Source organism: Corylus avellana, chromosome 4 (assembly GCF_965113065.1).
Source record: "Corylus avellana chromosome 4, dhCorAvel1.hap1.2, whole genome shotgun sequence".
Classification (NCBI taxonomy): domain Eukaryota; kingdom Viridiplantae; phylum Streptophyta; class Magnoliopsida; order Fagales; family Betulaceae; genus Corylus; species Corylus avellana.
Genome location: NC_142493.1, coordinates 4163609 through 4293657, shown reverse-complemented (window position 1 = coordinate 4293657; position 130049 = coordinate 4163609). Strand labels below are relative to the sequence as shown.

Sequence of the window (130049 nt, the reverse complement as noted above, 5' to 3'; positions counted from 1 at the left end):
TTACAATATAATTGTTGACGTTTTTGAGTTTGTGAGGGTTGAGAATTATCATTTTATGTGCATGCAACTTCGTACAATATTAATATATTGAATTGGATACAAAATTGTCCCCTATTGATCACTATTTATAGGCTTCCATGTGCCCTTTCATGAAGAGTTACTACTCCGTGAAGGGTTGTCTCTTTTCATAAAGGAAGCACTTACTCAGGCTGATAATCTTTATATATAGAAGATATATTATATATATCACAATCCCTGGAGATGATAAGGTGTATGGGTGACTACCATTGTTATCACACTACAACATGAGAGGATTGTTGAGGGCTACTTTTTTGAAGAATGCCCACATTTGCTTCCAAAAACAAAAGAGGACCTATAATACGAAAGGAATTTCCCCAAACACATCTCAACGGGCCAGTAAGAGAGGGGCCTAGCTACCTAGGCTACCTCCAATAAGCACTCTATTAAAATATTGTTGTTGCACGACCACAAAACTGCTGGATGAAGCAAAGCCAATGGGTTTCAAATGAAATAGAGATGAACTGGTTAGTTGGTTTTTAGGAGGACAATTTTGTCATTTCATTTTTTTTTGACAAAAATGCCCTCTTAAAACAAATAAATGGATCCCCTCCATTTCATTCGAAATGGAGAGGATCATTCTCAAGCCAATGGAGGCCCGTGACTCGATCAAAGCACAACTTTTAAGAACTCTTGATGTGGTCAACATATTATGTATAGAAATCTAGGAATTGGGCTCACAAAAATATTATTGCCAACAATCTACGACCTAAATTACGTTGGACAATTGGCTAGTATATGGTCATGACCCTAAATTTGATTACATTGGGCAATTAGCTAGTACATGGTCATCTACTCTAGATTAAATTATTCTTCTATAGTAGATTGATTTTTTGAGATTAGCTTCTCCATATTGTTTTACCTTTGATAAGTTATTCAAAGGATTTCACTTCATCACCAAAATCCTATCTTGTGTGATTGCTCTATTAGTTTTTATTATTTTGTGGATTTTTTATGGTGTGCAATATTCTGCTAGTTGTGTATTGCTGCGTAATTTTTATAATTTGGCATATTTATTGCACAGCACCAGTTCACCCCCCTCAAGTGTCTTTGAAATCAAAGCTGAGTTTTCCAATTTCAATTTCATTATCTACTATGATGTATTTTTCACTTTTTTTAATTAATATTTCCCTTCAAAACCTATTAAATGGCCACACTATGTCACATATTGTGGCTATTGGATAATCACTTTTTATTGTTCATTCACTTTTGCTAAACATAACATATTAAAATAAAAAATAAAATAAAATAAAATAAACTATTATGAAGCCTTGTGATTCTAGCCAAAAGGTGTTGCTTAAACTAAAAGCCATTCAACTAAAAAAAGGTCATATTTCCAATAGGCCGTGCTTTTAAAAAACACTTGTTTTATTCAAATTAATGAAAGAACAAATCAATTCTTGGACTAAATTATATTTACCCCAAGTGTGTATATATAATCATTCAATTGCATACAAATCATTAAATGCTTTTAAGCCTTGCTGTTTAATATTGATAAATAGAGATGGCTAGAAATTGTATTAGACTTATAGTGGTTATGATAGAGTTGTATATCCTTACTGTAGTTAAAACACACGCCAATAACCATGCCCCAACCTCCTTCGCTTCTTCAGTTCCCATCATTCATCCTAATTTCTCTGAATTAACTTGATGAATCTTTGAAGCCAAGCCATCAAGACCCAAAGCCAAAGCCAAAGGGAGAGTATCAGGAGTCGAAGAATGAGGAGAAAGAGTCACCATTGCTTACTTGCCTTACACAAAAATATGAGTATTGTCAAAAAAGAGGGGTAGAAGGAAAATTGATATATGGTAGGTGTCTTACTCGTGGTTTTACAACCTGCCTCACACTTTATAAAGAAGAAGCTGTGGGTTCTGGCATTGAAAGTTCCATAAAGGATTGCTTGAAAAATAGTAAAGGAAGTCTCACGCTACTTGGAATTTATTATCAACGCTGTTATGAAATGCATGTCAAGAGACGCCCACACAATCCATGAGCTCCGGTTTGGTAAAGAGTTCCTGACTAATCTTTCTTTATCTATCTCTTCATTGAAAGAATGCACATATATGCATGAAAAAACATATCCATATGCAGTAAATACTTATCAATCTTCTTAAATGTCACAAAAGAATTCTCTTTAACTATTTTATTACTAATTTTAGAAAAGTATACTTAAGTCTCCTGAACCGCCAACAATTTTAAAAGAGCCCCAGCTACGAATTGACAAGTGTGACACTTAAATACATCAAATTACAATTTGGTGACAAAAATGTCACTCTGTTAGCATTGACCATTATATTGGATGGAAAAGTGATCATGTGCAATACATGACCACTCTTTTTTTTTTTTTTTTTTTTTAAATAACCCTGTTTCCATAAAAATGCAAGAAATAAAAAATTAAGAAAATAGACTAAAAAAAAAAACAATCCACAAAGGGTGGTAAGATCACGCCATCAGGGATAGAGCAGGCACTCAAAATGAAGGAGACGAGGGGGTGGCTGAACCACCCCTACAATCTATGGGGATGGCTCGGCGGCTCGGCCACCCCTAGAAAGCTTATTAGGGGTGGCTCCATAGATTGTGAGAGTGATTCGATTACCCCCAAAATTGACAACGAAGGTGGCTGACCCACCCCCACAGACTTTAAGAGTGGCTCGGCCGCTTGTAAAACAAAATCTGGGTGGCCGAGCCATCCTTAGAGAGTTGGGGCACCCCACAAACATGTTCAATTTTTTTATTATTATTTTTTTTTCTCTCTCTCGCTCTCTTAAAGGTAAGTTTTTTGTTTGGGAAAATACGGTTTTTGAGAGTAAGAGTGTCAGTATTTTGGGCCGTTTGTGGTTTAAAAGGTCAGGTGCAAGGCATGTGAATACTTTTCTGTCCAACATAATGGTCATGATCAGCGCTAATGGAATAACATTTTTGCCACAAAATGGTAGTTTTATATATTCAAATGCCATACATGTCACTTCGTGTGGCTCTTTTAAAAATTGTTGGTACGTTGAACGTTGATTCTTTCACATAAACCTTGACATGTACCAGAAGTTGATTTATTCAAGTTTTCTAATTTATGGAGTATGTTCAATACTTAAACCAATGTCAAACATATTTGTATCACTATTCATAGTCAATAATTGTCAATATATATATATATATTCACTCACCGTAAAAGGGATGCCAAAATTTTAGTGATTTCAAGGAATAACATTCTGATTTCAGTGAATAGCCTTGCATAAAATTTTAAGGAGAAACTTCACTAAGGACCCCCAAACTTTCACCCGTTTTGAAATACTCCCACTGAACTTCAAAATCTCTCAATTTAGTCCCCTGGACTTTTAATTGCTCTCAATTTGGACCCTTCCGTTAATTTTAGCCGTTAAAAATTTAAAAAAGACCAAAATATCCCTGATTTTGTTTTTTGTTTTTTTGTTTAAATAAAAAAACGTTTTAGAAGTTGGAATTTTATAGAAAAGTCAGGGGTATAAACGTCATGTGACGTTTAAAATCTGACGGAGGGGTCCAAATTGAAAGCAATTGAAAGTTCAGGGGCCTAAATTGAGAGATTTTGAAGTTCAGGGGGAATATTTTAAAACGGGTGGAAGTTTGGGGGTCCTTAGTGAAGTTTCCCCAAATTTTAAACAACAAAATGTCTAGTGGTACCACAAGTGTAATAAATATTTATTTTCTTGTCTTTTGTAATTTGTACACAATCTTTTTTATGTATGTGACCTTCTATTTGCTTAACTGGAAGCATGTATTTCCATACTATTCCCTACCAACTTTATTTATGGGAAAACTTAACTAAGGACCCCCAAACTTTTACCCGTTTTGAAATACCCCCCCTGAACTTTAAAATCTCTCAATTTAGTCTCATGAATTTTCAATTGCTTTTAATTTGGACCTCTCCGTTAGATTTTAAACGTCACATAACGTTTATACCTCTGACTTTTGTATAAAATTCCAACTTCTAAAACGTTTTTGGGGAAACTTCAGAAAACCCCCCTGAAGTTCCAGCCGATTTGAAATACCCCCCCTGAATTTTCAAAACTCTCATTTAAGCCCCATGAACTTCCATTTTCTCTCACTTTGGACCCCTTTAACATTAAACTACGTCGTTTTGAATGTTTTATACCCATTTTACCCTTCCCCAAAACTACGTCGTTTTGTGTCCTAAAATTACCTAGCCTAAAACGACGTCGTTTTAGGCATTAATTTTTTTTTTTTTTAAAAAAAAAAAGAAGAAAAAAGAAAAAAAAAAAAAAAAAAAAGAAAAAAACTGGAGTCACCCCCTTGGCCAAAATGGGGTGGCCGAACCACCCTATTTTTGGCCAAGGGGGTGGCAGAGCCACCCCTGGCCGGTCTGGGGGTGGCCGGACCACCCCCTTGGCCATGGGGGTGGTCCGGCCACCCCCAAAAGGGTAAAAAAAAAAAAAAAAAAAAAAAAAAAAACGGCCGCGGGGGGGGGGGGGGGGGGGTGCATATGGGGTGGCCGGACCACCCCCAAGGGGCTGGGGGTGGTTTCGGCCACCCCATACGGCCGGTATGGGGTGGCCGAAACCACCCCAGTCCCTTGGGGGTGGTCCGGCCACCCCCAAAAACACCCCATCCCCTTTTTTTTTTTTGGCCAAGGGGGTGGCCGGACCACCCCCTTGGCCATGGGGGTGGTTCGACCACCCCCAGATCGGCCAGGGGGTGGCTACAGCCACCCCCTTGGCCAAAAATGGGGTGGTCCGGCCACCCCATTTTGGCCAAGGGGTGGCTGAAGCCACCCCGTTTTTTTTTTTTTTTTAATTTTTTATATATTTTACATTTTTTAAATTTTTTTTAAAAAAATTATGCTTAAAACGACGTCGTTTTGGGCTTGATATGTGTTGTGATTTTAGGACACAAAACGACATAGTTTTGGGGAAGGGTAAAATGGGTATAAAACATCCAAAACGACGTAATTTAATGTTAAAGGGGTCCAAAGTGAGAGAAAACCAAAGTTCAGGGGGTCTAAGTGAGAACTTTGGAAATTCAGGGGGGGTTTTTCAAATCGGCTGGAACTTCAGGGGGGTTTTCTGAAGTTTCCCCAACGTTTTTTTATTTTTTAAAAAACAAAAATCAGGGATATTTTGGTCTTGTTTTGAATTTTTAACGGCTAAAATTAACAGAAGGGTCCAAATTGAGAGCAATTAAAAGTTTAGGGGACTAAATTGAGAAATTTTGAAGTTCAGGGGGGTATTTCAAAATGGATGAAAATTTGAGGGTCCTTAGTGAAGTTTCCCCTTTATTTATTGAGTTTCATTTTACTCTTATAGCATTTTTTTTTTTTTTTTTCTTCAGATCCAATTGGAGGCTTCTTGCAGCAATTTTACAAGATCTTATACTTGTTAAACAGAAGTTTTCAAGCTCTTCGTGTTTCAAATAATGTTTTTGTTGAATAATATTAATCATGAACACTTCACTACAGTTGATACTATTATGTTTTTGAGTTTTCAAGTTATGTTGATCGGACAATTTTGAATCCATCACTATGTCATTCGTGGGTTAAATTTTATAATAGATTTGTTGATCATGTTTTATATATGTCTGAAGATTTTAGTATTGTTAGAGTAGCACCCCCGGCCCGTAAGAGCTTATATACGTTAGTTAATAATATGGACTAAGAGGTGCAAAGAGTGTGACAACATTCATAAAATTATAACTGTTTGTGAAAAGTAAAAAAAAAAAAAAAAAATTGGTGCCAACACTGGCTGTTACTAAAAGCCAACAAATCTTGGAGGATACACCACCTAATAACTTGTATCAAAGATATCTTCACCATCCATAAGGACTATAAGGTACAGGGGTGATCACCATTGTTACGACGTGATTTTCTCATTACCCTATCGGGTGCTATTGTAACTCAATAGCTTAAAAATCAACATGTTTAGAATTAACAATTAATATTGTAGTAACTATTTGCTCCCATCTAATATGGGATTCGATCACTAAAAAATTTATGCTACTCACATGTGACTATATATTGGACCACATCGATCAGGGTACATTTTGTGTATGCTTCCCTTAGAAGAGAAGCCACCCATCAGAGTCACTATTTCTTTACTATGAGAGCCACCAAGAGGCAAGATTGCATTAGACAATATTCGCCTTTTTTTTTTTTTTTTAATTGAATAAGGAAAGGGCTATAGAAAAGGATCATTCTCACTCTTAATCCAAAAGAAAGAAGTGGGTGGTGATCCTAAAAACGAAAATGGGGTGGGCTTCCCAACAACAGACCCAAAATAAACTAAAACAATGCGATAATACTTACAAAAGGTAGGAAATTGGTCAAACAAGTGACTCAGTTCTCTTAAGGGGCCGCTCAAGGCAATTACAAAAGCAAGATGGGCACAAATTAAGGTGAACCTATCTGAACCCCCACTAGGAACTAGCAACAACCAACAGGAAGGGGCTGAAGCCGAATGAGCACTGTAGTAGTCCATTGAATGGACTGTAGTAAAAAGAGGAATCAACACAAATTCAGTTAGAAAAATCTCCACTAAAAGATCAAAACACCTAAGAGCTGGGAGACGTCAACCCACAAAACAAACAAGCAACGGCTTGTTTCTTTTAAAAATACATGGAAAATAAAGAAAACAATAAAAAAGCCCACTAAGTAGCATCTTCACCAGAGGACGGGGCGGATGGAGGCGGACGAAGGAGGCTCAAAAGGAGGCTAGTGGTGCGTGATGTGCATGCGCTGGCGTGTGGCACCACACAGTGGCGCGTGGTGGTCGAAACAGGGCGATGATGGTGTCAACGGAAGGCTAGGGAAGGCCCTGGAGTGGTGCGTTGGAGCTGAGGAGGAATGGAGGCCGAAAAATCAAGCTTGGAATATTTTGGAGCTGAGAATTATCGTAGAACCATGAACGGTGTGGCTGCAGGGGGTGGAGAACGGCTAGAGGGAGCCGACCAAACGTTGCGAAGTGGACTGAGGAAGAAGAAGGGGCGGCGGCGCCTCTACTCAAGGGAAAAAAAAAAAGAAAGAAAAAGAGAACCGGCTACGAAGAGGGGATGGAAAACGGCCACACTAGGCGGAGGGGAAGAGCGGAGGGGGGGAGTAGACAAGGTCTCTCCCTCCTCCTCTGGTGACAACTGCACAGAGGCGGTGGAAAGCCCTCATTGAGGAGGTGGAAAACATCACTAAGGAAGTGGAGAGAGTTGCAGGAAAAGCTTCTCTCAAGATATATGTCAAGTCTCCTTGTTGAACCATAAACTCCCTCTCTCTGTTTTATATCAAGTTGGGAAATGAGGAAAAGGGAAATTACATACGAAGAAATTCATAATACTATGAATATTAAATGCGGAAATAATAAAATAGGAATAATAAAAATAAACAAGATATTTTACTTGGTTTCGTCTATGACCTACATCCACAGATAAAGCCCTAAGGGCTACATTATGATTTTATTCAATGGATCTCTTACAATACATGATACTCCTATTTATAGGTGAATTGGGGTAGATAAGTTTGGTAATCAAATCAAAATAATTTGATTACCATCAAATCTAATTACAATCAAATCAATCAGATTTGATTATCATCAAATCTGATTATAGAAGACTACAATCAATTACAATGAAATCAATAATATTGTGACGTCCCACATCGCCTAGGTATGGAGATGAGGATGTGCTTAAATGTATACTACACCCTTAATGACAACAACGCGTTCTCCTAGCCTAGTGGTGGCTAGGGAGGAACAAAGCCTTGAGGGATGCCAGGAGGTCGTGGGATCGACTCCTGGTAGGCGCAAAAGAGGACAATATTGTTGTAGAAAGGGCTTTGCTATGCTGCTGTTGTGTATCTCTGATCCCAAACAACGCGTTTTGAAGCCGTGATGGTCATGATCCCATTAGAACTCAGCAGTTAAGCGTGCTTATGCTGGAGTAGTACCAGGATGGGTGACCTCCTGGGAAGTCTGGTTCGAGGGGAGCCAAAAGCGGACAATATTGTGTGTCATTGGGGTGGGATGTTACAAATATTCTCTAACATCCCCCTTAAACTCAAGGTGGAAGATCTTGAAACCTTAAGTTTGAATTTTTATTTTTGTTTTTGGGGAGGGGGATGCACTTTAAAACAAAAGAAGGCCAACTATGGGCTAAAATAGAAGCCAACTGTGGGCTGAAGTGGGCCTGGGATTTAATCAATACCACAAAGGCCAAGCCTGAGTTTCAAACAATACCACACGGGCCAAACAAAAAGAAAGCCAACTTTGTGTTAAAGTGAGATCCAACTTTGGGTTGAAATGTGGGTTGAAATAGGCCTGGGTTTTAAACAATACCACAAAGCCGAGCAAAAATAGGCCAACTATGGGCTAAAGGATGGGCAACTTGGCCTCTTTTGATGGGCACCTTGGCTTCTTTTGAATTTTTCTTTTCCGTTTTCTTTTCTTGAACCGAGAATTTTTCTTTTCTTCATTTCTCGGTTTTCACTTTTCAACATCCTCATGAGAGATTATACATGCCGACTATATCTCTTCACCATACAAAGCAAATTTTTTTTTTCTCGCATCTCACAGTAGATGAAATGGCACTAGCGTGATTGAGGCTGTCGGCGCTGAAGGTGTAATATCCTGACTTTTTTAAAAAGTTTTAAACCCTTACTCAACAAATAGTCTTCTAAATCAGGCCTAAACAGAAAACCCTAAGCCATTTCAGCATAACCCAAAGCCCTCACACTTACCATAAAAGCCTTGAAGTAAAACCCAAACCTACTATTTTTGACCGTATGTACGCCTAGGGAACCGAACATACGCTCTTGTCTTTAGCAGAGGACGTATGCGTGGCGACCACCGGATGTACACTCTTGTCGTTAGTAGAGGACGTACGCATGGGGACCACCGGACGTACGCTCTTGTCTCTAGTATCGGACGTACGCCAGGGAACCACACCAAATGTACGCTGTTTGTAACGACGTCGATTTTAAAAACTCTCATATAAACAATTTTAAATAGATTAAAAGAATAAATGAATAAATTAGATCAATGATATGTGGATTAATGATATTGAATAACTATTTAGTGTTACAAGTATATTACATTGATTTTTGACATCTTTTGTATATCCATTCAATTCTAAAATTTAGCTTCACTAATATGTTTATGAGCATAATTAAACACAATCTAGTAAATAAATTATTTATATTGGTGTTTAGTGAAGTTAGAAATTAATTTGAAGCTTTGCAGTTTTTAGCCTAAAAAGCAGTGTCTTAATTTTCATACTGTCTAAATGGGATAAAAACTGCTAAAGAAAGATACCAAGGCTAGCCACCTTTGTTGAAAGCTTAAAGTCTTCTAGTAATGATGATTATAGTAAATATCATGATTATAATGATTTAATAAAGCAAGTGGCCAAGTGGGAATGCAAATAGTTAAAGCCTAAGTTGAATTAGAAACCTTGTATAGGCCAAAAATAGACTCAAACGAACTCGGATGAAGTCAAACCAAAAATATAAAATGTTTGTCTCGAAGTCCTCTATCTACTCTCAAAATTTCATATCAATCAGAGTATGTTTGGACATTGAAAAATGGATTGGAATACGCTGCCCTCATTTTGGACGAAAATACTATTTGGTATAGAGTATGAAATATGGACTAAGTTCATTCTTATGGTTAAATACATCTCATCCCCGAAATATGCATTTAACATTTACATTCAGTCATTTCTTTTATGTCATTTAAATTTCTGTTCATATTTCTGGCGGTAAGGACCATTTGATCTCATCCCCGAAATATGCATTTAACATTTATATTCAGTCATTTCTTTTATGTCATTTAAATTTCTGTTCATATTTCTGGCGGTAAGGACCATTTGATCTCATCCCTGAAATATGCATTTAACATTTACATTCAGTCATTTAACTAGTTATAAATGACTATCTTAGATTAATATAATAAAATGAGTAAATAAAGATGAAGTGATGGATAATAAATAAATATAAAAAGATGAGGGTCTTTAAACAATCTTATTATTGGAGGATGAACTAAGTATTGTTTGTATGTATGTATTATGTGCAGAAGTGGAGCAGAATACTGCACTAAGGAGTGTAAGTATGGATATACTTACTGAGTACTAGCTTTGTTTTATTGTTATAGGAATTCTTATTTTGTCTTATTGATATAATTTTGCAATACAACTGCTGCATAATGTGTCTAATAAAATGGGCTGATAAGATAGCCACCTTAAGAACAAGCTGGGTGGATTGCCGCGAGGAACTGTCGGTATCTCAGTGGATGGGGGTATATAACCGTCCAACAGGCCTAATATATAACTAAGTTGGGGCGGTGTAGTTGCTAGCACCAAACAGGTAAACCTCTAAAGTGTGAGGGACATAATGGACGTAAGCGGGCTGAGAGCTCATGAGAAGAGGTTTGAAGAAAGATTATCATAAAACACAAACTAATCTGTCATTACGCTGCATTCACAACTCATTCATTATTATATATTTTAGTCTTTAATCTTATTTGTTCAAACTAGTCTTTTTAGTCTTTATATCTAGGAAAATAGATTACTCACTTGTTTGCCTATGTAAATATGATAACGTCATCTTTACATAGATCTTGATGCAGGAATAGAAAGTGACGATGGTCCTTTTACTGGTTTTGATGGTTGATAGACCATCTGCTGCAGGATTTATGCTTACTCTATGGAGCAAGTCTCATTTATGTTAATCGCTTTTATTATGTATGGTGATGTGTGTAAACTTAATAGATATTACTATGTTAATTTAGGTGCCGTCTGTGGCATATATTTGGTACACCTAGTGTGTACATATGTTGTAATGAAAACCATGTTTCTATTTTATTTAATAATATATCACCTCGAGGTATTTCAGTTAGCTCAACTGTGTTGTGTCAGTTATTCCTAGGTCATAGAAAAAGAAAAAAAATATACATATTCCGCTGTAAGATTGTATTTTCTAAAGTTGCAGCGTCACGACTTCGATATTTGCTAGTTCAAATATCGGGGTGTTACACTGTTTTTGGGTTAACCCTTGGATAATACAGAGAACGTACGCTAAACCCTTTCACCCAATGTGTAATAGTACTGGATGTACGCCCCTATAGTATCGGACGTCCGCTACTTTTCAAAATAGTTGGTGAGCTCCTTCAGCTTTTCTCCTCTAGAAATATCAACCCCCACCACCCCCTTGAAACCCTCATTCCATCCCCAGGCTCTCTGTAACCACCCTATATGAGTGCTTTGTGAGTTTTGAGAGAGAAAGGATGAGAACTTGTGTTCTTGCCAATTTCCAACGTAACCACTTGCCCGTTTTATACTTTCACTACTGTTTTATTGCTTTCCTGATGTTTTGAGTTTTCAAAGGATGTTATGTTAATATTTTTACTCCTTTCCTTACAAAACGAGAGATGTTTTCAAAATAGTTTCAAAAGCTTCTTCGATTCCTTGTATTGCATGATGTTGTGTTTTTCCTTACGTTACATGTGTTTGTTTAATAGCCTAGGAAGAGATATGATAGCCTATAGGTTCTTTAAAAACATAGTTTGGAGCTTTTGACGGATTGCCTAACTCACTGACCGGACGTATACCCTAGAGCTCAGACGTACGGCCAAAAGGCCAAGCACCCACCCCTAAGCCCCACTCTTATGTATTTTAGGAACTAGCAATCCTTTTGATAGATAAGGCTTAGTATTTTACTCGTAAGGATCCTCTAGTACAGTGCGTAATGACAAGTTGTATTTCGTTATAGCAGGAGTTAGCAATGTCGGGGGATTCGAGCGAGCGTACGAGGTAAGTAAACACTTACGAACTCTTTCCTTAAAAATGTGGGATATGTCAGTTGACTGACCACGAGTATGATATGAGCATGTCTACTTTTCATAATAACTCGGTAACTGCTTTAATAATTAGTTGATAAGATGCATCATATGACATGGGCACCAATACGTGCGGAATAATGGTCATGGGCTTACTATATAGACTTCATTCTATGGTCAAATGTGTGTGTGGGGGGGCTTTAGATCCAATGGTTTCGTGACCAAGACGCAACCATTCCCTAATGGGTGGTCACTATAGGACGAACATCATTAGTGGTGTGGGCCACCCGAGGTCGGACTCGGTCGTGCCACTAATGGGATGGACGGTTGAGTACAATGGCTGGTGCACGGGCATTGTATTACAGGTCCATCGGGACAGTGCAAAACCTGCTGAGAATGGGTAATTTCTCGGGTGGACCATACATAAGAGTTATGACCTACAAAGCATTAGTTTTCCTGCATTAAAATACTTAGGCGATTGCCGCCAGGAGTACACCACTCTTTTATTAACCAAACAATACTTTTATGGTGTATTAACGGAGACAACACCTCTTTTAAATATTTACTAAAACTGCACGTTTATTTTTGTTTAAATGAGCTCAATCATACGTAATTGTAAGGTTTACTTACTAAGTCGTTAGACTTACGCTATTATTACTTTTTTAGGAAATTTGTTTCTAGAACCCGAGAATGGTATGGCTACCACTACAGACTTTGCTTAGGATTCTTCAAACTCTTATTAAGTTTGTCTTTTATTATTAATTAGTTGCTACATGTCTTTATGTTGAGGATTTTACTTGTGTTATAATGATTTATAGTTCTGCTCAGATTACTTTCACCTTCCTATACATTAACTTTAATAATGGTTAGAGGGACGATTCCTCATTTGGCCACAAGTTGGTTTAAGTGGGGTAATTGCCAGTAACCCTACCAGGTTAGCAAAGACTAATTTTGAAGCGTTACAGAAGGAAATGTTGATGGCATCGATGTAAATGGCCATGGAAGATGTCTTTGAAGTGCTGGGGACAGAGCTGACGATGCTAAACTTTGCTGAGCCATGGAAGGACAGAGGCGGGAGGCTGTGCACAAAACAAAAGAAGCAGGTAGATGTGGGTTGTGGCTCATTCTTGCTCCTCTACCTTAAGCAGGGTACTTTTGTTCTTCAAAAAAGAAAGGCGCAGAGAGACCCACTAGACCCATTAATAGAACAAAAGGTTAGACAATGAATTGATTGGCTCATCAAAGGTGACATACAATTTTTTTTTTTTTTTTTCTTAACAAACATAAAATCAAAAGGAGGACGGCTGTAAAAGGTGGAAACATTGTAGGTGAAGAGCCGTAGGGGTGGTGCCGAGGGAGAAGGCGCCAGATCTAAGCCATGGACGGCTGGGACGGTAGCAGAGAGATCAAACTGGGCTACGAGTGGTAGAATCCAAAGCTGTATGTGACAGGAGGTAGAGCATAGCTGTTGGATTGGCGGAAGGCACTGTTGACATTGTACAATTTTTTCTTTTTCTTTTTTCTTTTTGTTTGGTCATATACATGTGCAAGATCTATGGTCAAAGGATCTGCAAAAGTATTGACCATCAATAACAAGAAATCAAAAAAAAAAAAAAAAAAACAAAAACAAAAAACAAACTAAAAGAGAAATTCATAGGGCCACTGATCGGACATTAATGTTAGCTCAAATGCTCTGATATCATGAAGAAATTCATAATACTATGAATATTAAATGCGTAAATAATAAAATAGGAATAGTAAAAATAAACAAGATATTTTTCGTGGTTCGGTCTATGACCTACATCCACAGATAAAGCCCTAAAGGGTACATTATGCTTTTATTCAATGGATCTTTTACAATACATGATACTCTTATTTATAGAAGAATTAGGGTAGATATGTTTGGTAATCAAATCAAAATAATTTGATTACCATCAAATCTAATTACAATCCAATAAATCAGATTTAATTATCATCAAATCTAATTATAAGAGATTACAATCAATTACAATGAAATTAAATCCCTTAATATTCTCTAACAACATAAAAGTAAAATCAAAAGGAGGAGAACTTTTAACAATAACCTCAAAACAACTAGACATTAGTGCCAAAACTAAAGTTACTAGGAATATGTCAAATAAATGACTTAGCCCATAAAGAGAACATAGGCCACCAAAAAAAGGCAGTAAGTGTAGGCAAAATTCCATAAACGGAAAAACCTACGAAGATTGGATCGAAACCAACAACAAATAGGCACTGCCAATGCTTGTATCCGCCACTGGGCATTAGCAAAGGCTAGATCGAAACCACCGAAGATAAACCACACCACAGGAAACTAATTAAACCTGACAACCAGAGCCTGGAGGAAGGATCAAGTAGTCAATTAACTGGTAATTGACTACATGGTTCTTCTCTTAGTCTTATTTCATGAGTAACAAAACTTAGGAATCTCATCGTCTCTGAAGAGAGTCTGCAATGGACGACTTTTCACTTATAAACATAGATAGTTATAATTTAAACCCACAATCAATAAATACTAGAGTGAAACTTGAAGCATCATAAGATAGATTAACTAGCAAATGTTGCGGTTACAAACAGTCATCAAATAAGTTATAGATCAAGTCTAACTGTTCTAAAAACATATTCAAAGTCTACACTTAACAAGGTACATCATAAAAATGATCATAATCATACCCTGGCTAGTGGCTCCATCGGCATCCCACATAAACTTGAGCCACACAAGATCTAGGTCCTAAAAAATGATCATGATCAAGTCTTTCACGATAACTGGATGCCTTCCGAGATTTATATTCTGCTTAACTATCTATAACAACATGGCTATACACATAGGGAAAAAAGATACATGAGTAAGTCCGATGACTTAGTGAGCATAAATGTACATGACGTACACATTATTTTATGGTGAACTCAATTGTTGATAAATTACAGACAGTAGTATGGGGTCATAGTTTATCATATTATCATTAATGCAGCATAAATATTGTATGTTGTAATATGAGAATCATGTTATAGTTCAACTCCATACGGTCTACCCTAGATATTACCCTTTCTTGGCAGGGTTGGCGCTGTCTTGAGGGACCTGTAATACAATACTGGTACCCCGGCTATTGCACATTACCATCCACCACAGTAGTAGCCTGACCAAGTTCGACTTCGGGCGACTGAGGCTGCTAATGATATATGTCCTGTAGTAATCACCAATCAAATATGGTTATGCCGGTCATGAACAACCATTGTATCCGAGGCTCATATATAAACATAAACATCTTTTGGCCATAGGATTAATTTTTACAGTAAGCCTATGACCGTTATTCCGCACGTACCGATGTACCATGTCATATGATGCAATTTTGTCTTTTTGTCATTATCTTGCGTAACCAACATATATTTTCACAAAATAGAGTTGATAGCAATAAAAAATTATTTCATGAGAGTTTGAAATATCCATGTTTGGTACACATAAAATAACCATGCTGTGCGGAAAAAATAACAACACATATCCATGCGCCTTATGAGCTCCTCAAATTCCTCTAGAGGTTTCATAACCTCGTAATATGAGAAAACGCCGATTATCAGTTCTAAACTCGAGCTAAAAAAAGTCCTAGACCTAAACATGTTCAATATAGAATTTTTGTCTAACCATCGAACATTCAAATGTTCGGCCACGACATCAAATATTCGGACAGAGGGTCGAATGTTTGGTGTTGGGCAAAAAATCCATTCCGAATAAAAAAGCCAATAAATCACTTCTAAGCAAGTCCTAAAGTCTTAACACGATCCATAATAAAGTGCTAACCCAAAATAACATCTTCATATAGAAGAAAATACGTCTAACATTATTGAAACGTTAACATATGCTTAAACTAAAATTCAGACCACCATCATCACTATAAGCTTAAAACCTACAAACTAGGCTGAGGAAAAACACTTAAAACATAACAAAAGCAAGGTAAAAGATGAGTTACAACAGGATGGTTACTTCCTTGAGAAAAAAAACACCAAGATCTCTCATTCTCCTTCAACATGCTCACACACTCACAAGGGCTTCCCTTGAGAAAAATTGCATAACCTCCAATTCTTTCATCTTATGGCTCCTAAATCTTCGCCAAGCCTTGTTGTCGTAACAAAGCCCACATCTTGATGCGCCAAAGACTGAAATTACTCTCACCATCAAACTTCTCAACTTCAAATTTTGCAGTAGTCATCCCACAAAATAAAGACCCAAGCTCTTATACAAGTTTGTTGAGATAAAAATAATTCTAGGATCCTCAATGAAGTAGAAAGTAGTAGAATAAAAAATTGAGTTGAGATATTCGGCAGACCCATGTCCGCCCAAGGTCTGCCCAGGCCACATCAGACTAAAAAAAAAAAAAAATTAGTTTAGAAAACTGCACATTCTCTCTTCTTCCCCTATTTCATCTCTATCTCTTCCCCCGATTTCATTTATCTTCCCTCTCTCTTCAACGACGGCCAGCAACAAAGACCACGACCCCGAGCAACGCTGATGACAAGCCAGCCACATCTCCAACGACGAACTACAATCGTCAAAATCCCCAAATTTCAGAATCTCCAACCCATTGTCAAAATCTCTCTCCCTCTCTCTTTCTCCTCTTCCCTCTCCCCTCACCAACGGCCGGCCACCGAAGACCATGAACGCCAAGCACTGCTTATGGCAAGCGACCCATGTCTCCTATTTCATCTTTCCCTCTCCCTCACTGACGGCCGGCCACGGCCGAGAGCCAATGATGCCGAGAAAATTTGGGTTTATGACGATTTCATTATATATGCATGGGAGTTTGAATATAGTTCATACTTTGTAGATTCTTGAAAGTGTTAATTTAAACTGCTTAATTTAAAAAGATCAACTCTACTTGATGATGATTTGATTATTGACTCACCCTCAACATTTATACACAAATTCTACGAATCAATTTAGGACTTTACATAAATGAAATTCCTAAATTGATTCATAGAATTTCCTGCAGATATGAGTTCAATTTCCTGCAGAAATAGGTTAATTTTTTTTTTTCTTTGACAAATGAAGTGGGTTTAATTCATCCAAAAAAAAGTTGGTTCAATTCGTGGCAATATATGAGAATTGATGAGCTTCTGTCATTTTATATTTTCTGGGGATTTCAAAAGGCAATATTTTGTATTATATCACAAGTCATGATTTGATTTTGCAGATTTCAACCTATGTCTCTTAGTCCAAATCTATTATACCAAAGGGAGCTGCATACCAGCTCATAGGCTCCTCACAACCACATGTATTCCAATAATTTGATACAAGCAAGATCTTGCAAAAGGATATAGCTGGACAAACAAAGCTTTTTTTTGATTGGTTTAGTTAGATGTTGGTGGGAGACAATTTCTATTGTAGTGCAAGCAATTTGACAAATTTGTGTCACTTGGTTGATTCTTTATTCCTTTTGACTTCCTCACCACCACTTTTTCAACTTTAGACACTTTCCTTTTTGATGCTCGCTTCCCTTTAGTACAAACCATATGAGGACTAAGTACGTTTTGACTTTCCACTATCATACTACTGGACACATTACCGGTAGTAGATGCATTTGAGAGTGATTGGGAAAGTGGAATTCACTCATTCCTTAGTCCACTTAATTTCTTATAACACTCAAAAACATGATTTTTCACTATTGTGTAATTGTCCACGGTTGTCGCTCCAATTGATGCTAACTCAAACATATCTTTGCATAGGTTGGATTAACGTTCTGCAGTAGGGTTGTCAGTTAAGGGATCATAACTACTTTTAATAAATTGATGTTTTCGCTTCAAGTCCTTCCTCCATCAGTTGAGAATGTATTTTTCTGGCAATACTGTAACATCAAGTGTGGTCAATATTCATATGGCATATCTACACAAAATTCCTCTTGATTCAAAATAGCAACAACTGCAGTTCACTTCAAATGAAGCTTCATTATAGTAAACATTAAAGTATACTTTTTTTGTGTAGAAATCATTGATTTCTACCTGTTCAGTCACTTGATAAGTACTAATTTCACCTTCACTTTTTAGAAGCGAGCCAGTACAATACAACACCTCCATAATCTCCTCTTCCACTTCTTTGAAATTTGCATGGGTGTAAAGTCGTTGAAATTGCTTCTCAAAAGAAAACCTACTTACACATGAAATCGTGACATTAAAATAATTGAAATCAGCAACACTCTCATTCTCAACTTTCTAACGCAAAGCGTTATCGTATTGATCCACAAATTCCATCAATGTGGTAGACGAATGCACGTAACCATCAAAAAATGCATTCATACTTTCACTACATTGTGTGGTAGTCATGCTGGCCCAGAATACACCTTTCAAATATGTTAGGACCTAAAATGTATGCTCACTATATAAGGTACGCAGCCATGCATTATCCTCCAACTTATAACACTCCGGTAGACTTTGCCAACTTGCATCAAACACATCACATGTCTGAGAATTATACACACAACTTATTAGGGCACTCTTAATGGCGTGGTACTGTGAATGTGATCCAAATATATCAAGAATTTTTTTCAATATGTGCCATAAACAAAATCGATGTCGGGCATTTGGGAAAACTATATTGATTGCACTTTTCATAGCCTTATCTTGATCTGTTATAATTGCCTTTGGCGATCGGTCGTTCATACATTTCAACTAAGTCTCAAACAATCATAAAAATGTCTCTGTATTCTCACTTGATATTCGTGTTGCCCAGAAGAGTATTGATTGCCCATGATGATTTACTTCCACAAAAAGAACAAATGACATTTCGTACCTATTAGTCAAATAAGTTGTGTCAAATGTAATGACATCCCCAAAATCTTCATACAATGTCCTAATTCTTGCATTAGCCCAAAACACATTTCTCAACCTATACTCATCATCCAAATCCATCTCAAAGTAGAAACCATCATTTAATTCCTGCATTCTGCTGAAATAGCCATGAAGTGCTTGAGCACCTCCTATGCCTAGGCGTAGACGTCTTGACTTGGCAATAAAATTATGACAATCTTTTTCTCCATATATCTTTTTCTCCGGCTTTATCATTTATCTCAAGCTTACTGTTCGCAACAAGATCCAAATTCTTATTGCATCTAAAAAGTCTCACTTGACGTGGGCTTAAATGATGATTATGCTCAACACGTGCACTAGTTACACACCATTTTGTATTAACTAACTTCGCATTAAAACTGGCCTTACACTCCGTTTTTGTTGTTTGACTAGGGTCACAAAAACTATTACTTGAGCTGGGTTTTCTGCTACCTAAACGTGCACATCCTAGACTAAGGTAATGTGCATACCATTTTTCATCCTTTTTAATCTTCTTTTGTACCACCCCAAAACCCTCTTTCTTCGCATAACTACTATAGTAAATATTAAGTTCGTTTATGGAGCTAAATGCCATTCCCTTTTTAGGTTTCTCAACATTTTCAACTTCATCTATGAGCTTCAACACGGACTTGCCATTGCCCGCATTATCTTCCGACACTAAATCGGCTACAGTTTCATTTTCGGCAATATCAAAACAACTAAAGCAAAATTTAGATTGTTGTGAATGCATTTATGAGTGTTGAGTCCCACATTGAGAAAATATAAAGAAAAGAGTACTTAATATATTTAAGTGGACCTTAGCCTACTAGCTTTGGCTTTTGGGCTAGAGTTGTGTTCAATTATGTAAATTAATGTACTCTTGGTAAAAACTCCATAACCGCTTTATCTCCCAACAAATGGTATTAGAGCCATGGTTACCTTCTTGGACTCGTTGGGTTTAGAGTTGTGTCTTCATTCGCAACTCTTGATGTGAGACACTCTTGAAAATGTAAAAAGAATCACAAGCGAGGAGGAGTTGGGTCAATGTAAAGAGACTCACAAGTGAGGGGAGATTGTTGTGAGTGCACTTGTAAGTGTTGAGTCCCACATTGAGAAAATATAAAAGAAAAGAGTACTTAATATACTTAAGTGGACCTTAGCCCATTAGCTTAGGCTTTTGGGCTAGAATTGTGTTCAATTATGTATATTAATGTACTCTTGGTAAAAACTCCAAAACCACTTTATCTCCCAACAAATGGTATCAGAGCCATGGTTACCCTCCTGGGACGCGTGTCTGGATGCGTTGGGTTTAGAGTTGTGTCTCTATCTGCAACTCTTGACGTGAGACACTCTTGAAAATGTAAAAAAACTCACAAGCGAGGGGGAGTTGGGTCAATGTGAAGAGACTCACATGTGAGGGGCAGATTGTTGTGAGTGCACTTGTGAGTGTTGAGTCCCACATTGAGAAAATATAAAAGAAAAGAGTACTTAATATACTTAAGTGGACCTTAGCCTATTAGCTTAAGCTTTTGAACTAGAGTTGTGTTCAATTATGTATATTAATGTACTTTTGATAAAAACTCCATAACCGCTTTATCTCTCAATATAGATGAAGTAAATACGAATAATAACATTGACTAAGTCATGCTAAAAGAATTAAATGAAGATTAAAAGACCCAACATACCATTTTGGGGCTCGATTTCAAGGGGAGACGGAAAATATTTTTTGACGGTGGGTTGGAGATTCTGAAATTTGGGGATTTTGACGATTGTAGCTCGTCGTTGGAGATGTGGCCGGCTTGTCGTCAGCTGTGCTCAACGTCGTGGTCTTTGCCGCCGGCCGTCGGTGAGGGGAGAAGGAAGATAGATGAAATGGGGGAAAGAGACAGATGAAGTAGGAAGAGACAGAGATGAAAAGGGGAGGTGATGAAATGGGGGAAGAAGAGAGAATGTGCAGATTAATCTAATTTTTTTTTTTTTTTTTTTTTTTTTTTTATAAGTTCGATGTGGCCCAGGCCACGTCAGACCCTGGACGGACAAGGGTCTGCTGTATAGCAGGACTCTAAAAAATAACCTAGTCACACATGACACCAAAACTTAAGTGGTTCAACTTAATAAGCTTACATTCACTGACTCAAATAACCCAGAGAAAATTCACTATCAAAAGAATGGAATACAAAGAGTAGTACAAGTAAACTACTTAAATTCAAACGCTCCAATATACCCAAATCTCACATAAAAGAGAATTAAATACAAAAGAGAAAATACTTTCTTAAGTCGTGAAAAGTTGTGGCACTCTTTTTTTCACACACATGAAGTTAGTGCCTCTTCTCCCTTTTCCTTACCCCACGTAGTTGTTGCCCTCTCTCTTCATCAAATGAGTCAATGTCTTCAATATATATTGGTTGAGATGGTCAAAGTGCTACACGGTGAAGGAAGCAAATGAGGCAAAATGAGTGGCTGAAAAAAAAAAAAAAAAAAAACCCACAAACTGCGACCAAAAATAAAATGGGCCCACTTGTGAAATACAAGTCATCATTTGACACTTGAGGTGTTCCAAGAAGAAGCAACCTCAATATGTCAAATTCCACTAAACTCCTAAATTATGTTGGGCAATTAGCCAGTATATAGTCATGCATTCTAAATTAGATTACATTGGATAATTAGCCAGTATATGGTCATATACCCCAGATTAGAACATCGAGCAATTGGATTGGTTTATTGGGATTGGCTTCCCCAAATTGTTTTACCTATGATAAGTCATTCAAAGGGTTTCAGTTCATCACCAAAATCCTATCTTGTGTGATTGCTCTATTAGTTTTTATTATTTTGTGGATTTTTTTTTATGTTTGTGCATTATTCTGCTAGTTGTGTATTGCTGCGTAATTTTTACAATTTGGCATATTTAATTACTGCATAACACCAGTTCCCCCCACCCCCCCCCCCCCCCCCCCCCCCTTCCCTAGTGTCTTTGGAATCAAAACTCTGTTTTTCAATTTCAATTTCATTATTCTGCTATGACATATTTAGCACTTTTTTTTGAATTAATATTTCCCTTTAAACCCTATTAAATGGGCACAATAATGTCACATATTGTGGCTATTGGATAATCCTTTTTGATTGTTCATGCACTTTTGCTAAACATTACATATTAACATAAAAAATAAATAAATAAATAAAAAATAAAAAAACTATTATGAAACCTTATGATCCTAGTCAAAAGGTGTTACTTAAACTAAAAGCCATTCAACTATAAAAGGTCATATTTCCAATAGGCCGTACTTTCTTGGACTAAATTATAGTTAACCCAAGTGTGTCTAATCATTCAATTGCATATAAATCGTTAAAGGCTTTTAAGCCTTGCTGTCTAATATTGATAAAAAGAGATGGCTAAAAAATGTATTAAAAATCTTATAGTGGTTATTATAGAGTTGTATATCCTTATTGTAGTTAAAACACATGCTAATAACCATGCCCCAACCTATTTCGCTCCTTTAGTTCCCTTCAATGATCCTAATTTCTCTGAACTTGATGGATCTTTGAAGCTAGGCCATGAAGAGCCAAAGCCGAAGCGAGAGTATCAGACGTCGGAGATCGAGGAGAAAGATTCACACCAATGCATACTTGCCTTACACAAAAATATGAATATTGTCAAAAAAGAGGGGTACTAGAAGGAAAATTGATATACGGTAAGTGTCTTACTCGTGGTTTTACAACCTGCCTTACACATTATAAAGAAGAAGTTGTAGGTCCGGGCATTGAAAGTTGCTTAAAGGATGCGTGGCAAATAGTCGAGGAAGTCTCACGCTACTTGGAATTTATTATCAACGATGTTATGAAAGGCATGTCAAGAGACGCCGACACAATGCATGAGCTCCGGTGTTGTATTTGGGAAAGAGTTCCTGACTAATCTTTCTTTATCTCTCTCTTCATTGAAAGAATGCACATATATGCATGAAAAAACATATTATATTTGGTCATCTCCATCGAACATTTGGGTCTCCCATCAAACATTCGGTCGGAACCAAAGTCCTAAAATCTTACTTTCAATGAATCCTAATGAATGGGGGTAAACCCGTTAACCCTTCTACTTATGCCAAACATAATATAGTAATTACTCGGGATACTACAGTAAGAGTGGGTGTATTTTGAGTTGTTTCTAGCCGAAAAGGTCACGTGCAAGGCACATGAATACTTCTGTTATCCAGCATATTGGTCAGCGCTAACAAAATTGTATGTTTGCCACAAAATGGTAGTTTAATATATATTCAAGTGTCACATTTGTTAGTTCGTTAGACTTTTTTGAAAATGGTTGGTAGTTAAGAGGGCGTAAATATATTTTTCCCTATTAATTTTCTAATGTGGCAAGTAAATTTTTATTATGAATATTTATTTTAATTCACCGCAAAACATTGAACGTTATTTCTTTCACATAAACCTTGACGTATACCAAAAGTTGGTTTATTCAAGTTTTCTAATTTATGAAGTACTTAATTAGTAATTTCAATACTTAAAGCAATGTCAAACATATTTGTATCACTATTCATAGCCAATAATTGTCAATAAAGTGAATTTGCACACATATGTATTTATAACCAAACAAATAAGCAAATAGAATAATTTCATTTGAATTCAAGGAATAACTTTTGATTTCAGTGAATAAAATTTTAAACCACAAAATTCCTAGCAGTACCACAAGTGTAATTATTATTATTTTTTTCTTGTCTTTTGTAATTTGAAGACAATTTTTTATTATTTTTTATTTCTTTATCTGACCTTCTATTTGCTTAACTGAAAACATGTATTTCCACACTATTCCCTATGAAAAACGCTTAACCAACTTAAAAAAAACTTGTTTATCACAATTTATGCGAAATTAATACTATGAAGCAATAAACAATTCAATCACCCAAAATATATAAAGTAATAAAGAGGCAGACACATATATTTTGGTTACGAAGAAGAAACCTTTTAGAAACCGATTTAAAAGTAAAACCTTTTCGGGGCAGCCAAACCCAGGAAATCACTATAAAAAGATTATCCAGATATTACAAACATTAGGAACACTTACAACCCTTTGCAAGACCTTGGCTCTGTTAGATCGACAAACCTATAATTCGTCTCCTTGTTCACAATCTTTTACAACGTGATTTTTCTTTATCGGACTCTTCTGATAGACTTCTCAACCGTAGATTTATCAAATGAATACCTAAAACTCTAAGAGATTCAATTTAACGCTCACCAAATATGATCTCTCTTAGCACAGCCTCTGACGAACTCTTTGGGGTGAAAATTCGTGCATCTCTCTTCTATAATGATGTATATATAACCCCGACAAAACCCTAGACCTAATTAACTTAAAATCACGTTTTTGGGCCTAAAACTTATAGGGTGTCTGAACAGGTTAATAGGCTGTCCAGACAAGGCTTTGTAGAGCAAAAACAGAGTTTCTGAAAATGCGGTCCAGACCTGCGGAAGGCCTGTCCGAATAGGGCATGCAATGGGTGAAACAGTATTTTGGAAATGCTGTCCAGCCTTGATCAACAGCTCCGATCGATGGGCGTTTGTGGTTCGATTGAGCTAAAATTTTGCAGAGACGTTCATAACACATGAATCTACATTATGAACGGTGAAGATTGGATTCTGAGTATTCTATATCAGTATTTGAGATTATGAACAGTAACCTATGCATTTTGGAACTGAATTAAGCCAACACAAGAATTAACAAACTCACCCTTTGGCAATTCGGTAACAAAACCAAAATGCCTAGCCAATCCCATCATCTCCCCATATTTACTCTCCCTTTTTGTCACAGAATGACAAAAGGTCTTTATGTTTCCTAAAACACTTCACAAAATACATCAAGGCATATGTAAAACAAGAATACAGAAATAAAACTCATGATAAAAAAAATGACATAGATTGTAAGATCATAAAGAAACATCAGCAAAACTCTCACTCACGGTACGACTCAAATATCAACAAGAAACTGAAAAATCAAAACATGTTTCTCCCCCTCAAAAGTCAAATGAACACACATGATATACACATCAATGACTCATGTATTGCACAATGAATATCTCAAACATGCTCCAAATATGCAAAATATACATGAGACTAGAAATGGCAAGAAACTCATATTGCTTAACCCAAGCAAAGAAAAATGTTCCATTCAACCCGTGCTTGTCTGGTGCGTGTGTAAGCTATCCAAAGAGAAAAATTTTCAATTTACAAAATGAGGAGAAAGTTTCACCACCATGAGGTTTTGACAAGTATATCAAATCAAAAGTCAAACCTTATCATACTAGGGCTTAGCTACTCTCATCTTATACATTTCTCTTTGTAAAACATTTTGCACAAGTTTGACAAAGTGAAATAAATTCCTTTTGGAATATGATCTTTTGATTTTATTTGTTTCACTATTTTATTTATTTTTCTCTTTGAGAAAGTGTCCTTAAACTTTTGGTGCTTATCACAAAAGAGAAAGCAGGAATTTTTAAACCCTAGGTTCAACTAGCATATGGTCAATTTGAAAAATATGACTAGTCAAAAACCTCATATGGTTACCTAATAAACCTCACAAATAAAGTAAAACAAAACCTCAATTTAAGCTTAAATGTGCACAAGAGATAAAGCATAGGCAAAATGTACCACATAAGCTTAGACTTTAGGTAACCACAAAAACAAGTCCATTGATACAAATTTTCATCTCATATATATTAAGAACATTCCAAGACGCAAGGAATTAAATCCATAAAAGCAACATGAGAAATTAATGGACTATCTAGGTGTATAAGACAAAAGAAAGAAAAGAAAACAATCAAAGCAACATATTTTTGTCTTTTTGAAAATTTTTACAAAAAAAAAAAATGCACACAAACAAAAATGCAATGCAAAAAAAACAACATGCTTGAATTGAAATTACAATAGGCAAGACATGAATGTCTTTTAGCATTAAACTTTCATCACATATTATAGGTCCCATTACAAAATAATGATTTGGTTTAATAACTACTTCTAAGTCTTCACAAGACATTACACATTCATGAACACTTGATTAGCTAGTAGACAAAAATCTTGGTGGTCCGCACACAACATCTCATCTATAAGCCTTTCAAAGATCATAACATATGAATTTCTTGAAAAATCCTTTATGAATATGCCTCATAACAAAAATCTCAAAACAACTATGCATACACTTTTCATACAAAAAGTGTAACAACGAAAACAATGCACTGCATAAACAAGAAAGCAAACACCAAAAAAAAAAAAAAAATGCAAAGCAAAGAAAAATAACATGCTCTAGGATATTCAGAAATAGGCAAAACACTCAATCCTAGGCCTGTTATAGACTCACCTAACTCTAAGTGAGATCACTACCACTCCCCTTCAATGGGTGAATGTTATAATCCTTCCTAACCCACTCTTGAACAATGTTAGGACCATATTTATGACCCACATAGGGTCTCAATTTAAAACAATTTGGTCAAATATGACCAACTTTGCCACAATGATGACAGGTGGGAACAAACCTTTGAGATGGTTGTCTTTTATGAGGAGGGATATATTTAGACTTTGATATAGGCAAACCCGACTCTATATCACATTTTTCTTTCTTAGGAGAAGCCGAGTTTTTCCAAAGTCTTTGTGATTTAAATTGAAACCAGTTTAGTTTGATGTGACCAATAATCCCACAATGGTAACATGTCGGAACAAACTTAGCTTGAGTTTGTTTCTTGGAAGAAGTCTTCGATTTGGGCGTCACACAATTATTCAAACAAGAGGTTTTGCCCTTACTTAAACAGACTGTATTAGCCTTGACTTCTTTAACATTCACAAGCTTAACAAATAAGGATTTTCTTTCAGATTTAGAAGCATGTGAAGTAAAGCAAACACCATTATCAACAATCATATTATGCTTGTTATCAATGCAGAAAAAACTTTTCAGATTATCACTAGAGAATTTTTGTGAGAGTTCTTTTAAATCATTCTTAAGTGATATATTCTTTTTAACAGGCACAGACATCTCAAAATTTAAAGAATCAATCAAGGCATGTGATTTAGAAATTCATTCGCCAAAGACTCTTTTTCTTATTCTACAGTTTTAAAATTCTTACAAAACTTTTTGTATTTGTAGGACAGTTGCCTATAGTCATTAGAGAGGATCTTGTACACATCGTCAATATCATCAAAACCAAAAGAGTCAATGACAAGGGACTGAGATGTATTCATAGTAAAAAAAAAAAAAAGAGTCAAGGATCTCACTCAGGAATTTAAGCCAAACAGAGTGAACCCACTCTGATACCAATTGAAAATTGCTTAACCGACTCTAAAAACTTGTTTATCACAATTTATGCAAAATTAATATTATGAAGCAATAAATAATTCAATCACTCAAAATATATAAAGTAATAAAGAGGCAGACATAGATATTTTAGTTATGAAGAGAAAACCTTTTAGAAACCGATCTAAAAGTAAAACCTCTCCGGGGCAGCCAAATCCAGGAAATCACTATCAAAAGATTATCTAGAGATTACAGACACTGAGAACACTTACAACCCTTTGCAAGACCTTGGCTCCGTAAGATCGACAAGCTTACAACTCGTCTCCTTGCTTACAATCTTCTTCAATGTGATTCTCCTTTATCGGACCATTCCGATAGACTTTTCAATCATAGATTTATCAAATGAATAACTAAAACTTTAAGAGATTCAATTTAACGCTCACCACATATGATCTCTCTTAGCACAGCCTCCGACGAACTCTCTGGGGTGAAAATTCGTGCCTCTCTCTTCTATAATGATGTATATATATACCCGACAAAATCCTAGACCTAACCCACTTAAAATCATGTTTTTGGGCCTAAAACTTACGGGGTGTCCGGACAGGTTAATGGGCTGTTTAGACAGGGCTTTGTGGAGCAGAAATAGAGTTTCTGGAAATGCGGTTTGGACCCGGGGAAGGCCTGTCCGGATAGGGCATGCAATGGGTGAAACACCATTCTAGAAATGTTGTCCAGCCTTGATCAACAACTCCGATCGATGGGCGTTTGTGGTCTGATTGAGCTGAAATTTTGCAGGGACGTTCATAACACATGAATCTACATTATGAACAGTGGAGATTGGATTATGAGCATTATATATCAGTGTTTTTAGTCTGTAAACAGTAACTTATGCATTTTGGAACTGAATTAAACCAATATAAGAACTAACACTCTATACACTTTACTTATTGAGCTGCATTTCTCACTTATATCATTTTTCTTTTGTTTTAGATTAAATTGGAGGCCTCTTACGGCAATGTACGAGATCCCATACTCGTTACACATAAGTTTTCAATTTCCTCTTGTTTCAAATAATTTTGTTGTTGTACGTTGTTGTTGACTAATTAATATTAATCATGGACAAGTCACTACAGTTGATACTATTATGTTTTTGAGATTTCAAGTTATGTTGATCGGACAATTTTGAATCCATCATTATGTCATTCGTGGGTTAAATTTTATAATAGATTTGTTGATCATGTTTTATGTCTGAACATTTTAGTATTGTTAGAGTAGCACCCCCAGCCCATAAGAGCTACGTTAGTTAATAATATGGATTAAGAGGTGCAAAGAGTGTGACAACATTAATAAAATTAAAACTGTTTGTCACTAATCACTATTGCAGCTATTGCTTTACTATGAGAGCCACCAACAAAAGGTACAATAGCATTAAACAATATATATCAAGTTGGTAAAGAAGGAAAAGGAAAATTACATATAACGAAAGGTGAAAACTTTAACAATAATCTCAAAACAACTAAAGATTAGTGTCAAACTTAAAATTATTAGGAATGGGTCAAATAAATAACTCGACCAGTAAAGAGAACATGAACTGCCAAAAAAGACAGTACTTAGGCAAAAATCGGTCAGCCAAAAAACTTATATAGAGGCTAGATTGAAACCACCGTAAGAAAAACCACACCAAAGGACAGAAACTAATTAAATTGGACAATAAGTGCCGGGACGAAGGATCAAGTAAAAAGAATGTCATAGAAGATTAAGGTGAGATAAATGGAGAGAGAAAAAAATAATAAATTAGTCCCTTGATCCTATCCATAATACAGTCTTTCAATGCATGATCTGTATATATATATATATTAACATATAGATTAGCAGAAAGTTGGATAGAGGGTGGCAACCCATTTGACCCATTGGTATGAACGTGTAGCTGTGGGGCATTACTGAAATTAAGCTCTTAGCTACACTAACCAAGCTTAATTCTTAGTTGAGGTAACCACCACCTCTTTGAAGAAACCCAACCACTTTCCCAGAATGTTGTTTGGCATAGTTTCCTTCTTGGCTGTTGCCAACGTTGTTGCATCACAGTGGGTTATCAATAGCCTCCCGGGGTTTTCCGGCGATCTTCCTTTCAAACTTGAAACTGGGTTAGTGTTTTCTAATTACTTCATTTAATCTATTATATATTATTTAATTAATATACAATATTGAATTAATTAATTTATGTAATTTAGGTACATAGGTGTAGGAGAATTGGATGATGTGCAGCTATTCTACTACTTCATTGAGTCTGAGAGGAGTCCAGAAGACGATGCTCTTGTGCTCTGGCTCACCGGTGGCCCCGGTTGCTCTGCTTTTTCTGGCCTCGTATATGAAATGGGTACGTAACTCGTCCAACATGTATACCTTTGATGAAAAATAATTTTATGCTGCAGTAGATACTAAATAGTATTAATTTGAAAATTGATGATATATATAAGATAAGAAGATTATTGTAAGAGATTAATTATAAGAGATAAATTAGATTGATTGTCGATCCATCGGGAAAATATTAGGTCAGTCAACCAAAGAATAATAGTACTTTTGTTATACCTATCAAAAGAAAACCTACTTATTGCATTTATTATAAGAAATTGCCTTAATTTATTTCATAGATACTCGTAGGTCCATTATCATTTGACTATGCAAAGTCCAAAAGGTACTGGCCAAAATTGAAGTTGAATCCATACTCGTGGACAAAGGTATATGAGACTTTAGCTGCCTCCTTGGATTAATTTCAATGAGATGAGAATTAATTATGTGGTTAATTAATGTAAAGGGAAAGAAAGTGACATCAAAGTTGTAGGTTGCTAATATAATATTTGTGGATGAGCCGGTTGGCACTGGATTCTCTTATGCAAAAAGTCCCGAGGGATATAATATCAGTGATACATTAGCAGCATCAGAACTCTATGATTTCCTACGAAAGGTTAGCCAAAATTATTTAACAAGAATACTTAATTTGGCATTTGAAATCTATTATTTAATTATAATATTTGGATTTAATTTATGAGTTGCATGCGGTGCAGTGGCTTAAGGCTCATCCGAGATTCCTCAAAAATCCACTGTACATCATGGGCGATTCTTATTCAGGCATAATTGTACCAATCCTTGTTCAACAAATATCTGATGGTATGAACACTACCTTCTTGATTCATGCTTCTATTTTCCAAAGAAAAAAAAAAAAAAAAAAAAAAGACAAAAGATTGACGTCATATATAATGATGGATTCAATTCACTCTACTTGTTAATCTCTAGCTTTCTTTTTTATATATAAATTATAATGGAAGACATGAAAACATGTTTGTCCTTGCAATTTTACTGTAGGTAATGAAGTCGGTCGGGAGCCGCCTATGAATCTCAAGGTAAGTGAATAATGGTATAAGGAGGACTATAGTCATTTTTGAGTCCTCTCAAATGTGATGTACCGTTTAAAATCACTAGTAAATCAAAATTCAATAATAGTGATTTTGCATTCAATAGTGATTTTTGAAAGTCATATCACATTTGGGATGATTCGAAGAGGACTAGGGTCCTCCTTATAATATTACTCTTCAATTTTTGCTACATCTCCCCCCCCCCCCCCCCCCCCCCCCCCCCATTTTATGAGTTGCAATGTCTTTGATCTTTCCGCATCCCAAAATGAATAAAAATACCTTCTATAAGATAAATGTTTTTGCAAAAATTAAAACATTGGGAAGTTAATTAGAGAAGTAAATACATGCAGTTAACCCGAAATTGAGTAACTTTGGGATTACTTAATTATCTTAGAATATTAAAAATCAATTTGCTTTAAATTGGGAGTTGCAGGGTTACGTACTTGGAAACCCACTGACAAATACACATGATGACCTGAATGCAAGAATCCCATTTGCTCACCTAAAGGGGCTTCTATCCGATGACCTATATGAGGTGAATTTCCTTCCAGCTCTTGTTTTGAGATATCTTAATTATTGTTAGAAAGCTGGTAATTAAGATTTCATGAGTAAATAGTTAAGAAGTTTAGCTATTTAATTAGAAGCTTGTGGCTCTTATTTTCTTACTAATTTGTTTGATAAGAAAAGATTAATCTCGAAACATAGAAAAGATCTACCATTAATTATATGTCCATGGATTACTTTCATTTAATTTTCTTAAAACTCATGAAACATATTAGCTACCTTTCAATTGAATGACCTTACTAGGTTGCCCATAACCAAACATTTTCATGAGTTCTAGATGGTGCTTTTATGCTTTTACTTGGAAAATATATATATATATCTCGTTTAAATGTTGTACTAAAAACATTAGATTTTTTTTTTTTTTTTTTTTTTTTTAAAGTCAACTAAAAGGAATTGCAATGGCGAGTATATGAATGTAGATCCAAGCAATGCACCATGTGTGGACGATCTTCGGGTATTTACTGAGGTGAGTGAGAAGGCCACTTGTTCTTTTAAGACGTCATTATTTTTTAATATTATTTGAATATTAATTAAATGATTAAATTCAATATTTTCTGTTAGAACATAGGTCTCAAATTCGAATCCTACTTTACAATTTATTGCTCATGGAATTAAGACACATGAATTTATTAATAAGCTTTATATATGATATGGCATAATTGATCAACATCTTGAATTTGCAGTGTACAGAGAAAATAGTTCGTGGACAAATATTGGAACCTACATGCCAGTTATTATCCCCAAAACGAAGGGTATCAAAGTGGGATCCAGATGCTCTTAATGGGGATTCCCTAGACCTCCTCCAATCCATCTCTAATCTTCATGAACCTCGACGATGGTGTCGGGTAAAAAACGACAAGTTTATATATGTCGTACTCTATTAATTAAGATTTAACCAACAATTAATTAATATTAACTAAAATGGTTAATTAATTACTCCCTTGGTACGTAGGAATATAACTATTTGTTCTCCTACATTTGGGCGAATGATAAAAGTGTTCAAAAAGCTCTTCACATTCGGGAGGTGAGTTTATTCTTAAACTAATTATTAATTAGTCCAATTAATTTTAGTTAATTAGCAGTTAATTATTGAAAATTGAGAATATATCAGGGGAGCATCGAGGAATGGGTGAGATGCAATGAGAGCTTGGTCTACACATATGATGTATTAAGTAGTCTAAATTATCACCGCAACCTTATCAAGAAAGGCTACCAAGTTCTTATTTACAGGTAATATATAAGAATAATTGGTCACATAATCTGTCATATTTCTAATTATCTCATGGTTTATAGAGTTTCTTACCCTTATAGTTCCTCTTAATGCATGCATGCAGTGGAGATCATGACATGGTTATTCCATACATCGCTACACATGCATGGATAGAATCGTTAAATCTGACTATAGCCCAGGATTGGAGGCCATGGTTTGTGGATGGACAAATTGCGGGGTAATTATTGTAATTAATTAACCCACTTTTCTTAATCCCCACAGCATTAATTGCAATTTGTATGCCAATTCAAAAATGTGTAGGTTCACAATGCAGTACACAAGGAAAAAGTTCTGCTTGACATTTGCAACTGTAAAGGCAAGAATAAATTTCTATTTAATTGTTGTACATATATAATGCTTTATCCTAAGTAATTACCAAAAGCTAACTCTTTTGCAGGGAGGAGGCCACACAGCTCCAGAGTACAAGCCCAGCGAATGTCTTGCTATGATTGATAGGTGGTTATCTTACTACCCTCTCTAGTCAATAGCAAGGTGGAGTCAGGAATTTATCTTTGGATCGGAGGAGCCGAAATAAAATGTAATGATAAGATAATTTTTTGTCTCTTTATACTATATTCAAAAAAGTGATAAACATATATAATTCAAAATAGAAATAAAGTATGTGTTTGATACAATTGATTGTCTCCCTCTAATCCTATCAAGGGTATTTGCAAATTAAAAAGATAGGGTTGACTCGCCGGGATATAGGCAGAAGACACTTTAATGCCTAAGTGTGTATCCCTAACTTTAGGATTTGTGACCTTCTTTATAGAATTACTGTATGTAAGGCAAGTAGGCCCAATTATGACTAACATGCACACAGAGCTGGAGTCTGAAAGAGAATTAAAATCTCTTTACTCGTGGATTAAAATTCTGGACGCTACAGATTTTAAGTGAAATATATATATATATTGAGTTCAGGATTCTCTCTCCCCTATTGATCAAGCATCAGTTCAGGTCGAAGTAGTCGGATCAATCAGTTTTGGGCGACCCACTGATCGAGCACTCTGTAATATGTGTGTGGGCATATGTTGTGCCGACACACATTTTTAATCAAGTTGGGAAAGAAGGTAATTGGAAAATTACATAAAACAAAAGGCTGGAAACTCTAATAATAATCTCAAAACAACTAAAGATGAGTGTCAAACCTAAAATTATTACACATGGGTCAAATAAATAACTCGACCCATAAGAAGAACATGGACTGCCGAAAAAGGCAGCATGAAAAATGCTATGCAGGTTTATATCACATAATATGCAGAATTAACAGATATTTAACTATGAGCAAACACTCACCAAAATACGTAAAATAAAAAACACAAGGATTTGGGTAACGAAGAGGAAACCTTTTAAAAAATGCTCTAAAAGTAAAACCTCTTTGGGGTAGCCAAATCGAGGAAATCAATATCAGAAATATGTTCAGAAATTACAGACATTAGGAAAACTTACAACTCGATGCAAGACCTTGACTATGTAGGATCGATAAGCCTCCAACTCGTCTCTTCATTCATAATCTCCTTCAACGTGATTCTCCTTTACCGAATCCTTCTGATAGACTTTTCAATCAAGCACAATGAAGCTAACAATAATCGTCTAAGAGGAATGATTAGGTTCACACATATTTTCTCTCTAAGCATAGCCTCTCACGAAACCTAGGGTAGAATTTCCTACCTTTCTTTCTCTATAAAGTTGTTTATATATGAGTACATCCCTAGACCTAGACCCATTCAAACACATTGAAAACCAATATCTGATGCGTGGTGTCCAAACAGAAATTTTCACCAACATGAGTTTTTGACAAGTATATCAAATTAAAAGTCATACCTTATCATATAGGGGCCTAGCCACTCTCATCCTATACATTCCTCTTTGTAAAAAATTTGCACAAGTTTGACATAGTGAAATAAATTCCTTTTGGAATATGAATTTTTTATTTTATTTGTTTCACTATTTTGTTTCCTTTTCTCTTTGAGAAAGTGTCATTAAATTTTTGGTGCGTATCACAAAGGAGGAATGCAGGAATTTTTAAGCCCTAAGTTCAACTAGCATATGGTCAATTTGAAAAATACGACTAGTCAAATACCTCATATAATTACCTAACAAATTTCAAATTTAAAGTTAAGAAATAATCTCAAATTAGGCTTAAATGTACACAAGAGATTAAGCAGAGGCAAAAAGTACCGCATCAGCTCAGGTTTTAGGTAACCACAAGAACAAGTCCATTGAAACAAATTTTCATCTCATGCATATTAAGAACTTTCCAAGATGTAAGGAATTAAATACATGAAAACAACATAAGAAATTAATTGACTATCTAGATGCATAAGACAAAAGAGAGAGAGAAAAAACAACCAAAGTAAAATATTTTTGTCTTTTTTAAATTTTTCACAAAAGAAATGCACACAAACAAAAAAAATGCAAAACAAAAAAATGCAATGCAAAAAGAAAAACAACATGCTTTAGGATATGCAAAGATATGCAAGACAACCAATCCTAGGCATGTTATTGACTCACCTAACATAAGGTGAGATCACTACCACTCCCCCTCAACAGATGAATGGTATCATCTTTCCTAACTCACACTTGGCTAATCATAGGAATAGATTGGTGACTCTTGTCAAACTTATCTATCCTAGATAACACTTATTTCATCATCATGAGCAACCCGTCATAATATTTCTTAGAGTAGGAAGTCTCACTCTTATGCACATTGGATTTTAATAGGAAACATTTTGGTCAAATATAGCCAACTTTACCACAATGACGACAGGAGGGAACAAACTTTTGAGAATGTTGTCTTTAATAAGGAGGGATGTATCTACATTCCGATCTAGACAAGCACAACTTTCTACCACCTTTTTCTTTCTTTGGAACATCCGCTTTGTTCCAAGGTCTTTGGGATTTTAACTAAAAACAGTTCGGTCTAATGTGACGAACAATCCCACAATGGTGGCATGTAGGAACAAACTTAGCTTGAGTTAGCTTCTTAGAAAAAGTCTTGGATTTGGGCTTCACACAATTATTCAAATAAGAAATTTTGCCCTTATCCAAACAGACTATATTAGCCTTGACTTCTTTAACATTCATAGGCTTAACAAACAAGGTCTTTCTTTCAGATTCAGAAGCATGTGAAGTAGAGCTACCAACATTATCAACAATCATACTATGCTTGTTATCAACATAGAAAAAACTTTTCATATTATCACTAGAGAATTTTTGTGAGAGTTCTTTAGAATCTTTCAAATCATTTTCAGGAGATATATTCTTTTCAACAAGCTTAGAAATCTCATAATTTAAAGAATCAATCAAGGCATGTGATTTAGACAATTTGGTCATCAAGGATTCTTTTTCCAGTTCTACATCTTTAAAATTCTTACAAATCTTTTTGTATTTGTAGGATAGTTAACTATACTGATTAGAGATGATCTTGTACACATTGTTAAGATCATCAAAACTAAAAGAGTCGGACTGAGATATATTCATAGTAAAATGGAGTTAAGGATCTCACTTAGGAATTTAATCCTTCACGGAGTGAACCTGCTCTGATACCAATTGAAAAACTCTATGCAGGTTTATCACACAATATGTGAAATTAACAAATATTTAATTATGAGCAAACACTCACCAAAATACGTAAAATCAAACACAAAGATTTTAGTAACGAAGATGAAACCTTTTAGAAAACACTCTGAAAGTAAAACCTCTCCGGGACAGCCAAACTCAGGAAATCATTATCAGGAAGATGTTCAGAGATTATAGACATTAGGAACACTTACAACCCGATGCAAGACCTTGACTATGTAAGATCGACAAGCCTCAAACTCGTTTACTCGCTCACAATCTCCTTCAACGTAATTCTCCTTTACCGGATCCTTCCGATAGACTTCTCAATCAAGCACAATGAAGCTAACAATAATCCTCTAAAGATGAATGATTAGGTTCACACAAATTTTCTCTCTAAGCACAGCCTCATACGAAACCTATGGTAAAATTTCGTGCATTTCTCTCTCAATAAAGTTGTTTATATATGAGTATATCAAATCCTAGACCTAGACCCACTCAAACACGTTTAAAACCAATATCTGACGCGTGGTGTCAAGATAGGGGAAGAGCCTATTCGGACAGAAACTCTAAAATAGGGATTCGGCAACTTGCTGGAAAGCATGTCCAGACAACCTAGCAAAACCACTGCGTTGGGGAAAACTGAGTTGCTAGAAATTGTGTCTAGACAGCTCTGTCTTCATGTCCGGACACCCTTGTCTTGTGAATGGATCTTGGAACTTTGAAACTTCCGTTTTGATCACCAAATTAATCAACACAAGAACTAACACAGTACGTAGGCAAAATTCTATAAACGAAAAAACCTATAGATGGATCCTTTGTAAAGATGATGACTTGTATAGTTTGATTTCAGCTACTTTGATGTTTCTTGGTAAATGCTCTGATTGTAATGATTAATGTTTTATAGAATCTTGATGTTTTTGCTACTTAGTATCATCTCTTTTCAAGGAGTAAAGATCCCTGAGTCATGTTCCCCGCAGAATAAGACTGTGAAACGAACCGTGAATTGAAGTTAATTACCAGTTACTTAATTTTTGGGGCGTTACAATTATGATCGAGAGTAATGTTACAAGGAAGATTAAAGTCCCCTCAAAATGTGATGTAGCAGTACTCTATGATCAAAAGAGTCTTTTGGTATTATTACACAAATATATATATATATATATATCTGCTTAATTGTCCGTTTAATGGGAAACCTTACTCCAGAAAATCGCCTCATTAGGATGAAGAAAATCTGCTTAACTGTCAATTACTAATTGTTTTTATCTTGATCTCTTGTTTTAAAATAAAAAAATAAAAAAATAAAATTCTGTCTGATTCGCAGTGTAATCTATCTGTCTTCAATTATGCACACACACGGTCAGAGTGAAAGAGGAATGAAGCAACTTTCCCTTTCATTCCATTGTTCCACACCCTCTTATTTTACCGTTTATTAATATTGATAAATATGTTATTTTACGTACGTAGTTGCAATTAAGTTGAAAAAACGAAGTTCTTAGGTTAATTCTTTCTGAGCGCAGGATAGCAACAAAATAAAAATAATAATATAGATAATCTATGACTCAAACATGAACATCAAAAAGAGACATGTTAAACAATCATCTCTTTTTGTAAATTCATTATAACAATTTTATGAGTCTCATATAAATTTAATAGTATGGTTAAAATATGATTGAAAAAAAAAAAAAAAAAATTATTATTTCTCATCTATAATAATAAAATATAGATAAGAAGAAAGTTGGATAGAGGGTGGCAACCCATTTGACCCATTGGTATGAACCTGTAGCTGTGGGGTATTACTGAAATTAAGCTCTCTAATTAGTTTAATTAAGGCAGCCAACAGTACCTCTTCGAGAAGAAACCCAACCATTTTCCCAGCAGCAACAGCAACAGCAACAGCAACAGCAGCAGCATGATGAGTAGAATGTTGTCTGGCATAGTTTCCTTCTTGGCTGCTGCCAACGTTGTTGCATCACAGTGTATTATCAACAGCCTCCCCGGGCCGGTTTTCTGGCAATCTTCCTTTCAAACTTCAAACTGGGTCAGTGTTTTCTAATTACTTCATTTAATCTACTATATATTATGTAATTAATATACAATATTGGATTAATTAATTTATGTAATTTAGGTACATTGGCGTAGGAGATTTGAATCTGATGCTCTTGTGCTTTAGCTCACCGGTGGCCTTAGTTGTTCAGCTTTTTCTGTCCTTGTATATCAAAAAGGTAAGTACGTAAGTGCTCATACACCACACCCTTTTTGTTGGATATATATATATATATGATGTTGAAAAAAGTCTTAATTGATATTGAATAATTTTAATTCAAAAATTAACAATAAGATAAATAGAATGCACGAGATTAAAATTAGAGCAAAGAATGCTCTCACAGTACTATAAACTTAAGAGATGAGTTACATTTACCCTAGATTCTCATTCAAGGACGACTATTGTGACTGGTGCAACTACTCACATGTGGGATCACTATTGCAGCATCACTGGTTGTGTGCTTACAGAGGATGGTTGAATTAACATGAGCCATGAATTTTCTTGACGTTTTCTAACATATATGCCACTAAATTTATTTATTTAATTTTTTTAGTTACACCTTGTTCGAATGCCAACATTCTTGTTAGAGAATATGTGGGTTTGTCGCACATTGCTAAAGTATAAGAGTCTTTTTTCTTTTGGCTTTTATATATTGAAGTCTCTTATGTATTATATATCAATTCACTTAATAAAAGTAAGATGTAGCCTACTACACTTTAGTGTATGAATATAGGCATATTGCCGAACCACCTTAATTTTATGCCTATTTATCTTCTCTTGTTATTATTCTGTTTTATATTTTTGTATTATAAAATCTTTCAATTCCAAATGAAAGATTATTTTGTTGTCTAATCGTTGGTGATATATACTAATTGAATAAAACCCATTTCTATCCTCTCTATAAATAGAAGTTACACTTAATTATGTATTCCAATAACTCGCAGTTATTCATTTACGCATGATAGCAACAAAAGAATAAGAATGCTTAAAAAGGAGGGGACCTAAAAAAAAAAAAAAAAAAAAAAAAACAGAGGAGATATGTCAAACTTGGAGCTATCCAGAAGCAGAAAGTTGGATAGATCATGGCAACCGATTTGACCCATTGGTACACACCTCACAACTACCACCTCACTAACCAACCGCCACTGGTTTGAAGAAACCCAACCATTTTCCCAGCAGCATCTGCATCAGCAGCATGATGAGTAGAATGTTGTTTGGCATAGTTTCCTTCTTGGCTGTTGCCAACGTTGTTGCATCACAGTGGATCATCAACAGCCTCCCGGGGTTTTCCGGTGATCTTCCTTTCAAACTTGAAACTGGGTTAGTGTTTTCTAATTACTTCATTTAATCTATTATATATTATGTAATGTAATTAATATACAATATTGGATTAATTAATTTATGTAATTTAGGTACATAGGTGTAGGAGAATTGGATGATGTGCAGCTATTCTACTACTTCATTGAGTCTGAGAGGAGTCCAGAAGACGATGCAATTGTGCTCTGGCTCACCGGTGGCCCTGGTTGCTCTGCTTTTTCTGGCCTCGTATATGAAATGGGTACGTAACTCGTCCAACATGTATACCTTTAATGAAAAATAATTTTATGCTGCAGTAGATACTAAATCGTATTAATTTGAAAATTGATAATATATATAAGATGAGAAGATTATTGTAAGAGATTAATTAGATTGATTGTCGATCCATCCGGAAAATATTAGGTCAGTCAACCAAAGAATAATAGTACTTTTGTATTTATTATAAGAAATTGCCTTAATTTATTTCATAGTTACTTGTAGGCCCATTATCATTTGACTATGCAAAGTCCAAAAGGTACTGGCCAAAATTGAAGTTGAATCCATACTCGTGGACAAAGGTATATGAGACATTAGCTGCCTCATTGGGTTAATTTCAATGAGATGAGAATTAATTATGTGGTTGATTAATGTAAAGGGAAAGAAAGTGACATCGAAGTTGTAGGTTGCTAATATAATATTTGTGGATGAGCCGGTTGGCACTGGATTCTCTTATGCAAAAAGTCCCGAGGGATATAATATCAGTGATACATTAGCAGCAGCAGAACTCTATGATTTCCTACGAAAGGTGAGTTAATACTTAATTTGGCATTTGAAATCTATCAATTAAATAATTAATATTTGAATTTAATTTATGAGTTGTGGTGCAGTGGCTGAAGGTTCATCCCAGATTCCTCAAAAATCCACTGTACATTATGGGAGATTCTTATTCAGGGATAATTTTACCAATCCTTGTTCAACATATATCTGATGGTATATATGAACACCACCTTCTTGATTCATGCTTCTCTTTTCCCAAAACAAATTGACGTCATATATAATGATGGATTCAATTCAATCTACTTGATAATCTCAAGTTTTCTTCTAATAATCTTTTTTATACATAAATTATAATGGAAGAGATGAAAAAATGTTTGGCTAGCAATTTTATTGTAGGTAATGAAGTCGGTCGGGAGCCGTCTATGAATCTCAAGGTAAGTGAGTAATGGTATAAGGATGAACTTCAACTAGAGTCCTCTCAAATGTAATGTAGCATTTAAAATTACCAATAAAACAAAATTTAATAATAATTTTTAAAGTTATATCACATTTATGATGATTCGAGGAGGACTCCTCCTTATAGTATTACCCTTCAATTTTTGCAACTGCCCCTCCCTCATTTATGAGTTGCAATGTCTTTGATATTTCCACATCCCAAGATGAATAAAAATACCTTTTATAAGATAAATACTTTTGCAAAAATTAAAACCTCGGGAAGTTATTGAAAAAAGTATGGTAATTAGAGCAGTAAATACAGTTAAACCAAAATTGAGTTACTTTGGGATTACTTAATTATCTTAATTATAATATTAAAAATCAATTTGCTTTAAATTGGGAGTTGCAGGGTTATGTGCTTGGAAACCCAGTGACAAATACACATGATGACCTGAATGCAAGAATCCCATTTGCTCACCTAAAGGGGCTTCTATCCGATGAGTTATATGAGGTGAATTTCCTTCCTGTTCTTGTTTTGAGATATCTTAATTATTGTTAGAGAGCTGGTAATTAAGATTTCATGAGTAAATAGTTAAGAAGTTTAGGTATTTAATTAGAAGCTTGTGGCTCTTATTTTCTTACTAATTTGTTTGATAAGAAAAGACTAATCTCGAAACATAGAAAAGATCTACCATTAATTATATCTCCATGGATTACTTTCATTTAATTTTCTTAAAACTCATGAAACATATTAGCTACCCTTCAATTGAATGACCTTACTAGGTTGCCCATAACCAAACATTTTCATGAGTTCTAGATGGTGCTTTTACTTGGAAAATATAGATATATGTGTGTCTTATCTCGTTTAAATGTCGTACTAAAAACATTAGATTTTTTCTTTCTTGTTTTTTTTTTTTTAAGTCAACTAAAAGGAATTGCAAGGCCGAGTATATGAATGTAGATCCAAGCAACGCACCATGTGTGGACGATCTTCGGGTATTTACTGAGGTGAGTGAGAATGCCACTTGTTCTTATAAGACATCATTATTTTTTAATATTATTTGAATATTAATTAAATAATTAAATTCAATATTTTTTATTATTGGACAAAGTTTTAGGTCTCAAATTCGAATCCTACTATACAATTTATTGCTCATGGAATTAAGACACATGAATTTATTAATAAGCTTTATATATGACATGGTACAACTGATCAACATCTTGAATTTGCAGTGTACAGAGAAAATATTTACTGCACAAATATTGGAACCAACATGCCAATTATTATCCCCAAAACGAAGGGTATCAAAGTGGGATCCAGATGCTCTTAATGGGGATTCCCTAGACCTCCTCCAATCCATGTCTAATCTTCATGAACCTCAACGATGGTGCCGGGTAAAAAAAACGACAAGTTTATATATGTCGTACTCTATTAAATAAGATCTAACAAACAATTAATTAATACTAACTAAAATGGTTAATTAATTACTCCCTTGGTACGTAGGAATATAACTATTTGTTCTCCTACATTTGGGCGAATGATAAAAGTGTTCAAAAAGCTCTTCACATTCACGAGGTGAGTTTATTCTTAAACTAATTATTAATTAGTCCAATTAATTTTAGTTAATTAGCAGTTAATTATTGAAAATTGAGAGTATATCAGGGGAGCATCGCGGAATGGGTGAGATGCAATGAGAGCTTGGTCTACACATATGATGTCTCAAGTAGTCTAAATTATCACCGCAACCTTATCAAGAAAGGTTACCAAGTTCTTATTTACAGGTAATATTATAAGAATAATTAGTCACATAATCTGTCATATTTCTAATTATCTCATGGTTTATAGAGTTTCTTACCCTTATAGTTCCTCTTAACGCATGCATGCAGTGGAGATCATGACATGGTTATTCCATACATCGCTACACATGCATGGATAGAATCGTTAAATCTGACTATAGCCCAGGATTGGAGGCCATGGTTTGTGGATGGACAAATTGCAGGGTAATTATTGTAATTAATTAACCCACTTTTCTTAATCCCCACAGCATTAATTGCAATTTGTATGCCAATTCAAAAATTTGTAGGTTCACAATGCAGTACACATGGAAAAAGTTCTGCTTGACATTTGCAACTGTAAAGGCAAGAATAAATTTCTATTTAATTGTTGTACATATATAATGATTTATCCTAATTAAGTAATTACCAAAAGCTAACTCTTTTGCAGGGAGGAGGCCACACAGCTCCAGAGTACAAGCCCAGCGAATGTCTTGCCATGATTGATAGGTGGTTATCTTACTACCCTCTCTAGTCAATAGCAGGGTGGAGTCAGGAATTTATCTTTGGATTGGAGGAGCTGAAATAAAATGTAATGATAAGATAATTTTTTATTCAAAAAAGTGATAAACTGTTACGAGAATTAAGTTTTATGCGAAATAATCATTAATAATAGGATATATTAAAATATGTGATATCGTAAAATATCTTATTATGTTTATTTTTATTTGATATTGTCTTTATTTATTTCCATATAAGAGTCTTGATGACTCAGTTCTAGTTTATATTCTAATAAGAGCTGATGACTCAACCCTACAAAATATTGTAATAGTTTGCCTATTTAAAGGCCATTATGTTATAAATAAAGCAATCAGAAAATTAATCCAAACTTTATGTTTGAAAATGTTTTAAGTTCTCTTCAACAAATCTAAATGGTCTGCGTTCCCTCAAAACCTAACAATCTTTCTCGTTACGTGTATATAAAAGTATTCACGTAACATTGGTATCAAAGCAGCCAGGTTGATTGTTTTCTATAGCAATCAAGGATTCATGGATGATTCACGTCTTGATCGACTTGAACAACAATTTGCTAGTCTCATAACTATGAGTCAAATAAATAACTCGACCCATAAGAAGAACATGGACTGCCAAAGAAGGCAATATGAAAAACGTTATGCAGGTTTATATCACACAATATGTAGAATTAACAGATATTTAACTATGAGCAAACACTCACGAAAATATGTAAAATCAAACACAAGGATTTTGGTGACGAAGAATAAACCTTTTAAAAAACGCTTTAAAAGTAAAACGTCTTCGGGGCAACCAAATCGAGTAAATCACTATCAGAAAGATGTTCAGAGATTATAGACATTAGAAACACTTACAACCCGATGCAAGACCTTGACTATGTAGGATCGAGAAGCCTCCAACTCATCTCCTCGTTCACAATCTCCTTCAACGTGATTTTCTTTTACCAGACCCTTCCTACTTCTCAATCAAGCACAATGAAACTAACAATAATCCTCTAAAAGAAATGATTAGGCTCACATAGATTTTTTCTCTAAGCACAGCCTCTCATGAAACTTAGGGTAGAATTTCATACATTTCTCTCTCTATAAAGTTGTTTATATATGAGTACACCCCTAGACCTAGACCCACTCAAACACATTTAAAACCAATATCTGACGCATGGTGTCCGAATAGAATGTTTCACCAATATGAGGTTTTGACAAGTATATCAAATCAAAAGTCAAACATTATCATACTAAGGCCTAGCCACTCTCATCTTATACATTCCTCTTTGTAAAAAATTTGCACAAGTTTGACACAGTGAAATAAATTCCTTTTGGAATATGAATTTTTTATTTTATTTGTTTCACTATTTTGTTTCTTTTTCTCTTTGAGAAAGTGGTCTTAAACTTTTGGTGCGTATCACAAAAGGAGGAATGCAGGAATTTTTAAGCCCTAGGTTCAACTAACATATGGTCAATTTGAAAAATAAGACTAGTTAAAAACCTCATATAGTTACCTAACAGACTTCACATTTAAAGTTAAGAAATAACCTCAAATTAAGCTGAAATGTATACAAGAGATTAAGCATAGGCAAAACGTACCACATAAGCTCTGCTCTAGGTAATCATAAGAACAAGTTCATTGAAACAAATTTTCATCTCATGCATATTAAGAACATTCCAAGATGCAAAGAATTAAATCCATGAAAACCACATGAGAAATTAATAGACTATCTAGGTGCATAAGACAAAAGAAAGAGAGAGAAAACAACCAAAGTAAAATATTTTTATCTTTTTGAAATTGTTCACAAAAGAAATGCACATAAACAAAAACAAATGCAAAACAAAAAAAATGCAATGTAAAAAGAAAAACAACATGTTTTAGGATATGTAAAGATATGCAAGACAACCAATCCTAGGCATATTATTGACTCACCTAACATAAGGTGAGATCACAGCCACTCCCCCTTAACGAGTGAATGGCATCATCCTTCCTAACCCACACTTGGTTAATCATTGGAACAGATTTGTGACTCTTGTCAAACTTATCTATCCTAAATAACAATTCTTTCATCATCATGAGCAACCCCTCATAATATTTCTTAGAGTAGGAAATCTCACTCTTATGCTCATGGGATTTTAATTCGAAACATTTTAGTCAAATATGACCAACTTTACCACAATGATGACATGTGGGAACAAACCTTTGAGAATGTTGTCTTTTATGAGGGATGTATCTAGATTCCGATCTAGACAAGCACAACTTTCTACCACCTTTTTCTTTCTTTGGAACATCTGCTTTGTTCCAAGGTTTTTGAGATTTTAATTGAAAACAGTTCGGTCTAATATTGTGACCAACAATCCCACAATGGTGGCATGTATGAACAAACTTAGCTTGAATTTGTTTCTTAGAAGAAGTATTGGATTTAGGCTTCACACAATTATTCAAATAAGAAGTTTTGCCATTATCTAAACAGACTATATTAGCCTTGATTTCTTTAACATTCACAGGCTTAACAAACAAAGTCTTTCTTTCAAATTCAGAAGCATGTGAAGTAGAGTTACCAATATTATCAGCAATCATACTATGCTTGTTATCAACATAGAAAAAACTTTTCATATTATCACTAGAGAATTTTTGTGAGAGTTCTCTAGAATCTTTCAAATCATTCTCAAGAGATATATTCTTTTCAACAAGCTTAGAAATCTCATAATTTAAAGAATCAATCAAGGCATATGATTCATACAATTTGGTCATCAAGGATTCTTTTTCCAATTCTGCATGTTTAAAATTCTTACAAATCTTTATGTATTTGTAGGATAGTTGACTATACTAATCAAAGATGATTTTGTACACAATGTTAAGGTCATCAAAACTAAAAGAGTCGGACTGAGATGTATTCATAGTAAAAAGAAGTCAAGGATCTCACTCAGGAATTTAATACTTCACGGAGTAAGCCTGCTTTGATACCAATTGAAAAACTCTATGCAGGTTTATATCACACAATATGTGGAATTAACAGATATTTAACTATGAGCAAACACTCACAAAAATACGTAAAATCAAACACAAAGACTTTGGTGACAAAGAGAAAACCTTTTAGAAAACGCTCTAAAGTAAATCATCTCCAAGGCAACCAGACCCAGGAAATTATTATCAGAAAGATGTTTAGTGATTATAGACACTAGGAATACTTACAACCCAATGCAAGACCTTGATTATTTAAGATCGACAAGCCTCCAAATCGTATCCTTGCTCACAATCTCATTCAATGTGATTTTCCTTTATTGGACTCTTTCGATAGACTTCTCAATCAAGCATAATAAAACTAACAATAATCCTCTAAAGATGAATGATTAGGCTCACACAGATTTTCTCTCTAAGCATAGCCTCTAACGAACCTATGGCAGAATTTCGTACATTTCTTGTTGGCATGAGTTGTCAATTAAGAATCAAATGAGAGAGATTATAGGAATAATGATAATTGTCACCCATGATTCTAGTCTTATAATTGTCACCCATGATTCTAGTTCTAAAGATCTGTATAGCCAAAAATAGCTTATCAAATCTCTCTATATATGTGTATAATATCCCTGTAAACAAATATACGAAAATACAATGAAAGCAAAGTTGACATGGTATCAGAGCATCTCACGATCTGGCTCCCTGTTCACGTCCATCACTAGCTTCTAGCCTCCTTCCACCCACCACCCTCTCCTATGGCACCCACCGAAATCCCAATCCCAATCCCAATCCAAACGGAGGAATCTCCCACCAACCAGAATACACCCCTCTCAGCCACCGAAACCCAAATCCAGATGGAAGAATCTCCCTCCAACCCGAAAACACTCATCTCTAAATTATTCACCACCATGATGGCCGAAGCTTTGTCCAAAGCTCAGGCTCCTACCGTGACCTCTGAACCTGCGGCCCTACCAATTGGCATTAAGTTGGATGGTTCCAACTATGCCTTATGGTCCCAAGTTGTCGAGATGTACATCTCCGGCAAAGACAAGTTGGGTTACATCAATGGCGAACTAACCTCGCCGTCTCCGACTGACCCATCCTTTCGTAAATGGCGCACTGACAACGCCATTGTCAAGGGCTGGCTGATCAACTCCATGGATCCGGCATTAATTGGCAATTTTATTCGCCTTCCCACAGCGAAACAGGTTTGGGACTTTGTTGCTACCACCTATTTTGACGGTGGTGATACCTCCCAGGTCTATGATCTCCGGCGCCGTGTCTCACGTCTCCGCCAAGCAGGTGGTTCCCTGGAAAAATACTACACCGGCTTGCAAGGTCTCTGGCGTGAGATTGACTTTCGTCGTCCAAATCCAATGGAGTGCCCTGCTGATATTCAACGATATAATAATCTTCTCCAAGAAGAAAGGGTGTATGTATTCTTGGATGGCCTTGATGACAAACTGGACAATATTCACAGGGACGTGTTACAACTGCACTCGTTTCCCACAGTGGAGCAAGCGTATGCTCATGTCCGCAGAGAGGCCCTTCGCCAAGCGATAATGAACGCTGGGGACCATGAACCACTGTCAGGAGCAGTGCTGGCTTCGAGAGGCCTCAAGCTTGGGTTCTCTGGATCGGCTCCTCAACATACTGGGAAATCTGCTCCTAAAGCCCGCCCCTCATCTGACACTCCCAAATGCTCTCATTGTGGTAATATGAAGCACACATGTAAAAATTGTTTTAAGTTGCATGGATATCCTGATTGGTGGCATGAACTCCAAGCTCGAAAAAAGGGGATACAGGGGGTATGGCTAATGGCACAGGCAAGGTTGCTATAACGGCAACAAAACCATATCTTTCTCTAATACCACCCACTGCCTCTTCTCAACCGGATGGCTCTCTTATGGATCAAGGTAATCTCTGTCATGCCTTGCTTAGTGATAGCCACGATGTCAACCATGGAGATTGGCTTCTCGACTCTGGCGCCACAGACCATATGACTTTTGACCCCGCAGACCTCTCTCACCACTCATCTCCAAGGCGCACTAGCATTGCAAATGCCAATGGAATGATCTCACCGGTCACAGGGGCCGGAACTGTGACCCTATCACCCTCTCTTCATTTATCTAATACTTTACTTGTTCCCTCCTTGTCCCACAAGTTATTGTCTATTAGTCAAATTACTATAGAACTAAATTGTGTGGTGCTAATGTTTTCCGATTTTTGTCTTATTCAGGATATTCTCACCAAGGAGATAATTGGGCGTGGTACTAAGAAGGGGGGATTGTACTAAATGGAAGATTTCAGTTTGGGTCGAGCGCATCACGTGTCTTCCCTGCCTGGTTCAAAGCCTCAACAGATTTGGCTATGGCATCGTCATTTGGGACATCCATCATTCGGGTATCTAAGGCATTTGTTTCCTAATTTATTTTCCCATGTAGAGACCTCTGAATTTAATTGTGATACTTGTATTTTAGCCAAAAGTCATAGGGCTACTTATCCATTAAGCATGAATAAAAGTGATACCCCATTTGCTTTAATTCATTCTGATGTATGGGGACCATCTCCCATACCTATTGTATCTGGTGTACGTTGGTTTGTGATATTTGTTGATGATTGCACCCACATGACGTGGTTATATCTGCTGAAACATAAGGATGAAGTATTTAAGGTCTTTCAGTCATTTCATGCTATGGTTCACACCCAATTTTCCACTCAGATCCGGATTCTCCGTTCAGACAACGGTGGTGAATATGTTAATCACTACTTTCACTCCTATTTTCAGCAACATGGCCTTATACACGAGACCTCATGTCCTCAAACCCCACAACAAAATGGGGTAGCTGAACGGAAAAATCGACATATTCTTGAAACTGCCCGGGCCCTCCTCCTTGGCACTCATGTCCCCACACGACATTGGCCCGATGCTGTTTCCACTGCTGTTTACCTGATCAACCGCCTCCCTTCCAAAATATTAAATTTTCAAACCCCATTACAGTCCCTATTAGCCTCGGTCTCTCTGCCTCCAGCCCTCATGCTCCCTCCTCGTATATTTGGATGTGTGGCGTATGTACATCTGCCTAAGAACCAGTGTACCAAACTTGACCCATGTGCTCTTCGGTGCCTATTCTTGGGCTATGCTGTGCATCAAAAAGGCTACCGCTGCTATGACCCCGTTACTCAGCGTACCTATGTGACCATAGATGTCACCTTTCTGGAGGCCGCACCATTCTACCCCTCCTCGGCCTTCATTTCTTCTCTTCAGGGGGAGACACTAGATGAAGAATTGAAGTGGCTAACATTTGAATGATTTGAAGATCAGAATAACACATAAATAGGTGGCGAAGAATCAACAAATACATCTTCGGGGCAAGACATATCCTTTGAATCTAGAGGGTCTCAGGAAACGGAGCCTCCACCATTAGGAGAAGAACCAGAATCCCCCTGCCCCTTAGTACCTACAGGTCCATCTCCTGAGAATATTTCTGAGGTAAGCAATATCGGTACACCCTCCTATATAAATGACATAGATACTTCTGTTGGATATAACTTACCTTTCAGGCATAACCGAGGCAAGCCACCAAACAGATATTCTCCAGATATTGAGCAAAGAAGATCAAGGTACCCAATTGCCAACTATGTCTCCACTGAAAAGTTACCTGAACCTCTCAAGACATTTTCACATGAGCTGTCTGCATGTCATATCCCAACTACAGTTCATGAAGCATTAATGGATCCCAAGTGGACTAAAGCGATGGAGGAAGAAATGGAAGCACTATTAAAAAATAAAACATGGACCTTGGTTCCACTACCCCAAGGAAAGAAGACAGTCGGGTGCAAATGGGTTTTCTCTGTTAAACACAAGGCAGATGGATTTATAGAACGATATAAGGTGAGGCTAGTTGCAAAAAGATACACTCAGACATATGGTGTAGATTATCAAGAGACCTTTTCACTAGTAGCTAAACTAAATACAATTAGGGTTCTGCTATCTCTAGCAGCCAACCTGGACTGGCCATTGCACCAGTTAGATGTAAAGAACGCATTTCTCCATGGTGACCTTGAAGAAGAAGTCTACATGGATATCCCTTCAGGCTACACAGCATCTTCAAAGACTGAAGTTGTGTGCAAATTGCAGCGTGCACTGTATGGACTGAAACAATCACCTCGAGCATGGTTTGGGCGGTTTAGTCAAGCAATGAAGAAGTATGGCTTCTGCCAAAGTAATTCAGATCATACATTATTTCTGAAGCACCAACGGGGCAAGGTAACAGCTTTAATCGTATATGTCGATGATATGAACATCACAGGGGATGATACAGAGGAAATTGCTAAGCTTCAGAAACAATTGGCAACCAAATTTGAGATGAAAAATTTAGGAGGACTTAAATATTTTCTGGGAATAAAGGTTGCTTAGATCAGAACGAGGTATATTTCTTTCTCAAAAAAAATATATATTAGATTTACTATGCGAGGTTGGAATGTTGGATTGTAAGCCAGCAAACACCCCAATTGTTCAAAATCATAAGCTCGGACAATATCCAAGCAAAATGCCAGCAGACAAAGGAAGATACCAGAGGTTAGTTGGGAAACTTATTTACCTCTCACATACCCATCCTGATATTGCTTATGCAGTGAGTGTAGTAAGTCAATTTATGCACCAACCTAGTAAGGATCATATGGAAGCAGTAATCCGGATTTTACGATACTTAAAATCCTCCCCGGGAAAAGGGCTTATGTTTTCCAAAAACTACCATCTCAAAGTTAATGGTTAAATAGACGCAGATTGGGCGGGGAACACCACGGACAGGAGATCCACCTCAGGCTACTTCATGTTCATTGGGGGGAATCTTGTTACATGGAGAAGTAAGAAGCAAAAGGTGGTAGCATTGTCAAGTGCTGAAGCAGAGTTTCGTGGAATGGCTAAAGGGCTTTGTGAGCTTCTATGGCTCAGAAGACTTCTAACAGAAATTGGATTTGCCCCTACCTCCGAGATGGACCTTTTTTACGATAACAAGGCAGCTATTGCTATTGCTCAAAATCCTATCCAGCATGATCGCACTAAACACGTAGAGATTGACAGACACTTCATTAAAGAAAATCTTGAAGCTAAAATAATTCGGTTTCCTTTTGTGAAGTCAGAAGACCAATTGGCAGATATTCTTACAAAGGCCGTATCAAGCAAGGATTTCTACAACTCATTAGACAAGTTGCGCATTGAAGAATTGGATGCTTCCACTTAAGGGGGAGTGTTGGCATGAGTTGTCAATTAAGAATCAAATGAGAGAGATTATAGGAATAATTATAATTGTCACCCATGATTATAGTCTTATACTTGTCACCCATGATTCTAGTCCTAAAGATCTGTATAGCCAAAAATAGCATATCAAATCTCTCTATATATGTGTATAATATCCTTGTAAACAAATATACGAAAATACAATGAAAGAAAAGTTGACATTTCTCTCTCTATAAAGTTGTTTATAAATGAGTACATCAAACCCTAAACCTAGACCCACTCAAACACATTTAAAACCAATATCTGACGCATGGTGTCCGGACAGGGTAAGAGCCTATCCGAACAACAAGTCTAAAATAGGTGTTTGGCAACTTGCTGGAAAGCATGTTCGGACAGTCTAGCAAAACCACTGCGTTGGGGAAAATTGAGTTGCTGAAAATGGTGTCTGGATAGCTCTATCTTCGTGTCCAGACACCCTTGTCTTGTGAATAGATCTTGGAGCTTTGGAACTTCCGTTTTGATCACTGAATTAGCCAACACAAGAACTAACATAGTACGTAGGCAAAATTCTATAAACGAAAAAACCTATAGATGGATCCCTTGTAAAGATGATAACTTGTATAGTTTGATTTCAGTTACTTTGATGTTCCTTGGTAGATGCTATGATTGTAATGATTAATGTTTTATAGAATCTTGATGTTTCCACTACTTAGTATCCTCTCTTTTCGAGGAGTAAAGATCCCTTAGTCTTGTTCCTCGCAGAATAAGACGTGAAACGAACCGTGAAATTAATTATCAGTTAATTAATTTTCGTGGCGTTACAATTATGATCGAGAGTAATGTTATAAGGAAGATTAAAGTCCCCTCAAAATGTGATGTAGCATTACTCTATGATCAAAAGAGTCTTTTGGTATTATTACCAAAAACAAAAACAAACAAAAAACAAAACAAAAAATCTGCTTAACTGTCCGTTGAATGGGAAACCTTACTCTAGAAAATCGCCTCATTAGGATGAAGAAAATCTGCTTAACTGCTAATTACTAATTGTTTTTATCTTGATCTCTTGTTTTAATTTTTTCTTTTCTTTTCAAATTTTCTGTCTGATTCGCAGTGTAATCTATCTGTCTTCAATTATGCACACACACGGTCAGAGTGAAAGAGGAATGAAGCAACTTTCCCTTTCATTCCCTTATTCCACACCCTCTTATTTTACCGTTTATTAATATTGATAAATATGTTATTTACGTACGTAGTTGCAATTAAGCTGAAAAAACGAAGTTCTTAGGTTAATTCTTTCGGCGCGCAGGATAGCAACAAAACAAAAATAATAATATAGATAATCTATGACTCAAACATGAACATCAAAGAGAGTCATGTTATACAATCATCTCTTTTTGTAAATTCAATATAACAATCTTATGAGTCTCATATAAATTTAATAGTATGGTTAAAAAATGATTGAAAAAAATAAATTGTATTATTTCTCATCTATAATAATAAAATATAGATAAGAAGAAAGTTGGATAGAGGGTGGCAACCCATTTGACCCATTGGTATGAACCTGTAGCTGTGATAAGGCACCAATTCTCTCCATCATGGACAGCTCACGTTGGTCTGATAAGGAAGGTCAACAACCTCCTTGATTGGGTCCTTGATTTTATAAAATGATTTGATATTTTATGCCTTATGTAGATTACAATATCCTCCTCTGTTTGTGATTATTTCCATGTAAATATCTCAGAGAGATATTGATCGCATTATCCCTGGTTTGGAAAGATTGTAGCCAAGGGATGTTTACCATGTATAGTCTATTGTACACCTTCTATAAATCGTAATGAAAATACTCTCTATCATCACCTTGAGATAGAGTTTCTCAAACCTTGTTATGGTATCAGAGCTTTTGGTGAGATAGAGAGTATACACTTCCCTTCTTCCCCTGCAACAATATCAACTCCATATACAGTTTTTTTCTTTCTTTCCAAAATGTCGCCCACCACCAAATCTTCCACCACGACTGAACCATACCCTTACCCAGTGACACAAAATGTCGCTAATTTTGTGTCACTCCGCCTCAATGCCACCAATTTTTTGAGATGGAAAACCCAAATGCTCAATATTCTTGAAAGCTATGACTTACAAGGATTTATCACAGGTGAGACAAAGGCACCTTCCAAGTACCTAACATCAGATACCCAAGATCCAAAAACGTCAGAGGCGTCGGATACCCAAGATCCAAATCCGATGTTTCTTCAATGGCGTCGGACTGATCACTTGGTTAAAGGATGGCTGATTACTACGCTATCCGAAGATGTTCTTGGCATTGTAGTGGGACTCGACACCTCGGTAGAAGTTTGGAATGCATTGGTGCATGCTTTTGCCCGAGTCTCAAATGATCGTCGCCTTGAACTTAAGAAGCGGCTCACCACAATTCAACGTGGGTCCGCTCCACTGCAAGACTATCTACAACGGTTTAAAACCGTGTGTGATGATCTTGCTGCAATTGGGAAATCAGTCCCAGATCACAAGAAGACCTTTTGGCTACTTAGTGGCCTTGGCAAGGGGTATGAGATGTTCACTACCACCATGCTCAGGCCACCAATTCCTCCTTATGAAGAAGTTCTTATTCTTTTGGAAGCACATACTGAAAGGTTCAAGCTAGATGATGCCAATGTTTCTACCCATCAGATGGCTTTTGTGGGTCAACGTACTCACACCAACAATTATAAAGGTAAGAAAAGAATGGGTCCCACCCACTTTAATTCAAAAGGAAAAGGCTTTACACAAGGCCAATTTTTTGGGTCAAAATCTCAAAATTCCAACTCTCCGTATGTGGCCAAGAATCCCACATCTGTTGCGCACCCAGGCAACAATAAAGAAGAACAACCCACTTGTCAGATCTGCAACAAGCGAAACCACACAGCCCTCACCTGCTTCAACCGCTTCAATCATGCCTTCACCCCAAATGATATTCCTCAAGCACTTGCAGCCATGAAGCTGGCCGATACTCAAGACTCCACCTGGTTTCCTGACACTGGTGCTACAGACCACATTACGGGTGATCCAGGTAACTTACACTCTCTTACCCCCTATCATGGCATAGATGGAGTAATGGTTGGAAATGGAGATAGTCTTCCTATTACCCATATTGGGCAAGCTACCATCGGTTCTGGTTCCTCATCTCTTAAATTAAAGAATGTCTTACTTGTTCCAGATATTAAGAAAGATTTATTATCTGTTAGTAAGCTTACATCTGATTATCCTCTTCTCTTTGAATTTGATGGGGATGGATTTGTGATTAAGGACAGGACAACCAACAAAATAGTTGCTACGGGCAGTAGACGCGGTGGTCTGTATGCTCTTGATGGAGGCTCAACAGTTTTCTTTTCACATCGGTTTAGGAGAATAAATGGCGAAGGTTGGCATCAGCGACTTGGACATCCCCAACAGCGGATCGTTGATCATTTGCGACAGAGGAAACTTATCTCTTTTGATTCCAAAAATAAAACATCCGAGATCTGTACTAGTTGTCAAATGGGAAAGTCCTGTCGACTACCCTTTCTATCTGTTGATGAATCAATAACATCACCATTTGATAAAGTGCATTGTGATTTGTGGGGTCCTGCTCCCGTGAGATCAAAAGAACAATTTCGGTTCTATGCTGTGTTTATTGATGACTACACTAGATTTTCATGGTTTTATCCTATGCGCCGCAAATCTGATTTCTTTGAATGCTTTGTTCATTTTCAGAAATTTGTTACATGTCAGTTTGATGCTAAAATTCGAATCTTTCAAAGTGATGAAGGTGGGGAATTTAATGACGGTAGCCTTGCAAGTTACTTGGTCAACCTTGGCATCCGCCATCAGTTTGCTTGCCCAAAAACTCCCGAACAAAATGGAACTGCAGAGCGCAAGCATCGACATATTACTGAACTTGGGCTTACTATGATGTTCCATGCACGCTTGCCATCACGTTTTTGGGTAGAATGCTTCTCTACTGCTGCATTCCTAATTAACAGATTGCCCTCACCTCATCTTGGCATGGATTCTCCTTTCTTCCGGCTCTTTGGGAAACATCCAGACTACTCCACATTTCGGGTATTCGGCTGTAAATGCTTCCCGTACCTTGGTGATTATCGGCATGACAAACTTTCTCCAAAATCATTGCCTTGTGTTTTTATTGGCTATAGCACCAGACACAAAGGCTACAAGTGTCTCTATCCTCCTACTGGCCGGATCTATATCTCACGCCACGTTGTTTTTGATGAGAAGGTACTACCCTTTACGAAGCCCAGTTGTCTCTATGATGATGCTCCCATTCAGGGGGAGCTTTGCACCTTTAATGATTGGGTGACTTCACCAACTCCAGCTAGTGAAATTCCCTCCGCAGACACTATTTCTCCAGACACAGCCCCTCAATCCTCTTTTGATATGGATAGTTTGCAATCTGATGTGGGTATCTCAGCCCTTCACAGTGGGCCCAACACTAGCCATGTACCAGCCCATACACCCATTTGTGGGCCCAACACTAGCCATGGTTCATATGATAACTTGAACAATGCTCTAAATGTGGCCAGCCCCAATTTTGACGTTTCTGATAGCCCCAGTCATGCCTCTTGTGATGCTGTGGACCAGTCGTTAGATGTGGCCAGCTCACAACCTACTTTAGGTGAGCCAGCCCACACAAACACGTGTGAACCCCCCCTCAGTCCTAGCCCTTCTGATGATATGGCTCCCTCTACATCTCTCATCGACAAGACCCAACCAGTTGCAGAGGATTCCTCTTCCTCAGAAGTTTCTACATCTGCTACTGATCATACAGTTCCAGGTATCTTTCCTGCGCCTTTGTCCCCACCTACTAATGATCTTCCCAACCTTCATTCTATGCAAACTAGATCCAAACATGGGATTACTCGGCCTAACCCCAAGTACCTTGACTTTCATGCCGCTCGCATCTCCCCTGCTCTACCCACTGAACCACGCACTATCAAATCTGCCTTGCGCCATCCTGGTTGGAAGGCTGCCATGCATGATGAGCTTGAAGCTCTTTCTGCCAATCACACCTGGGATCTCGTACCTCAACAACCCAGTATGAACATTGTGGGTAGCAAATGGGTCTATAAGGTAAAGCTTCGGTCTGATGGGTCTCTTGAACGCTTGAAAGCTCGGCTTGTCGCAAAGGGATTCAATCAAGTTGATGGCATCGACTTTTTCGAAACTTTTTCACCGGTTATCAAACCTGGAAGTATTCGGTTAATCCTCACTGTTGCTATGGTTCAAGGATGGGATATTCGCCAGTTGGATGTGAAGAACGCCTTTCTTCATGGATTTTTGTCTGAACCTGTGTATATGCAGCAACCTCCGGGCTTTGAAGATCCTCATCATCCCCTGCACGTTTGCAAGCTCAATCGAGCTCTTTACGGCCTCAAACAAGCACCGCGTGCGTGGTTTGATAGGCTCAGTACGTTTCTTCTAAGTCTCGGGTTCTTCTCCAGTACTGCTGACCCAAGTCTGTTCATCCATCACTCCTCTTTTGGCATCTTAATATTGCTCCTCTATGTTGATGATATGGTTGTCACAGGCAACAACCCCGCTCGTATCCAATGGCTGATCACTCACCTTGGTCATGAATTTGCTATTAAGGATTTGGGTTTCTTACATCATTTTTTAGGTATTGAAGTTCGACGTTTTGATCATGGTCTGTTTCTCTGTCAAACTCGCTATGCCAAGGATTTGTTGTCCCGTGCCCATTTGGAGGGCTGCAAAGCCCTTGCTACACCTATGGCCCTCCACAGTCGCAAGCTTCCTGCTGGTGGTGAGTTATTCCCTGATCCGACTCACTATCGTAGTCTTGTTGGTGCACTTCAATACCTCACGTTCACCCGTCCTGATATTTCATATAGTGTGAACTTTGTTTGTCAATTCATGCACTCTCCCACAATGGCTCACTTCAAGTTGGTCAAACGTATTTTGCGCTATATTAGTGGCACCACTCACTTCGGTATGCAAATTCTCTCTTCAAGTTCCCTTGATCTCTATGCTTTTTCAGATGCTGATTGGGCTGGTTGTCCCGCTACTCGACGTTCCACGACTGGGTTTTGCACCTTCCTTGGGAGTAATTGCATCTCGTGGAGTGCTAAGAAGCAATCTACCGTGGCCCGCTCTAGTGCAGAGGCTGAGTATCGTTCCATGGCATCTGCTACCGCTGAGTTAACTTGGCTATCATTCCTTCTTCGTGATATTGGACTCTCGCTTCCCAAGCCGCCGGTCCTTCTCTGTGATAATCTTAGTGCCCTTTATATGACAGTTAATCCGGTCTTCCATGGACGGACTAAGCACATTGAGATAGACTATCACTTTGTTCGTGAACGTGTAGCTCTTGGTGCACTTGAAACACGGTTTGTTCCCTCCAACCGTCAACTTGCCGATATTTTTACCAAGCCACTGCCCAAGCTGTCTTTTGCCGATTTGCGAATCAAATTGGGCTTATGGCCTGACCCCCAGCCCAATTTGAGGGGGAGTGATAAGGCACCAATTCTCTCCATCATGGACAGCTCACGTTGGTCTGATAAGGAAGGTCAACAACCTCCTTGATTGGGTCCTTGATTTTATAAAATGATTTGATATTTTATGCCTTATGTAGATTACAATATCCTCCTCTGTTTGTGATTATTTCCATGTAAATATCTCAGAGAGATATTGATCACATTATCCCTGGTTTGGAAAGATTGTAGCCAAGGGATGTTTACCATGTATAGTCTATTGTACACCTTCTATAAATCGTAATGAAAATACTCTCTATCATCACCTTGAGATAGAGTTTCTCAAACCTTGTTAAGCTGTTGGGTATTACTTAAATTAAGCTCTCTAAGTAGCTTAATTAAGGCAGACAACACCTCTTTGAGAAGAAACCCAACCATTTTCCCAGCAGCAACAGCAACAGCAGCCGCATGATGAGTAGAATGTTGTTTGGCATAGTTTCCTTCTTGGCTGCTGCCAACGTTGTTGCATCACAGTGGGTTATCAATAGCCTCCCGGGGTTTCCCGGCGATCTTCCTTTCAAACTTGAAACTGGGTTAGTGTTTTCTAATTACTTCATTTAGTCTATTATATATTATTTAATTAATATACAATATTGAATTAATTAATTTATGTAATTTAGGTACATAGGTGTAGGAGAATTGGATGATGTGCAGCTATTCTACTACTTCATTGAGTCTGAGAGGAGTCCAGAAGACGATGCTCTTGTGCTCTGGCTCACTGGTGGCCCCGGTTGCTCTGCTTTTTCTGGCCTCGTATATGAAATGGGTACGTAACTCGTCCAACATGTATACCTTTGATGAAAAATAATTTTACACTGCAGTAGATACTAAATAGTATTAATTTGAAAATTGATAATATATATAAGATAAGAAGATTAATGTAAGAGATTAATTATAATAGATTAATTAGATTGATTATCGATCCATCGGGAAAATATTAGGTCAGTCAACCAAAGAATAATAGTACATTTGTTTTACCTATCAAAAGAAAACCTACTTATTGCATTTATTATAAGAAATTGCCTTAATTTATTTCACAGATACCTGTAGGTCCATTATCATTTGACTATGCAAAGTCCAAAAGGTACTGGCCAAAATTGAAGTTGAATCCATACTCGTGGACAATGGTATATGAGACTTTAGCTGCCTCCTTGGGTTAATTTCAATGAGATGAGAATTAATTATGTGGTTAATACTAAACAAAGTTGTAGGTTGCTAATATAATATTTGTGGATGAGCCGGTTGGTACTGGATTCTCTTATGCAAAAAGTCTCGATGGTTATAATATCAGTGATATATTAGCAGCAGCAGAACTCTATGATTTCCTACGAAAGGTGAGTTAATACTTAATTTGGCATTTGAAATCTATTATTTAAGTATAATATTAATTAATAATTAATATTTGGATTTAATTTATGAGTTGCATGTGGTGCAGTGTGGCTTAAGGCTCATCCGAGATTCCTCAAAAATCCACTGTACATCATGGGAGATTCTTATTCAGGCATAATTATACCAATCCTTGTTCAACAAATATCTGATGGTATATATGAACACCACCTTCATGATTCATGCTTCTATTTTCCAAAAAAAAAAAAATTGACGTCATATATAATGATGGGTTCAATTCAATCTACTTGATAATGTCTAGCTTTTTTTTTTTTTTTTTTTTTTTTGTAATAATCTTTTTTATGCATAAATTATAATGGAAGATCGAGATGAAATCATGTTTGGCCTTGCAATTTTATTGTAGGTAATGAAGCCGGTCGGGAGCCGGCTATGAATCTCAAGGTAATTTTTCGAACTATGTTTATCTCTCTCTAACTACTTACGGAGTTGAAATATTTTTCAAATTTTTTAAATTTTGTAATGTCGCCCATCCAGGACCCAAAATAACAAAAATATCCATCGTAAGCAGAACAAAATTTGGAAAAAAGGTAAGTCAATTTTTATCTTATAAATGGGTTTTACAACCCTTGAGCTATATCTATGCCATTTGTATAAAGCTCAGTCTCACCTATTAAAGAATCAGTGTATGACTTGATACCCCATGAGGTTTTTTTATAATACACCAACTTTTTGTTATTTTGAGTCCTTAAAGGGAGACATTGTAACTTCAATGGTAAATTGAAAGGGACATTGCAAAACTTGACACATTGGATCACAATGGAGATATTGTGAAGGAAGATAGTCAGAAGAAGAGGTCAATGTATTTAACCCAAAATTTAATAACTTATATTACTTTAGTTGGTTATTGTTAATTAATAATTGTCTTTCTGTTTTGCGCTTCTTATCTTATATTAATTGCCAATCAATTTACTTTAAATTGGGAGCTGCAGGGTTATGTGATTGGAAACCCAGTGACAAATACACATGATGACTTGAATGCAAGAATCCCATTTGCTCATCTGAAGGCCCTTATATCCGATGAACAATATGAGGTGAATTTCCTTCTTGCTCTTGTTTTGAGACTTCTTCTTGTATTGGCTAATTCCTGGTAAATATAAAGTTAGAAGCTGGTAATTAAGATTCAGTAAATAATTAAAGAGTTTAGGTATTTAATTAGAAGCTAGTGGCTCTTTATTATTATTATTATTATTATTATTATTTGTCCCATGTTTGTTTTGATAGAAAAAATTAATCACGAAACAAAGATCAAAAGATCTACCAATTATATCTCCTTGAATTACTTTCATGCAATTTTCTGAATTATTTCGACGTAAAATGATTTCTGAAAAATAGTTTCTCTAATTTCTAGAAAATAGTTTATCTATTTTCTGGTATTTGGTGCAATGTAAAATAATAGTTAACAAAAAATATTTTCAGTTTGACCAAAAATTCGTCTTTAATTTTCAGAAAATTGTTTCTATTTTTGAAAACCGTAAACCATTTTTCAAATTTAAGCATCTCATTCTTAAATTGATAGACCCAGCCAAAAAGTCACCGGGACTCACCCGGGACCTAACCACAACCCTCCCGGGACTTGTTCGAGACATCGTAGGAACTCGTTCAGGACTCGCCGAGGACTTGTCCAAGACCTCGCCTAGGACCCAACCGGATAGGTCTCGGTTGGGACCTATGATATAACATTTCTCTCCTCTGGGACCTGCCCGGGACCCAATCGCGACTTGACTGGGATCCCATCGGGCCCAGCCCAAGATATCTTGGATTGGTTCTAGTTGGGTTCCTGCGGGATCTCGGACTGGTTCCGGTCTGGTTCCAAGCTAATTGTCCCAACCATGTCAGGTCCTGGTTAGGTGTCCGGCGGGTCCCAAGTTAGTTCCCGATCAGGTACCGGAGGGGCTCGATTAGGATACCTCAAAGACCTAGTCGGGACATTTTTGTAATTTTAAATTTAATATGATTAAATGAAAATATATATATAACAAAAAAAAAAAAAAATTGATCTTTCATATGAGCCAAGCCCCATAAAATATTTTTTCATGAAATTAGTTTGCTAAAAACATTTTTCAACAAAAAAACATGTTACGTGTCGAAAGAAACGGAGTATTAACTAATGAAACAAATTAGTACCCTTTTGCAGCGATCAGTTTCCACCATTTTTTTCTTGATGGTGCTTTGCCTTGAAAATATGTTCTTTCTATATGTCACATTTATATTATTTTAAATATCATACTAATTAAAAACGGGTGATTTTTTTTTTCGTCAACTAAAAAGAATTGCAAGGGCGAGTATATGATTGTAGATCCAAAAAAATGCACCATGTGTGGACGATCTCAAGGTATTTGCAAAGGTGAGTGAGACGTCATTTATTGTTAAAATATTAATTAAATAATTAAATTTACTATTTTTAGCTAAAATTGATGAATATCTTGAATTTTCAGTGTACTGATAAAATATTTCTTGGACAAATCTTGGAACCTACATGCCAGAACTTATCCCCAAAACGTAGAGGATCAAAGTGGGATCCAGAGGCTCTTAATGAGGATTCCCTAGACCTCCTCCAATCGATCTCTAATCTTCATGAACCTGGACGATGGTGTCGGGTAAAAACGACAACTTTATATATGTCGTACTCTATTAATTAAGATTTAACCAACAATTAATTAATATTAACTAAATGGTTGGTAGGCATATAACTATTTGTTCTCCTACATTTGGGCGAATGATAAAAGTGTTCAAAAAGCTCTTCACATTCGCGAGGTGAGTTTATTATTAAACTAATTATTAATTAGTCCAATTAATTTTAGTTAATTAGCAGTTAATCCAAAATTGACAAATATATCAGGGGAGCATCAACGAGTGGGTGAGATGCAATGTGAGCTTGGTCTACACACCTGATGTTTCAATTAGTGTAAATTATCACCGCAACCTTATCAAGAAAGGCTACCAAGTTCTTATTTACAGGTAATATAAGAATAATTTATATTAATAATTAGAGTTAATTACTTTTTTAGTACTTAAGTTTTCATGTTTTTATTTTTTTCTACCTAGATTTTAATTCGTATTACAGATGGTACCTAATTTATGGGTAAATATCAGTAAAGTGTCTTTGTCATCATTTCATCAATGAAACTAACAGACTACAATGAGATTGGTTTCGGACACTCCTACGGCCGGTCTGGGGGTGGTTTAACCACCCCATGGCCTCTTGGGGTGATCAAAGGCCTATGGGAGTGGTTTCAGTCATTCCTTTTTGGCCATTGGGAATAGCCGAACCACCCTAAAGTGCCTTAGGAGTGGTTCACATGACCTCCAAACAGGCTGAAAGGGTGGCCGAATCACCCCATAGTAATCTGTTAGTTTGGTTAACGAAATGGTAATAGAGGTATTAAATTAGTATTTACCTTTAAGTCAAATACTATCTATGATATGAATTGAAACTTAGGTAAAAAAAATAAAAACGTAAAAATTTAAGTACTAAAAAGATAATTAATCCTAATAATTATCACATAATCTGTCATGTTTCTATTTATCTAATGGTTTATAGAATTTCTTACCGAAGGTTCTCCCTTTTTGTTCCTCTTAACGCATGCAGTGGAGACCACGACATGAGTATTCCATACGTGGCTACAAATGCATGGATAGAAACGTTAAATCTGACTATAGCCCAGGATTGGAGGCCATGGTTTGTGGATGGACAAATTGCAGGGTAATTATTGTAATTAATTAACCCACTTTTCTTAATCCCCACAGCATTAATTACAATTTGTATGCCAATTCAAAAATTTGTAGGTTCACAATGCAGTATACATGGAAAAAGTACTGCTTGACATTTGCAACTGTAAAGGCAAGAATAAATTTCTATTTAATTGTGCAATTGTTGTATTTATATAATGATTATCAAAAGCTAACTCTATTAGTTGCCTCTTTGTAGGGAGGGGGCCACACAGCACCAGAGTATAAGCCCAGTGAATGTCTTGCCATGATTGATAGATGGTTATCTTACTACCCTTTGTAGTCAATATATAGTGGATTATATATACCAACTTATTTAGCTGTGTAACCTTGATCTCTATGGAAATCTTCAAATAATTTTATTGGTGTAGTCAACACTATAATGGAAGTCAACACTCCAACTTCTAGCTTCACTCTTTTCTATTTTTTCCATTGTGTTGTTTTCGGTTATTGAAATATGAACATGATAAACTCCTAAATATATATTTCGAACAATCCATTAAATCCATCTTCAAGGAAATTTTATTATCTATTTGATCTAGTCTAGTTAAAGGATTTGATTCTTTTTGAGAATGGAGTTCCCACAATACTAAATGTGATCATCTAATATACTGAGAATTTCAACCGCAAAAAGTTCTAACTCTTAAATGCATCAAAGTGATCTATATTTGAAATTTGAGTCTACGATCCTAAGATTTAGAATCAATGATATAAGATGTCTTCATAGAATTTTCACATCATTCCTTTAGACTGTGTTTGAAAGGAACAACAACTCCGTAATCTATTCAGTGCATTGATCTGGACCAACACATCAATCTGAAGTCAACACTTCATATAATAAAAATAGATAATCATGATTAATGTGTTATAGTCATATCTAATGGAATGCTCAATTACACTTAATGCCAGTGAACAGAAAGCTTTAGATCACACAGTTTATGGTTTAATTAAGATCAATGGTGTGATAATCTCATTACTCTCACCCTATACCATATTCAATATGTAATTTAAGAACCATCATTACAAAAAACTACATGATTTGTAACGTGTCTACTGTTCATTACTTTTTGCCACATTACCATTTAGTAATGTGTCAATTTGTGATACGTTACTAAATATTTTAGTAACGTGTCAAAGTTAACACGTTACTAAATGGTAACGTGTCAAATTTGACATGTTACTAAATCGAAAACTTAAAAAATAAAAAAAATTAAAAAAAATCTAAAACTTTAGTAATGTGTCAAAGTTGACACGTTACTAAATGGTAAAGTGTCAAATTTGACACGTTACTAAATCGAAAACTTAAAAGAAAAAAAAATTAAAAAAAAAAATCAAAAACTATAGTAACGTGTCAAAGTTGACATCTAAAACTTAAATAATAATAATAATTATTATTATTATTATTAAAAATAATAATTAAAATAGAATTTCGAAAACTTTAGTAACGTGTCGAAGTTGGCACGTTACTAAATCGAAAACAAAAATAACATAAAATAAAAAATTCAAAAACTTTAGTAACGTGTCAAATTTGACACGTTACTAAATCGAAAACTTTAAAAAAAAAATTTAAAAAAATTTTAAAAAATTTCGAAAACTTTAGTAACGTTTACTAAATGGGCATTGGAGACACGCGTACGGCCCAGTCCCTCTTTTTCTCTTTTTCTTTCTTCTTCCCAGCCACACTTTTTCTTCTTTCTTATTTCTTCTTCTCTTTTCCTCCCAATGCTCTCCGTTGTTTTCTCTCTCACTTACTCTCTCCTTCGTTGCCTAATGTCTCAATCGTGCTCTCTCCGCCAAAATCAACTCCGGCCGTCACTTTATCTCCCTCCGGCAGTACCCCGGCTGCCATACCCTCTACATCTCCTTCGATCTCCTCTCCTCAGGCATACATATGCATTAGTCTGTTAATTATGTTATTGATTTAATCGATCGATCTTTGTTATATTGACTGATTGTTGAGGAAAATTTATGGGTTAGTAACATAGTATGTATGGATGATTTTTGGGGTGTTCTATTTGCTCTTTCTAAAGCAGATGTGGCAAGGTTGAAGCAGAAAGTTGCAGAACTCCATCATCAGGGTTTGGATTTAATAATTTTTTGCTCTTACTGTATTCCGAGTTCAATTAATTTTTTTTTTTTTCAATTAAATTTTGAGTTGCTACTGGATGGGTTTGAATTTTTGAAAATCAGATTCCATGATCTTGGAATCTGATTTTTCAAATTTATTATTTGAAAAAGTAAAAAAATTTGGGAAATAAATTTGAAAAAAAAAAATTATTTTTTTTATTAATTTTTTATATTTTAGCAACGTGTCAAGTTTAACACGTTACTAAAGTTTAGTAACGTGTTAGTTTATATCTGCACTGAGAGTCTAAAATCATCAATTATGAAATGTGAATTAAAGTTCTCATCAATTTTCTTTTTAATAGAGACAACTAATTTATTTGCAAGAAACTAATAAAAGGAACGAAAAATAACAAATAAACATCCTTAATTATCATATAATTAAGATAGAAAAAAAAAATTATAGTAAAAAAGAAGAGTTAATATTTACAACCGATGTTGAGGCTTTGGTGGCTATCTCTGCTATTCAACTATGTCGTGATCTGGGTTTGCGGCAAATTCAGTTGGAGGGTGATGCAAATATGGTAGTCGAAGCTGTGACATTCGTGGAGACTGATGGGAGCAAAAGGGGTCATCTGATCGCAGACATACGGGCTGTGCTGCACGAGTTCCAGCAATGGAGGATGATGCATGTTCGTAGTCCGTAGAGATGCAAATAAGGCAGCTGCAAAGCAAGTCATAGATAGGGTGTGGCTTGAATAGCCACCAGGATGTATCAGTGACATTATTGTCTCCGATAAGTCAGCTATTTTTCTATGAAGTTAATGAGAATGCAGTATTTTATTTAAAAAAAAAAAAAAAAGGAAATTATATCAAAACACCTTGGGTAAACGTGCCAAAATATTTTTGTCCCTTTTTTTTTTTTTTTTTTTTGACAATTTACTCCATAAGTCAATCGCAATGCCAAGAAAATTCTTACCATCAAATTTTTTTAACTGCCGTTAGATTGGTTGAAACGCACTGTTTTGCCACGTTAACTTAATAATTTTTTTATTAATTTAACTTAAAAATTAAAAAAAAAAAAAAAATAGAAGGGGTGGTTGCGAGCCACCTCAGGGGTGGTTTTGGGTGGCCCTGGAGTGGCCCACAGGCCACCCGTAGCCCCTTGGGTGGTTTCCGGCCAACCCAGGGGCGGTTTGGGGTGGCCAGGGGTGGCTTACGGCCACCCCTTCTATTTTTTTATTAATTTTTTATTAATTTTTAAATTAAATTAATAAAAAAATTATTATGTTGACATGGTAAAACAGTGCGTTTCAACCAATCTAATGGCAGTTAAAAAAATTTGACGGTAAGAATTTTCTTGGCATTTCGATTGACTTATGGAGCAAATTGTCAAAAGAAAAAAACTTAGTGACAAAAAAATTTTGGAGCGTTTACCTAAGGTGTTTTGATATAATTTCCTAAAAAAAAATAAGGATCCTTAATGGGACTTCCCAACTTTTATAAAAGGCAAGGACAGAAAATATATAAGTAAATACATTTAAAGGTAATTAAATTAAAGTGAATTATCACATTTTAATTATCACACCCTTGTTGGAACACATTGCATTCCAAGAACCAGAACTCACATTAATTTATTCTAGGAATTTTAGTCTAATATTGAAAGTTGGATTGTGTTAATTGAAAGGTTGAGGAATCGCCAAGCTTTTAGATTAGAGTGAGGAATCTAAAAGATAACGAATGTTGTCTCTAAAATTATGAAAAACTAACAACATAAACAATGATTATGAAACTGGTTAAAATCTCCCAAAAGGACCTCACAACTAATGTAATGATTGTTGTCTCCGAAATTTGTGGGATGTCATGTCATCTTAACTTCCGAATAAAAAAAAAAAAAAAAAAAAAAAAAAACCCTTCACTTAATTGTCTTGAATTTTCATTACTTTTAAAATTACTTCTTAGTTAAAGTTTAAAAACTCTAAATTTAGTGTATCGACTTTTCAATTTCTTACAATGTCACCTATTCATTAGATTTTTTGGTTAAATCTTAACGGAAGTGTGTCAAAATTACCAAAATACCTTTTTTGAAAGAAAAAAAAAAATGCAAAGATTCAAGCCTTGGCCATAATTTAATGAAAATTACAAAAATAACGCATGAATCTTTGAAATTTTTTATTTTTTATTTTATAATAAAAAATGAGTATTTTGGAAATTTTGATCGGAATTAACGGGAATACCTATTAGAGGTGTGACATTACAAAAAATAAGGAGTTTGATATACTAAATTAAGAGTTTTTTATCTTTGAAATAATAATTGCAAATTTAAAGAGACCCAAAAAAAAAAAATTATTTTTAAAAAAATATTTGGGGTAACATCCCCCCTCTTATCTCCGCCACTCTTCAGTTAGCCAAACCAGCGCTTCAATAATCATTGAAATTTGAATCTCAGCATTCTCTCAAACCAGTTTGTTTTTATTGTCAAGAATGGTGGACGACGTGCTTCTCCTACCTTTCATACCTTCTTTTCTTGGTATGAACCTACCAGTCCATTAATTAAACCTATCCATGCATGTGATGCTTTTGGAGCTCACAAAATTTTAGCTAAGTACCAATCCTGCAATGGGATTGAGTCCCCAAAGTGTTTATGTGTACTAGGGCATAAGTTTGAATCTCGCACTAAATTTTTTTATAATTAATTAATGTAAACTATCTTGATTTTCATTGATGCTCTAATAGAACTAAATCAAACTATGATTCAATTGGACTAAAGGGAAGAAAACGGTAAGTAAAAAATAATATTTAAAAAAAAGGGACAAGCCTGTATACCACACAGTATTCAAACTATGAAAAATTGACTCAGGCTATGGTTCATTTTGAAGGATATGTTGAAGGGATAAAGTGACTTATAATAGCTATATTTAATTATGAAAAATGCTACATTTTCAAATTTTTTTTTCTAAAAGTTGGTTTCCAAGTAATGTATCACCGTTCCAAAACATCTATTATTTTGAAAAATGTATCATCATCTCAAGCTGCTGGCCGGAGATGGTATTCACTTGTAAATTGTAACCATCCTAAAAATTTTACTTTGGAATCATCACAATTTTCACACATAAATTTCCAACATCTTTGTTAGCATTTATACGATGTTTAGTTGTTTTAATAGCATTTGTAACAATAAAATTAAAATTTTAAAAAACAAAAAAGTACTAACTTCGTCTGCGTTAAAAGATATGTGGCCCGCGGTGCTGATTTTTTTGGTCATTCTTGACAGCTCTATAAATAGCAATTTAGTAGAACTAGCTAGCACCGAAACAGTTCCACCGGCGACTCAAAAACATGTTGTGTTGTAGAACAATGTGGTCGTGGGTAGTTCTTCTATCGCTTCTCTCCGCCGGCTCTGTTGTCTCACAGTCAATCATCAAGACTCTGCCGGGCTTTACCGGCGACCTCCCCTTCAAACTTGAAACAGGGTCAGTATGTATACATATGTACAATGTCAGTTCAGCATGAATATATATATATATATATTTCACATGTTTATTTATTTATTTATTTTTATCATGATATATAATTAATGGCATAATTTAATATTTTAATGAAGGTATATTGGGGTGGGGGATTTGGATGAGGTGCAGCTATTTTATTACTTCATTGAGTCTGAGAGGAGTCCTAGGGATGACCCTCTTATGCTTTGGCTAACTGGTGGCCCGGGTTGCTCTGGTCTTTCTGGCCTTCTCTATGAAATCGGTATATTTTTCTCTCCTCATCATTTCACTTTCGTCAATTTCATGAAATTTACAACTTTTTTTTTTTTTTAATTTAAAAATAGTAAAGAGAGTTAAAATAATTAGCAAATAAATTGATGTGAAAAGTACAAGGTTTAAAATAGTCATTATATGTGAAAGTTCAAGATTTAATCAATATTTAAAAATAAATAATTGATGACCATGCACCTCGTTGAATTTCAATGACTAATATAATATTATGTAATGGATAATGCTTGAAATGATAAGCTATTTTATAATTATAATTTAATGTTATTATATCTTACACAGTTAGATGATGTCATATAATAAATATGATGGCGTACTATTAAAATAATAATAATAATGATGTCATTATATATTATTAAATGCAACAATATTAACTTCAATAAAAAAAATAAAAAAAAAACTTCTTGCGGTAGTTGTATGGTGTACACATGACTCGGAATGCAAAAGTAGGTTAAAAGCATGTGGGTAAAGACTCAAGCTGTTTCGTGGGAATATGATCCTCTTATTTCTAATGAAAATAAATGATTAGGATTTAAAGTTGGTGTATTTAACGGTGTAAATAATGTACATAATGCTAATGTTGACACATTTTTTGAAATTTAAATGAGATATTATACATTCAGTTAGATTGGATAGATAACTTTAAATCTTGACTATAAAATTAATTTATTTAAAGTGGAATGGATTTTTGTCCTATTTGGAGTTAATTTGTTTGGTGGTGGCAGTGATTGACTTTCAAAGGAATGTTAGGTGGTGGCAAAGCTTGAGGTTGGTGTCGAGCAGAAGTAGCCAGACAAGTACTGATGTTGAACCTAAAAAAAAAATACAAAAAAAAGTGATGTTGACGATGATGATTGATGACTCTATAATATTCACAAGAAAAATATACTTGTTATCTTAGTATTCTTCTAGTGTTTAATTTTTTGGTCTTGAGTGAATATTATTTTCTAAATAAATAAAAAAAAAACGTACAGTTACTTCTTTCACCCAATTTTTTAAAAATAATATTGACCTAGGACCAAGAAAATATCAGGAAAATACTAGAAAAACACTCATTAGTTTCTTATTTTACAATATGCTAAACTGCAAAAGGGTATTGATGAATGAGAAAGAAATAAAGACAATGGGTCAGCCCAACTACCCAAATTGCTAGCAAACATTGTAATTTGTTGTAGCTTTTTAATATTAAATATACATTCTTTTCACAAACAGCCTTGATGTCTAATATATTCCTGCTGGCAGGTCCATTCACTTTCAACTATGCAAATTCTAGTGGGAACAAACCAACACTCTTGTTGAACCCATACTCATGGACAAAGGTGTGATCAGATATATTTATATAACCATTTTGATATATATACATATAGCATTAGTTGATCAGGCCCCAGCACTAGTGAAGACATTTTGATGGAAAAGTAATGTGGATTTCTTAGGTTGCCAACATAATATTTTTGGATGCTCCTGTTGGTACTGGATTTTCATATGCAGAAAGTTCGGATGGGTATTTCACCAGTGATACATTATCTGCAGCACAAAACTATGAATTTCTAAGAAAGGTTTGTCTTTTAAGAAACTTTTTGATAAGAAAAAGGCATCTCAATCATCATATATAGAGTCCATGCATGGCATTGACTATTTCTTATGTTGGTGCAGTGGCTCATGGCTCACTCCATGTTCCTCTCAAATCCACTCTATATAAGTGGTGATTCTTATTCAGGCATGACTGTACCTATCATTCTTCAAGAAGTATTAAATGGTAATACTTTTTACTTCATTTTTTTATTTTTTTATTTAAAAGTTATTACTTTTCTAAAGACATTAATATTTACTATTAGCAGAAAGTTTGTTACTGAGAAAACAAGGGGTACGTTGATTCTTAGGACATATATATATTAGGGAAAGACTAGGAAAAGGTTCTAACATGTTTTAAAATTACTTGAGAAATGAAACTATCTTTGAACATTTCCTTTTCATTTTCCTATAATTTTAGCTAATGTATTGATTAAACGATGAAATTCATCATTTATTATTTGATTTAACATGTTATCATACAAAGATCTTGAGGTCAAACCTTAACTCTACGATTTATTTCTCTATTTCACTTAAATAGTAGTACTATACGTGTTGGCCGGTTTCATCTCCTCATGCATATATATATATATATTATTGAGCACATGAAACATGATTTTGTATCTTCTTCTTCTTCCCTATGCTACTTGCCATGGCATGATTTCTTGGCCTACGATTCTTCTGTAGGTAACGAAGTTGGAGATCAACCACCCATGAATCTTAAAGTAGGTAATTTTTAATTTAAAATTAATCATTCGAGTTAATTACCTTTACTTCTCCTTAATTAATTCCATGGATCGACACAGGGATATGTTCTAGGCAATCCATTTACAGATATAATTTATGACCTGAATTCAAGAGTAAAATTCGCTCACCGAACAGCACTTATATCAGATCAACTTTATGAGGTGAACTGCTCTTTAATTACTTATTTGCGTATGTGTTTAATTAATTTCATATTTATTTGGCTGCAAAAATATATGATTTTAAACATCCAATATGTTATGTACGTGTTTAATTTTAGTCAACTAAAAGAAACTGCAAAGGCGAATACTCGCGACCAGATCCAAGCAATGCACCATGCATGGAAGATCTTCAAGTTGTTAGTGAGGTGAGTGGGATTAATTATAACAATTATTGTTTGTTTGTTTAATTTACATCATTAAGTAATTAATGTCATCAATGTTTAATTAATTGCATATATGGGCAATGAAGATAATTAGTTTACCATTTGAATTTGTAGTGCATCGCCAAAATACAAAGGCCCCATATTTTGGAGCCCAAGTGCAGTGAATTGTCCCCCAAACCAAATAAATTGTGGGGGTGGAGCTATGATCTCAGTGACAGTATGATAGATATACTCACTTCAACACCTCAAGTTCCTCGACCATGGTGTCGGGTATCTCTCTCTCTTTTTCTCTTTCTCAATCTCCAAGTTTTTGTTAGAGTAATGATTAAGTAATTAAATTTATCTCTTCTTATCAGTTTAAGCTTTGGGATAACTGGTAATTTAACAGTTTTCAATATCTCACAATGTGCAAGTTTTTTTTTTTTTTTTTTTTTTTTTTTTTTTTTTTCAGAACTACAACTATCTGTACAGCTACATCTGGGCTAATGATAAAACTGTGCAAAATGCTCTTCACACCCGAGAGGTACGTATGTAACTTCTAATTGAAATAGAATTGAATTTGATGATACTAAAATATGCCTTGTCGAGTTCAAGATTGAGATCACCTAGAATACTCGGCACGAAGACTTGTTGGGTGTACCGACCGAAATAACTCAGATGCCTGAGTCGATTGAGCAAAACTTTTGGGAAAAATGGTTGTGCACGTGTACTAGTGCATGCCTTACCTTTTTTATCTTTCCTTGATTTGGTACTAGAATTAAGGTGGTCCTTTTCTCGGGTGGCCTTACTAGGTTTTGTTGTCCAATTCCATGATGTCTAGTCACCGGCTCTAGCAAGGGATGTTCTTGGTAGTCTTTTCGTTGACGTGCACGGCTCAGGTGCCATTAAATTAATGCCACCTTGATACTGTGCTAGAAGGAGCATGACGTCCACCGTCACTAGCTCCGACAATGTTCTTCCAAAAATACGGTTGACGGCATCGGCATTGGGATTGACCCAAAGAGGAATTAGGTCCGTTTGGAAAAGCTTTTTTTTTTTTCTCTTTTTTTTTTTTTTTTTTTTTGTTTGTTTGTTTAATATACAACTTTTTTTCAAAGAAAAATTAACATCAAAATATTTTTGCTATTTTTACTTTTTATATTACATCATTTACTTTTTATTACTATTTAAATAAAAAAATATTACAAAACAAAACTTTTCATATTTCAATACAAAAAATTCAAAATTTTATACCACATCAACCAGAGTATATAAGACAAAAATGCTTTGCAAAACAAACTGCTTTGATTTGGGCCAATTGATTAGCTTTTCAACGGGCAAACCAACCCAAGTCCTAGAGGGATGGAATTCTCGATGTGGAGTTGTACCTTTCTTAAGCTTGTGAGCTTGTTTTATGATCTTTTGGTTAAAAGACACAGATATTTCTGACTCTAGTTACTTAGTCTTCCGCTACATCAACATAGCTCGTAAGCTAAGAACTCATCCATAACAATTAATATAGACAAAACAACAACTTCCAACAATTTAACACATGACCCAAAAAATGAGATTAAAAATCAAGGAAGCTAAAATTAAATTAACACTTTCCATACTCGGTTGATCAAGTATCTGTCCCAGTCGACCGAGACATGTTCAAAAACCTTATCGTACGTGGTCAACCAGACATGACTCACGATGCATCCCAAGTTCGTGGTTTATTTCATTTTCCTAAGTTTTCATATTTTCCATAAAAATGCTATGTTTAATTTCTCGGATGGATATTACAATTATAGTTTCACAAATGATCTTTCATCTGACAATCTAGGGAACAATAACAACCTGGGACAGATGCAATAAGAGCATGGTATATGCACACAATATCATTACTAGTATTGATTATCATCACAACCTCACCAAGAAGGACCTTCGAGGTCTGGTTTACAGGTAAACTCAAACGTTCTTCTATTAGATTATTGCTACAATGCTTATCTAACAAGGAACTACCATAAATTGTTGGGATTGCCATGCCCTAGTGACTAATGTGGAATGCTTAACAAAATGAGTAATGTTATTTAGTAGATTGTTATACGACTGTCGTACAACTTGATAATGATGTGACAGTGACATCCAGCTCTTGAATCTGCACTTGTTAAACAAAAAAAAAAAAAAAAAAAAAAAATTAGTGGACCACTTTTAACTACCACACCATCATAATTGTATAACAATCTACTCAATAACATTACTCTATCAAAATTTGAGAAATAGTACTTTTCAGAGAATCCAAAAATACTTTCTCAACAAAATCAAATACCTTTGTGATTAGTAAAAGATTTTTGAGCTGTAAGTATTTCCTCCTTGGGTACTTCTCTCATCATCCCACTTTTCAAAATTATCAATGGATCTGTAGGGCCATATGGGTCCCACACATAAACCCCCCATATCCAATAGTCATTTTACAAAGTAGGAGAATGAAAAAAGAACCAAAGGAGAATATATAGCACATCTCTTTCTTGAAGGAAAAATGCTACATTTCCTCCTCGTGCAGGTTCTTCTCCCATCCTCTTCACTTTTTAAAATTACCGGTGAATTTGTAGGGCCATATGGGTCCCACACATGGACCTCGCAGATCTAATAGTGATCTTGAAAAGTGAGAGAATGAAAGAAGAACCAAAGGAGAATGTATGCCACATCTCTTTTCTGAATTATGCATGCAATTCAAACAGTCACACAGAAAGGAGGCTACAGAGCCTACCTACTCGGAGCAGGTGGGCTCCACATCCCAAATTGTCTCAAAGCAGTTTTCTCTCTAATTCCCTCTCTATGAGACTCCTAAATTGCATGCAATTCAGGAAACAGGGGAGTCTCATCCATAAACATGATATCAAGCCATTGTTAGACTTTTAAAAATCTATTTCGGTCTCTGTTTAGAATTTTTCTTAGCTTTCCTAATCTAAACAAGACTTTTCTCTTCTCATAGTGGCGATCACGACATGGTTATTCCCCATGTGGGCACACAAGAATGGATAGAAACTCTGAACTTGACCGTCGGGGATAGCTGGAGACCTTGGTTTGTTGAAGGCCAAGTTGCAGGGTTGGTTTTCAACCACACTTAACTTGATTTTCAGTTCATAAATTTGCTACACACCTTACAGTTAAATACAAGATCATTTTCTGCAGATTCGTCACAATATATACAGAGAAAAAGTACAGTTTAACGTTCACAACTATAAAGGCAGGCCACCACCCCCCAAGCAAAAATTTATTTTCTATATAAAACTAAGTAAAATATAGTAATATGGGTCTTTGTTCTTGTGCAGGGAGGGGGCCACACAGCACCAGAATACAGGCCTAGGGAAAGTCTAGCGATGCTTGAGAGGTGGTTTGCTTATTACCTTCTATAGCTCACATCATGATTTGAGTAATAATTAGAAAAATCTACAATGTGCAAGTTGCAAGTTGCCTGATTTGTAACTTTAATGCAACCAAAGAATGCATTGGAGACTGATTTCTTAAATGCTTATAAAAAGCACTATTAAATAAGTAGACGAGGATTTGACGTTCATCTATTAATCCTCAGAGATGCAGAGTTGATCTTTGAATTTGGCTTTGGTGCAATATAAAAAACATACAAGAGATTTTATGTTTGAACCACCTCCTTTAGCCAAATGGGGGTGGCGGGCAACCCCTGTTTGGCCAAAATGATTTTTTTTAAAAGAATAATATTGAGGCATGTGAGACACTTGTCGCATTGTAATTGTGTATATCATTACAATTTGAGAATAAAGGAGAATTTCTCGACTTATTATGGCCTATTAGAAGAAGAAGGCACCCTAGTGGTATCCTAACCGGCAGAAAAATATTGTAGTCAATTTAATAATGATCTAGTGACAATTGCATCTTCGCCCGAAACAAAAATGAAAATTGTTTTGTCATTGATGAGAGATTTCTCTACGAACAATAGGAATTAGAGTTTGAAGAAGGTTGACGAAAAAGAGTCTTCGACTAGCAGACGTAGACGTCTTTACTAAGAGCATGTTTGAGATTGCGTTTAAGAAATATAGCTTTTTAAGTCAAAAAGTACTTTTTGGCAAAAGCTTTTGCCATACGCACGTTTTGACTATAGTTTTTTGAATTTTTAAAAGCGCTTTCAATTCTTTTAACAAACGAATACTTTTTTCTTCAAACGGAGTTTTTGAATGTTAAACGCACTTTTAGGTCCTTGAAACGCACTCCCAAACAGGCCCTAAGGGTCATAGATATGAGAATGGACCGAAAAATTGGTAACGAAAAGAAAGAGAGAGAGAGAGAGGAGATGCTTGTAGAAAGTTCAGAGAGAGAGAGAGAGAAAGAGAGGATATGGAGAAGAGGAGAAATTGGATGTCACAAGAAAGTGACTATGAAATTGATTGGGGAGGTAGATTGGTTTTGAGAAAAGTTAAGGGGACATCAAGATTCAGGATTGAGATTGGTGATTGTATGTAAATATTAGTATGTAAGTGTCACACGCATGAAATTGATTTGGCATACGAAAAGAAGCAAAAGAATTAAAATCCTTTCATCCCTCTGAAAAGACAAAATATTGCAGGCATTAAAAGGGTAGGCTTAGGAGGACTCCAGCAAGAAACAGAGTAACTTGTGCTGCATTTTTCTGCAAGTGATTAAAACCAACCATGAACAGATGCAGCCATTTCTTTGCTGTCTTCAGCATCTCTAGCGTCCTTTTATATGTGGGTGAGAGCTTAATTGTACAATTTTATTACAGTAGCCATGTAATATGTATGAACATCTAAACATATATATTGTTTCCATTGATGTTTATATATAATAGCTTCGGAAGCAGAGAACGTTGATTGTATGGTGAAAAGCAAAAAGTGGTCCGGGATGTGCTTCAGCAACTTCAACTGTAGCCAGCAATGCAAACGATGGGAGAAGGCCGTGTGGGGAATATGTTACCTCTTCAAATGAATAGGAATAGGCATAGCAAAATGAACCTTTTTCTAAGACTCAAACCAAAATGAAAAGGAATAGCAAAGAAGATGAGAAAGTATAAACAAAAGTCTCTTTCTCTTATTGGAATTTAAAAAGTTAAATCATGCTTTTAAAACAAAGGGCTTTGATATTCATGGGAATTTTGATATAGCAATCAATATCTATTTTTGCCAAAATACTCAATCCCACATTTTTTTTCTCCCCCCCTTTTTTTATTTATTTTTATTTTTTAACTAGTAATTCTACAAGTCCTTCTTGTGTCATTTTTGTGTCTCTCAAAAAATGATATGACTTTTTTTAAAATCATTTTATTAAAATTAAATAGTGATAAATCACAATGCCAATAGTGATTTAAGAGCCCCATCATCATGAGAGAGACTTGTAGCATTACTCAATCTTGACCCCTCACGAAGACCCAATAATGAGTCGATATTGTCGGTAACTTGTTACTACTAATCAATTTAACTTGCGCACTAGTATAATGATTAGGATTGGCAATTTTTCACACAAGTTGTGATTTGTCACGAACTCAAAATGAAATTAGCGGGTTATGGTTGTGGTGTATGATTTGTTTAATTAAATGATTCGGGTTATAGTTGATCTATATAATCTTATACTTGCGTCTTGACAAGATTTGAAACCGACACACGACATAAGAGCCAGTATTTTTTTACATAATTCGCAAACTTGGCATAAACCCAACACGAAATTAGTGTGTTAGTTAAGATGTATAATCTATTTAATTAATTGAGTTGTGTGAGGGTATACCTATATGTGAACACGATCCGAACTCGACACGAACACAAATTGTTGCTCCATACTTCGAGTTCGAATAAAGCATGCACATCACACATTTAGTGGACAAGGATGCATTAATTTTAAAAAGACGTGTTAACATTGACATTATAGACATTAGACACAGTTAGATATACTAATTTTAAGTTTTGACCATAATATGAATACTCACATCTCAAATAAAACACAGAGAATCATATTTCTTGAAGTTGGGGAAAAGACAAGTGCAGTTAAATGAATCTGATAATTATTGTTAAGTTTTTTAAGACTTATCTTAAAAATTTAGTTCTAAACTTATGTCTCATTATTATTCTATGCGATCTATTATTTTAGAGACCGAATGAGATAGTGACACGTTAATTTGAAACCAAAATTTTAAGCAAAGTATTGAAAACTAGCATTTCGCGGTGGATATACATGATCGACCTTGGTTTAAGAAGTCATCACAATTATAAAAGCAATCTAAAATAATGTAACTTTTAAAATTTTATAGTAATTTATTATTATTAGTATTATTATTATTATTATTTTGAGGGGAGTGATTTATTATTATTAGATTTTAAATAAATCATTATAAAGTTTTAATCAAATAATAATTTTAAAACCACAACACCTTTAAAAAGACAAAAAAAAAAAAAAACAAAAATATTTTTTTAGCATTACTTACCATAAATATTACATGAATTAATATAACCAAAAAAATGGTTCGTTAATGTATCGTAACGCCCAGGCTGATCAAAACCCAAAAACCCCTAAAGCAAAAACACTCTCAGAGTCTCTGAGCTCGAAGGCAAAGGCAATGGCGGAGAGAGGAGAAATCTCTGTCATAACACTAGGAGGCAAGGGCATCTCTCTCTCCCCATCCTCACTCTACGCCGTCGCCAGCGGCCTCGCTCAGGTGCGCGCCGACTCATCTGCGCTCGATAGGCTTGCCTCCTCCTCCTCCAATCAGCGCCCGCCATCAGTCAAGCACGAAATCACCCTCCCCAAAACCTTTACCCTAGTCGAATCCCGCGCCTTCCTTACTGTGCTCCTCAACAAGCTCCTCCTCTCCGCTTCCCCAGGCATTCGCACTGTCCTTCCGGTTCGATTCTCCGAAGCACTGAATTCCAGGTCTCAAGCCCTAGAATTCGAACCCCTTGATGTGACCCAAGAGGAGCTCTATGTGCTGGAGAAATCATCCGCTGCTTTGTACGGGGTGTTCGCCATTTTGGACCACGAATCCGCGGCTTTATCGGTAGTTTCCGACGACGTCGCCGCCATTTCGTGTGAGGCAGCGAGAGCCGACTTGGCGGCGTTCAATTCGGTGGATTCCGGAGATGGGTTTTCGGCGAAGGAGGAGGTTGTGGTGGCCAGTGATATGAAGGTCTTGCTCAATGGGTCGAAGTTGGTGGGTAAGGTTGAGAGTTTATCGGTCTCAAAAATCCCGAAACATCACGGGTGCTTGAGGAAGATAGCGAAGTTGGTTCATACCGAGACGCGAATCGGGTTGAATTCGGGCGTGGCGGTGGCGAATGCGGAAGGACCGTTGGTGCATACCGTGTTGTCACCATTGGCCTCGGCGCTGTACTACTTGGGGGAGTGTAGCTTGAACCGTGCTAAATCGAATTTGGATTTGGTTGGCAGCGATAATTTGCGATCGAGTTTGGGGAGTTTGTTTGAAAGGAAATGCGTGAGTAGTGAGAGTTTTAGTAATGCGTTTGAGTTGGTTTCGGAATTGGGATGCAAAAAGGAGTATGAAAAGTTTGTGCACGAAGTGAATGTGTTGTTGGGAATGGTGTGGAAGATTGTGGCGTGGGAGGCGATAACGGGTTTCATTGCGCTTGAGGGTGTGGAATGGAATGAGAAGAGTGAAAAGGGTGTTGAGGTGAATGGAGGGAACGTGAAGGTGGAGAGGAAGAGTGAGAAGAAGAAGAAGGTGGTGCTGGGGAAAGGGACTGGTGTGATTGTGCAATTGATTAAGGATAGGTTGCAGGGTAAGGGAGTGGGTGGGATTGGGGGTTCAGGGTTATTGGAGATATGGGGGGAAGAACTTTTGCTGTTTTTGCACCCGAAGGATCGGGAATTCGACGGTTTGTTGCAAAGGGTGAGGGAGATTGTGGAAAGCAACGCAAGTAGAAGCTGCCAAAGCTTCCCAAGGTGATAATATTCCTGAAACTTTTCATCGTTCAATATTTGTTGAATGGTTTTGCCTGCTTTGGGTTTTTTTTGCTTGGTATTAAATGGGATGAGTAAAATATTGAAAACAGTATCTTTATCGTTCAAAACCATTATCTTTATCATTCCATTTTATGAACATTCTATTGTGTTTTTATTCATCTTCTTTTCCTCTTAAAAATGCTTTCACTAGCATGCTGACTGTAAGTATATTATGGTACAATTAGGGTACTCGTGATTTTTCGAAAGAACAAATGACAATAAGAAAGGGAGCTTTTTCACTTATAGAGGGGGTTTTCGAGAAGCATATGGTGCTATGGCCTTGGATACTCCAGTTTTTGAATTGAGAGAAACTCTCATGGGAAAATATGGGGAAGATTCAAAGTTGATTTATGATCTTGCGGACCAGGTAAATATTTGACATTTTTTTTTACGAGCAAATATTTGAAATTTAGTTGGTTCAATTTAAGTCAAATTTATTTTCTCATTATTTTTTCTTTTTGAGAATTTTCATTTGTTCAATTGGGTTGTTGCTGATATGGTTGATTGTTTGAGTCTTTGGCTTCCATATTTTATCTTTATTTAAAAGAAAAAAGTTCCTCTTATAAAGACTGTTATTTGGATTTTTTGCTGCTAACTTGGAATTGATTCAGTTTGCCGTGATGAGAAAAATGAATTTAGTTACTCCATTTCATCTTTTGGCACATTTATGTAATTTACATTCAATTTGTTGGCAGGGTGGAGAGCTTTGTTCTTTGCGATATGACTTAACTGTACCATTTGCTAGGTATGTGGCTATGAATGGTATCACATCATTTAAAAGGTACCAGATAGCTAAGGTTTACCAGAGGGACAACCCATCTAAGGGAAGATACCGTGAATTTTATCAGTGTGATTTCGATATTGCTGGCCAACATGTAAAAATGGGGCCAGATTTCGAGGTTGTTAAAATTTTGGCAGAACTTCTTGATAAACTGAACGTTGGAGATTATGAGGTAACATCACTTTTCTCTTCTATATGTGTTACTAGAAGTTTCATACGTTGAACTTTATTGTGGATTATGTATAGTAAGCTTATTTCCTGTTTGATATTGATATGACTTCTGGTGTGAACTGTCATTTCTATTGGATACAGTTCCTGCATTTAAAAATTTAGTCGCACAGTCAAAATTTAAAATATGATTAATTTTTAAAGTAATGACATTGGACAAAAAAAAAGGGGGGGGAATAACCTTGATGGTTTATAAGTGGATGTAGTTATGATATTCAGTATTTCAAAAATTAGAATTTCCATTGAATTTTTTTAATTTATTAATAAGGGTTGAACCCGAGATGCCTCCTATCTTCATACCTGCCTCTACTGCTGTGCGATGTCAACAATGGCATTCAGTTTATCCTTTCATACCTGCCATCTTAATGTAAAGGAATTTGGATCTTTTGGATTTAGACCAAGTCTTGGTATCATTACCCCATCAAAGGTCCTAATTCTACATGTTTCCTTGCATGTTGTGGTTTAAAATCCTAAAGTGATTTCTTGAATATTATATGTTAAGTACTGCCCTCTTTTATATTCTTCCACAGATAAAATTAAATCATCGAAAGTTACTCGATGGAATGTTGGACATATGCGGAGTACCACCGGAAAAATTCAGAACCATATGTTCAAGCATTGACAAGTTAGATAAGCAATCTTTTGAGCAGATAAAAAAAGAAATGGTAAGAACACTTGTACGCATATTGAGTTGTCTTCTGTATGTTGGTTAAATAATTTTTTTATGTGCTCTGTTTTCTATCATTGGATGGGTTTAGTCATGTATATTTCTTGTTGGTTATTGTTAGGTGGAGGAGAAAGGCTTAACTGTTGAGACAGCAGATAAAATTGGCACTTTTGTGAAGGAAAGGGGACCCCCTTTGGAATTGTTATCTAAACTTAAGCGAGAGGACAGCAAGTTCTTGGAACATGAAGGATCTGTCAATGCACGGAATGACCTGGACATTTTATTTAAAGCTCTTGACAAATCAGAGTGTATTGACAAAGTGGTTTTTGACTTGAGTCTTGCCAGAGGTCTTGATTATTATACTGGAGTCATATTTGAGGCTATTTTTAAAGGGGGTACACAGGTAATTTGCTTAGAAACAGCTTATGTTTCCATTGCATTTGTTTTGTTTTCAATGAGAATGTGTAATATTCGGCAACACTTCCAGAGCTAATTCTCCTTCCATAAATAATTCCATGGATTTTTTCACTGATTAAACCGCTGGAGCTTTCTTATTGTCAAAGTACTCTTAATCTGAAGAAGTAGGAATTGACTGGCCAAAACACTATAACATATAAACATTGAAAACATTGCAGTGAAATGTGCCTATTCCTTCCTTAATAATTGTATACAAAGAAAAAGAGCAGGCATCACCAGTGCATTCCCTTCTACCAGATTGCTACTGTTATGCATGTGGTCAGTATTGGTTGCAGTATATGGTTTACTATTATATTTTAATCTTTTCTGATAGTAGTCGTTAAGACATATTTCCTTAATATGTTTTGTCTTTGCTCTACTTGATATGGTCATGTATTTTCTGATGAATGTTAAAATCTTGCCTTAAACGTGATGTGAGTTTGTGGACAACCATCAAATAGGTCCTGTATCATGGACCATTTTCAGCTTGATAAATTTTATTGTTTCATCCATTTATTTGTGTTGTCTAATTTCTGTGGAAGCGAAGATGATTCCTCCAAGAAGATGCTTCATGTTGCTGTTATATCAAGATATGATTTTTGGGAGATGGCGACTTGTGATGATGGAGGCTCTATTTAGGGATGTAGGTTGGAAAAGGATTGTGGAAGGTAGGGGTGGGAAGTATGTTGCCCTTGTGGAAGTGATGGGAATATTTAGGAGCATACTTTGGATGTCTTAGAAGGATAGTGGGATAGGTTTTTCTAAAGTTTGAGTGTCTTAATCCTCCCTATCTTAGAACACCAAAACTCTACTGCATCTTAAAAAATATGAGGTAGGTAAACAACATATTGAGTTATAATCTTTATGAAATGTGAAAAATATTGTTAGGGAACTTGGAATGACTCTTGGTAAGCCTTAGAATCAAACATTAAAAGGTATTCCAATAATTTATGTTTCATTTTGGGGGTCTTCATTCTATATAAAATAGGGAGGAGAGATGTTGTGGCAACAGTAGGGTTTCCCTCTAGTGACGCAGCAGCTAGGTTGAGATTTTCTGGCATATTTTGTTCTGTTTTCTGAGGATTCGTTATCACTACCAAACAGGCAAAGAAAAATCCAAGCATGATTGACCCAGATGATTTGTAAGGTTTTTTTTTTTTTTTGGAACGAGTAGAAATATTGTTAGGGAACTTGGAATAACTCTTGGTAAGCCTTAGAATCAACATTAAAAGGTATTCCAATAATTTATGTTTCATTTTGGGGGTCTTCATTCTATATAAAATAAGGAGGAGAGATGTTGTGGCAACAGAAGGGTTTCCCTCTAGTGACGCAGCAGCTAGGTTGAGATTTTCTGGCATATTTCGTTCTGTTTTCTGAGGATTCGTTATCACTACCAAACAGGAAAAGAAAAATCCAAGCATGATTGACCCAGATGATTTGTAAGTTTTTTATTTTTTTGGAACCAGTAGAAACTCCGTATACACTGCTAGTTGGGGAGCATAACCACTTGCTAGTTGAGGCAACCCCGGGGCCAGTTGATTTGCAACTTATTGCAAGACAAGTAACTCACAGGATGAGAGGCTGACTATTTTAATATTTTCCGTGTTGGATTAAGTGTAGCTGAATTGGTATTGAAACAAATAAAGATTTGAAGGATGTAATAACCTCCCTCCCCCCCCCTCCCTCCCTCCTAAATTATGTTACTTAAATCAGTAAGTCATAAATCCTATGTCAAATGTAGTTGCTGCATTGCATTGCTTCATATGTGTCTCCATGGCAAATTGATTAATTTGTGCATGTCCTCAGGTTGGTTCAATTGCTGCTGGCGGACGATATGACAACTTTATAGGTATGTTTGGTACAAAGCAGGTTCCAGCAGTTGGTGTTAGTCTTGGAATTGAGCGAGTATTTGCTATAATGGAGCAGCTTCATAAAGATCACAGCCAGGTGATACGAATAATTGATGCCTCTATGATTGATGAACTGGTCACTTGGTTGAACTTGAAAAAGCTTTCATTAAGAGATCTATAATTTATTGAATTGACCTTTTGTGAGGCTGATGTGTTCTTTCCTCCCACTTTTTGGGTGTTTCCACAGACGACACGAGCAACGAAGACGGAAGTCCTAGTTAGTATATTGGGGGATGACCTGCCTCTAGCCGCAGAGGTGGTAAGTGAGCTGTGGGATGCCGAAGTGAATGCCGAATATCTTGTGAATAAAAGAGTGATGAAGCACATTGAGCATGCTAGAGAGTCGAGGATCCCATGGATGGTTATCATGGGTGAGCGGGAATGGAGTGAAGGGATTGTGAAATTAAAAAACATTGAGGCCGCTGAAGAAGAAGAAATTCCTAGGAGTAGACTTGTTGAGGAACTTAAAATACGATTGAAACGATGAAAATATAGTACTTGGCCAAGGCACATCTACAAGCTAGATTTCAGTTCTAACCAGGTAAATAATTCTTCTGTAACACGCTTTTGAGAGTATTGGCGATTGTATTCATTATATTCTTGATACTGGAGAAGTATTGTGGAACATGCACATACATAGTCCTGGAATCACTTGCTTCCCTTATAGGATAACATTGTTTATTTTTATTCAGCATCTTGAAACTTGTATTCTTTTCCTGGTGCTTATTTTTGGCAAGAGACTTAGGCGGCAAGAAAGGGAATAGGGGATTGTGTTTAGGGTTTGTTCAAATGAATGGAAATAAAAGGAAGGTTCCAGTATAAACTTTCCCTAAATGAAATGGCGTCATTTCTTGAATTAAAATGATGTCCTTCTGTTATAATTTTTTAAATTTTTTTTCTATAATATATTATTAGTATAAGAGGTAGACAAAGGCAGATAATCTGCCCCCGCCTACCCCTAAGCCCGCTATTTGCGTGTTATGGGCGGATAGCGGGTAGGGCCATCCATCCGCTCTTATTATGACTTGGGCTATTTGCCAATAAACCCGTGTGGGCGGGTGAATGGCAGAGGCAGGCCTATTTTTACTCGGCCCGCTGTATAGGCCGACATGGGATTATTGAATGGTTTTAATTACTCTTTCCCCCCTTCATAAGTGATATCTTAGGCCCTATGGCCCCTATCCAAATGCTCTTCTTTGGTGGCAAATTCAAAATCAAGAAATTGGGCATAGTAAGTAAATGAGACACCTTAAAATTGTTTTATTTTATGCAATTCATATAATTTATTTTTCATGTAATTTGATAGGAATTTGTGCACAAGTTAAGCAAAAAACATGAACTTAGATGTGAATTTTTTATTTTTTATTTTGATAAACAATTGAAACCAGAAAGAGAAAGGGAAAAACAACAAAACATTGCATAACAACGAGCATAATGTGCTTAAGAAAAAAATCAATCAACATCATTAATAAGTGGCATTTTCTTTTACGTAATCACATGTTTAAACCAAAACAATAAAGCACTCACGCTAACAATATAGCAAGGTTTGTGTTGTTTGTCAATATGTGTGGCCTATGTCAGGGCATAACACTCGTAGTTAACAATTAAAGTACTCAACTCTATCTATATTGCGTAAAAAATAACTCAATACAATAGGATTAGCTAAGAGATAACTATGTAATTGTAGCTTTTGGACCTTAGCATTATTTTACTGCAGAGAAAAGAAAGGAAATGGGGGCACGAAGAGAAAACTAAAAAGGAAAGGGAGAAAAAAGTCGAAGTATTTCAATTATAATGATAAAGGAAGTTTGGTATATCCATCCGTTAATTATCCGATGCCAACTACCCACATCGATCTGTAATTCTGCATGGCTCTTTGACGTTTAGTTGAGAATTCAATTCACGCGCGACTCTTGGTGGCACAAGCAATAAAATATGGGGTCTCATTTTTTGGACACACCTCCTCATCTAGGATCCTGATCCCCACATCTATCCATCGTTTTTTGGACAACATGTTTTAATTTTCACCTACCAATAAGATGGTGTTTGAAGGGTTTGAGACCGTTAAGTATGCATGTGTTACACATAAAAATAATTGACTGAAAAATGTTTTCGGAAAATATTATTTTGAAAAATAATTTTTTGGAAAATATTTTTCGATGTTTAGTGCATATATATATATATATATATATATATATATATATATTAAATTTTAAATTACGAAAATCTCTTGTTCAAGTCCCGACGGTGACCTAGTTGCGTCCCACGAGTCCCAAACGGGTCCAAAGAGGGTCATGTTAGGTCCAGACCAAGTCCCAGCGGTGTCCTAAACGGGTCCTCCAAGGGTCCTAGCGGGGTCCCAGTCAAGTTCTGACAGGGTTCTAAATGAGTCCCATCAGTGTTCTAGTCGTGTCTTAACCAAGTCATGACATATCTCGATCGAGTCTTGGTAGGTCCCAACCAGGTGCTAACTGTGTCCCATCGGTGTTTCGGTCAAGTTCCGGCAATGTCCTAACCGGGTCCCAGCAGTGTCCCGGTCAGGTCTCGGTGGGTCTCGACCATGTCTTAATCGGGTCCCATCGGTGTCTCAGTCGATTCTCGGCGGTCTCCTAACAGAGTCTCGATAGTGTCCCAGTCAGGTCCCTGTGGTGTCCCGGTCGAGTCTCGGCAGGTCCCGACCGGGTCCCGGCGATTTCTTGGTCAAGTCACATGGTGTCCTAACTAGGCCCTAACGGTGTCCTGACGGGGTCCTAGTCAAGTCCTACCATGGTCCCGGCAGTGTCCCGGTCAGGTCTCGACAAAGTCCCGACGACGTCCTAGTTGGGTTTGTCGATTTGAGAATAAGGTAATCAAATTCGGAAAATAGTTTACAGTTTTCAAAATGGAAAAAAAATTTCAAAAATTAAAGAGGTTTTTTTTTTCGCTCAAACTGAAAATATTTTTTGTTGACTATTATTTTACGTCGCACCAAACACTTGAAAGTACGGAAAACATTTTCCAGAAAATCATTTTTTGAAAAGATGTCACAAGTTTGAGTGGTTAATATAGGAGTTGGGCACATATTTATAGATTTAAGCTTTTGGGTTGAATATAGAATCCTAACATACTATATTATGGTCTTACTAAAAGACTTTCCATAGTGTTAATCTCCCTAACAAAGTTGCATTAGAGCCGATGATAGAGTAGCACATGCACGGACAAAGATCTTTGGAGTATGGACAAAGGTGCAATGTAGATTAGGAGTTCAAATTCACATGGTTGGACTCAAACCCATATACGTAAGCTTTTAAGTAGAGTAACGTCATATCATATTAAATATGTTATGGTCTCGTTTAGAAACAGTGTAAAAAGTCACTCTCCATAACAGATAATCTTAGCCCTATATATATATTGTGGACACAGATTGAGCAGAAAGTCAAAGAATCGATCCATTTTTGAATTCGTACATTGTGAACAGAGGGTTTTCAGAGATGGCAGCAAATCAGCAAGAGTTGAGAAGTATGTTCAGCACAAACAATTTCATCACTTTGCTTTGGCTGCTTGTGTTAGTGGTGTTTGCAGCATTGGGCACCGTCAAGTCCCAGTCAATCGTCGAGACCCTACCGGGCTTTCCCGGAAAACTTCCTTTCAAACTTGAAACTGGGTAAGTCATCTTTTTCTTTCTTTCTTTTTTGGATGAAAAGACATATCTGTAAAACCAACAAACAAACAAAGAGCAAAAGCAGTTTTTGGAAAGCCTTAAACCAGAAACCAGAATAGTGACAGGGATTTGATTTCCCAACCAGAAAAGTGACAGTGACGGCCATATTTTGTGTGTAAATTCTCAGATATGTGGGCGTGGGGGATGCCGACGATGTGCAACTGTTTTACTACTTCATTGAATCCGAAGGGAAACCAAAGAAGGACCCTCTCTTGCTCTGGCTCACAGGAGGCCCTGGTTGTTCTTCTCTCACCGGACTCCTTTACGAAATTGGTAGACTTTCCAACCCTTTTCTTTTGCTTTGAAAAATGTTGGGCCTAAATCCTAATTACAGTTTAAAAATTAATTAAGAAGAAAAATTTGGCAGTTAAATTTAAGGGGAAAGTTCACTACCCCTCAAACTGTAAAGACAGCATATCAAGGAGATCATGCAATCAACAATAAAGATCCCAAACATCATGCAATCAGTTGATTGCATGATGATTCTCAATCCCAAGCATCATGGCCCAGTGATTGTTGCACAATCACCAGCTCACCAAATCTCCCAGAGATATTGTACAGAGTTGCCTTGTACAGAGCAACGGTCATATGATTCTCCCTTATTATCATTTCGTTTGATACTTTTCTTTGTTGTATAGGGGTACGTTCATTGTAACTTACCTTACTAAGAACCATTGTACAACTACATAAAAGAATATACATTAATGCTTGGATTATTCATTCCAAAGCAGTTTTTCATATCCTCTATATTGTTTGCACAAACTACCACCGAAACTACCAAAAATTATCAATGTTCTCTAATGACAAAATTACCCTTAGTAAAATAAAAACAAAAATACTAAAATTTCTTAAAAAAAGCCTAAAACTAACACAAAAAAAAATCCAAATGATGGCCAATTTTTTATTATTATTTTTATAAAAAATCCATTTTATAAGAAAAAAATTTTAAAAATTTAGATTTTTTTTTTTTTTTTTATATATAAAAATTGAAAACTTTCATTTTATTTATTGTTTTGTTTTATAATTTTTTTTTAAATAAAAATTTACGTTTAAAAAAATAAAAAAATTTCGTTTAATAAAATAAAAAATTTCGTTTTTTAAAACTAAATAAAAAATAGTTTTTTTTTTTTTTAAATATAAAAATTTCCGTTTAAAAAAAAATTAAAAATTAAAAATTTTCGTTTAAAAAAATATTATTTTCAAATTAATTTTTTTTGTTTTTTTTTTTAATTTATAGGGATATTTTTGTCATATTGAAAAATTTATAGGGACATTCAATTGGTTTTCAGATGAAATGGTTAAAGGTCTGATCCAACAAATGGTATCAGAGTCGTGGATTCAAGTCGCGAGAGCGTTACGTTGAGGGAGGGATTGTTGAGGAGCAATATTACCGCTCTGCTCTCGTGGAAGACTCTTAAAACATGCATTACGGTGTGCGATTTTGAGTGCCTCCCTCGCTAAATACTAATTGATTTTCATATGAAATGAACAAAGACCCAATCCAACAAAAATTGACAATTTATGTACGGTTTCAAATCTCAATTATTGACTAAGAAAAAAAAAAAAACCACAATTATTATATACCATTATGTAAGTAAAGATTTGGACCGTTTCTCACCTAAGATATATAGATCATGTTTGCGTGAATGCTTTTGTGTATATATATATATATATATATAGAAATTTTAAATTTTTTGTATGAAAAAAGTAAAAAATTTTGTTTTATAGTGAATTTTTTATTTGAATTGTAATAAAAAGTAAAAATATTGGAAAGTTGAAAAAAAAGTGAAACTTCAACAAGTCCATTGCCAAACGGACCGTTTCTTTTTTATATCGGTCAGAAATGTTAAGTGAACTTGTTGTTTCTTTTATTAATATTTATCTCAGCTAAAAATTTAGGAATTTATTTTTTGGGTCCAACGCCTTAATTTGATTACTTTGCACTTTAATGTAGGTCCATTGTCATTTAATTATGAAGATTTCGATGGAAATCTACCAACATTTTTGTTGAACCCATATTCATGGACAAAGGTATGTCATCGTACCCTTCTATCTATCAATTCAATCATCATATATATATATATATATATATATATATATATATATATATATTATCAAATTGAGAAAGGGCTACAAAAAATCAAAACACCAACTAAAAAAAAAGGGTTGAATCCTAGTCTTTTTGAAGAGCTGCATAAAACAATTACCGAGGCAAAAAGGCCACAGATGCTTCGGTCAATATATTTTGATTGTAAAGACTTGTTTGTTTACTTAGAAAATGCGAGAAAATGGTTACTATGGAGGATTGTTTGTTTACTCTTTGTTATGAAACAATGGTGATAATTTCCAGGTTGCTAGCATAATATTTTTAGATGCTCCCGTTGGCTCGGGATTCTCATATGCAACAAGCTCCCAAGGTTACAATATCACAGATCTAAGATCTGCAGCACAAACCTATGAATTCTTGAAGAAGGTGAGTGAAAATTCTATAAAAATAATGAGACTTTTACCATTCTCATATGAACTAAAAGCACATGATCATAATAATAATAATAATAATTCTTTATAAAGATTATATATATATTAATGGAATTTATTCCAAGAGCTGCTCATCTTTCTATCTGTGCTGATTGATACAGTGGTTAAAGGATATTCACCCAGAATTCATGTCGAATGTGCTATACGTTGGTGGTGATTCATATTCCGGCATCATCGTTCCTATCATTGTTCAAGAAATACATGACGGTAATTTATGAGCGAGTGCTACTACTCTTCACACTCGCTAACATAACATGTTTTAAGTGGTTTTCTTTTCTTTCTTCTTTCCATGTAAAAAATCACTTAAAATACGTCACGTTATTTGATAACATTACTCTTTTTTAAGGTGGTTCCCTTCTAAATTTCAACTCCCAAAGGTCAATTTGATTTTTCATGTATGTTTTTTCTCTTGCAGGTAACAGTGTCGGACGCTCGCCGTTAATAAAGCTCAGTGTAAACATTTTTATTATGCAACTTGAGCTAGTTCTTGATTGAATATTAAATTAAATGATTAAATTTATTAATTTTTATTCGTTTGAGATTAAACCCTGCCTTTATAAATTGAAAACAGGGGTACTTGCTTGGCAACCCAGTAACAGATAGACGTGGCGATGCCAATGCAAAAGTAGAATATGCTCGTGGCATGGCACTTATATCTGATGAACTCTATCAGGTAAATCCACAAAAAATGACCCCATGATTTTTAAAGTATGATGATCTAAGGGACTGTTGGTTTTTTTTTTTTTTTTTCTTTTTCTTTTTCTTTTTCTTTTCTTTTGACTGTAGTTTGAGAGAGCTTAGTGAATTCTTTACTTTATGGTTTATATATACACCCTATAAATTACCCTTCAAACCAACACATCATTTGTACTTACTCTAAATTACTGTTTGTGACACTGAACTCCCTTCAACTACCATTTTCTTGCGGTCAACACCTCCCGTTAGGGTTTAACGTTAAAATTGTTAGAAAATGTTGCATGTGACCGGCATGTACAATTTTTTTATTTCAAATATCCAAAATATCCCAATTTTAGGAAGTAGAATGTCGCATTTGTCCTTTAAATAAAAAAATTACAATAATACAATAATATATATATATATATATATATATATATATATATATAGGGTTGTTGGACCACCCTCGTTCTCAACCCCTTTTTTTTTTTTTTTTTTTTTTTAGGATAATTTGGATAATTCAAATAAAAAACTTTACACAAGTAATTAGTAACATGCACAAATTTTCGTCCATTTTAATGTAAAACACTAACACCGGATACAAAGACGGATTTAGGAGGGACTGGTAGTAGCCGTGGTCCCTCAAATTATAAGAAAAATAATAATTTAAGGTATTTTTTCTCAATTGGTCCCTTTCCAAAAAAAATTTTGCCCTGAGTTCCCCCAAATTCAAAGTTAGCTCGGTCCCTGAGGTCCGGCTACCATTTGAAAGGAAATGATTGTTTGAAAAATGATCTGTAAATAATTTGTCAATTTGTGGGGACTAATTTAATTTTATTGTAATTTCCAGGCGGTCAAAAGAAGCTGTGACGGTGAGTACGTGGTTGTAGATCCAGAAAATGTAGAATGTTTGAAAGATCTTGAAGCTGTGACGAGGGTGAGAAGAATACCCACTAACATTTACTTTCTATCTTCATTTTAATTTATGATAAATGCTATTTTTCTAATCTTTCATCCATATTTTTAAAAAAAATATAAAATAAAAATCACCATTAAATCTGTAATTGTAGTGCATCGAAAAACTCGATCCCGCCAACATTTTGGAACCCTATTGTCCTCTAATTTCCCCGAAATCAGATGGAGTAAGATGGAATATTCAAGCATTTCTTGAACAAAATCCTATGTTGATTCATATGCCTCATTCATGGTCTAAACCTCCTGCCTTATGGTGCCGGGTAAAACGATTTTTTTTTTTTCTCTCTTTTTCGTGCTTAATTGCTTAATTTGCTAATTTTATTTAATTATTTATTTTGTAGGTTTATACATACGTTCTCTCTTACATTTGGTGTAATGATGAAAATGTACAAAAGGCTCTTCACATCCGGAAGGTATTGCTATTATACTTAATTTCTAGTTAACAAATTAAATCCCCCTTTTTTTTTTTTAATTATAAAATAATCCCTTCATAAGAATCTTATATATGATGACCAACAGGGAACAATAAAGAACTGGGTAAGATGTAATGAGAGCATGTCCTACACATATGATGTTATCAGTACCGTTGATTATCATCGAAATTTCACCGAGATCACAGGTTATCGATCGTTGATTTACAGGTGATAATGCACGTACAACATCCCCCATCTCTTCTTTCTTTTTTGCCCTATATTTAATTAACTAGTGTGCAATATATATGAACCATTTTGTTCTAATAAAACTTCTCTTTTATTTGGAACCCCAATAAAGTAAAATGCTTTCACCGAAAACCTCAGGGAAATTTTATTTCCTTGAAATATAATTTGAGAGAATTTTGAATTTTCTGTTTATTGAAATGCTAATTAAGCTTAAATCAGTCTAAAAGTACTTGCCACTTTTACTGATTAAATCTTTACTAGCAAAAGTAAATACATCAATTAGAAACTTGCTTTTCTAAACTTGCATGCACAAGTGATAAGGAAAATACTAAAACAAGTTGAAATATTTATTTAGGCTTCATTTGTTGTAAAATAATTTTTGGAAAATAATTTCTGTATTTTTCGGCGTTTGGTGCGACGGAAAAATATTTTCCGTTTTGACTAAAAATTCTTCGTTAATTTTCAAAAAATGGTTTTCGTTTTTGAAAACCGTAAACTATTTTCCGAATTTGAACATCTCATTCTCAAATTGACAGACTCAACCAGGACGTCGCTAGGACCCTGCCAAGACTCGACCGGGACACTGTCGAGACCCAACTAGAACCCAATTAGGACCCGGTCGGGACCTCACTGGGACCTGACTAGGACCCGGTTTGGGCACTGTTGACACCCCAATGGGACCTGATTAGGACCCGGTCGGGACCTCACTAGGACCTGACCAGGACCTTGCCAATACCCAGTTGAGACACCGTTGGCACCCCAATGGGACCCGGTTAGGACCCTGTTTGGATCCAGTTGTGACCTCACTAGGACGGTGGGGCCCTTCCACGACCCGGTTGGGACACCGTCGGCACCCCAATGGGACCCGGTTAGGACCCTGTTGGGACTCTCCGGGACCTACCCAGAACAACGCCGAGACTGGGTTGGGACCTCGCCAGGATCCGACTGGGACATTGTCAGGACCCGGTTGGGACCCGCCAAGACTCTGCTAGGACCCGGTCGGGACGTGCCAAGCTTACTGTCAGGATCTAATTGGAACATTTTCTCAATTTAACAATTTAAAGTTTTATATATATATATATATTGTGATTTTTCGTACGCTCCAAACACCGGACATAGAAAAATAAACAAAATAACCTATTTGGGATTTGATTAATAATGTGAGCATGATACAAATTCTAACATTTTTAAGTCCTTATATATTGTTTCTCTCGTCACAGCGGAGACCACGACCTGTCTGTTCCTTTTTTGGGCACCCTAGAATGGATAAGATCCCTCAATATGACTCTCAATGATGTTTGGGAGCCATGGCTCGTGGATGGTCAAGTTGCCGGGTTGGTATCTAAAATTTACAAAACTTGTACATCTTTTAGCCTTTATTCTCAAATTTTAATCTTTTTCCCCATGCAATAAAGTTTTCTTCTAAGTCAGCTCGGAGAAAATTTATTTCTTCAATCCAATATATTAAATTAACAAATCTTTAGAGTACATGAAAATCAAGTATTCTAAAGACAAATATCAATTTAATAATTTGAATTAAAAGAAGAATTCTCCAGCCCAATTTAAAAGAAGACTTTGTCGGAATAAAATTTCCCGATTATCTTAGTTAAAACTACTCTTATCATTTTAACAGGTACACAATGGACTTCGTGAAGAATCAATATAGTATGACTTATGCTACGGTCAAGGCACGAAATAGACCTCTAATTATTTTTCTTCTTCGTTTTTTTTTTTTTGGTTATTGAGGAAGAATAAAAGTTGAGCTTTCCTTCTATATTGTGATTGTGGTTGTAGGGAGCGGGTCACACAGCTCCGGAGTACAAGCCTAAGCAATGTTTTGCCATGGCGGATAGGTGGTTTGCTCACTACCCTCTATGATCTAACAGCTTCGGACGTTCTGAACATCTCGAGACAGAGCTAGATGTTCAGAACGGAGCTAGAATTTTGTAATTTGAAGGGCTAAAGTATGAATGAGCGGTTAAATCTAATTTTAATAAGGTTTCAATTCTAGTTTGTAAACCTAAAAATACATATTTATTTAACTTAATAAAAAAAAATTAATAAGCAAAGGGCCATATACGTCCTTCTTGGTATATATATGAATATATAGTTACATCCATGCAAACATCCATCCCTTAAATATTGGATTTGCAGATTATATATATATATATATATATATATATATATATATATATATATATATGGAATATGATTATTTCTAGTTCATTTGAATTAAATAGTATGATGATGCATTCAATGTTCGGGCCCGACCGGGAATGCTTAATTAATGGTCGTAAATTGAAAAATTCTACCTATTTATAATATATTAAATTCAAAGTCTTATATGCATGGCAGGTTCTATGAGTTTTTTTTTTTTTTTTTTTTTCGAGAGTCCTATGAGTGTATTAAATGGGGTGTTAAGTGAGCAAGCCGCTCGCTCGCTCGCTCGAGAACGGCTCGTATAAGCTCAGCTCATGCTCGACTCGATTATTAAATGAAACGCTTCGTGAACACAAATCCTAACTCGAATATTAAATTAAGCAAGCTCGGCTCCACTCGGTTAGGCTCGTGAACAAGCTCATATAAGCTCGTGTGTGTGTATATATATATATATATATATATATATATATATATATATATATATAAACTAAGTAACACATAATTAATTATAAATCTCATAATTATTAAAATCTTAAAATTGCATTTATATTTAAGTGTTATAAAATGAAAAATTCTAGACCCTTTGTGATCAAAGAGAGAGAGAGAGAGCAATCATTAAAAAGACCTCGATTCAATTAAAATAAACCCAAACGAAAAGAAGAAGAATCAAGCAGAAACTATTGAGGGAGATTGCGAAATATAGAAACTATTGAAGAATCAGATTTCAAATAGACCCAAACAGAACTATCACTACCCGTCTGGTGAGTGAGAGTGAGAGAGTGGGAAATAAGAGTTCAGGTGGAAGATGCGCTATGACTGGTGAGGAAGATTAAGAGAGAAATGTTGATTTTTTTTTTTTTTTTTTTTTTTTTTTTTCTCTCTTGTAGGGGGTATTGTCTCAATGCAGTTTGAATACAACTTGTTAACTTATCAAACATTGCAAAGAAAACACCAATCTCCAAGTTTGCTTATCTATAAAAAGATGCATATCCTCTGTTTTTGAAACCAAGTGCCTTGCTGTATTGACTCAGGCACCAAACTTGACTAGCCAGGCTAAGCAAATGCTCATATGCAAGCTGTCTTCTTAAGCCGTTTAAGAGTACTTGAAGTTTAATTTTTTTTAAAAAAAAATTAAATATAAGAGCTAGCTCTGGCTCGGCTCAACTTATTATGAGCTCGAGCTCAATTTTTTTGGCTCGCCCTTGAGCTTGGCTCGAGCTCGAGCCCGAGTAAAATTTAAACGAGCCAAGGCTGAACAAGGGAAACTCGCTCAAGCTCAACTCATTTACACTCTATGGACAATTTATTAAACAAAGGGGTAAAATACATATGTAGTCCCCTCGTATGCAAGGTATGTTATCATTACTTACACATCTAGATCAAAAATTCTAAAAACATCAAATGACTACATTATGCCTGAAAACCGTTAGGATAATATAAGGTACCGTTAGAACCATCACATCATTAGGACAGTCTTAGCGTTATGAAGGTTATTCGATAGGCACCGTTTTCATAACGGTTCATACACATAAACTCCTAACTCAGAAAAATATACATTTTTCTCCATTTAAGGTGTTCTAGGACCTAAAACGACTTCTTTTTTCCAACCTAGATATTAAACAAGCTAGGCCTAAAACCCAAAACATCAAAGTCTCAAAATTTATTAAAAAAATCACACCTTTCATGCCAAAAACCAAAGCATTCTGAATCAACACTTTAAAAAAAATGAGAGGTATCTACACAACAACACATTTAGATCTATTTCACAAGTTTAAAAACGTTTTATATGCAGACTTGGCAAACAGATTTGAAAGAGCTTCCTTGTGAATTGGTAGAAGCAGAGGGTGTCCCCCGACCAAGGGCGGAATGTAATTTGAGGGGGCAAAAAAAATAAAAAATAAAAAATCTTGAAGGGGTAAAAGTTAATTTTTAAAGGCATATTTAAAAAATAAAAATAAATAAATAAATAAAAATTCAGAACCACCCTATGACTTCGGGGGCTGGCCCCCCTCCTCCAAGCCAAAGTGTCATTCTGCCTCTACCCCCGATTTGCCTCTTCTCCTATTGGAATGGTCGGAAAAATAGGATTGTTGCCTCTCTGTGAGGCAGGTGATGGATTGATGGTTGGATTTGAAGTAGAATCTCGGTTGGGAGAGGTTGTTGCAAAAGAAGAAGAAGAAGAAGAAGAAGAGGAGGTGTAAGTTTCCATTGAAGAAAATTGATTTGAAGTAGAGGTGTAAGTTTCCATTGAAGAAAATTGATTTGAAGTAGAGGTGTAAGTTTCCATTGAAGAAAATTGATTTGAAGTTTATCTTCAAGGCTTTGATACCATATCAAAATTGAATATTGTTAGGTAAAAATATTTGAACTTCCTCTTGACGCATTTATCTTCGTTATCTTGTTGTTGCTTCTTTTCTTTTCTTTTTTTAGTGGAAATTTCCTCCTGAACTATTATACATTTTGAAAAGACCTTCAGAATTTCAAAAACTCTCAATTTAATTCTCTCAACTTTCAATTTAATGCAATGTACCCTCTTCATCAGATTTTAAACGTTAAAAGTGATAAAATAACCTTTATATCTCTGACTTTTTTTAAAAATTTAATTTTAAAAAAAAAATGAAAATAGAAGGGTAAAATTATATGTTAAGTACTGCCCTCGTTTATATGTTAAGTACACTTTTTTTAGTGATTTCTTGAATATTATATGTTAAGTACTGCCCTCTTTTATATTCTTCCACAGATAAAATTAAATCATCGAAAGTTACTCGATGGAATGTTGGACATATGCGGAGTACCACCGGAAAAATTCAGAACCATATGTTCAAGCATTGACAAGTTAGATAAGCAATCTTTTGAGCAGATAAAAAAAGAAAAGGTAAGAACACTTGTATGCATATCGAGTTGTCTTCTGTATGTTGGTTAAATAATTTTTTTATGTGCTCTGTTTTCTATCATTGGATGGGTTTAGTCATGTATATTTCTTGTTGGTTATTGTTAGGTGGAGGAGAAAGGCTTAACTGTTGAGACAGCAGATAAAATTGGCACTTTTGTGAAGGAAAGGGGACCCCCTTTGGAATTATTATCTAAACTTAAGCGAGAGGACAGCAAGTTCCTAGAACATGAAGGATCTGTCGATGCACTGAATGACCTGGACATTTTATTTAAAGCTCTTGACAAATCAGAGTGTATTGACAAAGTGGTTTTTGACTTGAGTCTTGCCAGAGGTCTTGATCATTATACTGGAGTCATATTTGAGGCTATTTTTAAAGGGGGTACACAGGTAATTTGTATAGAAACAGCTTATGTTTCCATTGCGTTTGTTTTGTTTTCAATGAGAATGTGTAATATTCGGCAACACTTCCAGAGCTAATTCTCCTTCCATAAATAATTCCATGGATTTTTTCACTGATTAAACCGCCGGAGCTTTCTTATTGTCAAAGTACTCTTAATCTGAAGAAGTAGGAATTGACTGGCCAAAACACTATAACATATAAACATTGAAAACATTGCAGTGAAATGTGCCTATTCCTTCCTTAATAATTGTATACAAAGAAAAAGAGCAGGCATCACCAGTGCATTTCCTTCTACCAGATTGCTACTGTTATGCATGTGGTCAGTATTGGGGGTCTTCATTCTATATAAAATAGGGAGGAGAGATGTTGTGGCAACAGAAGGGTTTCCCTCTAGTGACGCAGAAGCTAGGTTGAGATTTTCTGGCATATTTCGTTCTGTTTTCTGAGGATTCGTTATCACTACCAAACAGGCAAAGAAAAATCCAAGCATGATTGACCCAGATGATTTGTAAGTTTTTTTTTTTTTTTTGGAACCAGTAGAAACTCCGTATACACTGCTAGTTGGGGAGCATAACCACTTGCTAGTTGAGGCAACCCCGGGGCCAGTTGATTTGCAACTTATTGCAAGACAAGTAACTCACAGGATGAGAGGCTGACTATTTGAATATTTTCCGTGTTGGATTAAGTGTAGCTGAATTGGTATTGAAACAAATAAAGATTTGAAGGATATAATAACCTCCCTCCCCCCCTTCCTCCCTCCTAAATTATGTTACTTAAATCAGTAAGTCATAAATCCCATGTCAAATATAGTTTTTTTTTTTGGAATATGTCAAATGTAGTTGCTGCATTGCATTGCTACATATGTGTCTCCATGGTAAATTGATTAATTTGTGCATGTCCTCAGGTTGGTTCAATTGCTGCTGGCGGACGATATGACAACCTTATAGGTATGTTTGGTACAGAGCAGGTTCCAGCAGTTGGTGTTAGTCTTGGAATTGAGCGAGTATTTGCTATAATGGAGCAGCTTCATAAAGATCACAGCCTGGTGATAAGAATAATTGATGCCTCTACGATTGATGAACTGGTCACTTGGTTGAACTTGAAAAAGCTTTCATTAGGAGATCTATAATTTATTGAATTGACCTTTTGTGAGGCTGATGTGTTCTTTCCTCCCACTTTTGGGTGTTTCCGCAGACGACACGAGCAACGAAGACGGAAGTCCTAGTTAGTATATTGGGGGATGACCTGCCTCTAGCCGCAGAGGTGGTAAGTGAGCTGTGGGATGCCGAATATCTTGTGAATAAAAGAGTGATGAAGCACACTGAGCATGCTAGAGAGTCGAGGATCCCATGGATGGTTATCATGGGTGAGAGGGAACGGAGTGAAGGGATTGTGAAATTAAAAAACGTTGAGGCCGCTGAAGAAGAAGAAATTCCTAGGAGTAGACTTGTTGAGGAACTTAAAATACGATTGAAACGATGAAAATATAATACTTGGCCAAGGCACATCTACAAGCCAGATTTCAGTTCTAACCAGGTAAACCATTCTTCTGTAACACGCTTTTGAGAGTATTGGCGATTTTATTCATTATATTCTTGATACTGGAGAAGTATTGTGGAACATGCACATATATAGTCCTGGAATCACTTGCTTCCCTTGTAGGATAACATTGTTTATTTTTGTTTAAGCAGTTTTCCGAATGATGACGTGGAACGGGGTCAACACAATAGTTGATGACCGAGCGTTGAGCTGAAAAATAATAAATAAGAAAAAAGGATCAAGGCTGCCAGCTTTGTCCGGCCAGAGGAAGCTCCGATGCCTAAGTTAGTCACAGTGTTTAAGGGAAAAATGAACTTGAAGATCATAGATCAAAGAAAGGCTAAGCAAAGTGTTCAGCTTCAGAGGGTGACAAGAAGTTACCGAAATAATGAGAGGAGATCCCCCTTTTATAGGCATCGAATTGTTTCTGTTCACCTAACACTGTGGATTTACCGAGTATCCACGTTTTGACAATATACTAAAACAAGATATTTATCTCTGACATTCTAATATTTCTAAGAGTAATGCTCGGTACCTGCCTTAAGCTCGGTTGACCAAGCTTGACGGCCGAGTATCAATAACCCAATCAAATACGGCTGCTTTACCGAACATGAGTTTGTTTTAAATAGTAAAAATGACCGAGTATGAGGGATGGGCCGATAGATCAGAACTGGGCCCAAGTAAGCCGAAATTTGACCCAACAGTTACCCCCCAATTTCCTTTTTCTTTTTAACAGAATAAGGAAATTATATGTAGGAAACCGAACACAGGTCAGTTTCTACAAGCTCAGTTTTGTCGTTCGGTAAAACGATGTGAGCGGGCTTTTAAACTCCAAATTTTCAAATTTTGAATTTTCAAAAGATAAACTGAAGCGTTTGAGATATTTCACCTGCGCCTTTCGAGAACCACGTGTAGGCTTCTGGGTGGTTTTACATTTCCGGTCATGGCCACGCGTCAGCTTCTGTACCGAGCGAGAAACGTAAAGGCGTCGCTTCCCGCCTTTTGAGAACCACGTGTAGGCTTCTGCACCGAGCGAGAAAACGTAAAGTCGCTGCTTCCCCGAACCATAGGCCCTAGGGTATTAAATGCGTCGCTCGGCTTTCCCCTTTCTCAGACCTTTATAAACCCTCCTCCTTCCTCGTTTAAAAAACCCTACTGTCGTCTCACAGAAGCCATTGTTGTTTCTCAGAATTCCCATCAACCTTCTTCTTTTCTTTTTCACTTGATTTCTCTCTTGTTACCAAACTTTTCTGCCCGAATATATTTTTTCAAAATTGTGTTTTTCCAGAATTTCGGCTGAGTTTGTCCCTCTTGTTTTGGGCATTTCATCTCTCTAAACCGTTCTGTCTTCAAGAAATTTCATTTTCTTTCTTCCCTCAACACTTTACTTCTCTGAAAATGAGTCTCGAGGCTGAAGAAGTTCCCATGGAACTGGGCGAATCACACCCGGTTACATGGCGGGCAAAGATCTTTGAACACGACGAGCCGAAGATATGTGAAGAATGGCAAATCCCATAATCGGTTCAACTACGCTTCGACACCGACCGTGTTGGGGCAATAGCGAATGCAAATAGTAATGAAATTTGCGTATATTTAGAGATGTTCCGAGCAGGGCTGAGGCTTCCATTCCCTAGGGTAGTTCAGGAACTGTTGAGCTACATTCGGATCGCTCCCCACCAACTAGCACCGAATGGCTGGAGGTTGTTTTTTGCCAGCATGATCGCTTGGCCGAGCATACTTGGGGAAGACCACCCCCTGACAGTGCCGGAGTTCCTCAAGGTTCATAAACTTACCAGATGCGCCAGAACCAAGTTTCTGTTTACCTTCCAAACCCGGAAGAAGAATAAACTTCTTACCTTCCGATCTACTTATTTGAGTAATAAAGGATGGAAGGAAGAATTCTTCTTCATCCGAGGTGATTGGGAATTTTCACCTGTTGAAGTTATAAGGGACCCAAGTGTTCCTCGGGAGATTACTGCTCCGTCGATCAAAGGTATGAACCGAGCTTAGTTTTACTCATTTTTGCTCTTTTCTTCTTTTTTTTTTTTTTTTTTTTGGCGAAACTAATCTAGAACTTGCTTCCAGGTCAGCAAGAACCAAACCTGACCGACAGTGAAGAGAAGCATGTCGGTAAGATACTTCGGCATGCCGAGCGTAGTCCACTAGAAATGGATTATGATGCGGTTATGACCGAGGAGAACAAAGCTCGGTACTTGTGGACCCCGGCACCTCCAAGGTTGGTAGAAGCTGTAGAAGCTCCTCCGCCGAGAGCCCCAATGGCCGAGGTGCCGAGAAGACCAACTGCTAAAGTATCGAGGAAGAAGACTGTGAAGACCACCGAGCCTTCCAAAGGTAAAGGCAAGAGGAAAGCCGAAGATGTTCCTCTCGAAAAACAATCGGTGAAGCTACTGACTAGTGCAAGAGTCTCAGTGACTACTGCTGGTGATCCTGAAGACCTTCACATTCCCTCTGCAAAAGAGAGCAGGAAACGGATAAAGACCCTGGAAGGGAGAATCAAGAGGAAAACAAAGGCTGCCGAGGATAGCTCGCAGACAGCTGAACTTGAGACTGAACCCGCACCAGAAAGGGTGACGGGATACTCAGCTTCTGCATCTAAAGAAGTAAGAAGCGGAGGTGCATCTGATTCGAAAATCCTCGAGTTTGTAACAATCGCCCCACATATTAGGGCATACTCCAATGTCCTTGGAGGGGTCAGGGAGTTCCTAAATAGACAGGAAAGATCGGCTCAAGATGCTCTTCCTTCACAACAAACTCCTCCAACTTTTCCTCGCGCACCTGCTAAAGCTAAAGCTTTACTCCCTGAGGCTCCGGAAGCAACTCCTCCCTCGGTCTTTGCTCATCCATCAACTCCAGCCGAGGTTGTGCAAATAAGTTCTTCCGAACATCTTGATGTTGACCGAACCGAGCCTTTGGCTGACAAGGTTGCAAATAGCCAACCTTTCATCGAAGAATTGGCAGCTTCGGGTCCCTCGGTTTTCGGGGTTGCTGACCGAGCGCCAATTTCTATTGGATCAACAGTCGCTGAGCAAGCTTTTGCTGAAGGGCTAGTTGAAGTGTCCACAGATGACGAGCAGATGGACACAGCATTTGCTGCAGCTACTGGCGGAACTGCTGAAGAAGAGGTCGGCTTCAAGTTCCCAGTTAGCGGCGAACTCCCACATTCTGGGGAGTCATCCCATCCAACGGAGAGTGGGCTGCCGACCATGCCAATGGAGGGTCCTTCTGAGCTTCCAAAGTTCGTCTTTGAGGAGAACCCTGTCGGATAGTGGCGGGCATCGGGCTCCTCTGCAGAACGTGCACCTGACTCGATTCATTGGTCGTTCGGGGAGCCCCTCACTCGACTAAGTGACAAATGGCTGGCCAACCCTTTCGTTCTCCTATCCGGTGCAATCCCGGGCAACAGCCCGTTGGAAGTCAATACTCAGCTCCCAAAGGAAGTGATGGAGCACATGCTGTACCATCAGCTTGAGGTAACCATATTCCCGTACACCTGATTTCTGATGGTAGCATTTTTGTTCTAATAAATTTCTTTCCATTTGTAGGGTTCGATGAACAGCATGAACTATTACCTTCACTACAAAAAATTTGCTGAGAACCAAGCTCAGGAAGCTGAGTGTGCTAAAAGGAAACTTGAAGAGGCCGAAGCTGAGATACTTCAGTTGAAAGCTCAAGGCGCCGAGGCTGTTTCTCGGTCGAGCCAGTTGGAATCCGAGCTTGCTGTGGAACGAACAATGCATGCCAGCCTAAAAGCTGACTTCTCGACCCTTGAGGAGGGAACAACCTTGCTGAAGAAAAGCCTCGACGAACTCTCGGCTTTGGAGCCTGAGGGCACCCAAAGGAAACATGAGGAGGCCGAGCGAAGAGTGGCCGACCGGGAGGCTCAGTGCTCCCAGAACCTCTCCAGAATTCGAAAGCAGGAAGTCTTGGGGATTGCTGAGAGATCCCGAATCAGGCAGCTGCTTCTCGACATCATGGCCTTGGGGAACAAGGTTAATTCTTATAAAAAGAAACGTGCTGAGGCCGCATTTCAACATCGTATCGCCGAGGGTCGAGTTAAACGACTTTCTGAAGAGCTGGAAGTAGCTCAGAAAGAGTCGGCCTTTCATAACTCCAGAGTCTAGGTGGCCGAAGAGAGAGTGATGGCCATCGAAGGGCAGCTTCTGGCTTTGGAGAAAAAACGGAAGTCAGATAAGAAGAAAGCCAAAGCTGCTGCTAAGAGGGCTAAGGGCCTTAAAGGGAAATTCCTGCGAGCGAAGGAACAAGTGTTCAAATACAAAAACAAAGCTCAGAATTTCTACAAGCAGCTCTCCTTCGCTTCCTGGGCCCGAGACGGTTAGGGTACGGGCTTCATCTCAGGTTTTGAAACTTTCCGAAGATGGTCGAGGAATCCTCCCGAAGGTGTCGAACTTAACACAATAAAACCTGAAGATGTTCCTCCCACCGAAGAAGACATTTCAAAAATCTCCATACTTGGCAAAGAGCAAATGCCTGACTGCAGAGGCATTTCAATTTTTGGTTTTGACCTATTCGCTCGGCGTCAAGTTGGAGAGTCTTCTACTACGGCCGAGCGTGCTGATGCTCAGAATGACTCGGAGAAATCGGTGGTTGCATCTGACGATGAATGGAATTGCGCCTCTTCTTAAGTCTGCTAACTGTAAATACAGAGAGAACATCTCTCTTTTTGTATCTAATTTATACGAACTTTTGTAAATGAAAGAAATTTTTAACAATCACAATGAGAAAATCTTATGTTCGGTTTGTTCTGTTCGGTTCATATTAAACTTGCGTGTTTTGTTCGGTTCATATTAAACTTGCGTGTTTTGTTCGGTTCATATTAAACTTGCACATGAATATTTGCAAACATAACATATAACATACTATGTATACCCCCCCGATTCCCACAGTTTATAAATGCAATTTATACTGATGGGAATCTTAACGAGGCGTAAAAGACTTTAAACCGAGTGTAAAACTTGAATTAATATCACAATATGCTGTATGTTTAACCGAGGACGCACTGTTTGTGAGTGAATTATGTTAAACCAAGATAAGTGCATGTTTGTTGAAGAAAAATGCTTGGTATATACATGCTCGTTCGAGGAATATGCTCGGTATGAAGGCTTAATGCTCGGTGGATTTTGTAGTTGTAGAGATATATGCACTTCATCATCGGGAAAGTGCCTTAGTGAAGCTTACCGAAATACGTTCGGGAACTTCTCTGGCTATATTTCTCCATTGAGGAACCTTTGAATAAAGGTTAAGTTCGGAAAGCGCTTTGTTCAGCTATATTTCCGAACTCTTCCTTGGGAAAGCGCCTTAGCGACGTATCGCCGTGTTACGCTCGGGAAAGTCTCAGGCTATATCTCGCCAAAGGGTTGGAAAGTGTTATAAATACTTTCCAAAGGATGATCCTCGGAAAAGTGCTTAGTGCAGCTATATTTTCTGAAGCGTAGAATCGCAAGTTTTGTTAGTTATTGAGATCAGCATACTTAAGACATTCTTCCTCCTCGGGAAAGTGCTTTAGCGAAATTTGGACCGAGCAAAACTCGGTGATTTCTCCAGCAATGTTTCACCGAGCTTCAATCTTTTCTTTTTTTTTAATAAAAGATTTGCGTTTGATTTAATGAAAATGCCTTGGAAAGAACAAATCGAGTGATGCTCGATAATTCTAGGGCAGTTTTTCATCAAATGCGTGGTCTACCACATACTTAAGATTTCTGCATGATTATAATCTCAGAGGACCCTTCATTGATATATCTCGATTAACTATAAAAAGAATATAACAAAAGCGATGCTCTGAGAATTATAATTTTATACAAAATACTTCTTAAGATGTTCAGCATTCCATGGTCGTTGGAGTTGTTTTCCTTCAGAGTTTGCAAGGTGGTAAGCTCCTGCTTTGCCACATTTGATCACTTGGTATGGTCCTTCCCAATTTGGTGCGAGCTTTCCCTCGGTTGCATCTTTGGTTGCCAAGGTGACTTTTTTCAAAACCAAATCTCCGACTTTGAAACTTCGATGCTTCACTCGTCGGTTGAAATACCGAGCTACCATTTGTTGATATGCTGCCATTGTAACATGGGCCTGATCTTGTTTTTCTTGCAGCAAGTCCAAATGTAATTTTAGACCTTCATCGTTGAAATCAGGGTTGAATGTGTCCACTCGAAAACTTCCTGATCCGACCTCGGCAGGGATGACAGCCTCGATTCCGTAGTCTAAGGCGAAAGGAGTCTCCTCGGTTGGAGTCCTTCTGGTTGTGCGGTATGCCCATAGAACTTCGGAAAGATTTTCTGACCGTTCACCCTTATGCTGGCCGAGCTTCTTCTCTAGAATCTTGAATATGGTTTTGTTCGTTGCTTCTACCTGTCCATTTGCTTGAGGATGTCTCGGAGATGAGAAGTATTGCCGAACATCAAGTCCGGCACACCAACTTCGAGAGGACTCACAGTCAAATTGCTTACCATTGTCAGTGACAAATGCATGTGGAATCCCATATCGACAAATAACATTTCCCCAAAGAAATTTCTCGATGTTTTTAGCGGTAATATTCACCAGAGCTTCGGCTTCTGCCCATTTGGTGAAATAGTCTACAGCGACCACCACGAACCGAACTCCTCCTTTCCCTGTAGGTAATGGCCCTACTATATCCACCCCCCATTGTAAAAATGGCCATGGTGATGAAACCGAGCTCAATTCTTCTGGGGGTTGTTTGATAGCATTGGCAAAGCCCTGACAGTTATCACAGGTCTTGACCATATTTATGGAATCCTAGTTCATGCTCGGTCAAAAGAATCCTGCTCTTACTGCTTTGTGAGCCAAGATGCGGGGTCCCGAGTGACTGCCACAGATTCCTTCATGAATCTCTTGAAAAACATAATTACCCTCTTCCTTTGAGACACATTTAAGGAGTGGTAACATAAAACCTTGCTTAAAAAGAGCTCCATTGACCAGTGTGAACCGAGCAGCCTTTCGTTTTAACTGTACAGCCTTTTTCCTTTCCCCCGGCAAAATTCCTCTTTCAAGAAAACCAACAATTTCCTCAGCCCAAGCAGGCATAACCTCGATGGCTAGAATAAAAACCTTCTCAGCAATGGAGGGCTGTTCCTGAACTTGTATTATGTGATCAGATTCTCCCACCTTACACTCGGTTGAAGAGCCCAAACGGGCGAGATGGTCGGCCTTTTCGTTTTCTTCCCTTGGGATTTTAACAATGCAAAACTTCTTGAAAGACTTCTGCATACCCTGAATTTTGGACAAGTAGAGTTTCATTTTGGTGCCTTTAGCCTCAAACTCGCCACGAATATGGCCAACTATAACTTGTGAATCACTCTGAACTTCCACCAATTCTGCTTCTAGCTCTTGAGCTAAACCGAGCCCAGCTATTACAGCTTCATACTCGGCTTTGTTGTTGATAGTTTTGAATTCTAACCTCAATGAGCTCTTTAACTCTCTTCCATCCGGCGTAATTATTACGACCCCGGCTCCGCCATTTCTCTTGGTAGACGAACCATCCACATAAATTACCCATGTGCTCTTTTTCGGCCAATCTTCCTGGTCCTGAATCTTAGTGAATTCTACCACAAAGTCTGCTAAGGCTTGACTTTTGACAGCATTACGTGGGACACAATGAATGTCGAATTCACTAATTTCGATTGCCCAGTTGACCAGCTGACCAGACAAATCCAGCTTCCGAAGTACTTTCTTTAACGGATACTCGGTCAGGACATTGATTGTATGAGCTTGGAAGTACGGTCGGAGCTTTCTGGAGGCAATTACTAAGGCGAAAGCGAGTTTCTCCATCTGTACGTATCTTTCCTCGGCGCCATGCAGCGCTCGACTGATGAAGTAGACTGGCTTTTGAATTCCTTCTTCCTCCCGGATCAAGGCCGCACAGACAGCAATCGGTGATACTGCCAAGTATAGATACAATGTTTCACCAAGAACAGCTCGGCTGAGGAGAGGTGGACTAACCAGATACCTTTTAAGCTGTTCGAACACCTGTTCGCACTCTTCAGACCATTCGAAAGCCTTGCGTAAAATCTTAAAAAATGGAAGGCACTTATCTGTTGACCGAGAGATGAATCTATTCAAGGCTGCGATTCTTCCTGTCAACTGCTGTACTTGCTTCACATTCTTCGGAGATTGCATATCCAATACCGCCTGGATCTTCTCTGGATTAGCCTCAATCCCTCGGCTAGACACCATATAACCGAGGAACTTCCCAGATGAAACTCCGAATGCACACTTTGTAGGGTTCAACTTCATCTTAAAACGTTCCAATGTTTTGAATACCTCCTGCAAGTCGGTAACATGGTTCATCTGCAGCTTGCTCTTAACCAGCATGTCATCAACATAAACCTCCATATTCTTACCAATCTGTTCTTGAAACATCCGGTTTACTAGCCTTTGGTAAGTTGCACCGGCATTCTTCAGACCGAATGGCATGACCTTGTAGCAATACAAGCCTCGGTCAGTAATGAAGGTTGTTTTCTCTTGATCAGATGGATGCATGAAAATCTGATTATAACCTGAAAAGGCATCCATGAAGCTCAGCAACTCATACCCTACTGTTGCATCAACTAAGGAGCTAATATGGGGTAATGAAAAGCTATCCTTCGGACAAGCTTTGTTGAGATTGGTAAAATCTACGCACATTCTCCACTTCCCCGAGGACTTCTTGACCATTACCACGTTGGATAGCCAATCAGGGTAAAGTGCCTCTTCGATGAACTGCGCCTTCAGTAGTTTGCCCACTTCCTCGGATATCGCCATGTTTCTATCAGGGGCAAACTTCCTTCGCTTCTGCTTTACTGGTTTGACCTTTGGATCAATGTTCAAGTGATGAACAATATCCTTGGGGTCAATCCCCGGCATGTCTTTAGAAGACCATGCAAAAACTTCAAGGTTCTGCTGAAGAAACCGAACAAAGGCTTCTTTAATTCCAGGAGTCAGCTGCGAACCAATCTTGACAACCTTTCCTTCAGCTATAGGTATATCAATCAATGGCTCGGCTGGCTCCTTCCTCAACTGCATCTTTCGCTCATCAGCCAAACTACCGATCGTTAATAATGCTGACTCTAGGCACTTCTTCAAAGATGTATTGTAACACCTTCTAGCAACAACTCGGTCTCCCTTAACCTCTCCGACCCCTTCAATGGTTGGAAACTTCATTTTCAAGTGATAGGTCGAAGTGACCGCCCTCAGTTGATTCAAAGCCGGGCGACCAATGATCATATTGTAAGCCGATGATCGGTCAATGACCAAGAAATCCACCATGATAGTAGATTGTCTATGAGCAGTTCCTGCTGTAACCGGAAGAGAAATCAACCCAATGGGTTGGACATGCTCGCCTGCAAATCCTATCAATGGTGACAAGAAAGGCTTCAACTTTTCTCGGCCAATACCCAATTGTTGAACAACTGTCCAATAAATAATATCAGCCGAGCTTCCATTGTCTATCAAGACTCGGTGAATGGCATGGTTAGCTACAGTTAGAATGATCACCAAAGCATCATCATGTGGCATCGAAACCTCTTTTGCATCTTCCTCCGAGAATGTTAGAACACTCGGTTCCTTCTTCTGAATTTTGGAGGGTTTTTCCAGTGTGAAGATTTCTTCCATTCTAGCTTGCTTGGCGTAAGCCTTCCTTGCCGAGCTTGATTCTCCTCCGCCAGCCAGACCTCCTAAGATGGTGTGAATTTCGCCAATAATAGCTTGATTCTGAGGATTCTGCTGCTGATTCTGCGTAATCCTTAGCCCATCTTGCCTTTGCCTCTGATTACGTGATCGGTCGTTACCCTGACCCGAATGTTGTCCCTGTAAATCCTGAACATTCTTTCCTTTATTGTTTTCCTCAGCCAAGAAATTCAGTAACTTCCCATTTCTCAGAAATTTTTCAATCTCAAACCGAAGACTGATACAATCCTCGGTCTGATGCCCATGATCGTTATGATACTCGCAAAACTTCTGAGTACTGCGGTGCTGGGGAAGGGACTTCATCCTTCCTGGCCATCGAAAACTCGGGTCCTTCTTAACTTCCACGAACACCCTATAAACAGTTGTATTCAAGGGCGTCCATCCCACATATTGTTGATGCTGGTTTGGATGAGGCAAAAGACCGGCCTTCTTATCCTGAATGTTAGGATTTTGACTGTCTTTTTTCTTCTTCTCGATTATAACTCTCGGTTTTGTCATAACCGGATCAGCAGCAAACTTACTCTCTGCAGCTTTAGATTTCAACAATGCCGAGATAGTTTCTTCTTGGTTGATGAATTCCTTGGCCTTGCTGTTGAACTGTCGCAAAGTCCCTGTTTTTGGCCTTTTTGACAACTCGGCCATCAGAGGCCCTTCGGTTTGTATACCATGCATCAATGCTGAAAGAACGGTTTGCTCGTCAGTACTCTCCACTGTCAGCTTCTCCCGATTAAACCGCGACAAATATTCTTTCAAGGATTCGTCTTTTCCCTGCATGAGAGAGAAATAGATATGCCGGGTTCTTCTTCCTTCTTCTAGTGGCAAGAAACTGACCCAGGAACTGTTGCCCAAGATAATCAAAGCCGTCAACCGATTTAGGGCTCAAACTTCCGAACCATTCCTTTGCGACTCCCTTTAAAGTTAAAGGGAAGGCTCGACAAGCAATTTCATCAGGAGTTTCATGAAGGATGATATGAGCTCGGAAACTCTCCATATGGTCGGAGGGATCTCCACTTCTATCATATTCGCCGACTCGAGGAACCTTAAAATTACCGGGCATGGGGAACCTCATCACTCGGTCGGTAAAAGGCAAGTTGGTGTATTGCATTATGTCTTCAGTAGCAGACCAATTTTCTCCATTTTCAATTAAAAAAGCCATCTTTTCAAACTTCTGCTGAAGATCTTTAACGTCTTTGTGCACAGCAGTCTCTGCAGGTTTATCAAGATACGACCGAACATGGCGGGAATGGCTACACTGAGAGTTACCGTGGTGGGTTTTGGCATGGCTGGACTTGCCATGGCGTGACCTGCCAACCGATTGTGAATGCTTGGCAAGCTCTTGTCGACTAGTGTTTGCTTTAGCCCGAACAGTATGAGAATTGCCTTGTATTGAGCTTCCAGTGTCTGGTTGGGTTGACTGACGTCGGGCTGATGGTGGTAGGCTCCTGTGAGACTCTTCTCGTCTTCTCTTCTGTGCCGAGTCTTCTCTAGGAGGTAGCCTAGAGATGATCTCTTCATTTTGCTTCCTCATAGCCTCAACAAACTCGGCTATTTGCTTCATAAAATTCACCATGATAGCTGTTTGTGGATTTGGATCATGTGAGGTTCCGGGTATATCTGTTTGAATGTTTGGGATGATATGAGGAGATGTGCCAGAGTGTGGAGGTGTGTTCACCATATCGGAATATATGAGATTTAGTAAGAACCGATAAAATATCGTTCCCACAGACAGCGCCAAACTGTTGAAGCAGTTTTCCGAATGACGACGTGGAAAGGGGTCAGCACAATAGTTGATGACCGAGCGCTGAGCTGAAAAATAAGAAATAAGAAAAAAGGATCAAGGCTGCCGGCGTTGTCCGGCCAGAGGAAGCTCCGATGCCTAAGTTAGTCACAGTTTTTAAGGGAAAAATGAACTTGAAGATCATAGATCAAAGAAAGGATAAGCAAAGTGTTCAGCTTCAGAGGGTGAAAAGAAGTTACCGAAATAATGAGAGGGGATCCCCCTTTTATAGGCATCGAATTGTTCCTGTTCATCTAACACCGTGGATTTACCGAGTATCCATGTTTTGACAATATACTAAAACAAGATATTTATCTCTGACATTCTAATATTTCTAAGAGTAATGCTCGGTACCTGCCTTAAGCTCGGTTGACCGAGCTTGACGGCCGAGTATCAATAACCCAATTAAATAAGGCTGCTTTACCGAACATGAGTTTGTTTTAAATAGTAAAAATGACTGAATATGAGGGATGGGCCGATGGATCAGAACTGGGCCCAAGTAAGCCAAAATTTGACCCAACAATTTTTATGCAGCATCTTGAAACTTGTATTCTTTTCCTGGTGCTTATTTTTGGCAAGAGACTTAGGCGGCAAGAAAGGGAATAGTAGGGGTGCAAAGGCGGTTAGTAGATTTCACTAACCGCAACCGCTAACCGCCTAGCGGTTAGCGGTTAGCGGTTAACCGCCGGTTAGCGGTTAGCTAAATAGATAACCGCCCGCTAACCGCTTTTTTAAAATTTGGCTCTTTTTTTGGGCTTTTTGGGCTCTCTTTAGGGCTTTTTGGGCTTATTTTTTTTGGCTTTTTTTTACCCTCATTTTTTTTTTCTTGTATTTTTAATATCTTCTTGGGCCCAATTGCTATAAAAAGAGCCCATATTGAAAAATCAAAAATATTTGACCCAAAATTTACATTTACTTGTACTTTAAAAAAATTTCCTTAAATATTAAATCATAACCAGTTAACTTTTTTTTAAAAAAAAAAAAAAAAAAAAATTCAACACAACATACAAAAAAAAGTTCAGAATCCAGACAACTGTCACAACATATAAAAAAATATATAAAAAAAAGTTCAATACAAAGCATATAAAATAAGTTCAAAAAATGGTTAAATTTCTTTTTCTAAAAAATGTTCAAAAAATACATTAATACTTCAATTGTGATTATAAGTAACACATTGTTAAATATAATGTCAATTACTTAATTTGATATTATATAATTATATAGTCTCATTAAATTATATCATATGATTCATATGATTAATTATTTAAATTCTTATTATATTTACTTATAATCTTTTTTCTTTGAATTGAACTTAATATCTAATGGTAAATGGTAATGTTCAAACTCCTAAATCCTAAATTCTTAAAGCATCTAATAATGCTTTAATTAAATTGTAGACTTGTAGTTATAAGTAATATATTGTTTAATTCAATTGAATCAATTGTGATTATCATTGTACATTAATCATATGATTAACTTGTAGACTTATGACTTATGAGTTATGTCATATTATATATGTATTATTTATTATTATACAATCATATGATTTAATGATCAAGTCATCATGTGATATAATCATTTCAATTATAGTGATAATATATAAATTACTAAAATTATAATGATAATACATTAATACTTAAATTGTGTTTATAAGTAACACATTGGTCATTGTTTAATCCAATGTCAATTACTTAATTTGATATTATACGAATCATATCATCATTGTACATTAATAATATGATTCACTTGAAGTCTTGAATAAAGTATTTGAATTGTCATTAAATCATATGATTAAGTATTGATATTATACATTTATATTATTCATATACATATGTGGACTTATATAGACTTATAACATATATAGACTTATAAGTTTATAACATACATTGGAAATAAGTCTTTAGATATTTAATTGTTGTATTAGTATGAATTGGTATACTTATGAGTTATGTCATATTATATATGTATAATTTGTTATTATATAATCAAATGATTTAATGATCAATCTCATGTGATATAATCATATAAATTATAGTGATAATATATTAATACTCAAATTGTGATTTAATTATTTTTAAAAAAAATTGTGATTTAATGATCAAGTGATTATGTTATATCTATAAATATTTTTATAATTATAATTATAAAAATATATTATATAAAAAGGCGGTTAGCGGTTACCGGTTACGGTTAGTAGACCCAATAACCGCTAACCGCTAACCGCTAGGCGGTTATAGCGGTTAGGCGGTTAGCGGTTAATGCGGTTAGACAGTTAGGCGGTTAGGCAGTTGGCGGTTATAACGGTTAGCGGTTAGAAACCGCCCGCCTTTGCACCCCTGGGGAATAGGGGATTGTGTTTAGGGTTTGTTCAAATGAATGGAAATGAAAGGAAGGTTCCAGTATAAACTTTCCCTAAATGAAATGGCGTCATTTCTTGAATTAAAATGATGTCCTTTTGTTATAATTTTTTTAAATTTTTTTCTATAATATATTATTAGTATAAGAGGTAGACAAAGGCAGATAATCTGCCCCCGCCTACCCCTAAGCCCGCTATTCGCGGGTGGATAGCGGGTAGGGCCATCCATCCGCTCTTATTATGAGTTGGGCTATTTGCCAACAAACCCGTGCGGGCGGGTGAATGGCAGAGGCAGGCCTATTTTTACCCGTCCCGCTGTATAGGCCTACATGGGATTATTGAATGGTTTTAATTACTCTTTCCCCCCTTCATTAGTGATATCTTAGGCCCTATGGCCCGTATCCAACTGCTCTTCTTTGGTGACAAATTCAAAAACAAGAAATTGAGCATTGGTGAAATTAAATGAGACACCTTAAAATTGTTTTATTTTATGCAATTCATATAATTTATTTTTCATGTAATTTGATAGGAATTTGTGCACAAGTTAAGCGAAAAACATGAACTTGGATGTGAATTTTTTATTTTGATAAACAATTGAAACCAGAAAGAGAAAGGGAAAAACAACAAAACATTGCATAACAATGAGCATAATGTGCTTAAGAAAAATATCAATCAACATCATTAATAAGTGGCATTTGCTTTTACGTAATCACATGTTTAAACCAAAACAATAAAGCACGCACGCTAACAATTTAGCAAGGTTTGTTTTGTTTGTCAATATGTGTAGCCTATGTCAGGGCATAACACTCGTAGTTAACGATTAAAGTATTTAACTCTATCTATAATGCGTAAAAAATAACTCAATACAATAAGATTAGCTAAGAGATAACTATGTAATTGTAGCTTTTGGACCTTAGCATTATTTTATTGCAGAGAAAAGAAAGGAAATGGGGGCACGAAGAGAAAACTAAAAAGCAAAGGAAGAAAAAAAGTCGGAAGTATTTCAATTATAATGATAAAGGAAGTTTGGTATATCCATCGATCCGAACGGCTCTTTGACGTTTAGTTGAGAATTCAATTCACGCGCGTGACTCTTTGGTGGCGCAAGCAATAAAATATGGGGTCTCATTTTTTGGACAAACCTCCTCATCTAGGATCCTGATCCCCTCATCTATCCATCTTTTTTTGGACCACATGTTTTAGTTTTCACCTACCAATAACATGGTATTTGAAGGGTTGGAGACCGTTAAGTATGCATGTGTTACACATCAAAATAATTGACTGAAAAATGTTTAAGTGGACAATATTATTTTGAAAAATATTTTTTTGGAAAATATTTTTCAATATTTGGTGTATACGAAAAATCACAATTTTTTCTATATATAATCATATTAAACTTTAAATTACCAAAATCTCTCGTTCAGATGAGTCCCAAACGGGTCCAAGAAGGGTCATGTTAGGTCTAGACCAAGTCTCAGCGGTGTCCTAACCAGGTCCCAATGGTGTCCTAAACGGGTCCTTCGAGGGTCCCGGTGATCTTGGCGGTGTCCGGTCAAGTCCTGACGAGGTCCTAATTGAGTCCCATTAGTGTTCTAGTCGTGTCTCGGGGGGTCTCGACCAAGTCCTGGCGGTGTCCTAACCGAGTCACGATTAGGGGTGGCAAAATGGGTACCTGACACGACCCGATTACGACCCGCGGGTACCCGTTACACGATTAGCCTATATCCAGACACGACCCGTTTATCTAAACGGGTAATCGGGTTTGACACGATTATGACACGAAAATAGCCGGGTAACCCGACACGACCCGTTTAAAATAACTGGGTCTAATCGGATAGACACAACCCGACACGACCCGATTACCCTAAACTACAAAATTAAAAAAAAAGATATTCAAAATACAAAAATAAAAAAATTCAAAATTGTAATAATAATACTAATACAATAATACATCAATATAGTCAATGCAAAAAATTGAGTTCCAAGAGATTAAAGGCTTTAATAAAGGATAAGAAAAAATATATATATATTGGAAAGTAATTGTAATTGAGAAATTGTACTCCAAAAGAAATTACTAAACTCATAATTTCACCTAAACTTAAAAGTTAAAAGTTAAAAGTTAAAACAAGTAAGTTCATTTATTAAAATAGTCCACTTATTATTTAGTCCCACATGGAACAAAAGTGTTAAAAAATTAATTTAAACAATGAAAATCACAGTTTTCTTGTTAGCTTTCTCTTTTGTTGGTAATTATGTATTAACTTATTTCTTGAAGCAGGCTTCCTTGTCCCCAAATGCTGAAAATGGTAAAGTAAGTCTTAATTTCTTAAAGTCTGTACTTAAAAAAAAAAAAAAAAAAAAAAAAGGTCTTAAAGTCTATAAGTTAGTAAACGTGAGGAGTCCGCAAGGCAAAAAAAAAAAAAAAAAAGAGAAAAAACGTGAGTCCGCAAGGCAGAAAAAAAGAGAGGAAAAAAAAAAAAAAATTCCGGGTCTGGCGGGTCGCAAGGCAGAAAAAAAAAAAAAAAAAAAAAAAAAATCTGGGTCTGGCGGGTCGACCCGCCAACCCGCCAGACCCGGAACTGTGCGGGTCTGACGGGTCGACCCGCCAGACCCGCACAGTAATCATGTCTAGCGGGTCGACCCGTCAGACACGAAATTTTCGAGTCTTAATCGAGTAGACCCGATTACGACCCGAACCCGATTAGCCCAAACCCAATACCTGTTTTTTCGTGTCGTGTTCGTGTCGGGTTCGCGGGTCGTGTCAAAATTGCCGGCCCTAGTGTTCCGATCGAGTCTTGGTAGGTCCCGGCCAAGTCCTAACCGGGTCCCATCGATGTTTCGGTCAAGTTCCGGTAGTGTCCTAATCGGGTCCTAGAGGTGTCCCGGTTAGGTCTCAGTGGGTTTCGACCATGTCTTAACTGGGTCCCATCGGTGTCTCAATCGATTCTCGGCAGTGTCCTAATAGAGTCTCGATAGTGTCCTAGTCAGGTCCCTGTGGTGTCTCGGTCAAGTCTCGGCAGGTCCCGACCGGGTCCAAGCGATTTTCCGGTCAAGTCACACGGTGTCCTAACTAGGCCCTGATGGTGTCCTAGCAGGGTCCCAGTCAAGTCCTACCATGGTCCCGGTAGTGTCTCGGTCAAGTCTCAACAAAGTCCCAACAACGTCCTAGTTGGGTCTGTCGATTTGAGAATAAAGTAATCAAATTTGGAAAATGGTTTACAGTTTTCAAAATGAAAACCATTTTTCAAAAATTAAAGAGGCTTGTTTGCTCAAACTGAAAATATTTTTTGTTGACTATTATTTTATGTCGCACCAAACACTTGAAAGTACGGAAAACATTTTCGAAAAAATTATTTTACGTTGAAACATAAGGAACCTTATATTGAAAAGATGTCACAAGTTTGAGTGGTTAATATAGAAGTTGGGCACATATTTATAGACTTAAGCTTTGGGTTGAATATAGTATCCTAACATACTATATTATGGTCTTCCTAAAAGACTTTCCATAGTGTTATTCTCCCTAACAAAGTTGCATTAGAGCTGATGATAGAGTAGCACATGCACAGAAAAAGATCTTTGACGACAAAGGTGCAAGGTAGATTAGGATTCAAATTCACATAGCACACAAATAATCCTGAAAATGATCCATAAGATTGATAAAAGCTTTTGTTGAGGGTATGTATAACAATGTGATGATGTACTCATGTGTAAGGGGCGATTGTTAAATATACCCATCCCGTATTCAAAAGATGTCACAAGTTTGAGTGATTAACATAACATAGTTGGACTCAAACCCATATACGTAAGCTTTGAAATAGAGTAACGTCATATCATCTTAAATATGTTATGGTCTCGTTTAAAGACTGTAAAAAGTCACTCTCCATAACAGATAATCTTAGCCCTATATAGATATTGTCGACACAGATTGAGCAGAACGCCAAAGAATCGATCCATTTTTGAATTCGTACATAGTGGATAGAGGGTTTTCAGAGATGGCAGCAAATCAACAAGAGTTGAGAAGTATGTTAAGCACAAACAATTTCATCACTTTGCTTTGGCTGCTTGTGTTAGTGGTGTTTGCAGCATTGGGCACCGTCAAGTCCCAGTCAATCGTCGAGACCCTACCGGGCGTTCCCGGAAAACTTCCTTTCAAACTTGAAACTGGGTAAGTCATCTTTTTCTTTCTTTCTTTTTTGGATGAAAAGACATATCTGTAAAACCAACAAACAAACAAAGAGCAAAAGCAGTTTTTGGACAGCCTTAAACCAGAAACCAGAATAGTGACAGGGATTTGATTTCCCAACCAGAAAAGTGACAGTGACGGCCATATTTTGTGTGTAAATTCTCAGATATGTGGGCGTGGGGGATGCCGACGATGTGCAACTGTTTTACTACTTCATTGAATCCGAGGGGAACCCAAAGAAGGACCCTCTCTTGCTCTGGCTCACAGGAGGCCCTGGTTGTTCTTCTCTCACCGGACTCCTTTACGAAATTGGTAGACTTTCCAACCCTTTTCTTTTGCTTTGAAAAATGTTGGGCCTAAATCCTAATTACAGTTTAAAAATGAATTAAGAAGAAAAATTTGTCAGTTAAATTTATGGGGAAAGTTCACTACCCCTCAAACTACCACCAAAACTACCAAAAATTATCAATGTTCATCAATGACGAAATTACGTTCAGTAAAATAAAAATAAAAATACTAAAATTTCTAAAAAAACCTAAAACTAACACACAAAAAATCCAAACGGTGGCCAATTTTTTATTTTTTATTTTTATAAAAAATCCATTTTATAAGAAAAAAATTAAAAAAATTTAGATTTTTTTATATAAAATTTGAAAACTTTCATTTTTTTAATAATTTTTTAAATAAAAATTTACGTTTAAAAAAAATAAAAAAATTTTGTTTAGTAAAATAAAAAATAGTTTTTTTTTTTAAAAAAAAAAAAATTCCGTTTTAAAAAAAAATTAAAAATTAAAAATTTTAGTTTAAAAAATATTATTTTTAAATTAAAATTTTTTGTTTTTTTTAAATCTTTTTTTTTTAATTTATATGGATATTTTTGTCTTATTGAGAAATTTATAAGGGCATTCAATTGGTTTTCAGATGAAATAGTCAAAGGTCTGATCCAACAAATGGTATCAGAGTCATGGATTCAACTCGCAAGAGTGTTACGTTGAGGGAGGGATTGTTGAGGAGCAATAGTACCGCTCTGCTCACGTGGACGACTCTTAAAACATGCATTACATTGTGCGATTTTGAATGCCTCCCTCACTATACACTAATTGATTTTCAAATGAAATGAACAAAGACCCAGTCCAACAAAAATTGACAATTTATGTGCGGTTTCAAATCTCAATTATTGACTAAGAAAAAAAAAAAAAACCACAATCATTATATACCATTATGGAAATAAAGATTTGGACCGTTTCTCACCTAAGATATATAGATCATGTTTGCGTGAATGCTTTTGTGTATATATATATAGAAATTTTAAATTTTTTTAATGAAAAAGTAAAAAAATTTTGTTTTATAGTAAATTTTTTATTTGAATAGTAATAAAAAATAAAAATATTGAAAAATTGAAAAAAAAAAAAAAAAAAGTGAAACTTCAACAAGTCCATTGCCAAACGGACCGTTTCTTTCTTATATCGGTCAGAAATGTTAAGTGAACTTGTTGTTTCTTTAGTTAATATTTATCACATATACAAATTTAGGATTTTTTTTTTTTTTTTTTTTTTTTTTTTGTGGTTCCAACGCCTTAATTTGATTACTTTGCACTTTAATGTAGGTCCATTGTCATTTTAATTATGAAGATTTCGATGGAAATCTACCAACATTTTTGTTGAACCCATATTCATGGACAAAGGTATGTCATCACTCATCATACCCTTCTATCTATCCCTTCAATCATTATATATATATATATATGAAAAATCTAAAACGACTCCAAACGACACCTATTCACACGTCTAGGAGTTTTACAGAAAATATCCAGAAAAACAGATCTAACCTAACAATCAATAATCAACCAAATACAGATATGTAATGAAAATCAAGAACACAGATATTTGGTTACGAAGAGGAAACCATTTAGAGAACTCTCTAAATGTAAAACCTCTCCGGGGCAGCCAAACCCAGGAAATCAATCCACTATAAGAAGAATAAGGAATACAAGAAGAATTACAAAACCTTTGCAATTTACTCTTCCTTGTACACGACAAGCGACCCACTTGACTTCTACCGCAGTAGCCCTTTCCAGAACATCTGGCACAATTCTTCTACTTGATCTCCTTTACCGGAACTCCGGTAGACTTCGGTTGTATATGATTTGTGATGAAGACACAACCTTTAATTCTAAGAGAGACTAACCCTAACACTCAATATCTTAAACGCTCTCTTAGCACATGGAATTCTTATGTGGAATTCCTTACAATTTCGTGCATAACAGCTCTCTATATATAGACTACAAGAAAACCTAGTACTAGTTGAAATGGGAAGAAAAACTAGTTCTAGTTGGAATAGGATTCATCCAAATTTTCTTCCTTATCTTGCGAGATGATTTTGGCATAGCTAACTTTCGAATTTTGAAAATCTTATTTCACAAAGATTTGTAGAATTTTGTGTTAGCTTTCCAATGCCGCTGGTTTCACCTCAATCCGATTCTTGAGCCGAAAGTTATGGTCTGAATACTGATACATGTGCAGGATACGAAATTTAATCAAATCCTATTTTAACTCTAATTAAAGAATTCCGATTTAATTAAACTTAACCATATCATATAGGTTTTCTATTATGATTGGTTAAGCTTAACCACATCTTGTAGGTCTTCTCTTGACACAACACCTCGTGTATGCACTGCTGACTGGATTGCAGATGAATGTATTTTGTCACTGAATTTGGCAATTCAAAACCCAACAAACTCCCCCTTTGACAATTCTGTGACAAAAATTACAAGTTATATCTGAATAGATAACTCCTGTTTCCTGAAACACTCACAAAACATATTAAACGTATGTGGAATAGAAATACCCAATGTACCAATAATATAACAGATTTGAATAGAATATAATCATGAATAGCTCACCAAATCAGTTAAAACACAAAACAAATATCATTCATAGATGCAACAAGTATATCAAAATCAAAATCAAAATCATCTATGGTGTTCTATCTATTCCCAATCTGCACTCTCTAAAACTTTCTCTCCCCCTTTTTGTCATGAATGGACAAAGGGCAGTAAAATACCAATAAGCCCAATGAAAGTCAGAGAAACATAAACAAAATAAAAAATATGAATGTATAATGAGTGAAATGCAAGAGCATGATAAAAAACAATTCTCCCCCTTAGTGAATGACATAAAAAAAATGAAGAAAAAAGTCAGAATTTTTTTTTTTTTTTTTTTTTTTTTTTTTTTTTTTTTTCAATATAAGACTTGTTATGTCAAATACACTCACATGATAAAACATAAAAGACTCATGTATTAAGCAATGATTATCTGGTAATATCTCAAAATGTCCAAAATATACATGAGAATAAAAAAATATGAAACAAAAGTTTTTTCAACACAAGCAAAGCAACATGTTCCACTCGACCCATGCTTGTGTGTTGTGTGTGAAAGCTAACCATCAAGTAAGTTTAAGAACTTATACGGTAATGGGATAGGCTAGCAAGTAAAAACTTAAATTACCTCATGGGAAGATTGACATGTATATCTAAACAAAAGTCAAACCTTGCTAGGGCCGTGTCACCCTCATCCAATACACTTCCCATGTAGTAGTAGCACATACTCAAACATTGTCCGGTAGTGACCGTCTCTTTCCACAATGAAAATGGTCACGACTATTTCTATAGGGACAAGTTGAGCACAAATAAGACATAGTGAAATAGATTCCTTTTGGAATATATTCATATGTTTTCTTGTTTCACTATTTTTTTTCTTTGAGAATGTGTCTTTAATCATTTAGTGCTTAAACCAAATTAGAGGAATGCTGGAATTTTTAGGTCCTAGGTTCAACTAGCATTTGGTCAATTTGATAGACACAACTAGTCAATCTTCTTCATATGGTTGCCTAACATAACTCACCCTTAAGGCCAAATTCATACTCAATTTAAGCTTAAATGTGCACAAGAGTTCAAGCATAGGTAAAATGTACCATAGGAGCATAAGCTTAGGCCAAAAAAAAACAATCAGTCCATTAATAAATATTCATCCCATGTATAGTAAGCACATTTTGAGATATAAGGAATTGGATCCATGAAGTATACATGAGAAATTTATGGACTATCAAAATGCATATGACAAAAATAAGGAGACAACCTAAAAACTATATTTTTGTCTTTTTGATTTTTTTTTTTTTTTAAATAAAATGCACAAAATTAATGCAATGCATATATATGCAAAACTGAAATTAAAAAAAAACAAACAAAAAATAAATAAATAAATGCAATGCAATGCAATGAATGCTACATGCTTTAGGATATGAAGAAATATGCAAGACAACCAATCCTAAGCATGTTATGGACCACCTTACTTTAGGTGAGTTCACCACCACTCCCCCTCAAAGGGTGAATGGTATCGACCTTCCTAACCCAAACCTTCTTAACCCTAGGTACAGATTTGTGACTCTTGTCAAACTCATCTAACCTAGATAACACTCCCTTCATCATTATGCATAGTCCCTCAAAACCTTTCCTAGAATATGAATTCTCACTCTTATGCTCACGAGGTCTCAACTTAAAACAGTTAGGTCGAATATGACCAACTTTTCTACAATGATGGTAGGTAGGGACAAATTTCGGAGAAACTTGTCTCATATGAGGAGGGATATACATATACTTAGATCTAGACAAACATGACTCTACACCACCTTTTTCTTTCTTAGGAGCAGCCTTTTTATTCCAAGGTCTTTGGGATTTCAACTTAGAACAATTTGGTCTAATATGACCAATAATCCCACAATGATGGCATGTAGGAACAAACTTTGCATGAGTTTGTTTCCTTGAAAGAGCCTTGAATTCGGGCTTCACACAAGTATTCATACAAGAAGTTTTGCCCTTATCCAAGCAAGCTATATTGGCTTTGACTTCTTCAACTTTCACATGCTTAACAAACAAAGTTTTTCTTTCAGAATTAGAAGCATGTGAAGTAGAGGCACCCAATTTATCAATAAGCATAGTATTTTCAGATTTCAAAGAGTCAATTAAGGCATGTGATTTAGACAAATTAATAACCAAAGACTCTTTCTCATGCTCAACATCATTAAGCTTTTTAAGGGAAATTTGATGATGATGAGTTAATTTAACAAATTTCTTAAAGAGCTTGTTATAGGCCATCTGAAGGTCAATCTCCTCATCAGAATCCATGCTAAGGGATTGAGGAGTATTCATAGCAAAGGAGTCAAGGATCTCACTCAGGAATTTAATCCAAACAAAGTGAACCCGCTCTGATACCAATTGAAAAATCTAAAACGACTCCAAACGACACCTATTCACACGTCTAGGAGTTTTACAGAAAATATCCAGAAAAACAGATCTAACCTAACAATCAATAATCAACCAAATACAGATATGTAATGAAAATCAAGAACACAGATATTTGGTTACGAAGAGGAAACCATTTAGAGAACTCTCTAAATGTAAAACCTCTCCGGGGCAGCCAAACCCAGGAAATCAATCCACTATAAGAAGAATAAGGAATACAAGAAGAATTACAAAACCTTTGCAATTTACTCTTCCTTGTACACGACAAGCGACCCACTTGACTTCTACCGCAGTAGCCCTTTCCAGAACATCTGGCACAATTCTTCTACTTGATCTCCTTTACCGGAACTCCGGTAGACTTCGGTTGTATATGATTTGTGATGAAGACACAACCTTTAACTCTAAGAGAGACTAACCCTAACACTCAATATCTTAAACGCTCTCTTAGCACATGGAATTCTTATGTGGAATTCCTTACAATTTCGTGCATAACAGCTCTCTATATATAGACTACAAGAAAACCTAGTACTAGTTGAAATGGGAAGAAAAACTAGTTCTAGTTGGAATAGGATTCATCCAAATTTTCTTCCTTATCTTGCGAGATGATTTTGGCATAGCTAACTTTCGAATTTTGAAAATCTTATTTCACAAAGATTTGTAGAATTTTGTGTTAGCTTTCCAATGCCGCTGGTTTCACCTCAATCCGATTCTTGAGCCGAAAGTTATGGTCTGAATACTGATACATGTGCAGGATACGAAATTTAATCAAATCCTATTTTAACTCTAATTAAAGAATTCCGATTTAATTAAACTTAACCATATCATATAGGTTTTCTATTATGATTGGTTAAGCTTAACCACATCTTGTAGGCCTTCTCTTGACACAACACCTCGTGTATGCACTGCTGACTGGATTGCAGATGAATGTATTTTGTCACTGAATTTGGCAATTCAAAACCCAACAATATATATATATATATATATATATATATATATATATATATATATATATATATATATATGATGATTGAAGGGATAGTATATATATAATCAAATTGAGAAAGGGCTACAAAAAATCAAAACACCAACTAAAAAAAAAGGGTTGAATCCTAGTCTTTTTTAAGAGCTGCATAAAACAATTACCGAGGCAAAAAGGCCACAGATGCTTCCGTCAAGGCGTCAATATATTTTGATTGTAAAGACTTGTTTGTTTACTTAGAAAATGCGAGAAAATGGTTACTAGGGAGGATTGTTTGTTTACTCTTTGTTATCAAACAATGGTGATAATTTCCAGGTTGCTAGTATAATATTTTTAGATGCTCCCGTTGGCTCGGGATTCTCATATGCAACAAGCTCCCAAGGTTACAATATCACAGATCTAACATCTGCAGCACAAACCTATGAATTCTTGAGGAAGGTGAGTGAAAATTCTATAAAAATAATGAGACTTTTACCATTCTCATATGAACTTAAAGCACATGATCATAATAATAATAATTCTTTATAAAGATTATATATATATTAATGGAATTTATTCCAAGAGCTGCTCATCTTTCTATATGTGCTGATTGATACAGTGGTTAAAGGATATTCACCCAGAATTCATGTCGAATGTGCTATACGTTGGTGGTGATTCATATTCCGGCATCATCGTTCCGATTATTGTTCAAGAAATACATAATGGTAATTTATGAGCGAGTGCTACTACTCTTCACATCCACTAACATAACATGTTTTAAATGGTTTTCTTTTCTTTCTTCTATACATGTAAAAAATCACTTAAAATTCATCACGTTATTTGATAGCATTACTCTTTTCTAAGGTAGTTCCCTTTTAAATTTCAACTCCCAAAGGTCAATTTGATTTTTCATGTATGTTTTTTTTCTTGCAGGTAACAGCGTCGGATGCTCGCCGTTAATAAAGCTCAGTGTAAACATTTTTATTACGCAACTTGAGCTAGTTCTTGATTGAATATTAAATTAAATAATTAAATTTATTAATTTTTATTCGTTTGAGAGTAAACCCTGCCTTTATAAATTGAAAACAGGGGTACTTGCTTGGCAACCCAGTAACAGATAAATGTGGCGATGTCAATGCAAAAGTAGAATATGCTCGTGGCATGGCACTTATATCTGATGAACTCTATCAAGTAAATCCTCAAAAAATGACCCCATGATTTTTATTTTTTTAGGTATATATATACCTGAATTTTTTTAGTATATGTCTAGCTAATTTATGTTTTGGCCCCTATCGATAAAAATTTATGGTTGACTACATTAATTTTTTTTTTTTTTTTTGTTAGAACTACCCAATTAATATTATCGTTTAAAGTTTGATGATCTACGGGGCTGTAGTCTTTTTTTTTTTGGGTATAGCTTGAGAGAGTTTAGTGGATTCTTTACTTTCTCGTTTATACATACACCCTATAAATTTGCACTTACTCTAAATTACCGTTTGTGACACTGAACTCCCTTCAACTACCATTTTCTTGCGCGCGGTCAACACCTCCCATTAGGGTTTAACGTTAAAATTGTTAGAAAATGTTGCATGTGACTGGCATGTACAATTTTTTTTATTTATTTAAAATATCCAAAATATCCCAATTTTAGGAAGTAGAATGTCGCATTTGTCCTTTAAATAAAAAAATTACAATAATATATATATATAATTTGGATAATTCGTTAGGGTTGGACCACCCTCGATCTCGACCTCTGTTTTTTTTTTTAAGGATAATTTGGATAATTCAAATAAAAAACTTTACACAAGTAATTAGTAACATGCACAAATTTTCGTCCATTTTAATGTGAAACACTAACACAGGATACTGAGATGTATTTAAGGGGGACAGGCAATGGCCCTGGTCCTCTGAATTATAAGAAAAATAATAATTTAAGGTATTTTTTTGTCAATTGGTCCCTTCTCAAAAAAAATTTTGCCCTGATTCCCCCAAATTCAAAGCTGACTCTGTCCCTAAGGTCCGGCTATCATTTGAAAGGAAATGATTGTTTGAAAAATTATCTGTAAATAATTTGTCAATTTGTGGGGACTAATTTAATTTTATTGTAATTTCCAGGCAGTCAGAAGAAGCTGTGACGGTGAGTACGTGGTTGTAGATCCAGAAAATGTAGAATGTTTGAAAGATCTTGAAGCTGTGACGAGGGTGAGAAGAATACCCAATAACATTTACTTTCAATCTTCATTTTAATTTATGATAAATGCTATTTTTCTAATCTTTCATCCATTTTTTTAAAAAAAATATAAAATAAAAATCACTATTAAATCTGTAATTGTAGTGCATCGAAAAACTCAATCCCCCCAACATTTTGGAACCCCATTGTCCTTTAATTACCCGAAAATCAGATGGAATAAGATGGAATATTCAAGCATTTCTTGAACAAAATCCTATGTTGATTCATATGCCTCATTCATGGTCTCAACCTCCTGCCTTATGGTGCCGGGTAAGCCAATTTTTTATTTATTTTTTATTTTATTTTCTCTCTTTCTCTTGCTTAATTGCTTAATTTGCTAATTTTATTTAATTATTTCTTTTGTAGGTTTATACTTACGTTCTCTCTCACCTTTGGTGTAACGATGCAAATGTACAAAAAGCTCTTCACATCCGGAAGGTATTACTATTAGGGAAATTATATCTAAAATTCTTAGGTAAACGCGCTTTTTTTAAAAACTCCCTGGGTATTTTTTTTTGAAAATTTAGTCCTTGGGTCACTCGAAACTACTAGAAAACTCCTTACTGTCAATTTTTGTTAACTTCCGTTAGTCTACTCAAAACTCACCGTTTTATCTGATTAAAATATTATTTTTTATTAATTTAATTTAAAAAATTCAATCTTAAAAAAAATAAATAAAAAAAATTGAAGGGTGGTCAGGGGTGGCGGTGCCACCCCCCCAACCCCTATGGGGTATCCGTAAGCCACCCCAGGCCACCCCTTGCACGTTTTAGCTTGAATTTAATTTAGGATTCGCGTGATCATCATCATCATCATATATATAGTTGTCTTGGCAATCTAGTGACGGTCATTTCTTATGAAGGTTCTGTTTTCCTGTACTATATATAGCTTTGGCTACACCTAATCATTTCCCCACCCTTCCCTTCCGCCCTTAACAGGTCGAAGCAGAGAAGCCAAATCCAATATTTCTAAAAGCTTGCGATTTATTGGGAGTGAAGCCCGAGGATGCTGTACATATAGGGGATGACCGCAGGAATGATATATGGGGTGCCAGAGATGCAGGTTGTGATGCTTGGCTTTGGGGAAGTGACGTTCACTCTTTTAAGGAGGTAAACTGTCATACACATCTCTTATTTTTCTGGGTGTTACTTGAAAGAGAGTTTTAGCCTCTCAATTTTGATGTTTGTAATAACAACTTTAGGAAGAGAACATCAAGGGCAGTCTTCAGTTCATTTTCTTCTATTCTTCTTGCGATTCTTTCAATTGTTTTTCGAAACCAGTTGTTCTGTGTGTGAGAGAGAGAGAGAGGATGTGAAAATCTTTGTTTCTTGAAATTGCCTCAAATACACTCTTGGAAATTCTATAAGTTCAACTCGTCTCTGTTTTAGCTTTCCTTGTTGTCCTTCAAAGCTTCTTCCCATTCTGGAGTTAAATAACAAAGAAGTAGGGTGAGAGGAAGAACGAACGTGAAAGTTCTGAGGGAAAAAGATTCATTTATGATTTCCAGGAAAAAAAAAAATTATAAGATAGAACATGCTATTCAGGAATTTTGAGGAAATGTCCTTAACCCAAAAATGTATATAAAAAAAAGGGGTGGCCAAGGGTGGTACTGCCACCCCTGGCCACCCCTCAAATTTTTTTTTTTTTTTTTTTTTTGAAAGATTGAATTTTTAAAATTAAATTAATAAAAAAATAATATTTTAATAAAATAAAACGGTGAGTTTTGAATAGACTAACGGAAGTTAACAAAAATTGACGGTAGGGAGTTTTCTAGTAGTTTCGAGTGACCCAATGACTAAATTTTCAAAAAAAAAATACCCAGGAAGTTTTTAATAAAAGCGCGTTTACCTAAGGATTTTAGATATAATTTTCCTTACTATTATACTTAATTTCTAGTTAACAAATTAAATCCATTTTTTTTTAATTATAAAATAATCACTTCATAAGAATCTTATATATGATGACCAACAGGGAACAATAAAGAACTGGGTAAGATGTAATGAGAGCATGTCCTACACATATGATGTTACCAGTACCGTTGATTATCATCGAAATTTCACCAAGATCACAGGTTATCGATCGTTGATTTACAGGTGATAACATTATTTGTAAATTCACCATTGAATCTATGGAACCCACATTGAGAGCTACAATTCAATGGTAGATTTGCCTTATATTTTGTTTCTCTCCTCACAGTGGAGACCACGACCTGCTTGTTCCGTTTTTGGGCACCCTAGAATGGATAAGATCCCTCAACATGACTCTCAATGATGTTTGGGAGCCATGGCTCGTGGATGGTCAAGTTGCCGGGTTGGTATCTAAAATTTGCAAAACTAGTACATCTTTTAGCCTCTATTCTCAAATTTTAATCTTTTTCCCCATGCAATAAAGTTTTCTTCTAAATCAGTTCAGAGAAAATTTATTTCTTCAATTCAGTCTATTAAATTAACAGATCTTTAGAGTATGTGAAAATCACGTACTATAAAGACAAATGTCAATTTAGTAACTTGAATTAAAAAAAGAATTCTCCGACCCAATTTAAATGAAGACTTTGTCGAAATAAAATTTCCCGATTATCTTAGTTAAAACTACTCTTATCATTTTAACGGGTACACACTGGACTTCGAGGAGAATCAATATAGTATGACTTATGCTACGGTCAAGGCACGAAAAAGACGTCTAATTATTTTTCTTCTTTGTTTTTTAGTTTTTGGGTTATTGAGGAAGAATAAAAGTTAAGCTTTCCTTTTATATTGTGATTGTGGTTGTAGGGAGGGGATCACACAGCTCCGGAGTACAAGCCTAAACAATGTTTTGCCATGGCGGATAGGTGGTTTGCCCACTACCCTCTATGATCTAACAGCTCTGGACGCTCCGAATGTCTCGAGACGGAGCCAGATGTTCTTCTTCATTTTTTCTTCTTCTTCCTTTCTCTTTTTTTTTTTTTTTTTTTTGTTTGGTTACATCCCCCTTTGGTATATGAACATGTATTTTCATATACATGGAACATGATTCTTTCCAGTTCATTTGAAAAAGACCTCTAATTATTTTTCTTCTTCGTTTTTTTCTTTTTTTTTTGTTACGTCCCCCTTTGGTGTATATATATATGTACATGAAACATTATTCTTTCTAGTTCATTTGAATTGAATAATATTCAGTTGATTATATTATAAGGGTATTATTATCTTTTCATAAGTAGTACGATGATGCATGCAGTGTTAGGGCCCGACCGGGAAGGCTTAATTAATGGTCCTAAATTGAAAAATTCTACATATTTCTAATATATTAAATTAAAAGTCTTATATGCATGGCAGGTTCTATGAGTTTTTTTTTTTTTTTTTTTTTGTTTCCTCGAGTCCTATGAGTGTATTATACTATTATATATACTCCATGGACAATTTATTATACAAAGGGGTTAAATACAAATGTAATCCCTATAGTTTATCACTTTATCAAAAAGATTATTGGATTTTCAAAAATGAAAAATTTAGTTCTTGTAATTTCTACCTTTATTAAAATGGTCATTCCGTCTATCTATCGTTTAAACAATTAATGTGTAGTAAGCATCAATGTAATTGCCCTCACACGGGTTAATCACCTCGTATGCAAGGTATGTTATCATTACTTACACATCTAGACCAAAAATTTTAAAAACATCAAATGACTACATTATGCCTGAAAACCGTTAGGATAGTATAAGGTACCATTAGAACAGTCCCATCACTAGGACAGTCTTAGCGGTAGGAAGGTTATTCGAAAGGCACCGTTTTCATAACGGTTCATACACGGAAACTCCTAACTCTGAAAAATATTCATTTTTCTCCATTTAAGGTGTTCTAGGACCTAAAACGACTTCTTTTTTCCAACCTATATATTAAACAAGCTAGGCCTAAAACCCAAAATATCAAAGTCTCAAAATATCTATTCTTTCACAAGTTTAAAAACGTTTTATATGCAGACTTGGCAAACAGATTTGAAAGAGCCTCCTTGTGAATTGGTAGAAGCAGAGGGTGTCCCCGGACCAGGGGCGGAATGTAATTTGAGGGGGCAAATTTTTTTAAAGAATTAAAAATTTTAAAAAAAAAATCTTGAAGGGGTAAAAATTAATTTCTAGAGGTATATTTAAAAAATAAATAAATAAAATAAATAAAAATTGAGGACCACCCTATGGCTTTGGGAGCTGGCCCCCCTCCCTCAAGCCAAAGGGTCGTTCTGCCCCTGGCCCCTCCAATCTGCCTCTTCCCCTATTGGAATGATCTGAGACATATGATTGTTCCCTCTCTCTGAGGCAGGTGATGGATTGATGGTTGGATTTAAAGTAGAATCCCGGTTGGCAGAGGTTGTTGCATAAGAAGAAGAAGAGGAGGTGTAAGTTTCCATTGAAGAAAATTGATTTGAAGTTTATCTTCAAGGCTCTGATACCATATCAAAACTGAATATTGTTAGGTAAAAATATTTGAACTTCCTCTTGACACATTTATCCTCGTTATCATGTTGTTGCTTCTTTTCTTTTCTTTTTATAGTGGAAATTTCCTCCTGAATTACTATACATTTTGAAAAGACCTTCTAAATTTCAAAAACTCTCAATTTAACCCTCTCAACTTTCAATTTAATGCAATGTACCCCCTTTATCAGATTTTAAACATTAAAAATGATAAAATGACCTTTATATCCTTGACTTTTTTTTCAAATTAATTTTTTTTTAAAAAAAAAATGAAAATCGAAGGGTAATTTGGTCTTTTTAGTCATTTTTATTAGGGGTTAACTGTTGAATTTGACGATGGGGTGTCAATTGAATCAAATTGAAAGTTCAGGAGGTTAAATTGACAGTTTTTGAAATTTGGGGGTTATTCTCAAAACAAGTGGTAATTTAGGGGTCTAAAGTAAAAATTTCTCTTTTTTTGTGACAGCCCGGTA

General features: G+C 36.2%; 10 protein-coding genes, 1 long non-coding RNA gene and 1 pseudogene across 13 annotated transcripts; 10 read left to right on the top strand and 2 right to left on the bottom strand.

The window, feature by feature from the left end:
- Positions 1-17244: 17244 nt before the first annotated feature.
- LOC148586169 (protein FAR-RED IMPAIRED RESPONSE 1-like) lies at positions 17245-19465 on the bottom strand (annotated as a pseudogene).
- Positions 19466-29000: 9535 nt separating this feature from the next.
- LOC148586168 (serine carboxypeptidase-like 17) lies at positions 29001-32726 on the top strand. Its single transcript, XM_088515444.1, has 14 exons — positions 29001-29142; positions 29230-29375; positions 29660-29736; positions 29841-29963; positions 30064-30166; positions 30362-30399; positions 30845-30946; positions 31355-31441; positions 31659-31820; positions 31928-31999; positions 32087-32205; positions 32310-32423; positions 32507-32561; positions 32643-32726. The coding sequence occupies exons 1-14, from the start codon at positions 29030-29032 to the stop codon at positions 32724-32726; spliced, it is 1395 nt and encodes a 464-aa protein (XP_088371570.1). The 5' UTR covers positions 29001-29029.
- Positions 32727-38901: 6175 nt separating this feature from the next.
- On the top strand, positions 38902-42992 carry LOC132177596 (serine carboxypeptidase-like 17). Its single transcript, XM_059589977.2, has 14 exons — positions 38902-39173; positions 39266-39411; positions 39651-39727; positions 39832-39954; positions 40037-40139; positions 40323-40360; positions 40771-40872; positions 41283-41369; positions 41595-41756; positions 41866-41937; positions 42025-42143; positions 42249-42362; positions 42446-42500; positions 42586-42992. Exons 1-14 carry the CDS (start codon positions 39049-39051, stop codon positions 42667-42669), a joined length of 1407 nt encoding a protein of 468 aa, XP_059445960.2. The 5' UTR covers positions 38902-39048; the 3' UTR covers positions 42670-42992.
- Positions 42993-46369: 3377 nt separating this feature from the next.
- Positions 46370-47455, top strand: LOC148586167 (uncharacterized). The gene has a single exon (XM_088515475.1). It carries the CDS (start codon positions 46370-46372, stop codon positions 47453-47455), a length of 1086 nt encoding a protein of 361 aa, XP_088371601.1.
- A 10360-nt stretch (positions 47456-57815) lies between these two features.
- LOC132177874 (serine carboxypeptidase-like 17) lies at positions 57816-60100 on the top strand. Its single transcript, XM_088515474.1, has 8 exons — positions 57816-57928; positions 58016-58161; positions 58446-58522; positions 58607-58733; positions 58831-58935; positions 59146-59183; positions 59732-59833; positions 60047-60100. Exons 1-8 carry the CDS (start codon positions 57816-57818, stop codon positions 60098-60100), a joined length of 762 nt encoding a protein of 253 aa, XP_088371600.1.
- Positions 60101-61496: 1396 nt separating this feature from the next.
- On the top strand, positions 61497-62814 carry LOC148586166 (putative serine carboxypeptidase-like 52). Its single transcript, XM_088515152.1, has 5 exons — positions 61497-61556; positions 61642-61760; positions 62392-62505; positions 62589-62643; positions 62731-62814. The coding sequence occupies exons 3-5, from the start codon at positions 62405-62407 to the stop codon at positions 62812-62814; spliced, it is 240 nt and encodes a 79-aa protein (XP_088371278.1). The 5' UTR covers positions 61497-61556; positions 61642-61760; positions 62392-62404.
- A 5051-nt stretch (positions 62815-67865) lies between these two features.
- On the top strand, positions 67866-74783 carry LOC132177555 (serine carboxypeptidase-like 18). Of its 2 annotated transcripts, XM_059589924.2 has the most exons (14): positions 67866-68068; positions 68200-68345; positions 69614-69690; positions 69805-69927; positions 70025-70127; positions 70628-70665; positions 70747-70848; positions 70965-71051; positions 71184-71339; positions 71521-71592; positions 72874-72992; positions 74026-74139; positions 74226-74280; positions 74366-74783. In XM_059589924.2, the coding sequence occupies exons 1-14, from the start codon at positions 67935-67937 to the stop codon at positions 74447-74449; spliced, it is 1410 nt and encodes a 469-aa protein (XP_059445907.2). In that variant the 5' UTR covers positions 67866-67934; the 3' UTR covers positions 74450-74783. The 2 variants fall into 2 exon arrangements, with proteins under 2 accessions (XP_059445907.2, XP_059445909.2); XM_059589926.2 differs by lacking the exon at positions 74226-74280.
- A 2790-nt stretch (positions 74784-77573) lies between these two features.
- LOC132177393 (histidine--tRNA ligase, cytoplasmic) lies at positions 77574-83791 on the top strand. The gene is given in 9 exon segments (XM_088516088.1): positions 77574-78949; positions 78952-78971; positions 79217-79297; positions 79300-79398; positions 79727-79984; positions 80571-80705; positions 80829-81110; positions 82970-83110; positions 83261-83791. Coding segments are annotated over 9 exon segments (2634 nt in total). The 5' UTR covers positions 77574-77631; the 3' UTR covers positions 83561-83791.
- Positions 83792-86493: 2702 nt separating this feature from the next.
- LOC132177395 (serine carboxypeptidase-like 13) lies at positions 86494-93669 on the top strand. Of its 2 annotated transcripts, XM_088516089.1 has the most exons (14): positions 86494-86716; positions 86901-87046; positions 88728-88804; positions 89124-89246; positions 89413-89518; positions 89727-89764; positions 89883-89984; positions 90837-90923; positions 91057-91221; positions 91303-91374; positions 91481-91602; positions 92841-92954; positions 93254-93308; positions 93415-93669. In XM_088516089.1, exons 1-14 carry the CDS (start codon positions 86544-86546, stop codon positions 93496-93498), a joined length of 1464 nt encoding a protein of 487 aa, XP_088372215.1. In that variant the 5' UTR covers positions 86494-86543; the 3' UTR covers positions 93499-93669. The 2 variants fall into 2 exon arrangements, with proteins under 2 accessions (XP_088372215.1, XP_088372216.1); XM_088516090.1 differs by lacking the exon at positions 89124-89246.
- Positions 93670-96776: 3107 nt separating this feature from the next.
- LOC148586165 (uncharacterized) lies at positions 96777-98357 on the top strand. The gene is made up of 3 exons (XR_015912000.1): positions 96777-97060; positions 97978-98118; positions 98268-98357. It is a non-coding gene; the product is annotated as an uncharacterized LOC148586165 (long non-coding RNA).
- A 7059-nt stretch (positions 98358-105416) lies between these two features.
- On the bottom strand, positions 105417-108971 carry LOC148586164 (uncharacterized). Its single transcript, XM_088515473.1, has one exon. It carries the CDS (start codon positions 108969-108971, stop codon positions 105417-105419), a length of 3555 nt encoding a protein of 1184 aa, XP_088371599.1.
- A 7375-nt stretch (positions 108972-116346) lies between these two features.
- LOC132177873 (putative serine carboxypeptidase-like 52) lies at positions 116347-127987 on the top strand. The gene is made up of 11 exons (XM_088515471.1): positions 116347-116627; positions 116812-116957; positions 118252-118329; positions 123239-123361; positions 123522-123627; positions 125018-125104; positions 125238-125402; positions 125499-125570; positions 127104-127225; positions 127329-127446; positions 127904-127987. The coding sequence occupies exons 5-11, from the start codon at positions 123556-123558 to the stop codon at positions 127985-127987; spliced, it is 720 nt and encodes a 239-aa protein (XP_088371597.1). The 5' UTR covers positions 116347-116627; positions 116812-116957; positions 118252-118329; positions 123239-123361; positions 123522-123555.
- Positions 127988-130049: the final 2062 nt, after the last annotated feature.

Coding starts and splice junctions, on each gene's coding strand:
- LOC148586168 (XM_088515444.1), top strand. CDS start 29,030: ATGTTGTTTGGCATAGTTTCCTTCTTGGCTGTTGCCAACGTTGTTGCA. Junction 29,376..29,659: donor TGGCCTCGTATATGAAATGG/GTACGTAACTCG, acceptor AGATACTCGTAG/GTCCATTATCATTTGACTAT. Junction 30,947..31,354: donor TATCCGATGACCTATATGAG/GTGAATTTCCTT, acceptor TTTTTTTTAAAG/TCAACTAAAAGGAATTGCAA.
- LOC132177596 (XM_059589977.2), top strand. CDS start 39,049: ATGATGAGTAGAATGTTGTTTGGCATAGTTTCCTTCTTGGCTGTTGCC. Junction 41,757..41,865: donor AACCTCAACGATGGTGCCGG/GTAAAAAAAACG, acceptor CTTGGTACGTAG/GAATATAACTATTTGTTCTC. Junction 42,144..42,248: donor TACCAAGTTCTTATTTACAG/GTAATATTATAA, acceptor GCATGCATGCAG/TGGAGATCATGACATGGTTA.
- LOC148586167 (XM_088515475.1), top strand. CDS start 46,370: ATGGCACCCACCGAAATCCCAATCCCAATCCCAATCCAAACGGAGGAA.
- LOC132177874 (XM_088515474.1), top strand. CDS start 57,816: ATGTTGTTTGGCATAGTTTCCTTCTTGGCTGCTGCCAACGTTGTTGCA. Junction 57,929..58,015: donor CCTTTCAAACTTGAAACTGG/GTTAGTGTTTTC, acceptor TATGTAATTTAG/GTACATAGGTGTAGGAGAAT. Junction 58,734..58,830: donor TGATTTCCTACGAAAGGTGA/GTTAATACTTAA, acceptor CATGTGGTGCAG/TGTGGCTTAAGGCTCATCCG.
- LOC148586166 (XM_088515152.1), top strand. CDS start 62,405: ATGAGTATTCCATACGTGGCTACAAATGCATGGATAGAAACGTTAAAT. Junction 62,506..62,588: donor GTGGATGGACAAATTGCAGG/GTAATTATTGTA, acceptor AAAAATTTGTAG/GTTCACAATGCAGTATACAT. Junction 62,644..62,730: donor TGACATTTGCAACTGTAAAG/GCAAGAATAAAT, acceptor GCCTCTTTGTAG/GGAGGGGGCCACACAGCACC.
- LOC132177555 (XM_059589924.2), top strand. CDS start 67,935: ATGTTGTGTTGTAGAACAATGTGGTCGTGGGTAGTTCTTCTATCGCTT. Junction 69,928..70,024: donor ACTATGAATTTCTAAGAAAG/GTTTGTCTTTTA, acceptor ATGTTGGTGCAG/TGGCTCATGGCTCACTCCAT. Junction 71,340..71,520: donor TTCCTCGACCATGGTGTCGG/GTATCTCTCTCT, acceptor TTTTTTTTTCAG/AACTACAACTATCTGTACAG.
- LOC132177395 (XM_088516089.1), top strand. CDS start 86,544: ATGGCAGCAAATCAGCAAGAGTTGAGAAGTATGTTCAGCACAAACAAT. Junction 91,375..91,480: donor AGGCTCTTCACATCCGGAAG/GTATTGCTATTA, acceptor GATGACCAACAG/GGAACAATAAAGAACTGGGT. Junction 93,309..93,414: donor TGACTTATGCTACGGTCAAG/GCACGAAATAGA, acceptor TTGTGGTTGTAG/GGAGCGGGTCACACAGCTCC.
- LOC148586164 (XM_088515473.1), bottom strand. CDS start 108,971: ATGGCCGAGTTGTCAAAAAGGCCAAAAACAGGGACTTTGCGACAGTTC.
- LOC132177873 (XM_088515471.1), top strand. CDS start 123,556: ATGTGCTATACGTTGGTGGTGATTCATATTCCGGCATCATCGTTCCGA. Junction 123,628..125,017: donor TGTTCAAGAAATACATAATG/GTAATTTATGAG, acceptor TGTAATTTCCAG/GCAGTCAGAAGAAGCTGTGA. Junction 127,226..127,328: donor TATCGATCGTTGATTTACAG/GTGATAACATTA, acceptor CTCTCCTCACAG/TGGAGACCACGACCTGCTTG.